Consider the following 140,569-nt stretch of genomic DNA (forward strand, 5'->3'; position numbering starts at 1 on the left):
CCCAGCCGTCTGCTTTTATGCTTGAGAGTCCTTCGCGACTCCCCGGTGACATCACATTCATCTCACTGTATTTGAAAAATGCATTTAAATGTCAAAACTAAAGTACCCAAACAAGGGCTCCTTAGCACACTAACTGTTAACACATTGCTGAGCCAAACGCCTTCCCCAAGACATATGGGGCCGACTCCATCCATAAAATATACCACAAGTAACACACAAAGTCCCGGAGGAAATAAATACTCTCTGCTCTACTCTGACCTGGTTTTTCCTCCCAAAACACACTTGAAGACATGTTTCACTGCAGCAGTGGACATCAATTTCAAATACCTTCCTGCAGCACTGCACCTCCTCCTGGCTGAGGAGATGCCCCAGACCACAGCTGCGTTCAGAGCTGGGAGCACTGGAATTGGAGGTGCTGCTGAGGCCACACACTGGGTGCTCTTCACCCCAATTGAAATAAAACTGTTCAGATCAATGAACTCAGTAATTTACTTCAGACAGACCTAATCAGTGCAAGGTAAAAGAGAGGCAACTTTGCAAAATGTAAATGAACCTGACGCCAGAGACACAAGTAATGGGAATTCAATGGCAGCTGGTGCCAGAGCAGCAGAACCATGAGCTGTCCCCAGTTCCAGCTGCTTGGAATAGAGAAAAAGTGGGAGAGGAAGAGGCTCCTTCCTCTTGCCCTGCAAAGCTGTGGCAGCAGGATGCTCAGCCTGGGGGTGAAGAGGAGCTCTGCCCTGCCCTGGGGCTCTGCTGTTGCTCTGTACCCCCCAGCACAAGGGGGTACCAACCTGCTGGGATTTTTCTCCTCCCTATGCAAGTACCAATGCCTCTGAAAGTGCAGAAGAAAACTGGGCAAGGCCATTCTGAACCCCAGATGGGAAAGAGAAGCTGCCCACATCTGGTGGCTATTGGAGAGCCAGGGTCAGTGGGAAGGGCAAAGGCAGGGAAGAACCTGGCCCAGTCAATCTGTGCTCATCAAGCTTGGCCCCAAGTGCTACGAGCTCCATTTTCCTGCCAGAGCAGAGCCAGCCCCTGGCCAGCCCTGGGGCTGAGGGGCTGCAGGAAGCAGCCATTGGAAGAAACAAAATACCCAGTTTGCTCAGGGAAGCCCAGTTTTCCTTGGGCAATGTGGGAATGAAGCCAGGGCATGCAGTCCTCATATCACAGTGATGGCACCACTGAGTGAGCAGCAGCTTTTTCAGAGAAGAGCAGTTAGGTCTTCATAATGGACTGCAACTTTGTAGAATAATTTAATTTTTTCCTACTGTTACGATGCCAGAATTTCAATCAGACAAAACCGTATAATGGATTTCTTTTGCTGGGCATGTTACATAAATTGCATATTCAAGTACTATAAAATATTTGTAACAGACAGGTACTTTTCTAAATTGGGTCTGACAGTAAGCGATAGTGACTGGAATATTTATGTGATGGCACCTATGCAATGAGGCAAAATGCAAGGTGTGGGAGTAGGAACATGGCAGCAGGAATCCCACGCAGGGTTTGCAGCTTTTCTGCCCTGCTGCACTGAGCTCCCCAGCCAGCTGAGCCCGTGACCGGTGCCATCAGGGACCAGTGGTGGAGTCCATCATGCAGAGAGCCCTACAGCAGAGATTTGGACAGACTCTCCCTTCCTCCCTCCTTCTAAGTCTCAAAGCACAGGTATTTTGAGTCTTGGCACTTCCCTGCCTGGAAGCAGCAGCCGTTAGCTCTGAGGAAGCACAGAAGGCTGGACAGGGACAGGACCAGGCTGCCCTGCCCAAGGGTGCAAGAGAGGGAGCTGGGAGGATGTTCCTTGTCCAGGGCAGCTGCCCCCAGTTCTTACCCAAGACTTGCTCTGTTGCCAGAGCCTCCCTGAGACTGAGCACTCATTTCGGTAACATTTCCTTGACAATCACAGTTGGCAGGTCCATACTTTGCTATTTACAATTAAAATATTGTATTGATACAAATAGGCTTTGGCAGCCGCTTCAAGAGGTTTTTAATTGAATGATTATTGTATTAAATAACTGTTTTTAATGGAGCATGAACTTGTTTAAATGATGACTATAGAGCTATTGAGAGTCCAGCAAATATTCCATGTATTTCCAGATTTTCACAAATAAATATTTATGTCTTGCCAGTAGAAGGATTTCCTGGCTGACCACAGAGGGTGGCAGGGAAAAACTCCCAGCCCTGGGCTGAGCTCTGAAGCTGTGGCTGGCAGTTTCTCAGGCTGTGCCCATGGTACACGTGCTGTTCTTGGAGTGAGTGCTGGTGTGCAGGAGGATGAAGGGGAAGGAAAGTGGGACTTCATTAACCCTGATCACAAGCCAGCTGCAGCACCAGCACCCTGAGAGCCCCAGTCACCTGGCCTGAACACACCCTGACCCCCAGCCTTGTGGGGTTTTGACTCCTGCCAGCACATTTCTAGTCATCCCAACCTGTCATTAGAAGCCTCTGTGGCACAGACACCTCTGTCTGTCCCCCTTCAACAATAGCTCACGTCAATTTGCATTACGCAGGAATAGCAGAAGCAAACATGAAGATGAACCCTCTGAAAAAGGCTTGCACAGCTCTTCAGCATGAGCAGGATTAATCACAGACAATAATTACCATACCAAGAGTTAATACTTCAGCAGCTCAGCCTGGCCTCCCAGCTCCTGGACAAAACCAGGGTCTATCCAAACCAGGGGAAGCAGCAGTTGTGGTGCATTCTCGCCCCCACCCCATTTTTTAAATCATCACTCAGAATAATTCTGGATTTAATGATTTATTAGCTCAGAAAATAAGCAGACCCCAGTCCTGTGCAGTGCTCAGCATGCCTTTAACCTTCTGCTCCCACTCTCAGCAGCACCTTTTTGCTGCCTTAAGGCAAAATGCTCCCTGGCCCCGGGGTCAGTGTGGAGGTGGCCACCACCAGCCTCCTTTTGCATGCCAGGGAGGCTTTGTTACCCTTCCAGCTGATGCAGCCACATGACAGCAATGGGCACCATTGGTTTATCAGCTCCATTAAGGCTCCAATAACTTAATAACGGATCAATAAACCATTATCTCCCTCCAGCCTTGAAAACCCAGTCACCCCAAACTCATCCGGCTCTGACAAGCTCGTGGTTTCTCATCATGAGGAGCCAAGACAGCTTGTTAACAGAGTGTGGCTGCCAAAACATCCCCTCCTGCAGGAAGGGGATCCCCCTCCCCTCTCCCCAAAGAGATCAGGTCTCCCCAGAAGGCAGGGTCTGGTGGCAGGTAAAGGTGTTCCCGACACCCCCTCCCTGGGGGAGGAGTGCCAAGGATCACACTGGGAGGGCTTCCCTCTGCAGAGCCCTGTGCCAGTGTGATGCCCCTTCCAGCACCAGGGCTGCCCCACCACGGCCATGACCTGGGGCCTCACCAGGTCAGGGCAGTGTCCCCCCCAGTCACACACCAGGTCAGGGCAGTGTCCCCCTGGTCACACACCAGGTCAGGGCAATGTCCCCCCAGTCACACACCAGGTCAGAGCAGTGTCCCCCTGGTCACACACCAGGTCAGGGCAGTGTCCCCCCAGTCACACACCAGGTCAGGGCAGTGTCCCCCTGGTCACACACCAGGTCAGGGCAGTGTCCCCCCGGTCACACACCAGGTCAGGGCAGTGTCCCCCCGGTCACACACCAGGTCAGGGCAGTGTCCCCCGGTCACACACCAGGTCAGAGCAGTGTCCCCCCAGTCACACACCAGGTCAGGGCAGTGTCCCCCCAGTCACACACCAGGTCAGAGCAGTGTCCCCCTGGTCACACACCAGGTCAGGGCAGTGTCCCCCCAGTCACACACCAGGTCAGGGCAGTGTCCCCCTGGTCACACACCAGGTCAGGGCAGTGTCCCCCCAGTCACACACCAGCTTGGCCACCAGAGCCCAACAGCCCCTCCCGATTACTATGAGATAAAAATCAATATTGCTACTTTACCTTTTAAACACCTGCGTGGCTCTCACTCTAAGAGAGAATTAGCGATTTGAAGTGCTAACAATTTACTTTGCTAAAAAATTAATTCAGCAATTTCCCATAAATTACATGCAGCTCAATAATAAACATACTGTTTCTACATTCGGAAGCTTTCCATTACTGGTCCCGTTCATCTGCAGAATAAAATAGCTTTTCAGAAAGAGAACTATCTCAAAAGTATTTTCTGAGAAGTGATATTGAATTGTTACATTAGTGGAGAAAGTTGGGCTCCTTTTGTAAGAATCATACATTTCATAATAGTCTGAACAAAGAAAGTTGTCTCTGAATGCCATAATTTAGTCCTGAAAAAGTGACAAACAAATAATGCCAACTAAACTAGGGAAAGAAAAGAAGTGACTTTTAATTATATAATTTTTTTTGATTAATTTATTTCTGACAGTTTTATAGGCTGACAAGAGAAAGTGTTTTATATGCAAAAAACATTATTCACTCTCAGCTGTTAAAGCATAAAAATTGTCAAATGATTTTAATACAGTTTTAAGTTTAATGTTTACTGTCAGAAAAAAGTCCACAGCAATTACCTGTCACATGGCCCTTAATTCTTTGTTTCTGACAGCAAAAACAATAAAATATGGTTTTGCCCAAACCTCTTACTGCACAGATTTATGAGGTTTAAAAGACAACTGTTTTTCTTATTTGTTTGCATTTAAGGAACGAAACTTCCAGCCGTTTTCCAGCAGGAGTGACCCCTTTGACCTGAGCAGGTCAGCACAGACAGGGTTACACCCGCCCCTGGGTGCAGACCTGGGGGTCCCATTCAGTGCAATTCCTGAGCCCCCATCACTGCTGAGGGCAGGGGAAGGAACAGCTGCTGCACTTCCTCCTTCTTGGAGGCCCACTTCTTCTCTCTGGCATTTAATGGGCTTTGAGATGCTCTTTGCAGCTCTCTGCCTCCAGACCTGGCATGCAGCAGAGGCAGGAACTGGCACACTCATCTGTGGGATTTTAGCAGCAGCTCCATTTTCCTCACCTGGAGCATCGTCAGTACACCAACATGTCACACTCCTGGGGTGACAGCCAGAGGTGCTGGGGAGAGAAGATCCTGTGGCCCAGGTGCCACCAGGTGCTTTCCCACATCCTGCCATCCCCGAGACTCCTCTGGTGTCCTGCCTACAGGAGAGCAGGTGCCCAAAAGGGCACGTCAAGGCCTGAGAGGGCTGTGAAACAGTACATAACTGATGATTTTTAATATCAGAATAATGAAACCGAGCCGAGAAATATTAATCTTTTTAAAAATGTAAAGAACCAGGGCTCTGTTTCCATGGTAAACCACATCCTGCACATTATCTATCACCTGGGGATTGCAGTGGCATGGTAAACAGAGGGGTAAATACAGGAGAGAGGCACTGCTCTGCTCTCGGCAGAAATAAGCCGTGCTGGCAGTATAAAAGCATAATGGCATTTTCTAGATCAGCCTCCTCAAAGCAGCCAAGTTTCCATGCTTTTTCCTGCATTTTCCATGCAGGTTTCCCCTGCCCCTTTGCTGTGCCTCCAGCCATGAGACACCCTGAATCCCCCTCTCAGCTCCAGACCCAGCATCCCTAAGCAGCAAGCACAGGAACTGGTTTGTATCAGCAGCACAGGTTGTTTAGGTCAGTTTTTTGTATCCTCATACCCTCTCTAGCCAAAAAGAAAGCAAAAATCCCACCAAAACCCCTCCCAACTTCCAGGAGTTTGCAAACCCCTGCTATAAATAGACCCCTAATAGGAGGCTGGAATAGGATACAATTTATTTCCAGATCTGATGGGCTGACCTTCATCATCACTCGAGGCTCTACTTGTCATGAATTATGGGCAATTCACTCGCTAGTGGAAATAAATTGTATTACTCAGTATCACGTCCTCCGCACATGGCACACGGTGGGCAGCAGCTCCTCCCCAGCACTGCTGGGACCAGCTTCCAGCCTGGGAGACCCTCTCTGGGGAGCACCCAGCTCAGTGGGGCTGGGCAGGAACCGCCACAGCTGGGGGTCATTTCTGAAGGTGCTGTGCGAGGTCCTGAGCAGCAGTTGGTGTCCGGGTCACCAGCCATGGACCAGCCCGAGGCATCACCATCCTGCACCATCACCATCCTGCACCATCACCATCCTGCACCATCACCATCCTGTACCATCACCAGCGGCCCCACACGCTGTTCCTCACTTCATCCAGTCCCACTATGGATTCATCAGTCAGAGGAAATTTTAGGACAGGGTCAGACCAGGTGGAACAAGCTGGGCCCTTCTCCTGCTGGCTTTGATCCTCACCCTGATCACAGGAGTCTGACTGCCACCAGAGCAGCAGCAGCCAGGGCTCCTGCCCTGCTCACCCCACCTCCAGGCCCTCCAGACAGGTAATGAGATCAGGAATCATGAGAAAAGGGGTCGCAGCATAAATCAAGTGCAGTTAAGATCAATATAAACAAAAGCAGTAAATACCGAATATAAGTGTTAAAAGCTGAGGCTGTGCTGGCCCCAGGGGAGCAGAGCCCCTGTGCCAGCCTGTCGCTGCCAGCCACCCTCTCACACTCCAGCACCTGCTCTTGCTGCCAGACTGGTTAGTGAAGGAAACAGATGCAGAGCTCTTCAGCAAGCACCAACTCCTGAACCAAAACAGCTTGTGCTGCTCCACACTGAGATGGGAAGAGCCCTCAGGAGCTCTGCAGCCCCGAGGGCTGTGCCCCACTTCGAGGGGCTGCCCCGGGGGTGGGAGCTGCCCCCACACTGCCCCAGCCCCTCATGGGCCGTCAGACAGGGGGAAGGTGACAGCCCAGTCCTGTGCTGGGGATGTGCTTGCCCTTGCATGCACAATAAAGGGTTTTGTGCAGTGATGAGCTCCTACACAGCTCAGATTAGAGATGAGCTTGTGGTTAGTGTTACACAAGGAACACACCAGGCAGGAAATCATTATTTCATAGTAGAAAATACATAGAAAAAGTCAAATGACAGAAGCATCTTCTGCTTCTCCAGACACAGACACAGAAATCTCTGCAGTGGTTCAGAGCACCATCCCCAAGTCAGGAGGAACATCAGGGCTTCTCTGCTCCACAGGCCAGGCTAGTTCCTGCTCAGATGACTGATGTGCTCCAACTACTAAAGCTGAAGCAGTAAATCAAGAATTAGCCTATGCAGAGTCTAAAAGGGAAAGGATTTATTAAAAGTCAAGCAGCAGGAGATCATAAGTTTTGTTCTATAGTTTGGTCTCCACACACTACAAGAAAGAGCAGGACCTCAGTGTGTTCAGAGACTGAACTCTCTCCCTATAGATATAAGAAAACAGTTTTTTCTTCCCTGAACTGGGTAGGGTTTTATTTGTCTTGAAAGTTGCTCCAAACATGTTAACTACAGTCACCTTTTAGAGTCACTTTCTTCTACAAACTAGTTCAATCTTACATAAGAGCCAAATTCCAGGTTAGACCAAACTCTGCAGGAGATTAATTGAGCTTTTTCCATGTAGCACACAGAGCAGCAACAAGAAAAAAGAAAGCTACATGTTGAACATCACAGAACAGCTATAATCCCCCTAAGCAAGGCCAGAACACAGAGCCTAAGGATATCACAGCTTTCCTGAATAGCATATCTGTACAGAGATACGCAGAAACAAGCCCCAGGGAACCTCCTGAACCCTCCCCCCGTCATTTGTAGGCAGCTGAAGTTCCCTTCACCCCTCACTGGGGTGGGGCCTCTCAGATAAGAGAGTCCAGGACACCCTCGCCTGAGGTTGTCAGTGAACATCCCACACTTGGGGTGGGAGCTGAGTTCTCGGCTTTAGGGTCCTGTTCAGCACTGGGGGGGCTGGAGCTTGGTCTCCTCGGTGCTCTGTGCCCCTGCTCTCAGCCCCTCTCAGTGCCTCTGCAGCTCCCTGGGCAGAGGTACCACCGTGCAGCAGGTGGAGGATGCTCTCTGGTGACTGAGGTTTGAACAGTCAGCAGCGTGAGGTGCTTGTTCCCTTCTCTGCCCAGCAGCTCCCTGTGCAGGTCTCCCCTTGCCCTGTGCCAGTGTGGGCTGGGAGGCACTGAGTGTCCACCCTGGCAGGGTGCAGGGAACCCAGGTTAGGGGTGCTTGGTGTACCCCACAGAGGGAAGGGTGTTCCCTTGGCAGCTCCCCTCTGGCCCCTGAGCAGCCAGGCTGTGCCCCGAGAGCAGAGCGGGGAGCCCTTTGTCTCATCAAGGAGAATGAGGGGTCTCTGAGCCCTTTCCTGGGGCTGTGCTGGGGGCACCTGGCTCTGTGGCACACGGATGATTTTCTAGGAGAAGGACTATTACTGTGGGGGCCATGGGGCTAAGCAAGAGGCTCTGAGCATCCCCTGGGCACCCACCCTGCAGTCACAGGGGACACAAAGGACCCTGCAGGCAGGTGCATTTCCTTGCAGTGCAGAATGTTCCATGTTTTCCTCAGAGCTGGCCTGGCCATGCTGGGTGACGGTGCTCCTGTTCCCATGCCAAACAGCCAAGAGCCCTAGATCCCTGTTGCAAAGATTTCCCTTTTTTAACGATTTTAAATATAGTAAAAAAAACAGTTTAATTTTAATAATAGATGATTATTGTTCATAAGACAAAAATGTGTCACTCTTAATTATTTTTGCAGAAAGTTCCTTACCCAACATGTGTTTTTCAAACAGGAAGGTACTACCAGGGTATTCCTCTTGTTTTCCTGGCTGCAGATGCACGGTGAATCCTAATTAAAACCTTTAAGTCTTATTCCATTTACAAGAAGGAGTGTATAATTTTTCTTTTAGCTTTTTTTAATACCAGGTCTCAATGCCCATTACAAAAATTCCAATGCATCTTTGAAGTTAGCAGCTAATTATATTTCTCCAAGTTATATATCTGGAGTTCTAGATGGGGAAAAGGCAATTACTTTTTTTCTCATTTAGCATAACAATCTCCGAAGCTTTATTGGAGCTCCAGTGAGTCATGCTATAGATCAGAGCCTGGGCTGGAAAGAGGAGGAATTTGGGGGGAAGGCAGGATGCTTGCTCAGCTCTTCCTGGCTCCCTCCCTTGTTAGTGTGCTGCCTCCACCAGGACACTCGCTAATTGTTTGTCGAATGACCGCGGTGCTTTTTGCCTCGACAACTTTTCCGGGGAGGTCACTCAGCACATTCATTACGGGGCACCTGCTCGCGCTGCTGGAGCGAAGGGTCTGTCAGCGTTTTCCAGGAGTTTATAACTTGGCTGTAAATGTTTGTGTGAAGCTGAAAATCGTTGCTTGATTTCTCCCAGGCAGAAACCGGCTGGTTCAGCCCGTTTGTTCCCGTGTCACTGTGCCCAGGTGCTGTTGGCAGCCCTGGTGTGGGGCCCCCTGTCCTGGTGCCCATCGGGCTGTGGGGATGCTGGGCTGGTGCTGGGCTGGGCACTGCTCCGTGCTCTGCAAGGACAAACTGACCCTCTGGCTCCGTGCAGCTGGGCAGGGCAGGGAGGACGGCTGCTGGAGTCTGCTGCTGCTGGGGTGCAGGGCTGTGGCACCCCCTGGGCGGGTGGCAGTGGTGCTGGGCAGCCTGGGCAGCTGCTGGGCTGCTGCCATGGGAGCCTTGACCTTTGTTAGCTGAATTGCTGCAAACTTCAGTTTAACAGTCCTCAGCTACCTTTTTTTGAAAGATCTATTATGCTTGGAGCATCTTGCCTCTTCTTCTTTCTCAAAACTGAACTTTAAAATGCTTCCAGAAATAGGTCTGGAATTTGTGCATCAGCCCAGAGATGTGCATTTGGCCAAGCTGTGGTACCCCAAAGGTCCCTGCATGACGAGGAGTTTTGTAGATTTCCTGCTCACCACGGCTGCACTTGTGATGATGAAAAGGGAATAACCAAACCAACCAAACAAACAATCCCCCCCAAAACAAGTAAACAAAAACCTGCCAGAAAATAAATTCCCTTGCACGTGCTGGACCAGGGGGAGAAAACAAAGCCAGTTCCCAGCTTGTTTCCAGCTCAGCCCCATATTTCTGGCCCAGGATGGGTAACTCCACACTGACCTGCATCAGCAGACAGCACACTCTCCCTGGCAGCTGATTTATTCCCTCTGCTTCTGGGATTGTTTTGTAGTGGGGGCTAACCCAGACCACTGACTGTTTTTCCAGACCTATCCGTGACACTGACACCAGGGATGAGTTCTCAGAAATGTTTTTGGAAGCAGAAGGATGGAAAGGGACTCAAATAGAAGGAGCCCAGAATTGGTTCAGGCAGCTCTGTTGGCTTTGATTTCCCACAAACTCTCACCTTTTTTACAAACTGGAGAAATGCTGGTGGTCTTGGGACCTGGACACTGGTTTTCCCTGCCTTGGGGCACAGGGCCCACAGCTCCTGTCACTGCCCTGGTGGGACCCGTGGTGCTGGAGCCCCTCTAAGCTGTGGTGGGTGCAGGGTCTCCCTGCCCTCGGCTCTTTTGGGCTGGAAGCACTCCCGGAGCCCGGCTCTCACACGGCTCTGTGCTCAGCCCAGCTGCAGCTGTGACAGGTAAATGTTCCCCTCTGACACCCCGAGCCAGAGCTGTCTCTAGTGATAACCCAGCCCTGCTCTGAACAGTGGGAACGGGGCAGCCCCTTTCCTGTGCCCCAGGGCACACCCACTGCCCCAGCCCGGGGCGATGGAGCGGCCACTGGGTCGGAGCTGTCGGAGCACGCAGGGCCACGGCACGGAGACACTCTGCTGCTGGGGAACCTGTGAGAAATTAAATTCTCCACTTGGCTGGTCTGGGTGACTTGGCTTTGCTCTGCCGACTTGTTCCTTCATTATTTTTTTGGCCGATAACTGACTGCAAGCTTGTCTTGTCTGTTTAATACCAGCACAGCGGCTCCAGGAGAGGCTCAGCCTTGTCAGTCTCGGCGAGCACGCACTGTATTGCTCTCCCCACTTCATTTACTTCATGGACAGGAGGGGAAAGGCCTCGAGGTGCTGCCGAGCCTGGCAGCTGGGATGGAGGGTTTCTCTGCAGGCTGGGCTGCCCAGAGCGGGGCAGGTGGGGGCACAGGGAGACCTGCACATGTCCAGGGGAGCTTGAATGGGGCCAGGCGAGCTGAGGACAGTCATTATTAAGATTAATCTCTCCCTCACACCTTGGAACACGCCTAAATCTCCAGGCAGCCTTGCAGCCAGGTTTGAGATGGACTTGGCTGTTCTTGCTCTCTGAGCGCCAGGCGTGGCAGCACCTGTGGCTGCACTGGGATGTGGATGCAGGTCTGATGTTTCCTCTCTGGACAGAAGAGATGCCGTTTCTGAAGCACCATCTCCCCCTGTGTGTACTGTTCTATGCAGACTAACACGTTTTGGGTAGCACGAGGGTCCAGAAGCCAATCTGCCACAAGGCTGAAGCCACACACCCAGGCAGACCCGGTTGCATCTGTCCCTTGTGTTTTTGCAGCAGAGATGGAAGGGGGGTCAGTTCAGTCCCCTGAACTGGAGGTCTTTGCCCGGAGGACAGGCTGCCTGCACTTGGCTGCAGTGCCAGGGCAGTTGGGTCCTCGGAGTAGGGCTTTGCAAACACAGTCGGTTTTTGTTTAATTAAGAGCAAGCAGAGAATTTAAAGACTCAGTTTTCTCCATCCTGTGATAAATTAACTTCCTTCTTGCTCAGGAGGACAGGAACACTCCAGATCAATGATCTTACTGATGCCTGGCCTCTCCTCCTTTGGAGGGAGAAAGGGACAGAGAGCGTCAGCCCCTGCCCCTGCCTCTGCCTTTGGGGCAGCAACTGCGGGTAATGATGATGAATGGCATGATTAATGCTGCAACTCAGACCTACAGCTGGAATTTTAGACCCTATGCACAGAATAATCCAGCTCCTGCTGTGCTATTTGGGGGCACTTAGAGTGCAGCTGAAGGCAGTGGGGTGCTCCATGTGAACCCCCCAGCAGATGTACACCCCTGGCTCCTGCTGCGTTCAAGGGATCAGAGGGCTCCTGTTCGTGTCCAGATGCCACCAGTGTGGCTGTGGCTGTGTTGAGGGATGCCAGTGTCCTGTGACAGCCACCAGAGGAGATGTGGACACCCAAGGGTACGATGTCCCAGACCAGAGACCGCTGGATGGTACCTTTTGTCCCTCTGGGTCCTGGGCAGAAAATAAGTTCCCATTTTTTAAATTTCTTGTGCATCTAATAGAAACTGGTAGATTTATACATTTCTCAGAAATCACTAGATAGACACAACACCTTCAGCTCTGCCTGAGCAATGCTGGGCCTTGGCTGCAGCGTTCAGTTTTCTAAACTCCTTCTTTAAATGTATTTTTATACAGCAGTGTTGACCTTTTCTGCCAGCCCCTGTGGAGCGAGGTTGTATCTTGTGTAAAAGTCATATCAAATGGGCCACAAAAAATCACTCTTGCCTGATTAAAATGAATAGTCTAGACGACGTGTGCATTTTCCTTCTGTGTCGTTAGCTTTGTGTGAGAGCTTGCAGCAATCAGGGCATTTATGGGAGAAACGCAGCTACAGGTACCTCAAGCTGCCTGAGCGGATACTAATTACAATCCCTGTAAGGATTGATTTGCAAAGAAAATTTCTATTGCCTCAAGGACAAACGTTTGTGCAAATCATATTATTGTGTATGAGAAATTGGTAACACTTTATGAAATGGTTCTTTTATAAATACTTTACTATTTATTAAATTAAATGGTTTTATAACAATCCTTTTGCTAAGTTAAAATATCGTAAGTGTTCTGGTTTTGCATTATTTCTGTGCTACAGAGCCTGCTGTCAGGGCTCGGTTGGCGTCACCTGCTCAGACTGTTGTTGGTCATTTCCAAACCCACAGGCCAGTTTGGGTACTGTTCCTGTGGTCAAGCCAACTGTATCCCAAGGTACAGGAACTGCACTTTGCTCCTGGTTTAGATCTTCAAGCTGCTTTCCCATTTTCCTACGAGAGAACTGTTTGCAATCCCATGGTGGCTGGTGCTGTGTCCAGGCTCACCACTGTCCACCTGACCATGCTTCCAACACGGAAATTGGCCAGTTGTTCCATTCCTATTATTCATTTTACCTGGAGGAATTAGAAAAGGAAAAATCATTGCCTTGCATGCAGCTGGGGAGATGGATAGGAGCAGTGGTCACACCTGTCAGTCATCAAATACTGTTGGTCCTGCACGTTACTGGTGCTGTGCGAGCGCCCCAAGGCTGACCAGCTTCATTCCTGCTTGGAGAATCTGACCTTGCCTTCCAAAATTCCTGTCTGCTCTGGAAAACAAGCAGACAAGACATCTTTACTGAGCTAGAAATTTCTCTTGAATGTCCCCTCTCTAATTTACGTTCCCTCTCACTTCATTGCCTGCAGCAGAGCCCATTAATGGTGGCAGTTTGTGACACAACTGAAGGCTCCTCCAACAGGCGATCCCACCGCGCTGACTTGGGCGGCATTTGCTGACATGGTGGGGCTCAGCTTCTCCCACTCTGCTTCCCAGGCTCCAGAGACTAATCCTCCCTTTGGCTGGCTCTGCTGCTGCTATGGCAATATTTTCTCCCCCATCGTGGTAATCACGCAATGGTCTCTGAGAACAGCAGGAGAAGCAGTGCCTGGTAGATGCATAAAAGGTAAGATGAACTACATGTCATAAAACTTTTAAAAGTTCCTTTTTTGTGTTTGTGCGGGGGTTATTTTATATGGCTTTTGATATGAAGCTAAAATTGCACATCAAAAAGGATAATGCATCTTTAAGCTGTTACAATGACTTCTAAATTTTTCATTTAATGTCAGTGAGGAAAAAACCCCTCAGCTGGCTGAGTTACGTTGGTGAGATGGCTGTTTCATTCCATAAAGTGTCTGCAGTGGATTTGAACAGTAGGAAATCCAAGGGTGATAAATAGCTATTTCTAAGTAAATTTCATGCAATTGCCCTTTGGTTAAAGTCTTTCCTCTCAGCACTTTCCTGTGCACATAGCCCAACTAATAATATTCAGGAGCAAGTGCTTTCCAGTGTGACAACTGATTGCACTTTGAAGCAGTAAATGGCTGATTTCATAATTGGTATAATTTTTCACAAGTACCTGAATGTCATATACAGAAAGAATAAGCAACCTGGACTTAATACAGGAGCTTTTTCAATTCTCCTAAAAATCAATAATGTATTAAACCCCTCTAACTGATTAAAATAATGTGAACCCTGAGTAGGTTTTGTGAGGAAGGCAGGTTTCTTCAAGGGTGGCAGATTTATGGCAAAAGGGTTAATACATGGGGAGAACAGGGATACGTTACAGATGGAGTCCGTTTTCCTAATTAAACTTTTATCAAGATTTTCCCAGTTTGAATTGTTTCATTTAGCACGATGGGAAGGAGCATTTCCTTCAGTGTTCAGGGCAGCTCCTGCCGCGTGTGTGATGCCAAGAGCTCTGTCCTCGCAGAAAGTGTGGGGATTATGAGGAGAAAAAACAGGGAATCCTTTCCAAAAACATCATGTTGGCTCTGGAGGGTCCTGCTGCCCTGTGGCAGGAGAGGGTGCAGGGCAGGTTTTTGGGACCTGAGCCGAGGGTTCAGGATGGGTCCAGCCAGGGGAGGAGGCTGCTGTGGGGGCTATCCCAGGGCACAGGGGGCACCTGCATGCCCAGGGGCCTCTTTGTGTGGAAAAGTTCAAGCAGCGTCGCAGAGAAGTGAATGTGACTGGCAGGGCTACAGAAGACAGAGCTCTCACTGGGAGGGAAGCAGGATGTTGGGTTTTTTTTCCCAGGATCTGAAGATTTCTTGAAATCCTTTCAGACTATCATAGAAAAATGTCTGAAGGTCTGTTGAGAAAATTATTTGTAAAGCTAAAGCAAAGATGCAGCCTGATGGCAGGGACGTGTGGGTGGCAGAGGCACAAGCAGGGAGGAGGGTGTGGAGGGCAGGTGAGGGGAGTGGGCTCCTGGCACCCACGTGGCAGTGCCAGGGGTGCAGCAGCACCCACCTCCCCTCGCTGGCAGCACTGTGTGTGGCCACTGTCTTGGGGGTTGGAGCAGTGGGATGTGCATGAATGCCTCGAGGGGAGATTAAGAAACGAGATCTCTGCTGTTAAAGCCTCGGCAAGCTGCTGATGTTGATTCCCAATGCCGTGGGCATCTGCCCGCCCTGGCAAGGTGGCACCATGTCACCTCTGCGTGGGGAAGCCACGTCCCTGCTTGCCCCCACACTTTGGGTGGGAACACACGTCCCTGCCAGATCTGACCCTGCGTTTCCCTGAGGAAGGGCACGTTCCTTCTCAGGGGGGTCACAGGTAGGTGGATTGAGGAATCTATTTAAACTTCTTTCCTCAAGATCATGATCAGACATCTTAAGCTATGCATTACTCACATTTGTCTGTTGTTTCTAACTCATTTCCTATTTTCCAGCTGAGGGACTCTGCCAGAAGCACTCTTTGCCAGAGATTAAAACAATTTAGGAAGCAGACACCCAATTCCTTTCTTTGGATAGTAGGCAAATTGGATATCTGTGAGAAGCAAGCAAATTTTATTATCAACAGATAGTTTGCTACTTAACTATCCTTAAGAATCCCCCAGCATTTACAGGCGCTTGTTGTCCTGAGCCAAAAGGCACGTGTGGCACGTGCCCTGTGAGGTGCCCGGCCACTGCCATGCTCAGCCCGTGCCCAATGCCTGGTGCTCCTGTGGGATGCTGGCAGCCCGGGAGGGCAGTGTGGGGAGCAGGTATTTAATGGCAGCAAAGGTGCTGGAAAACAAATGTACCTGGTGCAGGAGGAAGAGCCCAAGGTGCTCCCTGGGATCTGGAGCTGACCCAGTGAGCTCCCCAGGAGCTGTGGCTCTGTGGGCTGTGCTCTGCCTGTCTCTTAGGTGTGTACTGAGGCCAAGGGACACAGGAAATCACATTAACTGTGGCTCTCATTGGTTTGTATCAAAATAGCTGTTTTAAATATAATTATCACTAATTTGGCAAAGTGCGCCATTAGATATGTAAATTTTTTGGCTAATGGTGTGCATGGCAGGTCACAGTGGATGGGATGATGTGGGATAACCAAATCAGAACCATTTCTCAGCTTTCTAAGCAGGTTTTCAGGGGTGGGTTTTAGCATTTGGAGGTCTCCCAGGTGCCTTCCCCATAGGCCACCTGGGACCTGGAGCTTCCTCACAAGGAAGGTGCACATCCTGCATTTCCCAGGGTGTTGGGTGGTGCAGGAAGTTCTGCAGCAGTCCAGGAACACAAAGGGGATGGTTCTTAAAATTATACAAGGATAAAAAAAAAAAAAAATCATAGAATCATTCATCAGGATTGCTGTAGTTCTTGACCACATAGTCAATGATTTATTTAATCTTAATATATTCCACAAAGAGTCCCCATATTTCCATAAATATGTCATATCTACCTAATACATAGTAATGAACCTGCTCCAAGGGTAAATAAATAAGATCTAAGCTCAGCAAGCCAATGTTTATCAAAGGGAGATATACAGATATTGAGTCCTTTAAAGTACCATTCTTCACAGCAATCACAACCAAGTTTGGCAATTTATAACGTGTCAAGTCAATTAGAAATCCCGGGGGGCTCAGAGCGAGCCCCGGCGTGGGGGGCCAGACGAGGCAGGTCCAGCCGTGCATACACGAGTGGGTGTGGGCACAGTGGGCACAGTGGGCACAGTGGGCACAGTGGGCACAGTGGGCACAGCCAGGGCACAGCCAGGGCAGTGCAGCCCATCAGACCCCGCGGGAGGGAGAGCCCCACTGGCACTGCCCCTGCACTGGCACTGCCCCTCCGCCGGCGCCGCCGAGCTGTCAGCAGCTGTACAACAGTGATCCACACAGTCATGGAATCACTGAGGCTGGAAAAACCCTCTGAGGTCATCGAGTCCAACCGTTCCCCAAGCGGTGCCAAGAATTTGCTAATCTTTGTTTTGAGAATTGTCTGTTATGAAAAACTGATCTAGTTTTAAACAGAAAATTTGATTTGGACTATTTTAATTTATCTTATTCTGTTGTTGTTCTGTGGAATTACATATATCAGTGTATTATGTTATGTAATATGCTAACGTAAATATTTTCATACAAATACATCGAAATTAACTAAAAATACGATTGCAAAGGGAAATAACTAATTTTTTTATAGATTGCACCTTCCTAATCTTATTTTCTACAACAAAATATTTCATGTCTTTTTTGTAATTAGTTTGACAAAGTCAATAATAATAGAATATTCTGATTATGTCAATATGACATATAATATTATGCACTTCTCTACTATTGTGCATATTATGACATGATTTGACATGATCTGATGGGTCACATTATGCACTACTACCGATGTTATAAAATAATGTAAAAGTAATGAAAACAATTTTTGAAATGAAAGTTTTTAGAAGGAATTCATGACTTTTCCTGAGAGAAATTTCCAAGCAAATATTTTTCCTTTCCATTTTAAAAAAGTTTTTTTCATTAGGTTACTCTACTTTTCCCCCGAGTAAAACCTTTCATTCCTCATCCTCAGCTTTGCTGTCTGCTTGTTGCTTTGTTCACCCACAGCAGGTGGGTTTGGTGTTTTAAAGCTTTCCAGGAGGAGCGTGTGGGGAGCACAGAGACCTGGAGCGTGGGGATGTGTCCCAGCACAGGAGGTGACGTGGGTGACAGTGACACTGGCTGACACCAGGCTGGCACGTGCTTCACTTGTGAGCTCCCGTGTGAAGTACACAGCATGCTGACCCTGATTTGTATTCATTTTTACAGGGATGCAACGATAATTCCCACAGAAACACAAAACAGTTTGGAAAACACTTATAGCACATTGCTGGTGAGCTGGGTGCTTGTGAGCCTGAGCTTGCCCAGTGCACGTGGCTGATGTGACTGCAAAGGTGCAGATTTCCTGTGCAAATCATTGAGTAAACGTGGCACTGCTGGCAGGCAGGTGGGAATTTTGGTGGCCTGGAGACTAAAGCAGGAATCCAACATGGGCACCAGGGACTGCAGGCTATGCTCTGTGTTCTCCTGGCTGTGAGGCAGTCGGTAACACAGAGGCTGGGATTCGGATTCATTTTTAATGAAACACTTTTTGCAACAATCCTACAGCAGCCCCAAATGGTGGCAGACAAGAGGACGCCAGGTGGAAGAACTGCTGCTGCCTCAGCAGCTCCCTGAGCCCCTCTGTGAGGGAAACCCCCATGCCAGCCGTGGGGAGCAGTGGGACAGGGTGGTGGGGAGGGACACTGGGCAGGCACGAGGACTGACAGAGGGTAGTGGCCGTGGAAAAGCAGTGTCAGTGCTGGCAGGTGGGGTGAGGATGAGGCTGATGAAGGGGGAAGGTGAGTGTGGGTGCGTTGGGGACCCCTTGACACGTGCTGCAGGGCAGGGCAGGGCAGGGCAGGGCAGGGCTGCCTGGTCTCTCACCCTCTGCCCACTGGGGTCCCGCACCCAGGCTGATGCCTGCGGGGTCAGGCAGAGGCTGAGGGGTGCTGGTGGCACTCTGCCTTAAAAAAGGGGCATCCCTGCCCCAGGTTTGGCTGCCAACCTCCAGGGCAGCCATGCAGGACCTGCTGGTGGGTGTCAGCCCTGTGGGATGGCCCATCTGGCCACAGTAGGATCATTGGGGGACCCAGTGTCCCCTCCCTGGTCCGACGTGCCTTGCTGGGGGCTCTGCGTGGAATGGGCAATGCTGCTGACAACTTCCCAGGCACAAGAGACCCTGGTGATACAAGAAAGGTCATCCAGGGACCTCAACGGTGTCATCCTCAAATGGAAATGTCATTTTTTATTTTTCAGAGCTGATAGAACGCTCAGAATGAAGGCAGCTGATGGCAGGGGGACCTTCAGCTTGTCCAGCCCGGCCCCAGCTCCCAGCCCTCTGCTGCACGTGGTGGGCTCAGAGCCCTCAGAGCCACATCCTGCCTGGCCCCCTGCCCATGCCAGCCTCGGGCCCTGCTCTGGCCATGGCACTGCAGCCTCAGAACGGAAGTTCCTGGTGTTCCCGACCGGTGCTGGAATGCTGCTTCCACCTCCAGGAATGCAAATGAACGGGGTTTGATCCAAATTGCATTTCCTCTCCTAGTCTGGAGTATGACGGCACATTAAAACCTGTAATATTCCACTGCTGGTCTTTTGCATGATTTTTTAATTAAAAAACTATGGAGTAAACAAACATTCTGCTCTGGAGTAGCCCTGCAGAGACCCATCCAGAGGCACATTCACAGCCCTCCACTTTTTCAACAAAGTTTATATCTTAACAAAAAAAAAATAATAATAATATCACCCACCCTAACAGTTAGTATTGGGTAAAAGTTTGAAGTGAAAGGCAGCTGGCAACCTTCTCCAGCCCGTGAAATGATATTAACATTTTATTATTCTAAGGTGAGCTTTTTGAAACGGAATTTTAAATGTTACCCTGCTGTTCCAGAACACAAAAACCTTTAATTTTATGCAAATGAACAGCGAGGAGCTGAGCGCTTAATGTAAACGAACACTTTCTTTGTAGGAGAGGTTGGAAGGGAAAAAAAAAATTCCCAGGGATTCTTTAATTGCTGTCTGAAATTATGTAAATCCCAGTGCTAGGCAGAACGCAATTATCCCGTGCCCCTCTCTGCCAGCATTGCTAATGTCTAACAAAATATCGGTGGGTGACATTTAGTCGAGGTAATGCAAATGAGAATTAATTTTTTTCCAAGACAAAGGGCAGCTAAAAGATCACCTCGTTCCTGCACGGAGGGGGCAGAGCAGGGGGCGAGGGCAGCGGGAACTGGGGCGCGGTGCTGGGGGGCAGGGGGCCCAGCCCAGAGCCCATCGGCGCTGCTTTATCTTTTATTTCTCAGAGGGATGAAGCCTGGGGAAGGGGGGGCAGGTTGTTTGTTTGTTTTTCTCTTTAATTCGTGGTCATCCCGGCCCGGGGGCGGGGTGGGAACCGTGATTGAAACCCTCTAATGGCTCTGGCTGGTGGTGGGCAAAGGCAGCGGTGATTTATCACCTTCCCATGCTGATAACTAGCAATAATTCTATTAAATATTCAGAGTGAGGCTTTTGCAACACAATTATCTAACGGGGTTTGTTAGTGCAGAAATGCTCCTTGAGCACAAGAAAGGGGCTGCTGGTGTGGGTAAGGGGCTGCTCTGCAAAGGGCACAAACTGCCCCCATGTCACCCAAGGCTGGAGGACAGCTCAGCCCACTTGGAGGTGGGGGCAACCCACATTTCTGCAGGATAAATCAGGGAAGTTGTGTAGGGATATTCCTTCTTTTCTCTTTTTATTTTCCTTTTGGTTCTTGCATTTCAGAGCTCCCTTTGCTTCAAAGGCCATAAGAGCCTGTGACTCTGCCGACCTTTTAAAGGGAAAAGGAACCCCGGTGGGAGCTGGCATGAGGCAGGGCAGGGCAGTGTGGGGAGGGATGAAGTGCATGGATGCTCAGAAGGCTCCGGGTAAGGGTAAGAAGTGCTCGAGGAATTACCCTTTGAAATGTACACTTTGCAGGGAGGCCCCGGGGATCATCCTGCTGAGGAGCCAGGCTGAGTTGCACCATCTGCTTGGGATTTAGGACAGGCAGGGCTCTGAAATATGAATTAAAAATACAGAGTAACAGGAAATAATTTCCTCTTGCCCTATCTTTTGGAAATTGTACCAAGCAAAGCTGGATGGCCTCATGCTGTGGCATTCCCTGTGACAGGGATGGGTCACTGGGACCCAGCTTGGACCCCAGACCTGCACCACAGCCTTTGCCACCCGGCACCAGCCCCACCTGAGCATGGCTGCTCTGGCAAAGCTCAGGCACATCCCTAGTTTTTGTATTCAGTTCTTGCTGCATCAGCTCCCCACAGTCTTGCTACAGCAGCAGGTGAAGGGCCAGTGCCCACATGGAACCCTGGACCCACGGGCTTTCCTGGGCAGCATCACCAGCTGCCTGCTACTCACTCCATAGTCCTGGTTATGAGTGTAGCAGTTCCAGGGCCAAAAGAGGAATGGATAATATATCATGTTTCTCATTGCATTCCCTGCCTCTGAGTGGCTGAAGCCAGTACCCTGAGAAATGCATCCACTGACATCACACTGTGGCCACCAGCCTGCCCAGCCCCTCCCACCCATGCTGGGCACCCACAGGGGCTGCACACAGTCCTGCCACACGGGTACCCGCCGGGGGAGGAAGGTGAGGTGGTGCAACTGCAGGCAGGAGGTGTCTGTGTCTGCAGGACCCTGCTGCCATCCACACAGAGGCTATCCTTGTCCTCTGAAAATTTATAATCTTTATAATCCAAGATTTAGACTCTTCAAAGCTTTATGCCTGTCTTTAACCTGTAGCACATGTATAGTCTCAGTGGGATTTCTCATCTGCTAAGAGTTAAGCACGTACATAAATCTCTGCAGGCTGGGGCCCAAGGCATTCCCACGCACACATGCACACGCATTCCTGCGCTCACGCGTAATGGAACAGCCCCCTGCAACCAGAGTGTGTGTCAGTGCAGGGCCACGCCGAGCCCCTGACTTGTGCCAACCTCCTGAGCATTATTCGAGCAGTTTGGATGCCATCGGGGTGTTGAACTTCTGACACCACCTTTGGCAAATCCCCTCTCTGAGCCAACATCTCCGGGAAGCAGGAGGGGGACGACAGCGCGGCGACTGTGCCGGAGGTGAGCCGGGAGCAGCCGTGCACAGCCACAGACAGCATTGGGGTCAGAGTGGGAACAGGAGGAGCTCAGGAAAGCACTGATGTGCCACTTACTTGGCATGGAAAGGGAAGCATGCTGAAGGTTCTCTGTGCAGCAAGGGTCTCCCTTGCCTCCCTCCCCACGGGCTGCTTGCTCTCAGATGTTCCATCGGGCAGTGTGAGAGGACCTGTGGCAGCGTGTGCAGATGCTTCACTCCAGCCCAGCTCATCTAGTGCAGCCTCCTGTGCTCAAACACTCTCAAGTAGATTTGTCACCAGGTACCAATGCACCACATTCGTTTTCACTGATAAAAGCTGGTCCAATGTGACCCGGAGTTAAACTGATGTAAGAAACCACCAGATTTTTTGCAGACTGGTAGAACTGGTAAAATGCTGTGCCAGCTGCAGTATGTCCTGACAGCAGATGGTGCTTGTAGGGTGATTGTATGTAGCAGCACGGTATTTGCAGGGCTCTGGGCTATGAGATTCACTGTACGAATCTCCAAGCTTTCATTTCAATGTTGCAATCTCTGCCACCAAATGACAAAAAAAGGGGGAGTGCGCTTTGCATTTAAAATCCTCCCTGTGAAGGCCTTTTCTTCCCCTCACGTAACGTTGTTTTGAGATGTGACCTTCCACTAAACTCTTTCCACTTCATATCCGGTGTTTGCAATGGGAACACATAAGGCCTCTTTAATTTGGGGTTAGAAATCCAGGCAAAGCCATCAGGTGAGAAGCAGCATTTCATAAATGTCTTGTGTTCTGCAGCGTTCACTTTTTTAAGGGCAAAATTGCATTCATTTCCCTAAAGCATCACCTGCCCAGCCAGGCAGCCGTGGCCGTCAGCAGCGCAGGCACCGCGGCTCGGCCGCGCCCGCAGAGCTCGGGTCAGCTGCTATTTGTCAAAGCAGCCGCGGCCGCGGCCCCAGGCAAAGCGCTGAGCACAGCACGGCACCCTCTGAACTGACCCGGGCACTTAGCCTTTCTGAGAAATATTTATGGAAAGGTCAGCAAATGCTTTGTGACAGGACTCTGGCACATCCCTAACCCGCTTCTCTCCCACTCCCTGTCTCGCCCACGTGCCAGGCGCGGAGCAAACCAGGACCGCAGCTCCCTCCTGCCGACGTTTCTCCTTCCCGTGGCACGAACGCCACTGCGAGCCCCCGCGCTGGGGAACGTTTCTGCCTGTGCCCCGTCCCTTTCCAGAGGATGCTCCTGCATCAGCCCAATGATTTCCCTTGTGCACCCACGCCATCACGGCTGTGCTGCAGGAAGCAAAGCCCTCCTCCCTGTGCCCTGCCTGGCCTGGCCACAGCCTCTGCTGCCCCAGTCCCCATCTCTGTGCCACCACCTCTCCTTGGAGTTGGGGTTTGGGAGCCATGGTTGGACAGGAGTGAGAAGGACCTGTTACTGCACAGTGTGGTGAGGAGGTGGCACTGTGCAGGGTGACAGCAGGATGGTTCCATTCACTGACTGTGGTGGCACCAGCTGCCTTTTGTTGATGGCAGCAGGTACCCCAGCCTCCAGAGCCAGCTACACTTCCCCATCTTATTGCCAAAGGTTTCTGCATCAGACATGCTTTTGCTGTGCTCACTGTGACCAGGCCCTGGGCAGCCCCAGCTACCGGCATTGCTGCCCCATCTGCTGGCCCCATCTTTGCCTCCCATCCCACTGTCAGCAGTGCCAGCTGCCTGGCCTGGCAGCTCCTACTCACAGGGAGGCAGACAGACTGACAGACAGACAGAGCAGCAGCAGGAACCAATCACTCTGAACAGATTTACCAGCTAGAAAGTTCCTTGTGAGAAAACAGAGCCATGAGGAGCACATGGTCCTGAGGAGGAAACAGGCTTATGTCCCTGAGCCCTCCTGCCCTGGAATGGCCTGGGCTAAGCAGATCAGAGCAAAACCCTCCTGGAGCTGGGTAATTCCGCCTCTTTCCGATAAGCCGGTAACGCCATTAATGGAGAGTCTGGCAGGGAAGGAACTGTGCTGGGAAAGCACTGCACCTCCACACACATGGCAGATTAAAAAGGACTTAATCACAGAGCAGCCACAATGCGCACTATCTGACATTACTCCTCTGAAATAAAATTTTATATACCGTCTATCTGAGAGTAGCACAAAATAAATACTTCTAAAATCTATGATTACTGTAGGGTATTTTTTTTTTAATTTTATATTTGTGGCTGAGTTCTGCTCTTGCTCCTAAGGATTAGAGGGATAATTCTATTACAATTTAGTAACAAGATTAAAAGAGCCAGTTATCCATTTATGGGGGTCTATGGAAACAAGCAGTGGCTTCTGGAGGTCTCAGGCTCTGAGTAGGTGTATCACTCACATCACAGACACATCCAAATCAGGTTAAGGCACAGGCAGGACATGCCCGAGGTGAAAAGGTCTCCAGGGCCACCTGTCCTGGCTATATTGGGACAAGTGTTCAGGGGTTCGTAGGGCAAAAGGACACAGATGTGCAGATGCCCCAGTTTGAACGGTCACGGAGCGGAGGAGAAAGGCAGGAAGAACAAGAAGGAGTGTTCTAGAACCCTTCAAGCAAGGTGTGGGACATCAGCGTTTTGGCATCTGTCCTATCACCGCAGCTGGGAGAGGAATTTGGGACCGCTTCCATGGCAAATTTAGTTTCTTCCTTTTCAGAAGCAAATTCCTAAATTCTTGACCATTTTTTTCTCCAAGTTCTCTGCAATTTTCTGGCTGAAAATTAGCACAGCATAAGGTGCAAACATAGGAGATGTGGAGGAAGGGAGCTCTTTAGTTGTGGTCACGAGTGCCTCTAGGAAAGCCCTGGCAGTGCTCTCCCAGTTCTGCCTCACAGGTTGGAAATTCCAGTCTGAAACTCCCTCATGAAAAAAGTAACGTTGCTGTCAAGCTGCATCCATGGAACTGGCACGAAACATCCAGTGTTAAAAAGTGGCCATCATGTCACTGTTGCGTGTATCCTCTGAACTGATTAACTGATTAATTGATATTTAATTGATTGCATGTCAGAGCAGGACTTTAGCACATGCTGATTGTCTCACTGGCTGTTGCTAACAAGGTTGAAGAGCATTTAGTATAAATCCATAGGATCCATGCATGCAAAAGGTGCAGGAACTGCTTTGGGGGCAGCAAAGACCCGAGTTCATGGACCATAGTCAGTGATCAGTGCAGTCACTCACACTCAGCAGGGTCCTTCTCCTTACTTTTAAGATAATCGTTGAGAAAAATTTAAATTTAGCTGATAAGTGGGGGGGTCCTCATTTGCCTGCCCCAGCACCATACTGGGCTCTGCTCTCCCTCAGAAAGCCCCTCTGGAGCACTGGTGCCATCTTTGCCCTGCCCTGGCTGTCCCCAGGATGTGCAGCATCAGTGCAGGTGGAGGACCCTTCCCCGTTCCAGTGCCCTCAGTGGAGGAGGCAGGTCTGGGGGAGCAGCTGATGGGGAGCACCGGCCCCGGCCCCCAGGGTCTGTGGCAAGTGCTGGCTGGGGGGATGTAGCTCTGGCCAGGCTGTTCCTCACAGACAAGGGTTCCCCAGGACCCCCAGCCAGCGCTGGGAGCCCCTCTGCCAGGACAGGGGTCAGCCACTGCTGAGCCTTTTCAACCCATGTCCAAGTGAGGGACAGATTATCCCATTGGAGCTATAAAGATGCAGAACACATCCCGGATCAGCCTGGTTTTTAAATACGGGGATTCAGGCATGCTGGTGAGCCCCTGAGGCCCCAGGAAGCTGAGCCATTGGAGGGCGAATCCCTATGAGGAATTGGAAAGGATCTGGAGGTTTCCAGAAGAGCCACCAGACAGTCATAACCACGTTGTCTCACTGAATTAGTTTAATGTCCACTTGAATCACTGACCTTAAGGTCTGAAAAGGACCGAATCTGGGAACGGATGGTTTTTCCTATGCGACGTGACAGTGGGGCCGGGGCGGGTTTAGGTTCACTTATGGAAATGAGATTTTAGGATCACTTATGGAAACGCTTTGGCAAAGAAACAGATGTCTGGGCCCTGGGACGGGCAAGACTCGGGCGCTGCCGGGGGTAGTGGCGGGAGCGAGGGGAACGGGGACTGCGGGGGATGAAGGGGGACGTGCGGAGCAGCGGAGCGTGAGAAGCGGCGGGATGCTGTGCCGGCGGAGCGGGGGGAGCGGGGGGAGCGGGAGGAGCGGGAGGAGCGGGGGGAGCGGGAGGAGCGGGGGGAGCGGGGGGAGCGGGAGGAGCGGGAGGAGCAGGGGGGGGAGGAGCGGGGAGCGGGAGAGCGGCCGTGCCGGCGGAGCGGGAGGAGCAGGGGGAGCAGGAGGAGCGGGAGCAGGGGGACGGAGGAGCGGGAGGAGCAGGGGGCGGAGGAGCGGGAGGAGCAGGGGGGAGCGGGAGGAGCAGGGGGGAGCGGGAGGAGCAGGGGGAGCGGGAGGAGCAGGGGGAGCGGGAGGAGCGGCCGTGCCGGCGGAGCAGCAGCCGGGCCGACGGGCCGATGCTACCCCCTGGTGACCGGCGCGGCCGCTCCGCGCGGCTCCGGGTCGGGCACGGGGCCGGGGGGTCGTCGGGGCAGCGTCCGCCCGCGGTCCTCGGGCTTTCCATGGCGACGGCAAAGAGACCCTGTGACCAGCGCCCGGTGCCCCTTCCGGGCCCGGGACGGGGGAGAAGGGCCAGGCGCGGAGCGGGGGCGGGAAGCAGCCCCTGCCTGCACAGGTAGCGGAGCTGGGGCTGCCGAGCCCGGGCGGGGGGCACAGGCAGGGTCCCCCCTCGCCCCCCGGCCTCCTCACAAACTCACCTCGGACATTGGGTGCGGGAGCTGTGGGACTCGGCCGGGACAGCCCCGTGCCAGCCCCGCTCCCGCATGGCACTGCCTTACACTGCTCACTCTGTGCATCTTGTTAATGAAAAGCATGGATGTAATTTCAATTAAAGATAATTACATATTTAAACTTAACATTAAATTCTGCACTAAAACAAAATTACATGAAATCTCAGTGTGCAGCCGTGCTGCACGGCGGCGGGCGAGGGAGCAGAGGAAGGAAATGCTATTACGCAGACGGAGCTGATCCCTTCCACTGGATCTCCTGCCTGGGGGATGCTCCTCTGTCCTGCGAGTTAAATCCTATCTCTTCCCACATGCCACCTTTGGAGGTAGCTCCTCTTGCCTGGTTGTGCTGTGCAGGCCCCACATGCACCCAGCCATAATCAACACCGCCTGTACAATGCACAGACCAAATAAACACACCAGGAGTGAGACTGTACCTTGGCAGGGTTAGCACAGGGCGGGGGGCACCTGCTGTTCCAGCAGTGGGCACTGCCTTGGCCGAGCAGCCAGGTCCCAGTGGGTTCTGACATCCACTGGAAGCCTCTCAGAGATGCTGTGGTTGTATAAACTCTGCTGTTAACCCTGGCTCAGGGTCTGGAGTAAAGCTGGAAAAGCGTTTTCAATCAGTGATAAAAAACACAGTTCCCAGAATACTGAATTTTTGTGCGAAATTCAACAAATTTGTTGGCCTCAAAAGCAATTTTCTGAAAATTGAAAACTTTTTTGATTATTCTTTACAATTCCCCCCAAATCCCAAACACAGCATTGCATTCTTCCAAAAGCAAAAGCTTTTATTTTCTGTCCCCAAACACACTGAAAATTACTGTTTTTGAGATGGCATAAATTGCTTTTTACTCCTCTCTGTTTGACCAGCAAATTTAGAAACCCCAGTTATTTGCCCAAGTGGCTGGGTCCAAGCTGCAGGCTGGCACCTCAAGGAACTGAGTCAGGTCACCACCAGCCCACCCAGCTGTTTGTCCCCTTGCCACTGCAGCCCACGGGGCTTGTGGAGGGCTGCGAGACCTTCAGCGAGGGAATGACACTCACATGTTGGTGGCTCCATTGGAGGCCATGTAGGAGTATTTCTTTCCAGTCCTACATAGTTCCTAAAAATAGATGGCCAGAGGATGAGTGGGCTTAACCTGTGCTAATTCAGGTCAGTTTAAAGCCGTGCTAATGAGACTTGGATTTCCCAGGCAGGGCTTAGGGAATCTCCTGCCCTGGCTGTGGATGGAGCCTCTGGAGTCTAGTCTTTGCTGACAGTGACAACTCTGGCTGCTGGCACAGAAACAAACCTCCTTGACCCACCTGAGTTTTCCAAACTGCCCTGCAGAACCCTGAATGTGGATGGGAGGGAAGGCAAGGGGCCATTTGGCTCTGCCCAGGAGGTCCCACTGCATGCCTTGCACAGGTCAGTGCAAGCCCAAATACAGCATGGGCATGGGGGAGCAGAGGAGGAAGCAAGGGCTTCTGTGCCCCCATCCCTCCAGAGCAGGCTTGTACTGGAGTCTGTCATGATGCCCTGCTGTGGTAAACCAAAGACACTGTGGCACCATCAAACCTCTTCAGAGAGAGGCTTTTGTTTAATAAAACATGAAAATTATTCATTGTGTGATTTAATTTGATAGGAAATTCATGCTGCTCCTGTAATAATTATTATCATTATTGATTATTGCAGTGTAGCTGAGCAGCCACAGCCAAGGGCCAGAGCCTCACTGTGCCCATTCTGTCAGGGGACAGTCCCCTTCTCACACTGTGACTGTGTAACAGTCTTACACCTCCTCGCCTCACCTGGACACAGATGTGATGCTGAAATTGTAGATTTGTGTTGTGCAGTGGCCAGGGCTGCCAACAGACTCAGAACCTCACCAGACAGCGGCCTGAGGATGAGCAAACCAAACCTGAGCTGCCGTGGTGCCTGTGGAACAGTGAGCTGTGCCACAGCAGCGTTGCTGTCATTGAGCTTCAGTGTGAATGTCACCTGCAGAGTCCTTTGCTCCTCTCCTCGGGCTGCAGTTGTTTTCCAGCCCTAGAAGATGCCTGTTCCTCAGTGCACAACAGGAAGGGACAGGTTGCCACTGGGAGGGAGGGAGCTGGCAGGATTTGCTTGTTCCTGGGCAGCCGTGCAGAGGGCAGCACCACAGGCACGGTGGGCACTGCACAGGGCACAGCCACTGAGCTCCAGCACTGGGGCTTCTCCTCCTCTATTAAATGATTGCAGTTATCAAGCACTGACAAGCAGCATTAAAATTTATTACCCAGCGTAAAGTTTTATTTAAGGGGTGGCTGGAGATTTAGTGGGCTCTGTGAGTCCTTCCTCAGTCCAGCCGTGTCACCTTTAATAAATGCCAGTGGGCTGTGGAGGATTGGAGGGTGGCCCTGGGTGTTCTGGCTCCTGGTCCTGCTCCCAGGGGTTCCCCTCTGCTGCCCCCCATGGCACCCACAGCCCAGTGGCCCCACATCCCACCACTGCTGGCCCGGCCGTGCCCATCCCGCCAGCACCTGACATTGCTGAAGGAGCTCCTCTGGCAACACTTTCATTAATCAGTTTGGCAATCGCGAACTACACAACACGCATACTGGAGTTTAAATCCTGGCCTCACTAAATCCCCCTTCATGTTATTTAACTTTTAAACCCAAGGAATATTCCAAATCAAAGAGGCTCTGTCTCATGCTTAGTCCATCTCAAAGAGCCTGGAATTAACATCCCTTCATGGCTCGACAGTGCCTGCCACACGGAGCCACCACTTGCTCCTTATTAATATTTATGATAGGGAGAGAAAGTTGCATAAATCTTGGTTGATACTTAATTAAACCCCACTTCTTTTGATTTCTTCTCTCTCAGCTTCACTTAATGCAGACTGTGAGCCATTAGATGCTCATCCCACGTGGAACAGCCTGGCACACACAGTGGCATCCATGGACCAAGTGGGATTTAATGCCTGTGGTCCCCCCACTGAGTACCTCGATGCCTCTGGCTGCCTTTGCCACCCAGGCCTGGCCAGCACAGCCGCAGGACGGAGAGTGATGAGGCCCCATGGGGCCACATGAGCCCCGACTGGCACAGCACAGCTCAGCCCCAGCCCCTCTGCTTTGGCTTATCTGCGTCCCGCGTCTGATCCGAGCGCAATCCATAAGAAAACAGTTAACGCGTGGCTGACATATCTGTGATACAACGATCATAGCGAGGAAGCAGCTTGACCCCTGAAGGCTCCCGCGAACAGGCGGGATTGACACTTCACATTGACTTTGCTTCAGGCTTATCAACAAATCTCAGCCAGTTTTATTAAAGAGCCGCGTGTGGGACGCGCCGGGCACAGACAACTTCATCCGCGGTGGCTCAGGCACCCGCCGGCACTTGTCTTACTGCTCCTTGTTTGTACGTTCACTTCACTGGTGAGATTAACTTTACAAAAGCCACTTTGGGTTTCACTGAAAGCCTGTAGAGTTTCCTGGCCCTTTCATGAGGAGCGAGAGAGCAGGTCGGGGCTGGCTGGGATGGCAAGGGCTGCAGTGCCCGGGGATGGTGGTGAGTGCTGGCAGCAGGGCAGGGACACCCTGGCATTCCTGGGGGCTGCAGCCCCACGACCCCTGGCTGCTGGATAAGGCACTTTTGTCTCTGTGGATCTCTGAAACCCATTCTGAATTACATTCCCAGGAAACACCAAACTCTAAAAATCCCAGCCAAAGCCCCTTGGGCAGGCCATGTGGGCAGCACTGACTTTTCTATACTGGTTTCCTTGGTTTAGGCTCTATATTTTTTGCTCAGTTTATTGTGTATATCGTATTTTCAGGGGGAGAAGAGGGCTGGGGCAAGGCCCCCTGGGTGAGAATTAGGACAGCAAGCATCCAGCAGGATCCACTGTCTGAGGTATCATTTGTAATTATGTCTCTTTTTACTCATGCAAATTTTATCAATATTATTTATATATTCAAAGTCATTTATAAATAATATATACATTTATGCTAAGGTAATTGCCTCAACTAGATTATTTGTCCCAGTTTTTATTGTCTATCCAGATGCTGAATATTAAAAGTATGTTTTCCAGTCTGTGTTGGTGGCTCAGTGCTGGCTGTCTTCCCACGGGAACAACACCTCTGCTTGTTTGGTGGGAGAAGAAGGTGGAGGAGGGTATCAGGAGGGAGGGCAGGGAGAGGGGAAGGACAACAGGGAGCAGGGAGGGGAGCTTGGAGTCGGTGACCATCCCAGCATGCCGGTGCCAGCCCTTCCACACACGGTGCTGTGACTGCCCCAAGCCCCCTCAGCAGGGCAGCAACCCCTGGGTGTGCTCCAGCCAGGAGGGGCAGGGCTTCAGGGGTGGCTCAGGAAGCTGGTCCCAGTATTGTTCACATCCCATTCCACCTTCCACCTCTTCACTTACCAAAACTTGACATCTCAATGAAAAAAGATTAGGAGCATTGACAAGCCTGCAAGGTGACAGCTACAAAGAAATATGGAGCAATCACGTTGTCAGAGTGCCTATTAGGAACCCAAAAACCTCAGCTCTCCACACAAGCACAAGTGATTTATTGCCCAGCACAGTTCATGAACTCATCAGTGGTTTTGCATGGAGAAGAGATGGATTTTCTTTCAGCTGTTTATGGTGTGAGTAGACTGTCCTGGAAGTTATTGTTTGATTTTATCAGGCAGCAGTGCTCGCTGGGTGAGCTGAGAGCAGAGCTGGTTCCCCAGCTAACAGCCAGAATTCACCTGAGGCCTGAGGCAGTGCCACCTGTTTCATGGGAATTCCTGGCATGGCCTCGTTGAACAGAGCAGCACTTGCATGTGGCTGGGCTGCAGCCCACCTGGGTCGGGGATCCTGTTCCTATGGCCCAGAAAGACAACTTGTGTAGCCTTTTCTGGCCTCTTCCAGACCACGGTGGAGCCTCCCCAGTGGTTGTGTGGCATGTGGCCAGGCTGACCTGCTGTCCCAGCCAGCACCAGCACCAGAGATCAGTTGCTCCAGAGGCAGCAGGACATCACTGCCTGGTGCTGGGTGCTGCTCCTGACCTGCCGGTGCAAGAAAAGGTTTGAAGACTCAGAAGCAGCCTCAGCTTTCTGACAGCCCCGTGCTTGTGTTACACCTGTAAATGTTTCCTCTCCCGCATGGGATTGTGCCTCGGATGCCCTGGAAACAGCTGTGGTTTATGTAGATTTTAAAGGTGAACTTTCATGCTCAGTGAAATTTTAAAAGCAGCTGATTTACACATGAATCCATTTCTGGTGAGCGTCGATGTAGCTGTTTCTCTTCCTTAATGGTTTGTGACCGAAGAGCTGGGCTGTAAACAAGTGGCTCCGGTGCAGAGCAGCACTGCCTGCGGCCGAGACCACCCTGGGGACAGAGCCCATGGGCAGACCCTGTACCCATCTGCCCTGCCCAGAAACCACTGCCTGCTCTGGCCCCCTTCCTGGGCCCTGGAGACCCAGCTCCAGCAGGGATGGCCACCAGCACATGGGACTCCTGCGGAGCCCATGCTGGGGCTGCCACAGCAGGTGAGCAGTGCCAGGTGAGCAGCAGCAGAGGCAGAGTGCCTGTGATGTACCCAAGGTTCAGGCAACATCCCCTGCCCCAAGCCCTGTGCCAGCTCGTGCTGTGCTGTAGACTCACCCATCCACCGGCCCCACATTCCCAGTCAAATCCAAGCCCAGTGCACAGGTCCCCAAGCCCTCTCCAGCCCTGACCCTTTAAAGACATTTGCTCTTTTTCCTTTAAAAACACAAACTTTAAATGGCTCTGAATAAAATAAAAGAGAATAACTGAACTGTGAAAGGTGATGATTGTATTTCTTTCACTTGTAAGAGAGACCTTTATAACTCTCCGGGGAGGAAAAAACAATAATGGTCCTTCATGGATGAAGTGCTCTAAATATGGTGTATATTTTTTAAAATACCAGTTCTACAGTTATTGAAACAAATTATTGTTAAATGCATTTACAGCATAATAACTGTGCTAATTTGCTGATAAAAAGCATCCAGCGTTAAACCCCCCATACATTATTTTGTCATTAGCATTTGTTAGCTCCTCGTAGGTATTTTCAGACAGAAGGCTTTGTTCTGTATTTAGCACACGGGCCTGCTTCCGCTCTCCCCTCCCGCTGGGAATTGCGTGTGCGCAGAACTGCAGCTTTTTTTTAAAACTTCATGTTTAAAAACGGAAAATTTATTTCATTTCATTAATGGGAGAGGGAGGCAGGGAGAGGAGGGAGAAGAGTGCGTGATTTAGCGAGTGGCGTGTCACACGTCGTGTCAGCACCTGCAGCAGCTGGACTGGGGTGGGAGTGGACCCCAGGTGGGAGTGCAGAGCCCCCGGCACCGCCCGGCCACGGCCCCCAGCTGGATTGGCACCGCCTGGCCATGTGCTGGAGCCTCGTGCCATGGTGGGACTGGGGGGTTCTGGCCAGCTCCCAACAAGGCCAAGGGGCCGCCAGGGCACCCTGCGGGCACCCTGCCAGTGGTGGCTGCAGAGTGCGGGACATGGCACTCCCCAGGAGTGGGGAGAGGGTCAGGGGATTGCTGTGCCCAGAGGGCAGCTCCGGGGGCAGGTGGGAAGGGGGCAACACGAGGCTGAGGGAGTCTCTCCCATCCCACTGTGGCTGTCCGGTAGCCTTGGCACCCCTGGGAGGCAAGCAGGATCTGGGGTGCTGGGAGTGGGTGGGAACAGTGGTGCAGGACAGGGTGTGTGCACAAGATGAGAGCTGCACAGCGAGGTGCATGGAGAGGGGGGTGTATCATGGGGTGTGGGTGTGGGGAGGGCTGGCAGGTAGGGGATTGTGGCAATGGGTGTGGGGTGACGGGTGTAGGCAGGGGATAGTGGGGTGGGCAGGGATGGGGGGTGGGTGGGCAGGGAATGGGTGGTGGGTAGGCACATCCCGGCCTGGGAGCAGCCGCCAGTGGTCGGGGGGGGGGGGGTGTGTGTGTGTGTGTGTTTCTAGAGCTACTGTTGCCGTAGCAACCCTGCTCCGATAGTAACATCGCCAGGAAAAAAGCAGCTTTGTTATCAACACAGATCTTCCCAAATTAACCCTCACGTGCCCACTTGGCTCCAGCCCGGTGCTGGCCCAGCTGGGTTCTGTTGGCCACCCATGGCTTGCTCGGCTGATGGAGGCTGCAGCGGGGCTGGGCTGGGATCCCTGTTCTGCATCCGCACAACGTGCGCCCTCCCAGCACCGCGGGAGTGCTGGAGCATCCCAAGGGGCCTTTCCAATCACAAACGTTTATTGTTGCCCATGCGAGTATCAAAACTTCAGGGCATCCATCTCAGCAGCATCGATACAGCGCTGGCGGTGTGGGAGCCGTCGCGGTGACAGATGGAGCAGGTGGAGGGAGGAGCGGGGAGCTCGGCTCCCAGCCCACTTACCCCGCCGAGCTCCGCTTAAAGCAGGAGATATATATTTCCCCCCTGAAATATTACTGCTAATTCTCCGTATGAATGTTCCCTGACCCTTCCTGTGGCCTCCAGATGCAGCCGTGAGAGATAAATAATGGTAATGAGCAGCAGGGAGGGGGTCGGAGCCGACGCCGCAGGGACCACAGGAGCAGTCTGACAGCAGCATTTGGAGGGGGCCTGGAGCTGCCCCTCAGCTCGCAGGGACCACACACCCCTCCCCACCTGCACACACAGCCCCGGCCCTCCCGATCACCAACGGCTGCAGACAGAGGGCCTTGGACAAATCAATTAGATAGCTACTGTATATTGATTAATACCCATGGCTATAAAAATATAATTGATTTCCTGAAGAAGAGAAGAGGTAATGTAGAGACCAAACAGAAAACCTGTCTGAAGAGTGATCAATACTTACATTCGGGAAACTCACCCAGGAGTATAATTGGACAAAGCAGAATTTGGGCCAAAGCAGGCACCAGGAATATGATTTTGCTAACAACCAGCCACCAGGAAGCTCGTGGGACCAGCCACATCACTCCCAGGAGAGTTACAACCACACCAGCTCCAGTAACATGTTTCATTTTCATGCCTTTTGGTGAAGGATGCAAAACTGCAAAACTGTATTCTTGACCAGCCCAAACATTCCAGCTGGACTGAGCTTCCTCCCACTTGGGACAGCCTCAGGGCTCACCCCGGACACAGCTATCTCAGGGACATCTCCCAGCTGTTTCTGAGTCTTGGCAATGATTCACTGCAAACACAGGGATGCTCTGAGAGGCCCTGCCTAGACTGAGCTGGTTGTTCCTTGTGGGAAGTGCTGTCCAGCTCAGTGCCAGGCGCACCCCAGCCTCATGGAGGTTAGCAAGGCACACAGCCAGATTACAAAATGCAATGAAATACTTAAAACCTGCCCTCCAGACTAAAGTAAATCAGACATGACTTTGACAAGGTGAAACCAAAGTGATGAAACCAATCCATTGTGCTTGGGGAATCGATCTCCCCGGCAGGGAGTAGAGAGGCCATCGATTCACAGCCTCAGCAGTCAGGAATGTCAAGCTGCCTGATCTAAATTTCTATATGCATCACTCCAGATTAAATGATGGAGGAGCACGTGTGCAGGCATCCACCTGCCCGGCCTCACCCCACCAAGTGGCACCAGCACAGACCCGCTGGGGGCAGGAGCCTCAAGAGGAAACGAGGAGACAGAGGCAGGAGGTGCTAGTGCCTCCCCTGGTAGCACTGGGCACCCGCCTGGCTCTTCTTGGACCTACACACTGCAAACCCCAAACACCAGGGCGAGCCCTGGGGTCTGCCTATGTGGAGTGTGGGGAGGGCACCTGCATTACAGTCTCACTGTGAAAGCCAGTGTAGTAATTAAGATTTCATTCTTAAAAATTAAATATTTATCTGCAAACATGATCTCTGGCTGTGAGAAGCCTGGGCCTGTGTCAGCACGGGAGACTGAGAGCTGTCCCCAGCCCGGGATGGGGGTCTGGCCCATCACATGTGACACTGCACTGGTGGGGCCACTGCCGTCGGCCGCTTTGTCACTGTCAGACCCAGCGAGGCCATTAGTTTTGTCAGTGTGAGAATAAAGAGCCGTCTCTGGGGAGAGATGGAAAAACTCGATCCAGCTCCCAGCAGCCCTGAGGGGGTTGTGTTTTACCATTTCTTTATGACTTACCAGCTGGAACATGAGCAGGCTGAGCCGACGCGAGTGGCAGGACCATTTTCTGCTTCCAGCTCCCACCGGGAGCCTGTGACAGAACATCAGGGACCAGCACGGGAAGCTGAGAAGCCTGGGAACAGATTGAGGGAGGGAAGTGGCTGGAGAGGAAGGGCAGGTGGTGGTGGTGTTCCATCTTGCCAAATCCAAAACACTTCTAGTGTGTGCCTGGCCTGTCCCACCCCCATCCCGCCAAGTGGGGCTGCTCCATGCCCCCAGGGTGGGTTGGGACAGACTCCTCAGGAAAAGGGAGAGTCATGGAAAATCTCCATCTGCTTGGGGTGCCCTGCAGCCATGCTGGGGTGGGGTTACTGCTTCAGGGTGCCAGCTCTTGAGCTGGTCTTGGACCATCCTAGAAAGGAGTGGCAAACTGCTCCCAGTACGCAGCTGGGACACTGTGCTCATGTAATGGATGCAAATCTGTATGCAAATAACTCCTGTCTCTGGACTCAGAAAAACCCCAGAACTCATTAGAATTAATATGGTTTGTCTCAACCTTTTTTTCACCCACCCAAGGAGTAAATTGCTCTTTGCAACAGTTACGGCTCATGACATATTTAATCCTTTCAGCAGAAGGACTCCACTAGCCAGGGATGATGAGCTGCAGCACAACAATCCCCATCTCTGCTAAACCAAGCTGTGGGCATCACCAGACCTTCTCCATGTCACCAAACCCTCTTTTCTTTATTTCCATCGATTTTACTACTTTAGCCCACGGGTGCAGCACATCTCTCAGAACACCTCTATGTGAGGATATGGAGCTGTCTCCCAGGATGGTGCCACCCTGTTCAGGGACGCTCTAGAGGCTTTCCCAGGGCTGAGTCAGTCATCAGGGGGTCCCATCCTGCCTGTTGGCTCAGCCCCTAAGGGGCTCTAAGAATTGGCTGCAAAGTTGTGTTCTGAAGGACTGTCCTTTCAGCGCCCTTTCCAGCAAAACCCCGGGTGAATGGGGTGGTCAGGAGTCAGCAAGCATCTGCCTGAGGCGGGACCGTAAAACCACTTACTGAGTCTGAAGTTCTTGGAAGGGAAACCTCGTGTGATAGACAGGGAAAGCAGGCTGGTATCAGTCATATAATCCCTCTCATTAGTCTTCTGTAAAGCAGGAGATAAGGCAGTGAAAGGGACAGCTGCTCCCTCACTGGGCGGTGGGTGGGTGGGAGTTTCCTGCAGCAGATTTGTTAGTGCCAGGGGACTTTCCCACGGGAGGGGTCCCCACTGCAGGTGCAGTCCCTGCTCCACCAGCAGCCACGCCCTGCCTGTGCCACACAGTGCTGCCCCGGGAGCCCTGACAGTGCCCAGAGCCCAGGGCTGTGTCCCACCACTCAGCCCCTGGCCTGGGACACAGGGCAAGCAGAGACCCCAGGGCCAGGGAGCCCCAGGAGGCTTGGGGTGCCCGGCAGGGCTGGGAGTCTGGCCCCCACCTGTGAGGCCTGAGCAATGGCATTAATCCAGCTCTAGGAGTAAACCAAGGCTTGTATAGCTAAAGAGTTCCCAGGCTGGTAAGAGCTTCTAAATTATTTGCTTCTTTTCAACCTCACAAAATCCATTTGCAGTTACTTGCAGCAATTCCAAGCAAAACACACAGTCCAAACACACCTGGAAAAAGGTACCTGGTACGTGGTAATTGTTTATGCAAAATAAACCATCACTGTGGATGGTTGGCATCAGGATACGTCCTTGTCGACATCATTTTAACAATGCTCTGTTTTCTGTATGAATTATTGTATTTGCAGTTATGTGAGAGCAAACACCACCCAGCGCCCACACCAAGTCCAGTTTCCTATTCTCCCACATCACAATCTTTTTGTACTACATGAGAGCTAGTTTCAAAATTTCATGTTCATAGTTACAGATTAAATAATATTAAACAGCATTACACTGGTAAGATTTGTTTCCAAGTAGCAGATAGATTCCCAGTATTATTCTTTAGTGTAAGTAGTTGTTGTTATATCTTATTCATCTGGAAAATAATTTCAAACAGCCATGAAAATAGCAGATTTCTCTCTGTTAAAATGATAGTCAGAGCCTGGGCCGCTGACATATAGTAACATGATTCACTTGGACAGTTACTGACTGCACATCCAATTCATTTCTTCTCTAGAGCACCAAGTTATTATCTGAAATGCACAAGGTGTCTGGGGGTAACATATGATCAGCCAGGGACGCTTTTGACGGCTTGAAGAGCAATCAATAAAAATTGTCTCCAGCAGTTTTGTAGAGTATGGAAGTTGGTGGTGAAATGAAGTGATGGAGATTAACTGGTGGAAGTCAATGCCCCAGTGCTGTGAACCCTGTTTTTTAATTAAAGATCCAAAGCTGCTTTTCACTCAAATGGGGTGTTTTCCCCCTGTACCAGGTTTGGTGCTGAGGGATGATGTCCCTCCCCTCTGTGTGTGACCGTGGGTGCCCCGGGCGGTGGCTGGTGCTGCTGTGCCTGCTGGGGACGATGACACTGCTGGTGGCACTGGCCTGGCCCAGCCCTCAGCAGCCCCTCACCGATGCTCTGCTGTGCTGGGCAGTCACAGCTGCCCAGCTGTGTATTCTTTGGAAACACATTTTAAGGATAATCCTGACAGTCATACTGACCAAATTAATATTCTCCATAACCCAATTACATTCTTCACTGGCAGCTGTTGGTGCATCTCCAACAAAAAGGTCTTGTGAGATACCAGTCCCGTATGACAATCATTTCATCTGGGTCTCATTTTTGAGGCCGCCTGAGCTCTCACAGAGGCTGAAGCAAGTTTTTCAATTAACATTGATAGTGTGGGGCTGGGCTCTGCTCTCCCTGCAAGGAATGACATTTGGGTTTTGCAAAAGCTGCTGATTCTTTATTGCTTCTATATGCAGTAAAGGAGGTCTGTATCACCAAAATGTGAGGTCGTGACAGTGTCCAGGGGGCACCTGGCTGCTCCCAGGGGCAGCCCCAGCCTGCCAGCCCTGGGAAATCCATTTGCATTTCTATGCGGAGTAGGTTTTAAAACACTCTGTTAATTTTCTTCCATTAAACACAGTACAAAGCTGTATGGTTTTGATGGTGACATAGTAATAAACACTTAAGGACTTGTTTACAAAGAAATAGTTATTGTCTGCTAAATAGTTTTAATGGAAGCTCCCTGCCGGGGCTTAGTGCGGGGCTGCGGGTGCCGGAGGCAGGCCTGGAGCTGCGTGTTCCCTGCTCCTCACAGACTCATCGCTTCAGTGCAGGGGTTTTGTATGAGCTCCAGTGCCCACAGATGAGATGATTGCATGCTTTAGAGCAAATCTGTCCTCCCGCCTACTCAAGTGTCTTCCTTATCAGTACCATGTTTAATATTGGGATTTCTGTGGATGGCATCTTTCGAGTACCCCATGTGAGGCTGCGGTTCTACAGCAGTGTGTGCACACATAGGCTGTGCTTTACTAGCAGTGTGTGTGCACAGAGGCTGCCAAAACAGATGCTACTGGAGTCTGTGCTTTACTAGCAGTGTGTGTGCACAGAGGCTGCCAAAACAGATGCTACTGGAGGGACCTGGCCCTTCTGCCCTGGTCCCTGTGCAGGGCTGTCTGCTCCTGGTGTCAGCCCACTGCCTGCACCATGTAATGCATGTTGTCCCAGGGAATTGCTCGGGGTTTGGACCATTGCAGAATCCCACCCTGGGGATCCAGGCTTTGGTCCAGCAAAGATGTTTACAGAGACTGTGTAAGGTCAATGGAAGAAGAGAAAAAGGGAATTATGGTTTGAATGTAGCAGCTCATGGAGGCAAACCAGGCAGAGTGGGTCTTGTGCCAATACCCCAATGGACAGAAGCAGCAAACAGGGAAACCTGCCAGAGCAGAGGGGCGGGAGAGCAGGAGCCCCTCTCCACCACAAGCACACGCTGCTGTGGCAGGAGCAGTGGGGCACTGCCAGTTCTGCCGGAGGGTTTACGGGCCCACGTGCTGGAAGCCAGCCCTGCTGGTGCTGCAGCCCAGCCCTGCCCAGCCCTGCAGCACTCCCCAGCTCACAGCACTGTGATCCAGCAGTGAGGGCTGGGCAGCTGCGCAGGCCTGAACTGCACTGCTTGGCTTAATAAGAAATGTATAAAAATAATAAAAATGGAAACGCATGGATATTATTTGTCAAGTGTGTGCCTAGCAACTCCCTGTTATTTCACATATCGTTCTAGTGGGAACATAAGTAAAACACATTAGCAGTAATTTAAAGTTGCTATGTGCATTGATTATTTATACCCTTACATAAAACCCCAGCCTCTGTGTGCAGCACACCAGCCTTGATAAACTGTGTATGTTAAATCACAATCTCCGAATATGTGGACAGAATCTCCAGGCGAATATTGTAGGTTTTTTTAATATATATATAGAGGGATAGATCCACTCTTTGGTAGTGACTTGTTTGGTTCAAGTGCATCTCTAAATCACACTATACATATAAATAATAAATAAGGGAGGCTCATATCCTTAATATTATTCTCATGTCTTATTAAACTAATATTTCAAAAAACTTTTATTTTTCCTTTAGTTGCAGGTCACCGCTAAAGTTTAAAAAAAAATTACAATCCAGCTCTGATGCTTCACGGGAAGAATGCGAGAGTCCCTGTAAAGCACAGGCATGAATGATTATTCTAATTGCCTGGAGATGCCTTCTGAGAGATGGAATAATTAAGTGGCGAGATGATTGAGACCTTTGGCACCTTTGTCTGTGTTCCCCCTCCAGACCCGCCCCCAGCGGCAAAGAAAAGGACCATTTTCTGAAAACATGCTTTATTTTTCACTTCATCACTATGAACATTTCATTTGATTTCTTGCCGTGAAAATCTTTCACCAAATTCGGGCGATTTCTTACAGCCCTTTGCGTGCAGCTTTCCTGCCAGAGAGGGAAGGCTGAGGGATGGGGCCGAGCTGGGGCACCGGGCAGGCAGGGGAGCAGTCTGCCAACACCTCTGGGGAAGGCAGGCTGGCTGCAGGGCTGCCAGACGCTCTGTGCCCGCCTGTGCAGGCGTGTGCATTGCGGTGCTGCCGGGCTGCCTGCCCGCTAACGTGGGCTCTGAACACACAGGCGTGTTCCTTGCTCCTGCCAGGCTGCCTGCCCGCACATGTGGGCTCTGCACACACAGGCCCTGCGCACACAGGCCTGCCCCTCGCTCCTGTCGGGCCTGCTGCCCCGCGGGCACACGTCCGACTGCTCCCCGGTGCGAGGGCACGGCCACGTTGTCCTGCCATGAGGCAGCAGGTGAACCCTGGTGTGCTCAGGGCCCAGGTTATTGACTGCTGGCTGTTTGCACAGCGCTTGGCACTGCCTGCGACACCGTGCAGGAGCTGACGGCATCACCCAGGAAACTGAAATGGCAAATCTCCAGGGCACGTGTGGCAGCAGCAGGGCTGGGCCATCACCGTGCCGGGGAACCCCGGGAAGAGTGCAGCAATGGGGTGGGGGGGATGAGACACAGCCCGCCAGGAGCAGGAGTGACAACACCTGCAGGACTCAGGAGGTGACCCCCCAGCTCAGCTCGGTGGCAGTGAGGCACCAACAGCGCTCAGCTGCGACAAGGCGGTGGGAGGTGATGCAGGAGTGTGCCCGCAGGGATAGTCAGACCAGGAGTAAACACAATACATCAAAATTTACTGGGAATTAACATCCCAAACATCTGCTGGAGCAGGTTTGGCAGGTGACTGTCACTGGGGAGCCTGTGGCAGAGGAGCTCGGTGTGGCTGCAGGCGAGCCAGGTCCCGTGCTGGTGACAGCGGGATCCCGCCGGGCACACACTCAGAACAACTTCTCAGAGCCAACACCTGGAGTGCTGGGCTCCACCTCCTCATGGCTGGGCAGGGAAGGGTGAAACCTGCTGCTAAGCCAAGTGAATATACTTGAGCAAAATGTCCTGGATTTGTGGCACTGCTCCGGAGCAGTGTGGGACGGTTGTGCTCTCCCTGGAGGTGTTTGGTGATGCTCTGGCATGTCCAATCCCACAGAGCCACCACTGATGGGGATGTGTCTAGCACTGGGTGACCCTCAGGGCGTCTCTGTGCTGCTCTGCAGGACAGAAACAAGATGGTTTGTAGGAACGTGTTGCCTTTGACAAAAATTTGTTTTGAAAGAAAAACCGGGGATGTGGGGGAAGTTTTCCTAATAAGGTCAGAGCATTCAGCTTCAACCTTTTCAGAGCAGAACATTTCAATTTCCCACTTCAGCCTCATGTTTCATTTCAATTTTGTATTAAGAATGTAAATAAAATGAAAATTTGAAATTAAATGTTTAATTTTTCCTGAAGCAAGTAATTTCTGTTGACCTGAAATGAGGCTTACCACACAACTTTGTTCCATGGAAGATTTTAGAATGGTCTCACCTCCCACTCAGAACAGGCTTCTCTTCCAGCTCAGCCTCCATGGCTCTCCATGGTGAGAACTGGCTTCCCCTTCTGCACTGTTTTGTTGCCTGGTGAGAGGGTCTCCTATTCCCATGGACTTTGCTCTGTTTACTGTAGTGTAAGTAACAACATTTATAATAATAAATAACAATAATAAACACAATAATGCTATGAAGGGCCCTGGGAGCCCCAGGTGGAGCTGCTCTCAGTGACACAGGGAGATGCTTCTGGCAGAGCTGGGTGCAGACCTGGCTGGTGCTGCAGCCCCAGCTTGCCCACAGGCTGGGGGGTCTCATTTCTGTCATTTCTGAACATTTACATTGAGGTCTGTCTGACTGCAGAGCATGGGATGCTTTCCCCCAAATGGGCATGTTATCAGCTCTGCCTCCCTGGCTTCACCCATTCCAGGCCCCCGGGGCTTCCTTGGCAGGGCCAAGGCTCTGCCACGCTGGCCACCAGCACCGACTCCCTGTGCATCCCCTCCCCAGCAAGGGGACAGAGGAATAACACTGTATGTAAATAACCTCAAGCAAGTTACTCATTGTTAATGCAGGCAGGTCTGAGGGCGAAAGCAAACAGCACTTGGCAGTGAGAACTTTTAATGAGAATGTCATTAAGGAATTCAGATGGCGAACGCAGAATGATTCCCGGTGCACCCGCCTGACTTCTCTGCCTTTCTGGTTCTTCCTGTCCACTAAACATAAAAATGTCATTTGTTTTTATAACCCCAGAATTCAGGCTTTCTCTCTCTCCTTTTATTAACCAATTTATTAGCAGGACACAAGCAGCCAGCCGGAGTCGGAGGGCAGAGCCCTCTGATCCCTTTTTTTGCGATCGCCTAATTATTTATTGCTATCAGACATCAGAGTTTCTATAAATTAAACCCGCTCTTCCCAAAGCTGCCCGTGGGTTTAAATCATTGCTGGGCATCTCACATAATACATGATTATTAATAAGCACTGTTTGAGATCATCCTGCATAACTGTAGTCCTGAGTCTGAGGGGGCTAAATCGGGGGTGAGGGGGGGGCAGAGCAAGCCCCAGCATGGGGAGGTGCCACTGCCTGGGGTTGCAGAAGCCTCAGGAACCATGTCAACCCCAAAACCACAGTGAAACCTGGGGTTTGGAATGGCCAGAGACCAGCACTCCTGGTCTGTGGAGAACACCGGCACCGTGACACGTGTTTTCCTCTAAATTGGAACAAAACTTTAATATTCACCATGTGGAAAAAAACCAAACTTTAATTTAGAAGCATCTGAGCTGCCTTCTTGATGAGATCAAATTGTTTCATTGTGAATAAAAATATATTATCAAAATACAACATGCTATAGATTATAATGCCAAATATTTAATATTATACGCAATTTAAGAAAAAGTAATTTAAGTAAGAACGGTGACTGTATTCACTTTTAATATTTCACCTTATCGAATCAACATTTTCAACCAAATATTAAAAGCAAAAAAATTATTTAATCTTTCTCCCATCAAAGGTGTCATCGAAGCTGACACCCGCCAGTGTTCCCATTCCAGTGGGAATCCTTCCCGCCGTGGAAAACTCCCCGCTCCGCTCCCTGCTGGGTCCGGGGCTCAGCGCGGACCCGCCCGGGGCTCCCACAGCGCCACCGCGTGGGCAGCGAGCGCCACTGCGGCGCGGGGACACGGGGACAGGGACACGGGGACAGGGACACGGGGACAGGGACACGGGGACAGGGGGACGGGGACACGGGGACGCGGGGACACGGGGACAGGGACACGGGACAGGGACACGGGGACGGGGACACGGGACGGGGACAGGGAACAGGGACACGGGGACAGGACACGGGAACAGGGGGACACGGGGGACTCGGGGACAGGACACGGGGACAGGGACACGGGGGACGGGGACGGGGGACAGGGACACGGGGCAGGGAGGGACACTGGGACAGGGACAGGGGGACACGGGGACGGGGACAGGAACGGGACGGGAGGGGACGGGACGGGACAGGGGGGGACCGGGGAGGGACACGGGGACAGGGACAGGGGACGGGACACGGGGACAGGGACCGGGACAGGGGGGACAGGGACACACGGGGACGGGGACAGGGGGACAGGGGGACACGGGGAGAGGGACACGGGGACAGGGACACGGGGACAGGGACACGGGGACACACGGGGACAGGGGGACAGGGACAGGGACACGGGGACAGGGACACGGGGACAGGGGGACACGGGGGACACGGGGACAGGGGGACACGGGGGACACGGGGACAGGGGGGACACTTGAGGACACGTGAGGACATGGGGAGGCACAGGGGACACAGGGTGTCTGGGGAACACAGGGGAACATGGGGGGCACTGGGGGCCATGAGGGGCACCAGGGACACGGAGGGCACTGGGGACATGGGGGGAACTTGGGGAGCACCAGGGCCATGCAGGGCAGGGGGGCATCTGGGACATTAGGGGCACTGGGAGCCCGGGGAATTTTTGGCCCATGTACATGGGCGTGTGGGGCACAGCTCAGTCCACACCCGTGGGACAGGGCTCACAGGGACAGGCTGTGCTGCAGGGTGGCACTTTCCTGTTTCCCTTGTTTTTACACGTCCTGTCCCCCCCTGCGGCCGCCCCCCCCGAATCTCCCTGCCCTCTCTCCAGGACACTGAGGGACAATGAGCAGTCACTACAGCAGGGCACGAGGCCCTGACTGGCAGTCCCAGTGTCCAGCCTGCTCCATCCTGAACCATCCATGGCAGCCCAAGAGCTGGGGGCCAAACACCACTTCGTTACTCTCGAAGGTGTTGCCCCACGATGACAGCGGGGGCTGCTCAAGGACGTCCTTGGGGTCACAAATATCAGCACAAACACGACGTGCAGATGGGGAAAGAGCCGCCACAGCTTGGCACAGCCCGATGCAGGATCAGTGTTTGGGAACAGCCCCGCATTCACAGAGCAGCCAAAAAACCAACTTTTTCTTGTTGGAAATAATTATATCTTGTCAAGTTTGGTGGCATCTGCAAAATATCTGTTAATCTAAATTATATGATACTTAAAGAGCAGAACTGGGAGCTGTGCTGAAAGTGGTTTTTTCCTCAGACTTTTACAAATAGAATTAACATGTTCACACAATTGGTGATCCCCCAACAAGGAGCTGCCGGAGCTGCAGGAGCCACCATGTCCTGGAGGTTGGCACCAGCCCTGCTCCCTGGGTGACACCCATCCAGTTCAAACCATCACTTAAAAAGAGCCACATTCTCACTGTGCAGCCAGGGATGGGTGTCCATGGTTGTGGTCTTTGCAGAGTGTCCCCCCAGATGCCCCCATGCCCCTCCAGCCCGTGCTGCCAGAGCAGGGCTGTGCGGGGTTCCTTGGCAGATGTGGCAGTAAAACACCAACACTGCAATCCCAAAGCACCCCTTGGCCCCGGGCCCTGCCCAGGCTGGAATCATCCTTGACAGACTCAGGAGGTTAAGCACAAATCTCCTGGTTTTTGCAGACTAAGTAACTACGGGCAATGGCTGAATGAATTCCTCTTCCCATCTGCCCTGCAGAAAACACTGTTCCCTGCCCAAGACACTGCCTGTGCATCTGCTGGGAAGCATCTAAATATCAAAGAGGGCTCCAGATATGAGGAGACTCCTTTGGGGAGCCCTGGCTCTCGCCCCTTCTGCCTCTGCTGATTGGGGAGAGCCCCCGTATGTGCAAAATCAGGGTACCTGGAACAAAAAGGCTATGGCAATAGGAGGGATAGATGAAAATACCTGCAGCTGCATGTGAGTCCTGATAAGCTTGTGCTCCTGTGCCAGGGAAGCAGAGGCTGGGAAGGGCCAGACAGGAATGTGGCGACAACACAAAGCTGCCTGAGCCGCCGCAGCCGCCGGGACCGTGCTGTGAGAGCAGCTCTGCTGCCCCGAGCAGGCTGTGGCTGATCACCCGGTGTGTCCCGGGCTGCCTCCACAGCAGCACAACGAGCCCTGGCACGCACCAGCCTCCTGGCACCTCCTGCCCCAGGCCTATCTGCACTCGAACATCTGTGCCGCTGCTGCCCGTGCCAGCCGGGGGAGAGCCAGCCCTGTGTCGAGCAGCATCCACAGGCACCATCCTCCTGGGTTCCAGCGACGCACAGCACTCTGCTTGGCAGCTGAGGCCAACAGCTTTTTCCAGTCGGAGAGGACAGGAAAGCATTTGGAGTCCACCACGCCTGGCTGTGCGCCTTCCCTGGGCTGTGGCACTCGCGGGGCCAGAGCCAGGGAGTGGGGTGGGCAGGGAGAGCAGGGCTTTGGCTCCAGCACACTGCTCATTGCCAGAACCGGTGAGACATTTGTTCCCTCATTAGCACTGTGGCTGGGTGGCTGTGGGGGTTGGCACGAGGGCGCAGGCCCGTGCCCGGGGCTGCTCCGAGAGCTGCGGTGCCGGTGCCTGGGCGAGGGGCACTCGTCTGCTCCCGTACCAGATGCAGCAGCCCGGAGCTGAGCTGTCTCCCAGGCCCCAGCAATCCCAAACCACAAACCCCAGAACCTGGCACTCGACTGCCCTTGGAGAAACAAGGAACCACCATCAGACCCGTCATCTGTGGCTCAGGGTCAGAGGGAAGCACGAAGGGATGGAGTCTTGCTGGACAGAAAAGGGCATCTGGGCAGGATGTGGAATGGACATTGAGGTGGACATCCCATCCCTTTGCTGCCCGATGTCCAGCCCATTCCACAGCAGCCCCAGCACCGTGAAACACCCCAGTCAGGCAGAGCTGCCCGAGGGTGCTGCTGTCACCTGCACGTGGCTGCCCAAGGTGAGGAGAAACAGGTCCCCGTGGAACAGGCACCGAGGTTTCGGCTTCCACCATAGCCAGGCAGCACCAGCAGCAGCACAGAGAGGGCTGAGCTCTGCCCGGAGCCACCGGCAGTGAGGAGCAGCTGCCTGAGCCCTGCGTGGCCGGCAGTGAGTGACAGCAAACACCGGCACCGCACCAGAGGCAGAGCGGGCTGTGACAAACACTCACTAGAAAATAATAAAGTGGCAAAATAATTCTGCATCGGACACACTTACCAGAGCATAAAGAGTCTGAAAAGGAGACAACATCTTGTATCATCTATCTTCCTTAAATACCCAAGCTGTGACAAAGTGGAAAGCAAAATTATGATGAATGATCGGACATATTTAGTCTGTACCTGTGCTCTTTAACTAGGTCTGGTGAAATGGGTGCTAATGAAAAGCAGAACACCTACCAAAAAGAGGAGATTTCATTGAAAACAAGTCTTTATTACAAATTGGCACTTCGTTTTCATAAAGTGCATAATGAAGGTGCATATTGTGACATAAATTAAAACAGGCAAGTGATGGGTCAGCACTGCAAAACATTACACAAAGACAAATCACCAGTGAGCCCTCGACAATGGCTGTATCTCATTTACAATTTTTCGAGTACATTTTCAGATTGTGAGGGAACACGACGAGGTTTTGTTCATAAACGGCATGCCATCATTTATTTTACTGCCTCATTTGAATATGATGAATACTGTAGCCCTTTATTTGTTCACAACAACCAAATAATTGTAGATCCATGGGTTTCTGGGCAATTAATCACATTTTTTCCCTCCAAGAATCCACTATAAACATGACATTGAACAATAAAGTACATTAACCTCTGCTTTGCACAAAAACTTTGCTTATTTAAACACTGCAAGGGTACTGGCTCCTGTTCTCCTTCCGGATGGATCCCGATGTGACACCGGACGGGACCCGCCCACAACCCCCAGGATGCAGTGAAGGGGTGAGCATCCCACCTGTACCAGCTTCACAGGGGCAGCAGCCCTGGGGCCAGGCTGACACCCTGACAGCACTGTCACAGCCTGGCCCTGGCACTGCTGCCATCTCCAGGCAATGCTATAAACACTTGGAGATGCAGGGGCTGCACTGGGTGCAAGTGGGGCTGGCACAGAGCTGGGCATGTGCAAGGAGCCAGCAGCTCCTGGGGGTGCACAAGGCATGGGATGGCTCCCAAATGGCAGTGGATCCACAGAGCTGTGCTGGCACTCAGGACAGGAGCTGCCTCGTCCCCGCTGCTGCCAGCCGAGCTGCCGCTCGCTCCTGGCGGCGGGCACGGATGGCCATGGCAAAGCCACCCTTGGTGCCCGCTGCCACCTGGCATCCACGTGCTTTCCTAGGAGCAGGACAGTGGGATGGTGTCCATTTGGGACGCAGGACCTCGTGTGAGGCTCTTCTGCTTGCATGATGCAGGGTCTTCCTTTGGGCCAGACGTTTGTTGTGGGCAGGATCATTTCAGTGAATTTCAGTGAATTACCTGACTCCAAAGAAACCAGCAAAAGAGGTTGTCAGTGATTCAGGATTCCTCTTTTTACATAAAAATCCCAAGTTTTCCTGAAAGGAGGCAGCTTTTCAGCACAGCTGGGCCAGAGGTGAGGCCAAGCAGCCCTGCCCCATGGAACCCATCTCACCCCAGGATGATCCACCAGGGCCATTCCCACTGCAGCTGCTGCCATGTCTGTACCTCCAGGTGTCCCCCAGTTCTGCTGGATTTTGGCTGACCCCTATCAGCATCATGAGGGACTTATGGTGAATGGGGCTGCCTGACACCCACCCACTCCACCATGTTAAACCAGAACATATTTTTCTTCCACATTGCTCTTATTTTTAACATTTTTAAAAATCCTGTTTATGGTTTGTTTTTTCTATTTTTTTTTTTTTTTTAATCTACCACTGGGGATAGATCCTTGCCTGGAAAAAAATGGGAGTGCAGCCACTGTTAAGCCATGAAAAGCAGTGACTGGACCGTTATCTAACACTGTTGTAAGGTTACTATTTATCTAGAGCAACTGAAGTTGGCACTCACATCTGGCGCCTGGTACTTAGTGCAATTATTTATGATTTCCACCAAGATTTAAAAGCTCATCGCCGGCCTTGTAATGCAGTAACTGATTGCACTGCTAATGTAATTAAGAAAAGATTATGATGTCCACGTGGCACACCAGATGGTGGCATTCATAGCAATCGGCACACACAACTGGCAGACAACTGCACAAGGGCAGTGAGGCACAGGCAGCTGGAGCTGCCATGCCCCCCATGCATCCATGTCCCCTACACATGGGCTGCCCCGTTCACCCCCACAAACACCACAGGGGTCTTTGCAGGGGTGAACAGGGCAGCCCATGTGTAAGGAAATCCCTCTTGGTGGACGGATGCATCCTCAAGCATCTCATTAAACTTGGGAACATATTTGGTAGGAGTATCTCCAGTTTGCTGCTCACCGTTGTTTCCATCAAAGCTGTCTTCTGAGAACTGGTGACTCTTTCAGCTCACTGAGATGTTAGGGGAAATGAACCAAATGCTGCCATGGCCAGAGTCTCCCTGCTTTTTCCAGGGTGGTACATTCCCCAGGAGCAGGAGAGGCCCGTCCCTGACACCCTTGGATCCGTTATTCAGGATTAATGCCGGTTTGCTTGTTGCACCTTCTGTTGTGGAAATGATGCTGCAGCCTTGACTGGCTTCCAGCAGTGCAATAGCAAGAGCAGTTAATGCTGTGCCAGAGCAGGGAGGGGTTTTTCTTGGAATCAGTAATGTATGCAAGGAACTGGTGTCACCTAAACCCATCGAACACCCTGTGTCCCCTCCTTGCCATTTCCTGTGAGTTGAACAAAGCGGTTCTGGTTCACCCACTGGCGATGCTGGAGCTGACATGAGTGAATGTGCAGACTGTAGCCTCGCTGAAGATTTTACACCATCTGTATTTGCAACATGAATATTTCAGCAAATTTAACATTTTGGAGACTTGTGTCTTCCAGGTTTAGTGACTCCAGGTCCCTGGGCCAGGAGTGCAGCAGGTTCACCCGCGGCATCCTGTCGGAGATTTGCTCTCGGGCGCTAAGTGGGGCCCGGTGCCGCGGGGTTTGTTGGCTCATTGAGCCCACACATCTCTGAAGCAACAGAAAATCAGTTTTTGATCTCTTGCTGCTGGCCTCTGCCTGGAAAGCATAAAGCAGGAGGCAACCCTGCGGCAGCTCTTCTGCCAGTGTCATCATAATATGGATGGTGTTTACTGTCAGTTGTGAGATGAAGAGAGCAATACACGGGGCAGGACCAGACGAGGCATTTCTCCTTCAAGGAACTGTCACAGCAACACCCAACGGCCTCTGACCTGCTGAGAACAGGCACAGATCATCACACTTGTGGGAGATGCAGGGTTTCTAGGAACCTCCAGCTAGAGCCGAGGGCACTAATTGTCCTAATGGTCCTGACCAGCTCCATCTGGGACCATACACACAAACACACACACCACTTCCCTCCATGGACCCAGGAGCCCATTTAAGCTCCTGGCATGGCTGAGGCACTGATTCCTCCCCTCCTGGGAAAATGGGATTGCCAGGAGAGATGGAACAGCACAGAAATGAGATTACCAGACAAGTATAAATTTATGAGTATATATTTATAGATAAATTAACTGTGTAATAAATCCCACAGCTACCCAAGAGATGGAGGGAGCAGAGTGTCCTACAACAAGATCTGTGACGCAAAAAAGAACCTCTGTGAGCAGACCGTGCTGCTCAACTCAGGTGAGATTTTATTTTTCCTCTCTCACAAATCGCTGTTCTTGAAACATTTATATTTAAACAATGCACCACTTTCCATATGAAAGCTGCGCTTGGCACAACATCCTCGGGGTAGAAAGGAGCTAGAGGAGCCCTTCTCTGGCTAATGTCAGCTCATTATCCGTTGCTGAGGCACCACCCCCCCCCCCCCCCCCCCCCCCCCCCCCCGAAGGCAAAGCTTTGCCCAACTCCCTGTGGTCAGCCAGGAGCGAAGGATTCTGCAGCAGGACAGCAGGATCTGGACTCTCGGGATCATCCGCAGGCCTGTCATTGTGGAACAAAACCCTTAAAATCTAGGTAGGATAAATTCAAAGCTGGAAAGAAAATAAAACACCACGTCAAATTATGTATTCACAGACTGGCTGCTCATTAGTGGTGCTGGGGATTTGTAGTTCTCCCGGCAAACCGTACCCATCCGCCTGCATTTCCCTGCAACACTGAGAGCTTTCTGAGGGAACTATCTGATGTACTTCGTGTCTCTTTTATCTCTCTCCTTGTAAAGATTGTTCACTGTGTTTTCCTAAAGGGATCCTACAGACAGGATGTTTCAAGTGTGGGTAAAGCTGGGAGGACACCAGGCAGGTGCTGAGTGTGCAGCCCCATCCCTGCCTGCACAGGAGGCTCAACCTGCACCTCACCAACCTGAGACTCAGACCTGCTGTCAGCTGGGGCTTCTGCATCGGCAGTCTGCCATGGTGGGTTTAGGTTTTCCCATGGAGACCCCATTTCTGAGCTCGTACCCCCATTTCTGGCCACGAGCCCCAGCTGTGGGATTTGTCTGGCTGGATCCTGTTCTCCCCTGAGGGTGTCATGATGCCATTGGGGCAGTGGCCTTGCATTTGGGGACAGACAGGTGAGACTGGGGAGCCTCTTGTTGTTCCTACTGGTCCTTCATTAAGGATATTTGGATTGAAATTTTTCTGGTCTCCCAGTGATACTGTAATTGTCCAGTTACGACCAACTTTGGCATCGTTATCTACACTGGGTCCTGTCAGACGGATGGGAAACTCACTGGGGTGCTAATATGCACAAGCTGCAGTAGCCAAGGAGCCAAGCAGCAACATTTAATGCTGCCAGCTGGCCTGGGAACTGCCACGGAGGAAGCTGATGTGCTCTTGCAGGAGCGGATGGGGCCCCCTGTGTCCCCCAGTGCTGCTGACCACGGGGACAGCTTGGGGACGTGAGATCCCTGGCTGCAGCCATTTAACCAGTGTGTGAATTACTTCTTCCAGTTTAAGAAGAAGGGATGCTGGCTGTAGCCCTGCTTTCAGGACCTGGAAGACCAGAGCTGTGTTTTTGGAGTCCTGCATGGCCAAATGGAGAAAGGGCTGCTGAACTGTGACCAACTTCCCAGCGCCACGGACAAATGGTCACCTATGAACTGACTCCCTGGCATTCCTTCATGCAAACACCAAGTATCAGAACGACATCAGCTTCCAGCGTGTTCATGGAACAGCAGCTTCACAACCCTGATAGCCACATCCATGAGTTTTCCCTGTGTGTATCCATGGACAAGCAGTAAGTAGTGTGCTCTGTTCAGCTCCCTCTGCTCTGCCAGCGGCAGTGGGTGGCTGGAGCTGGGGGGACAGCAGTGCCCTGAGGGAGAAAGCAAAGCAAACCATAGCATTTCATCAAAGGAGGTCTGCAAAGAAAACATTATTTCTTCAAATGTGTTCATCATTCAAAATTATTCAAGCAAAGGTTTCCATCGCACTGTGGCCATTACTCATAATCTGAGGGTCTGGCTGTGTGGCTCTCCTTGGTAATTACCCGCATGGCGTTCTCTCTGCCCTCCATTTGGTGCAATAGCAGTTGTGCCTCAGTCCTGGAGTGTCTCTGCAAAACAAACAGGGTTGGTCCTGGCTATGGGGCCTTGAAACAGGGCTCACAAGGCAAGATTTCATCCCTGTGCCACTAAACAGTGCCAGTGCCCTGTGTACCCTGGGCCACCAGCTCCCTGTGACCCTGGCAGGTCATGGCCCTGCTTCCCTTGTCATGGAGGTGGCTGGTGACAGTCCCTCCTTCTGGACCATCCCTCCAGGTGAGGGATGCCCTGAACCTTTTTGGGAGGGGAAGGCCAGATGCCTGCCCTGGCCAAATCCACCACTGGGTGCTACATAAATCAGTTATCTCTGGCAGTGTTAATGTATATTGGTATCCTGTACATCATGACTGAAATGGGAGTGAAATACAAATGTTTTAAGTTATCTAGTGTTTAGTAACAACTATGGGATAGGAAAGTAAAGGGGAAATAGACCAAGAAACTGCCTTTTCCAAATCACTTCATATGTTCAAGAGTGGGTCCCTGAAACAATGTTCGGAGCAATTTCTGAAAAGGCTGTTTTGAAACTTTCCAGGCATTGCTCACTGGTGCCCTGTGAGGATGATGCTCTGGGTGGTGAATACACTAGCAAACAATATTTTCCTAAATGTGTGTATCAGGGATGGAGGAAGTCAGCTGCCAGGCAGAGCTGGTTCCCATGTGAGGCCTGGGAAAGGCAGTTGAAGGCATCAGTGGGACACTGACTTGTGTGTGCGGGTAAGTGCCTCCCCTGCCCCCACAGCAGGTGACTTTTGGAGTGTCTGATGGGTGTCACCCCCTCCTTAGAGAGAGGAGTTAGAGCTGGCAGCCCAGGACTCGGCTCACCTCTGCCCACCAAGCTCTGAACCACCCTGTCCCAGGCTCTCCCAGCACCCACCCACTCCTCCTGGTCCCCCGGGGTGCAGCCAGTGCCAGGGGTGCCCTTGGTGCCCAGAGAGGGATGTTGGCACCTGCTTGTGTGAGGGCTTGGAGGCGGTTTGAGAGCCTTGACATGGGGTTTGCCACTGTCAGGAAATTCATGAACAATTTATAAAATGTTTTTTACAGAGAGCAGTTGGTGTGTGCTGAGCAGCACTGGTTCTGTCAAGGAGAGTTGGTTATAGGGTTATAGCCAAATATTATGGTCCATAGTATTAGAAATATTGAGCAGAGTGTGTGGCTACTTTGTGCTGTCCTGCACCAGCTGAAGGTGTCAGTACTCACAGAGGCACTGGCACTTCTAAAAATCCCTCTCCACTCTATCTTGGGGTCACACGGCTTCACTAAACTGCCAGGGCTGCAGTTGCAGGGAGGCTGAGATGGCAGTGGGGGGACAGTGCTGAAAGGTGGGCAGCAGATATGTAAGCTGTGCTGCCAGCTGCAGGCTCCAGCCTCTGGGCTGCCACTTGAGCGTGTGCTGCCCCAAAGCCAAGGTGCAGAGGTGCTGTGTGCTGTTTCACTCCAGCTAAATTCAAAAATTTAACCTTTTAACCTTGGCCAAAGTCACACACTTCCTCTGTATCATGGCCAAACCAAAACAGACAAGAGGAACTGTCAGTGCTGCTGTGGCAGGACCTCAAAGTACAGCACAGTCTGCCTGTGGCATGCCCAGGCTGGGCTGCAGCCTGGCCCACCAGCTATGACACCCACTGTGGAGCATCCAATAGTCAGCCAAAACTAAGCAGGACGGCAGTAGGAAAGTAGTGAGCTAATTTCCCTGCAGGAAATGTTACACAGCCTTGTTGAATAAGAACAAACGATTCAACTCAAAGTAAAATGAAATGAAAAAATGCAGTGAAACCTGGTGGGCGGTCTAGGGGTTCTGACTACAGTGAGCTCCCAAAATATCCCCGTGTCTCTTCTTGAGATCATGTTGCTCTCTGAAATGCTTTGGGATCTCTTTATTAAAAAACAATCCCCATGCATCCCAGTTTACAGGCAGGATGAGGATGCAGGATCCTTTACAGCTTTTTCCCCTTGTGTTTTTGATGGCGAAGTCTGACCAGGGCTCGCTGGGAGTTCCCGCTGCCCTTGGGTGCAGCATGTGCAGCAGCACTGGTCCAGTGTCCCTGTGGTAGCCCCAGGACTCTGTGTTTTGTCTGTTCCCAGCTGGAAGTGTAGAAACTTGTGCACTGCTGCTTTTCTGAGGTGGTGTCTGGGAAGGGACAGATTTTGCTGTTACAAAATGCTTGAAATGTAAAGAGGGTGGGGCTCAACCACCATCTCCTATTTTAGTCCAGCTTCTGACTGAGGAGCAGGTTTGGCTGCTCCCTTGAGGTGCTTGGGGGGTGGAGATGCCAGGGCAAGGGCTCTGCTCTCCTGCATGGGCAGCCACAGCCCCTTCCCTGCCAGCTCTCCCCATGAAGAGTATGAGCTGCAGTGCAGCCCGCTGTGAGATGTGAAGCAGTGCTGTCCCCAGCATCAAGCCCTGAGGAGCAGCACGGGCAATCACCTGCCTTCCAGCCAGGCCACGCTGCGGCGGTGGCACAGAGCGGGGTGGCACGAACGGAGCACGTCCCAGATGGCTGACAAACCCGGCTGCACACACAGTTATTGGGAACAGTGCTGTGGAGGATGTGAGTTCTGGCACCCATCCACCAGTGATGAGTGAACCGTGTTTGTTCAGCCACAGCTCTGGCATCAGAGCCAAGACTGACCAAAATTCCTCTTATTCAGTGTCCTGAAAAGACAACACTGGTACAAACTGGATAGCATGTACAGGACAGCAGAACTCGTGAGAAAAGACACGCTCTGAGTAAAGAGGAGTAAATATATGCATCTTGAAAAAGAGGGATGTAAAATATTGAGAGGAAAACATTATACTTGCAAATATTTATGCTTTTGAGTAACTTTACACAGGTAGATTAACCAATTCTAGTGTAGTTATTCATGTGCCCAATACCCAGTACTTGCTGATTCGGAGTCCATGCTCATGCCCGATGGAAGAGCAGAACAGGGCCTCTCCCAGCCTCCAAACCTGCCGAGGTTTGAAGGTCCCCACAGGCAGAGGTGCTGGTGCTCACCCCGAGCTGTGCTGGTGCTCACCCCGAGCTGTGCTGGTGCTCACCCCGAGCTGTGCTGGTGCTCACCCCGAGCTGTGCTGCTGCAGGGCTGCGGCACCGGCGGTCACTCCGAGGGCAGCAGCTGGGAAGGGACTGTCTCTTTGGAAAAGATGTTATTGCAGATCACACCACAGACACATTGGGATATATGTTTGCAGTGAATCTTGGAATATTTTGCGGATGCTAAGCAGCAGTTAGAGTCTTCCTTTGGAATCAATTCATTTCCTACAGCTGTGGTAGCATGGAGGATCTTATTGAAACTCTTGGATTTTTAATATTATTACACTAAAGACTCTCTCAGTATCAGCACCTCCATGGGGGAGCATTAGCACACTGTAATGTGTAACAACTTCTCCAGTTCAGGAAATCTTCTTGTATTTGTAATAGGACATTTGGGGCATATATTATGTATGGAACACATATTTCTCATTTCCACCAGGCATCATCTTTCCTTCACTCTAAATTACTCTCCAAATCAAAAAAATGCATTGTATTCCTTATTGCTCAAAAAAAAAATATATATTTTTAATCTTTGGATGCAGAAGCCACTACCAGCTATCAAGACTGTATGCAGTAGGAGCTGTAAAGCCCTGGTCCAACAGGGAGGGAACAGAGTTACCGTTCAGAACACCCAGTTATTACTGTGGTTCAACAAGCACCAGTCTAAAATGCTTTACTGGAGAGAAACACCAGTCATGACAGGAGGAAGGTTTGGTCCCAGCCCAGGGTTGTACACAGGAGGAAGTGGGACACCAGGTTCTGTTGTTTGCTTTATGGACAAGAACACAAAACCACTAATGTGTATGTTTGCTTTCCAGACAAACCTCTCAAACACTGGCTAACCAAAGCTCAGAGTGTTTTGTTTGGTAGTAAGTCTGACCACACCAGGATGAAGAGCAAGGAGCTGGAACAGCCCTGAGGATCAAAGCCAAGAGCTCTCCTGGTCCTCAGCTCGGCATCTACAGCCCAGTGACGCTGGGCTGGTGGGAAATGCCCGGTCAGCTGAGCTCCTGCCTGTCTCAATGAGAGCCAGAGAGATGCAAAACCAGCCTGGAGACACTCACAAAAGGAAAGAGAAGGGCTTTGGCTCCACCAGTCCTGCTCGGTTCAGCCTGGCTAAAGCAGTGTACAGAAACAGCCCAAACAGGATGGAAGATGCAAACTATTATCCAGGTGAGAAAAAAACAGGCTGAACAGAGCTCCTCAAAGGATGGCCAAATCCAAGCAAAAAGACAATGAGAGAGGGGAAAAAGAAACCACCAGGGAATTGGTGGTGTAGTTCAAGGCAGAATATCAGACAAGGAAACACCCTATGACCATAGAGATGGACCCTCTGATAAATGCACTATGCATCTGACAGATGGTACCTGGTTTTGTCAGTGAGAGGAAATTTGGGTGTCTGAGTGAGATCTTTCTCCTCTTCTAGGTCACAAAGGCCAGGTTCCCAGCACAAAGGAAACCATGGCATCATGGAAAATAGAGGAAACTAGCTCTACAAAAGATGGGGGAGACCATCTGCTCTGAGGGAGTGACTGAGTAATGTCTGGTAAGAGTTTCTGGGAGGGCTTTTGACTTGACCAGTAATAAAAACTCCCCAAGCTGTGGGGAGTTTTTCACCATATCTTTGCAGAATCTCTTGCTGCATTTCATACCCATCACTTCTCAGCCTCCCACAAAGAACAGGTTTTTGCCCTTATCTTTAATTCACATACAAATTAACATGTTTCCTTCCCTCCTTTATTTCATTGTTCACCCCAGGATTTTCTCTTTTGCTTTAGATTAGCAGCTCCAACTCCTCCCTGTCTTGCATCTGTATCAAAGGCTGCTGATATCAGCCTCTACACTGATCTCACTGCTCTCCAGGTGGATGTTGTTGACCTCGCTTCAGGTAAGGTGCTCAAAACCCAACGCAGGACAGCTGCAGGATTTGTTCATGTGATGATGGCTACAGGCCATGCTCCTGTGCCAGGTTATGCTGTGATTCACATAATCTGCTAATTCAATGAGTGCGTTGTCAGTTTGAGCACTGGCATGTGACCATGTTGAGCAGAACCAGACTCTAGCTGCCCCTCTGCTCGGGATGTCTTCTGTGCTGGGAGTGGACCTGAAGGCTGGCTGGATAACCAGCCAGGGTTAACCATCTAGCCTGGCATACCCTGACCTCTCTGGACCGTATCTGCTTGGTTGGTTTGTCAGGCCATGGTGAGACAGAGCATCAAATATCTTCATGAATTCAAGGTGGCTCCTGAAACCGCTTACCCCTGCCAGGGACTGCCTTCTCAAGAAGACAACCAGCTTGTTTGACACCATTTGCTCCTCCTCAGCACACAGCAGCTGCTGCCCATCTCCTGGATGCCGCCCGTTTCAGACAGAAGACAGAGGTTACATTGACCAAATCACAACTACTCAGCCATTTCCACCTGGCACCTCCCGTCAGCCCCAGGCTCGGGGCCAGGGGGGCTGTTGGGAGCGTGCCGGGGATCGCCCCGTTCCCGGGGAGGGAAGTTTTCGGGAGGTTTCGCCGCAGGGCCGTGCGGGGGCCGAGCCCCGCTGCCCGGGGGTGCGGGCGGGGCCGGGCGGAGCGGCGGCGGCAGCGCGGTGAGTGTGTCCCGTGGGCCGGGCCGGAGCGCGGGGCTCGGGCGGGGGCGCGGGGCGGGCGCCGGGCGGGGCGGGCTCTGGGCCCTGCGCGCCGCGGTCCGGCCGCGGTGGGCGCGGAGCGGCGGCGGTGGAGGGGGGGAGTCCGAGGCGCGCCGAGAGCCGGGGCCGCCCCGCGGCCTGGCCGCCGCCCGCTCGGCTCCGCTCCCCGCCCCGCGCCGCTCCGCCCGGGCCCGCAGGCCGCTCCCCCGCCGCCGCCGCTCCTCCCGCCGGGCCGCGCCGCGCCGGCCCCGCCGGGCGATGAGGAGTTGCTTCTGCCTGCGCCGGGGGAGCCGCGACCCGCCGCCCGCCGCACGGGCAACAGTTAAGTGTCCCCGCGCCCGCCGCGGCCCCGCGGCGCGGCCTCGCTCCGGGGCCGGGCCCGGCGGGCGGTCGCGGCTCCCGCGGGTCGGCGAGGCGGGACGAGCGGCGGGACGAGCGGCCGGGCGCTCACTCGGCCGCGGCGCCGGGCGGGGCGGGCGGGCCGAGCCCCAAGGAGCGGTGCAGGGCCGGTGGGAGCGCTCCGGGCCGAGGCTGCCGGGGCCGGGCCTCGCGGGGACTCCGCGCCGGAGCGCCCCGGTGGCCTCCGTGAGACCCCGCGGCTCCGCCGGAGCTGGGTCGGCTGCAGGAACGGCGTCGGCGACCAGCCGTGGGGCAGAGCCGGTGACCTTGACCTGCTCTAGAATTTAATGTAAATTCTTATTGGTGACAGTTAGAGAAGATAACAAAATCCCCTGTGTTTTGCGTGGTCTTCTGCTACAAGTGTTTGCAGCGTGGGTCCGCCCGCCTGCCCTTTTCTCACCTGTGCTCGGTGCGTGGCTGGAGGTGTGATACAGGCTCACGCTGTACAGCGCTGGCTGGAGCAGCGACACAGAGCTGCCTTTGTCTTATGTACTCACTGCCTGCATCATCAAGGATTGCGAGCTCAGTCAGAAGTTTCTGGAGAGGTTTTCAAAAGTCCACCAGGCTTTGGTGTTTTCTGTGCGTTCCCAGAGGAACAGGGTATTCTTGGCTTGGTCACAGTAACACTGAAACCCGACAGGCCGGGCGTCAGGAGGTGTGCAGCTGCTCGGGCTAAAGCTTGGGTTTCTCCATCTTGTGTTTTATTTTAACTGTGTGAGAACATGCTCACCTGTACTTTAGGGAGTCTGCGTGTTGTGTGGTAGGTCGACTGTGTCATCCCTGTCACTGTTAGCTGAGATGGCCTTACCTACTAGATGAAAGCTAAGCCTGAGCTTCTGGAGGTGTGAAATGAAGCACACGTCTCACTCTCATACTGTGTGCTGCCCTGACAAAGCAAATCCCAGGCTCAAGGGTGCCTGTAGTCCCCAGGTTCGTATCTGTGCCAAGATAGAAATAACAGAACTGAATGTCACTTATGTTTTGCTGCCCTGATGCAAGGTCATCTGTGTATGGAAACACTCTTCACAGATGTGCGTCCATAGTTAGAAGTGCTGTGAAGCAATACAGGGTCTCAGTTTTGCTCATACTGTGACTTCAGTTCCTGTTTCCATCCTGTTCAGTCTCAATGTGTAGATTTTGTGGCTGATGCTGGGCAGGTGTCTCTTATGGGAGCCTGGGCATGGGGGTGATTCCAGACGTGCCTTCGATGGGGGCAAAACGTGACACTGAAGTTCTGCCCGTTTGTGATGGTGGCCTTCAGGGCCCTGACCCCTCAGTTGCACTGTGTGCTCCTGTTTTTCTGAAACTGTGTCCTATTCCATGAACAGAAATAGAAAGTTGGCTGGGGCTTTGTCCTGTTCCCGGACGTGGTGGAGGCCCAGGGGAGCGGGGCGGTGTGACTCCGGAGCAGAGCCTTGTGCCAGCAGTATCCCCGCCTTTGCAGAGGGATGGAGTGACAGGCCGAGCAGACGGGCAAGGGTTTAAGCAGAGTGTCTGCTTTGGTTTGATGGGACCACTTCCCATAGACTGCAGGGCCTCAGCAAGCTAGTTGATAATTTTTTTCCCAGTTTTGCCTTAGCTCATACTTTTCTGCCTGTGGGAAGAGCAAGTCAGTGTCAAAGTGCAGGGCTTGTAGTTGGAGGAAGAAACAATAAGACCATTCTCCCTCCAAGTCCTGACTATTTAACTTCAGAGCTTGACCTGCTGTGCTGGCAGCATGATGTTTCTGTAGCAAATACATCCAAAGGCCTGATCTGATCATGTACCCACCAGCTCTTTAACTTGTTGAACTTGAAAAGGAATAAGGAGAGCAAAATATGCTCTAGAAACTCACAATAATGCATTCATTTCTGAAGGCATGTTCTTGTGTGTATGTGTCCTAGCCAAAGCCCAGCAGTGTGTGTGGTCAGTCACCTCAGTGGAGCCAGCAGAAAAGTATGCCTGGGATAAACTAATAAAGGCAGATGAACTAGCAAGAAAATGGGAGAGAGCAAGTGAAGAGGATGTAAACAGACAAACTTGGGGGTGGTGGGAGAAGGGGAGGTGTGTGTGACTGTGGACGTGGGCTGTAGCACAGCCTGGCAGAGTCCTTGAAGGCCTCTCCTACACCCTGGGACCCCATGCCTCCTGCCCCGTGGTACGGCCGGTTCAAGGGGGCGGGAAGCATTTGGGATGGAGCCAGCAGGCGAGGCTGCTTGCCAAGAGTGCATCTTATGCGTCTCATCCTGCAGCCATCCTAAGCAGCTCTGCTGCATGCTGCTTGGGGCTGGTGCTGGTAGTGTGCATGGACACTTTCTCTGGTGGAGGCACATCCTTTCCCTGCTAGCTTTGTCCAAGCGGCCCCACAGTGTTTTGAAACTTCTTCCTGCCCCAGAGCTCGCATCCGGCTGCCAGGGCATGCTGAAGACTGGATGTGGCCCCACAGCTCAGAACGACCTCCAGGGAGCATGCTCCCAACTAATGGGAAAAATGTTCTTACTGTTTTGGGCTGTTCCCAGAATAACCTTGCAGCGAGCAGTGCGCACAGGCCCTCGAGCAGAGCCCAGCACACACAGCTTAGTGCGGGTGGGGATGGGCTGTCTGGTGGGCTGGGTGGTCAGCCATGGTGATGGTAGGGGGGCGTACAGGTCAAACTCACCTTGTTTAAAGAGAACTTCATTAAAATAACAAGCTGCCTAATAGGAGTATTTATAGAATCCTGCTCCTTAATTTAATCTCATCTTTCACTGTTTGTTTGTTTTTGTTGTTTTTTTAAGTTTAAAGGCATGATAGAAAAGAAACCAAACTTTGGCGCCCTGGGGGAGAAGTGCACTGCAACTAATCATCTGTGTGATTGCCGAGCCAGAGACTCCCCTCTGACCTGCACAGAGTTCACAAAAATATTTATCCCAGTGTGCAAACTGATTGGTGCTGCTCCATATCTGTTCCAGATGCATCCTCAGTGCCACCCGCGTGGTGGGAGGCTGGCCTGGTGTGGCAGAGCCTGCCCGTGCTGTGGTGGCCCCAGCAGGTTTGCTGTCTGGGCAGGTGCTCTGTCCACTGTCCCTGCCGGCTGTGGGCACGGGCTGTGGTCTGAGCACCAGGCAGAGGAAGGTGCTGGGCTCGCTGGGTGCAGGCAGCTCGGCCGGCCCTCACTGCAGCGGGTGCTGCTGGGGGCCCTTTGCCGGTGCCACGGCACTGTCACCCTGTGGCTTCCACCCTGGTGAGGCGGAAAGCCCCGCGCCCAGCGCTGCCACCACAGAGGGCTTTGTGTGAGCTGTCACAAAGTGAGGATTGATGCCGTTTCCCCTCCCCCTTCTGTGCTGAGTGGAGCCGAAAATGGCTCCCACAAAGGTGCCCTTCTTCACTGAGGATGAGGTGCCAGCAGGCAGAGGGGGCTGCTCTGCAGCACCGTGCTGTTGGTAGGGCCACCCACCAGCCTTTCCGCACTGGTGCCATGGATGCCCAGGGCCCTGTCCTCAGCCTTGCGCGGGCTGACCCGACTGCTGCTTGTGTTCCTGCCAGGGCAGCTGGGACTCCCTGCAGCAGGCCCCACGATGGTGAGATGGGGCCTGGGCAGCATTCAGCAGTAGGTCCCTGGCCCACATTAGCCTCATTCATGCCATCACTGCTGGGAACGAGGAGGCAATGCCGGGGCTCTGCCTGCATGAGCTCTCCCAGGGCCTGAGAGGGTGGTACACAGACCCTCTGCTTCCCTCCCCGAGGTGACATGTCTGTGCCATCCGGCTACCCCTGCTCCCCTGCCTTTGTGGAGCAAGCCGGCACTTCATCAGGGTGGGTTTGGTGGAGGCTGGGGAAGCACATCTGCTTCCCTGCAATGTAGCTGCAGCTGTGTTGGAACCTGCTCTGCGGTGTTCTTAGCATGCTGGGGAATATCGTCACTTACCTGAATTTTGCTTCAAAATGGCCTAAGAGAAACTTGCATCAGCATTCATTATCTCCCAGCTCCTCCCGATGTGTAGTAACAAGTCATCGTGCTATTGAGAGTGGCTTGGAAAAGTTTCAGAAAACGTGCATGAAGAACAGATTGTAATCTCTGTTAAATTAATATGTGTTTGTTCCATGCTGCACGTTTTAGGCAATGGCCTCTGGATTATTTGCACGGTATCCGGATGAGCCGGTGGGGCAGCGCAGGCAGCAGTGTGGGGTCTGTTGGGGCTGTGCCAGTGCCTCCAGCGTTCCTGCAGTGGGGTCCTGTGCTCCTTGCCTGCCCTGAGGACAGGGAGCCTGCTGGGAGAGGAGGGTGAACCCCTGCAGCTCAGGCTGTGCTTCCTGTCATGCTTTGGAGCCTTGGGCTGTGTCGGGGACAAAGAAGGTTTGCTTTGCTCTGTGTATGCTGGATGGGTGTCCAGGTGCCAAAGCAGAGCTCTCCTCTCTGTTTGGTTCAGCAGTAGTGTTTGCACCATTACTGGTCACTAGTGTCTGTTGTTTTGGACTTCTCACGTAGACTGGCTGTTCATGTGACATTGTTATTATTTACATAGGGCCCAGACTTGCTCTTTCTTATTGCCTGCAGCACGATGTTTGCTCAGACTGGGCACTGTGAAGTGTAAACCCAGGTCCCACTGGCACCAGCACTCACCTCTGCCTTTTCTAGAAGCAGTAAGTAACCAGCCTTCTACATGGCCCAGAAACGCTGGGGTTTGATTGCTCTGATGAGGGAATTGAATTAGGCAGTGCTGGTTCACGGCTTGTCTGGCTGCGCAGCAGTGATGCTTGTTTACTCAAAGCACTGCCCTTTTATCTCAGGGTGCGTGGGGGGCGGTTTCCTGGGGCATTCCTGTCTGAAAGCCAGAGAAGACTTGCCCTAACTGGCTGCCTCTGCAGGAGACCACATGCTGAGGCAGTGGCACCTTTTCCCATCCTCCTCCTCAGCGACTTGTTTCAGCACCTCTCTTGTCCTCTCCTCCTGCTTCCTGCAACAGCATCTCTCCGAAATTGGTTGGTCTTATCTGCTTTTGTCCCCTTTGCATATCTCCCTTCCCTGACGTTCTTGGTGATGTGTCCCTTTTGGAAGATGCTCAGGCCTCCTCAAGGCCTCTGTCTGCTTTGCACCAGCCCACCCTGTGCTTCCTCTGTGTTTCCTGGTGTCGAAGCTCCCCGCGGCCACTGCGGTTCTGCATCCAGCGCCAGAGACATCTGTGCTGCTCTGTGAAAATGGTCTGGCTCTGGGGAGTGTGATGGGACAGAAGACTTGTGGGGGAACCCACAGCATGTCTTAACACCCGTAGTGGATGAAAAGCCTCCCTCTGAAGCCATTAGGAGCAGAATTCTTTCTGCTTAAAATGACAGAGCTGCTTCAACCAGCCCGCCTTGGGGTTGAAATTTGTTCTCTGCTTGGGAGGGAAGGTATTGGGTTTTCCCATCATTGCTAGATGGAGACCAGCCCATGGAAGCAACAAAATGAGTCTCAGAGGCTGCCAGCCCAAATCCCAAAACTATTTGGCATTGCACAAACGTACCCTCTTATCAAAAGCAAATGGAAGTGCAGAAGGTGTGTCTGGCCTAATCCTGTGTTCACCTTGGCCGTCTGGTGTGTCAGCACAGGCACTGTGGCATGCATGTGGGCTGTTGGTGCTCTGCCAGGGTGTGCTGCCCAGCAGCCCTTTAATTCTGCTCCTTTCTTCCAGAATCAGTCCATAATGCCTGAGGTGCGAGACCTCTCTGATGCCTTGCCCGAGCTGCCGATGGATCCCATCACAGGTGTTGGTGTGGTCGCATCCCGGAGCCGAGCACCGACTGGATATGATGTAGTAAGTAGAGCTGTTTGAGCTGCTGCTGCTAATGCTTGTTTCTGCACTGACAAGGCTTTACTTTGCTGGGAAACAGCATCTCTTCCAGAGAGAGCTTGACTTCAGATGGTGCTGTGAGAAGTCATTTGGTAGCCAGCTGCCCACCTTTCAGCCCACAGCACTTACTGCTTTCCCTCAGTGGAGGGTTGTGGGTGCAATTGTGCACTCCTCTGCCACTCCAGAGGAGCTTAATTACCTGGAGGAGGGATTTTCAGAAACAGCTGGCCACTGTGGCATGCAAATTTAATAATCCTGGTAATATTCATCCTGAAGGAGTCCTAAGTATTGCACAAATTATATCTCTGCATAAATGAATCCCTCATCAGCTGTTTAATCCCAAATATCAACACTGCACAATGATGATGAGAAGCTCCAGAATGGGAAGCAAAGAGTTTTGCATCCAGATGAAATTGCAAGGATGATTTTGATGGGCAGAATGCAAACCTCTAAACTAAGGTTTGGCAGGAGACTGGCAGTAGGAAAAGGCGGCTGGATACAGCAGAGATGAATGTGTGTGGATAAAGGGAGGTCACTGTTTAACAGCTGCCTGTTCTTTGGATTAGTTGCTGTGTAACCAGCAGCAGGATATTTCTCCCCATAGATTAGTGTCCCAAACTGTGAAATACCAGAAAATGCTGACCTTGCACAGGTCTATAGAGAAAGATTTAGCCTGCTTGCCTTTCTGTGTGTTCTGCTCCAACTGTGCTACATCACACCTTGGGTATCCAGAGCTGCACAGCTTGCATGATGGGAGTGGAAACCAGCTGTCTTGAGGCTTTACTCACAGCTCTTCAGCGCTGGATCATTGCATACCTTGTTCAGTGTGAAGGAAGAAAATGGATCAGGCTGGTGTGACTGGACATGGGCTGTGGGAAGAAGGGGGGGAATTGTGAAGAGGTGCCTTAAAGACCTGGGAGTTTTTTTGCATTTTCTGTATTTTTCTGACTGCTCATTACCTGTGTGAGCCAGGCTGTGTAATTAGCTGCTTGCCCTGATAAAGGAGCATGGGACAGTGTGAGAGTTGTGATAACAGAATTGCATTTTGCCTAAGTGGCTGGGCAGAGAGAGCGCTCACCCCAGATAGCCTGTCTGTGGCTTAATGGGGAGCTGCAGTGCTAAACTAAACAAGATAAAAGAATCTTCCTGTGGCTTATCCAATTACGGTGGTGGTGTAATAATGCTGGTGAATGTGGGTCGCTCTCTCCTCGGGGCACAGCGAGGAGCTGCCTTTGCTCTGGTCCTGCTGCCTCCCTCTCTGTTCCCAAGGAGCACTCTGTGCCCCTGGAGCAGGCCCGGGGGCAGTGCCTGCTGCCTGCAGTCTTTCCGTGAGCACGGCTGCCTGGGTGCTGCCAGCCACCCTCGGTGTCCTGTCCCTGTGCAGCACCTGCTGTCACAGGGCCACGCTCGGTGCCACCCTGGTGTGACAGGACAGTGACATGCAGGGCTGTGCTTTTCTTGCCTGGGTGTCTGTGAAGGTGGCTCGTTTGTGAGCCAGGGCACTGGAGCAGTGTGTGGTATGCGGGGTTGCCACTTCCCCGTGACCTCTCTGGAACCCAGTCTGGCCCAGCTGAAGGTGTGAAGCTGAGTGTGCACAAGTACCCTGCTCAGTGCAGCAGAGAAATTGTGTTCTGAGATGTGAGCAACGTGCAGACCTTGGCGAACTTGGGCTTTGTGTTTCTCCAGATACGCAATTTCCCTAATGAGACACCGACAGCTGATTGCTGCTCTAGGGTGGAAGGCCTTGAGGAAGGCAGCTGTGGCAGCTCCACCCCAGGAGTGTGCTCCCTAAAGCCCTCATAGTTAGAGGTGCACACTGCACCCTGGAAAGGAGAATCACTCTCATCTCTTGGGAAACATCAATAACAGTGTGTCTTGGGATGTTGTTGTAGTTTCCTTAGGAATCCACTGGCTTTGCCTGTCACTACAGCATCCTGCAGCATTCAGTTCCACAGGTGGATTCAGAATTGCGTGGGAAAGTGTTTCCTCTTAGGAGTGATTAATTTGACATCATGTAGTTTCACTGATGGTTCCAAGTTTTGGGACAGTGAAGTACCCAGCTCTCTCTGAGATATCTGTTTTATTTATAGGCTTTACCCAGTTCCTCTTTCATTTGTATCCTTTCTCCAATAAACAAAATGGCCAAAATATTTTCCTTCCTCTTCCCTTTGCTCCTCTTTAAAAGAAACCTACAGAGGTTAAACCTCCAGTAAGTTAAATGCCTGGGGATGTCTGGGTCTGTTTTCCAGGTTGCATGGAGCCCCAGGGCTGGAGCCAGCAGTGCCCAGGGTACCGGACCTGGGGGTGTCTTGGCAAATGGGCCAGAGGTCTTTTTCTCCCAGTAGTTTTTTAATTACTCTGTAATCTCCACTGCCTTTGTGTCTGTTTAAAAATCAAATATGTTACTGGCTCTTTGAATGACTGGCCAGGCCTTTTAACAGCTGAAGGACCAAAGACTTGATTTTGCCGAAATGTACAGAGTGTGCCTGAACTTAGATTCCTGAAAACCTGACCAGACTGGCAAGACTGTCTGGGTGGGGAGGAGGGGTGGGAGGCAGGAGCCTGGGGTAGGAGAGAGGTGTGGTTCCTGTGTTCTTTGCTTCAGGCTGAACGCCAGCTCCATGGTGGGGTTTGCTGTGGGGCAGCTCCCGAGTGAGCTGCTCCCCCGGGGCTGTGTGGGAGCAGGAACAGCTCTGACTCCACTGGAGCGACATATCACCCTGTGGGGTAGGAGGTTTAGAGGGCCTGCTTTCCAAAGGCCTGACTGGGGTAGCAGTAACCTATTCTGACTCTGTGCAGCAGGTAGATCACCCTGCACTTGGAGGGGGTGGGCTGGGGGCAGCTTCCTTACCGTGTGTCACTCTGTCAGGTCCATCTGTTTGTAGCACGTGGGTAAGGAGTGACTTCCCTCAGCTCCCTGAGGAGAAGGACTCTCTTGTGTGCCCGGAGCTGGGTGCCGTGTGGTCCGTCTCACACGTTCCTTGCCTCTGAGCCAAGGTAGGACTGGGCGAGCTGGGGCTGCCGAGTGCCCGTCCTGCTGCCCAGTCTCTGCCCTCGGCTCCTGTCCCAAGGGCACACTGCCCAGCCATGGCACTGCTTCCAGGGGTGCAGGGCATCCTCCTCGCTTGCGGGAGCCCAGCAGCTGATGCAAGAAGTTTCCTGTTTATATCGCTCTGTTTTCTCTCCCCATGAGTTTTCTGACAAGTTCGTGCATGTTTGCATTCTCCAGGCTTGGAAAAAGTCTTCAGCAGGATGAGGCAGAGCAGAGCACTCAGGGTTCATTGCTGGGGATGTTGCCTGTGACTGTTGCATTTCAGCAACTAGAATTAGATATTTGATGGGTTAGAATGGCAGGGTTGTTCCTAAAAACGGGTGTGGTGTGGGTTGGAGGTTTTTAGGTTTATTTATCGTTAATTTGGACTGTGACAGTACCAGGCCTCTCCAGAGGGTTAACAGTGCCAGTGCAGGGGCCCTTCAGATGCCTTGGACAGCTGTGATCTAGCTGTGCCCTGAGCAGTGAATGGTAGAGAAGATGTTATCAATTGAAGTGATATATGTCCACCTCAAAAATGTGGTATTGTTGTAAGTCATGTGAAGTTCCTCAAGCTTACGGAAGTTAGATAAAAAGTTCATTTGACAGCAAGTCGTGTAGCACCAGTTTTGCAGTTGCACATGAATCTGTTGCTGCTTGTTGATTTTTGAGCATCTTAACAAAACTGGCTAGCACAAAGAACTTGAACCATACCAGTGAACAAAGTGATGAAATCTAGATCTAGTCCCTCAAACTGTTTCTCACAAGGGCTGGAGTTCAAGCTGACCATCCCTATATGCCAACAGTTTTCCCAAGCAGATTATTTTCTGAATATATTTTCACCAGGACTGACTCTACCCGTAGGGGAGGGAGATGCATGTGGATTTTACATATTCCTAAACTAGCACTTCAGGAAAGAGCTGAATTCAAGGAATTCAAGTAAGGAAAAAAATCCCAGCAAAATCCTATTCTAAAATGTGACTGTTTAAAAATCAGGCATGTTTCTTTGCAGAGGCCTGAATACAAAAGCTGTGTGTTGTACAAGGGCTTGAGCTGAGCTGGGGCTTGCAAGCAGCAGCTGCCGAAATGTGGGGAGCAGCCAGTGCACTTCCCTGCTTGGATCAGACCGTGAACACACGTCTCTGTCCCGCACTCGCGATAATCAGAGGCCTTGTCAGCACACAGCTCTTGCTTCCTATGCCCTGTGCAGTCTCCACTCAACTAAACAGGGGTGCAAACAGTGGCGACCAATGTCAGCTCTTTGTTATCGGGCTGCTCTGGCACCAAGGGCTCACTCGGTAAGATTAGACTTGGAAGAGCTGCAGTGGAGCAGTTTGCCCCATCTGAGAGACATTAGGAAGAAGTTAAGCTGTGCTTCTGTGGAGCTTCAGACCGTGCTGGAGTCTCCTCTTGGGAGACATCGGTCAGGTGTTAGTCTGGTGGGGTAATCTTGTTTCTGCTACCCTTCTTGTGTTTGCTGCCTTGTCTCCTCTCTTACTTGACAAAAAACCTTTTGGGACTGGAGCTCTAACCAGGTTGTGCTGTGTGGGGAGAGTGCCCTGCTACTGAGAGCAGATCCCTTTCCCAGCACACAGTGCTGCCTCCTGCCCACTCCTTGAATCAGCTCGGAGGTCTCCTGCTCGTGCCGCTGTCTGGTCTGTGGAGGGTGCGGTGCCTGTTTCCTTTCCTTCCGTGGGGTGTGTGCTGTCCATTTGACTGCACGTGAGGTTGCATTTGAGACGGGTGTTTGCAGGGTGCATCCTCACTGCTGCTAAAATCCACCAGTGACTGGGGCTTTCCTCATCTGCTGGAAGCAGCTTTTTGGCCTGAAGCCAGAATTCCTTGATGGCTTTCTGTGAAAATTGTCTTGAGATGGGGCAGTTTCCGTGCTCTGTCTCCACAGACCCTCGCAGCGTGCCTGGTGTGCCCTTGCATGTAGGGTGGTAATGAGAGTCTCAATGTGCTGACTTTTCCAAACTATTGTTTGGAGACTGTAACCCAAGTTGCTGTTTCCTCATTAGAGTAGCCTTTGTCAGAGTGTCTTTAATCAAGGGGCTCCCGAGAGACAGCATTTTTAGAACTTGCTTTTATACCTCCTCTTGGAAGTTCTTTGTGCTGCACCTTGTGAAGAAACTAATGAGATGCTGTGAGAGTTCGAGCTGCTGTTAATTAGGAGAGGTCTGAGGAAGAAGTACTGTACATATATTAACTTTATCTTAGCTCACGTCTCCTCTCTCCCTCTGTCTCTTCTTTGCAGGTTGCACAAACAGCAGATGGCTTGGATGCTGACCTCTGGAAAGATGGTTTATTTAAATCCAAGGTCACACGGTACCTGTGCTTCACCAGATCATTTTCAAAAGAAAATGTAAGTCTGTTTGCTGAGTATCTGCATGATTTGCATCTCTGCCTGGTATGCTCTTACCCATAAGATGATTCATTTTATGGAGCCAATTATAATTCAAGCAGGCGTTTCGCTGAGTTTGGGTGAGTCAGGAGGCAAACTGCAATGGCAGGATATTTGCATTTTGTCTGTGTTCCTCATGGAAAGAAATTGCTGACAAAATCTGCAATAAAAGCAGCAGAAAAGGGAACGTTTGCATTTCAGCAGCCCCTCACACTCATGTTTCCTGCTGCAGCAGTGGGCACTGCACATTCATGGTCATGATGGATTTCTAACCCAAATTACCTTGAGAAACAAAACCTGGAGATAGTGTTGGTGAAGGAAATGTTAGTTTCTGACTCCTGGGGCATCCTGGATATTTTCTTGCAGGATTAACTTGCTTTCTTTGTTGTTTTTGCTGCCGATTCTTGAAAATGTGCCCACATTGTGCATATGCTGCTATATTGTTTTAATCCGATGTGACTATTAAGCGTAAGTTATTTTGTGATTAGTGGCAGTTGTCTGCCCACACTTCTGTGGAGGAGAGGAGGCTGTGCAGGGAGGGCCTGATGCATTCTGCTGTGGTTTTGGTTGAGGCTTGTGTGAAAACTTTCTCTTTTCTGGGGGAACTATTGACTTCTGCAATGAATGCACTCCATCTAGTGGGTAGTCTTGCCTTTGGTCGTGGTTTGGATATTCACAGAGACTCAGTTGTCAGGAGCTGGAGGTACCATTTTGTACTTGTGCTTTCACCGCAGTGGGAAGAGAAGAGTGACGGCAGCTTCAGAGGCTGCTCATGGGTCCTGACAGGAGAGCCTGGGGCTACCAGTTCCCAGCATTTGACCTTTATTCCATCTGCTTCCCTGCCTGCCTCTAGATATCGCTTCCTGGAGTAGATGGACAATAATTGTGCTTTTCATTCTGGAGTACATGCAGTCACAGGAATAACAGCCCCAGAATAGGCAAGGAGGTTATTAAACAGAAAGGTTTCTGCTGATATGAATATTAGGTGTATCTGTGGCTACCTGAAATGTGATGTTGTCAGAAATAATTACAGGACAGTAGCAGCTGCTGACTGCAGAGACAGTGGAAATATCCTCAGCTGGTTCCTTTTGGGCTTTTGGCAGGAGCCCTGGGCTTGGTGTGATTTGAGAGTACCTTCCTCATATTGATAAGGCACGAATTAAAGCAAGAGCTTCCCCGCCACTCAACCCTCTCTGGCCACAGGGAATATGATATAGTGCCCTGTTGAAAACCTCTGAGGGTTAAAGGGCCTCGATTCCCTCATCCAGAAGGAGGGGGGGGGAGAGGCTCCTTCTCCTGTGGGCATTGATGGGTTGAAAGTTTTACACTCAGGTTTTTTTTGTGTTTACCAAAACACTGGGGACTCTGAAGAACTGGGAACTGAAGAACATGTTGTAGTTAGCAGAGTTAATGCACCTCAGTTACCTGGGTTATGGCAGAGCCAGTCTGCAGTGTCTCTTTAGAAGAGTCATCATTCTCAACAGTTAACAATATCTGAGGATTATAAGGCTGTTGCTGTATCTGAGAGTCGTGGTGATGAGGTCCTGGATGGTGGGTCTCACGAGCAGGGGGCTTTGTCCCCTTTTCTCCTGTGCACGTGGCAGAGCATCAGTGCTTACTCCCACATTTCCAGTAGCTAATGAACTCCTCGCAGGCACCTCTCCTACCTGTCTGCTGCCGATGGAAGAGTGATTGGTGGTTCAGCTGAAAGTTGCCACTGATGTAACACAGCCAGACAGCTTGGATAAATAAAACATGAAAGATGAATCAGCAGCAACCACTTCATCTGCCGTTTGCTGTGCCAGGACCACGTTAACTGACACATTCAGGCTTGGCAGCATCCAGCATTGCTTGCTCTGAGCTGCCCTGGCCGTGGAGGGTCAGAGGCGTGTGGGGCTGCCCTGCCTTGGCCTCTTTACATGAGCAAAGGACGTGTGCCACACGTCCTGGTGGGACAGGGCTGCAGATGTGCTGGCCCTCCTGCTGAGGAGTTGACCATAAAATGCAGGACCTCCAAAAAATAAACACAGACCCGATCTCCCCTTATTTCAGAGCCTGCAAATTTAAATATGTTTTTAAATAGTTCAGTGGAATAATCAGAGTAGAGGTTTGCCTGAAAAACTCTGCCAGATAAAAACTAAAGGAGGTACTTAGCAGCCAGTAACAGTAAAACTCACTGATATGGTTTGATGGCTTGGGATGAAATTTTAGTTCTGTATTGCATTTCTTTTTGTAAGGGCTGTGCAGTAACTAAAGTGTGTTCTTCTTCCATACGTGAATCCAGATTGTTGGCAGCAGTGCTGGCTTTAATGAGAACTGCAAAAAAAATCTGGTCTCTAAACCATTGTGGAGGCTGTCACTTTGAATTGTGCTCTGAGCTCTTCAAGCCTTGATTAATAGGATGAGGCATGAGTTCAGAATTCACATGGACTCCAAATGACGTTCTTCATTCCAAATGGCCCGTGCTTCTGGAGTGTGCTGTTTGGAGCTAGAACCATGTCTGTTCAGTACTAATTAGCTAATGCACGTAATAACTTTGGCTGTGTCTGCATGAGCCATCGTCCTGTGATGCTTTCTGCTGTTGCTGTTGTAGGTGTAGAGTGTCTAAGAACTGAGGTGACCTGCTCAGTGGATGAGTTGGTGGAGGTGGTACTTTGAACTGCAGTTTTCCAAGGCAGAGAATTTGGTTGTGCTTCCAAATATCTGGAAGTATGGCAGTGAACGAAGTGTTAAAATCTTGAATGCTGAAAGTTGACTGGTATCTCCTAGTCAATCGTTGTCTGGTTCCTTCAGAAGGGACCATTGCAAGGGTTGGCTTGGTACCTTCTTACCATTTTTAAAGCTGTGCTTGGACAAGGCATCTTGTGGTTCAGCAGGGGGGAAAAGCTGGGTTTGATTCTGGTGACCTTGTAATAATCACGTGTTTCTTTTCTCTCTCCAAAGAGTCATTTAGGCAACGTCTTGGTTGATATGAAGCTCATTGATATCAAGGACACTTTACCTGTGGGCTTCATTCCCATCCAGGAGACCATCGATACACGTGAGTTGATACCTGTTCTTGCCTCCTGTTCTGCCAGTACCTGTGTGGTCAGGCAGAGGAGGACTGTGTCCCAGGCCGTGGAGGGCTGTGTCCCAAGCAGAGGGTTGCTTTTGGCTCTCTGGATTGACATATGCATGTGTAGGGGCAGCTCTGGGCTGCAGTGAAGCAGTTTGGTTTCCTTGGACTCCTCAAGCTGTTTAATGGGACTGCCTGGCTGTCTCCACTCGCCTGCTGGAGCCCCACGGCTTTGAGGCAGGAAAAGAAAGTTTATTTTTTCGTTTTGAAGGGTGGACTGGGCCTTGCAGGAGCAGAGGGGTGTTCACAAATGCACTGAAAGGAAGGGGGTGTGCTTGTGGTGCTGTGTTCATGCACACCCACTCTGCATCTCCCACCGTGAACGAACGAGGGCCCACGTCCTGCCAGGTGGTGCTGAGGGGGGTGAGATATGTTTGTGCTTGCTGAGAGAAGGCACAAGTGCAGTGTCCAGGGGGAATACCATTCTCATTTCTGCAAGGCAGAATCGCTTCACTGCAACAGTTAAGTGAGCAGTTCCCAAACAGTGCGTTCAGCTCCCCTGGGACTCGAGGCAGCGGCTGCTGGAGCTGTGTCTGGTGGCAGCCCCTGTGCTCTGCAGCGGGCACTGAGGGCGTGGGGCTGGCAGGGAACGAGCCCTGTGGGAGCAGAGTGTGAGGGGATGGCAGGACACCAGTGCTGGTGCTCAGTGTGCAGCTGCTGATCACAGCAGGGCTGTCCTAGTGTGTGTCAGTGATGAAATCCAGCCTAGGAACGAGCAGAAAGGGGTTACATGAGCCTGCTTTGCAGGGAATCTGGAGCTGCAGCATGTGAAGATGGTTTTTTAGTCGCTGCAGTCTGGTTCTGATTGGAACCTGTCACCTGGAAGCGAAAGGCTCTGCAGCCCATTCCCCTGGGTCACTCCCTGGGCACATGTGGTGTGAGGTGGAGTTATTGGCTTATCCTGCTCGCCGTTGGGAGTGCTGGGCCTTACTGCCTGCTGCTGCTGTTTCTGTGAAAGGCCTGGTGGAAGGGTGCAAGGGGGCTTCGTTACTAATTTGAAATGCATTGGGTTGTCACCCCACAGTCTGTAAAGCAGAGGCACTGCCTGTACTAAGGAAGCAGTGCATATCTCTGCCTCTGTTGGCATGAATGAACACACTTCGATTGACTGTTTATAATAGGTGTACTTAAAATTAACTCTGGCTAAGCATGTGTAACTACTGAATCCAACTCCTAAACCACACTTGCTGGAGACTGCAGACTCCAACCAAGTGTGAAAGAGACCACAGACAAAAGCAAATACTCAGCTTTGTACTTGCAGAGAAAGTCAAATAAGAGGCACTGATTTTGTTCAGAGTTAGATTTGAAGTTACAGGTGTCTCTGTGTTCCTCTCAAAGTGGCAGCTGACTTGCAGTAAATATATTTAATACAGAACTCCTTACTAGGTCCTGAGAAAATTTTCAGGTGCAGGAGCCTTAAACCCTAGGCTCCTAAAATCAGTTTTAGGCACTTCAAACAGATGCCCTAGTTTTTCAAATCAGGGTAAGAACTAAACTTCAGGGATGCAGGTATTTACCATCTCTAAAAGCAGCGCTGTAACTGCAAGCTGCATGCACAGATGCTGTATTGGCACAGCTCACGCTGTCTGTACGGTTGGTGATGCTGGTGCAGCAGCACATTCCAGAGGCTGGGATGGATTGCTGTTCTCCCAAGGTGTGGATTACGAAACAGGAGGAGCCTACAGAGACAGGGCTGCTTGCCATCTGTTGAAGTGAGAGCATTATTTTAAGTTAGAAGATATTCATTCATATTAAGCTGAAGGGTTTTTATTTTGCAGGCACTTGTTTGTAGTTGCTGGTTGTTTTCAGATTTTCATTCAGCATCTGCTCTTTAGATTTTCAGTTTATCAGTAGACTTGTGTCCTGCCTTCCAAGTGCCTGCATCCAAACAGGAACCTCATTTTGGTCACCCTGAGCCTCCTTAGGGTGAGATGGAGCAGTGGTTTCCACTGCGAATCTGTCTCTGTGTGCCAGTGCCACCTGTGGTCACAGACTGCCCCAGAGCTGGATGAGCATTGTGTCTGCATGCAGACAGACAACCTGCAGATATGTGAATTCATTATACAGATAAGCCTTAACTTTGATGGGCTTGAGTTTTACGTGATGGATAACATGGAAGGAAGTGGAATTGCTCCGTGACACGTAACAGAAAGGGCTGTGCAGCAGGTTCACCCCCAGAGCACAGGTCAGAGCAGCACAGCTGCCTCATTGGAGGTCTTGGCAGTTTTGCTTTGTGAATCTGGTTTGTCCCTATGAAGAACCAGGGCAAACACTGTGGGAGTATCATTTCCATGCCTGCTGACTGCATCAGGAGATGTCACTAACACTTGGGATGTGTGAGGTTTGGGCAGACAGCTCTTACCCTCGACCTCTCTGCACGGTGGGCTCTGCCTGCCCCTCCTCTTGGTGGAGGTGACTGGTTGGAAGCAATTGGCAGAATGAACTGACTGGTTGTGCTTCCAGGTACATTCCTAGAGGTGATGCTTGTGAGAGAAATGTATAGATACATCTGTCCAGGCCAGTGAGGCAAACATTACCTGGGAAGGAGCAGGGGAGCGCGAGAGCTATGTGGCACTGGCAGAGTCACCTCCATTCGGCACTGTGTGGCAGCACTGGGCACACATGGGGGCTGATCTCTGCGGAGGGCAGGAGGAGATCTGGTTATTGTGGTGCCCATTACACATCTCCTGATGAAACATTCCTCACTGAATGGCACTGCACTGACTGGTTTGCTGACATGTCTGTTCTTTGGCACCAGTTTTTGCCATGATTATCTGCCTAATATGTGGAGAGACAATAAATAACATTATACCCTAATCTTGCATAAAACACACCCTGTGTTCTGCATTGTTTTTCCAGAAGAAATAGCTTTCAGAAAGAAGAGACTGTGTATTAAATTCATCCCTCGAGATTCTACAGAGGCAGCCATCTGTGATATCCGAATCCTGGGAAGATCTAAACAGGCCCCTCCTCAGTACACATTCATAGGGTAAGTAACCCTCACTCCAAAGCTGCTGTTGTAAATTCAGTTGTACCAAGGCAACGCACCCTGTGTTCCTGTAGTTACTGAGTAGTAGTTTGTAAGAGCTGAAGCTTGTCGTTAGAAAAGTCCAAGTAAGTACAAGTGTTGCTGGGTTTAATGCAGGAATGAATTCATTCTCTTTTTTTCAGTTAGACTGGCTCTCACTGACTAAGGTGTTTGTGAAACACGTCAGTGCTTGATGCTCATGCATATGTGCAGCATTTGTTTGTAGCACTGATGCCTTCTGTGCTGATTCCCCAGGGAGTTGAACAGCATGGGCATTTGGTACCGGATGGGCAGAGTGCCACGCAACCACGACCCCGCTCAGCCTGCGGCTCCTCCTGCCCCAGCACCGGCTTCGACCCCTGCTCCCAACCTGCCCAGGTAGGTTTTCTGCATTCCAGCCGTTTCTGCTTGATGCTGCGTGGTGTGTGGTTACTAACCTTGCCTGAGAAACCAAGACCAGGGTACTGCATTCTTATGGAATGATTGTGGCACGATGAGGGAATGTGCTGTTGTTGAAGTATTTGCCTGCTGGAAGTTCCTTTGTCTGTCACTGTGTAAAGACACGTGGATGAGGAAGCTAGAATAAAAAAAAAGCATGCAGAGGAAGGGAAACAGCAAACTGCACCTTTCCTTTGCTTCAAACTATGCAGGATGTTGTGGTTTCCAACATGTACCTGTGGGCTGGCCTGTGAGAGTGGGCCAGAGCTGCAGCCAGGCGGATTGCTCTCCTTGAGCAGAGGGAGGGAGAAGCATTCCTACAGACCTTATTAGGGAAACAAGTTTTGCACATCTCCAGATTGGTCCACTCATGGTTTGAAGTACTGGCTCTTGGATTTTTATTTTCTTGGACCCGACTGCTGAGCTCCAGTCGTGCGGCTGACACGAGCCCCGCTCATCTCGTGGTGACTGATGGGAGCAGCACTGCTGGGCAGGGGCTGGCACAGTGTCTGTCCGGGCTGTTCTCCCTGTGTTATGGACAATGTTTGTGTGTGTGTATGAATGAATGTGCTGGTGTGTATATTTGTCAATAGTCTTGTATTGACAGCTTACTTGCTGGATTTCTCCAGGCAAAACCGAGTGGTGTTGAGCCACAAACCATCCCAGACAGAGGTTAAACTGAGCACTTTGCACTCCTGGCATTCATTCACTGTGACAGCACAGCACCCAGTGAATCAGGGTCCTGCTGCTGAGGCTCATGGACTGAGTGGGGCCAGGCCATTGTCTCCACGGTCCCTTTGGGCTTTTGCCTCGTTAGACAAATATGTATTTTTGCACTGGGCATTTGTTGCACTACAGGTACCTTTACAGTATTACAGGAACTGTTGAGAGCTAGAATTTCGGAAGAGACGGAGGAGAGAAATTCCAGGGGAATCAAAGGTCATTGTGTACAAAGGTCATTGTATCACGTGGGTGGAAATTGCTCATGTCCTTTGGAGTCTTGATTTACAGATCATTTCAGAGTTATGCTTTTAAACTGCTGTAAAATGCTCCCCAAAAAGGTATCAGGTGTCTTTTTAAGGCAGGTGTGTACACTTGAGACATTTTTCTGAAGTTCTGCTGGACACAAGCTAGAGGCCAGCCCAGGCCATGTGAGATCAGAGAGAAAGATGTCTTGATTTTAAAGCATAGTTCTTCTTTTTCTGTCCGCAAGAAATTCCTGTCTGGGCAGATTTCCACAATAAAAAAAAAAAAAATTAACATAGCAAGAGAATGTCAATGGCAGTGCTTAATCACTGAGTGCAGAAGGGTCACTTTATGGCTGAGCAGGGAAGGCTGCAGAACAGTGTCAGAGCTGTTGGAAACAGGGCCAAAATTAGAGCTCAGAGCATCAGTGACAGTCTGAAGTGTTTACAAGGCTTATATATTTTATCACCTCTTGTTGTACAGTTTATGGTTTACAATGGCTCCAAGGAAATTGGATCAGTTTTGTTTTACTTGCCAAATAAAGCAAATGTCAAAATAGTCAATATAAAATGTATTCTAATTTGGCTGAGTTAAACCAGCCAGTGTGCAGTGGAATAATTGAATGTTACATTAATGCTTCCTAGTAAAACCCACCTGTCTGTAGCCAGCTCCACTCTCACACCCTGTGTGTGATTTACAGGTAACTTTTACACCACCAGCCTGATCATTCAAAGCATCTTTCATGTCTGTTTTTTTTACTCTGATTATTTATTATCCAATATATTTTTTAAGAAATATAAATGTATATAAAGGTGCATCCTGTAAATATTTCATTATTACAGGGAACACAGACTACTTGAAAACCTCTTTTAATACTTTATCAGCAATGTGGTGAGTTGCTCAACACAGTGTTTGAGAAAGATTGTAGTCAGAAGTAACCTCTTATTTTTACCTCACCGTAGAGAGAGGAGCTGACACTGGCAGCCAGTTTGCTGTTTTATTCCACGTGGATATATCCTGACAGGAACAGCAGTGAGTTGTTCTGAAGCTGCCTCAGTGCTGAGGGAGAACTGGTGAGCAGTGCCACATGGAGTGCTGTGGAGAGTCTGATGTTGGGATGGTAACATATCTCAGCTGCTTTCCTCAGTTGCTGTCTGGCATTATAGAATAATTCTAAATTAAGGTGGTATGCCTGGGTGCTTCAGAACAATTGGTAATGCTGCATATAAGCTAAACCAGTAAAACCACACCAGTGTTCTGCACAACATAACCTTCCAACATGGAAGAACTTTTTACTGTGGGAGACGTTTATTTCTGCAGCAGCCCCTCTGATCTGTGGTATAAGGTGTGGATGGTGGCACATCAGAGTATGGTCATGTGTCAGAGGTGTGACCTGCACAGCTTGCTGCACTCAGCAGTGCTGCTTCTGCTGCTCCTGTCATGGGGTTATGGCTCACAGTCAGGGCTGCACAAGGAGGCTTTGTTTGAGAGTCGTGCAGGACTGCATGTGGTATTTTTCAGCCACTTCTTCTCCTTGGTGTTTTCTACTGCGGGCACCTGGCTTAATGGCCTCTGAGGGCAGCCCTGGCACATCCTGGTGAGGGTGGCATGCTGTGCTGTGGAGCACGGCCATGCCATTGTGCAGGCATCAAGCTGCTTTCCTTCTTTTCTCTCCAAATCCTGCGACAGCTTCTTGGCACTAATGGCAGCCTGGAGAAATGCACTTGCAGTTTCCTGTCCTGCTGCTGAAGGGTGGCTTTTGTAGGCTCGAGTCACACAAGGGAGTTGGATGTAACTTCCCTTGGTACCTCTGCTCTGTGCACGAGGCTTGTGCTGCGTGGGAGCATCGCTTTGGGGAGCAGGAGGGTAGTCCTCCCCCAGAAGAGGTGCTGGCAACAGCTGACTCACCTGGCCCTTGGCACACTGTTGCTTCACCCAGCCTGTGCATTGAAGGTTGCCAGTGCATGGGTGGGGACTTGAAGAACAGCACGTGTCACAAGTGTTGGAGCAGTGTCTCTGGCCTCAGCCCTGCCATACCTCAGGCTCTGTTGGAGTAGGCTGGAGCAGGATTCGTGGGTGATGTTCTCCTCTTCAAGTCCAGGTCCAGCATTTTGGGAGCAACCTCAAGCAGTTTTGCCTTGCAGCTGCCTGTGCAGTGGCTTCATCCCAGCTGTGGTGTCTGAGCACTGGGTGGCTTCTGTGGCTCCAGAGCACGTTCCTTCAGGAACCTCTGCCACTGTCACTCAAACAGCCCGCTCACAGTTTGTCAGCTGCAAGCAAGATGTCAGCCAGTGCTGCCAGAGTGTGTTTTACAGTGACAGACATAATTGCACTTAACTTTTTGCATGGATGTTATCAATCTGTGATGGATACTTTGGGAAATGGAGCACTCTGATTGCAGATGATGCGTCACAGGTGTTTAATCTCCCTCTTGGAGAGACTTGGGGTTCAGTCACAACTTTTATTTGTAGATGTCAGGTTTTGAAAATGTAGATTTGCACTGACCCTGAGAGTCATTCAGTCATTTGGTTTGTGAGGCTGTCATCCAAAAGGTTAATGGCTTACCAGGGAGAGGAGAGGGAAGATCTGGCTGCAATCTCCTTGCATTCCTCTCGTGTGCTAGCACAGCCGTTGGTGTGCCGGTTCGGAAGGGCAGAGCTCCTTCCCGGGATGCCTGTGCAGCAGGTGTTCCAGACTGCCCGGGCTGGAGGGAGCTGCAGGCGGGTGCTGGTCCCACAGCAACTCCTGTGTGGCCACAGGGACCCATGCTGGCCTGTCCAGGGGAGATGGTGGTTCCTCTGGGCTCTGCCCCAGTCCGGGCAACCTCTCCCTGCTCCTGCCTCCTCCTGCGCCTGGGCCCAGCATGCAGCCACTGTGCTTTGGCTCGTGCCTGACCCCTGGGACTGAAACCCCACAGAAACAGCTTGTTTGTGCTGCAGCTCAGCCCTGGCAGCTCTGGGTCCCTCCTTCCCTCCCTTCGTGGAGCAGATCTGTCTGTGCCACCCAGTGCTCAGGTCTTCAAACACTGCTCTGGCAGAGCACTGCACCAGGGAAGTGCCACTTTGGCTTTGATTAGTAGTTAGCCATTACCCTGCTTAAATCCCTGGAATAAGAGCAAGATGTGTGAATTTTCCTCCTGAGCTCCCAGCTACCTTTTCATTAGTTAAACTGCCCCTCCTTAGAAAAAGGAAAAGATTTGTTGCTGTTCTCTGCTCCCAGTAGAGCTTCATGTTGAGGAATGTAAAAATTTCCTTGCTAGGCAGAGAAGTCTGATTTTTCAAATTGATTTATTAAGGGTGTTTGAAGTTGGTGGTGTAAGCTTGGGAAGGGATCAGTGTGTGGCTTTCTGCTGCAGGCTGATGATGTGCAGTTGTGGCAGGTCATAAAAGCAGCACCAACGAGCCAGTGAGGAGACTGGAGCTGGGGCTGGGATGTGCCAGCCTGACTGTGCAATGGAGTAATGGAAGGGAAGTGGGAAGTCTTCTGCCTTCCCTATTTTTTAAGTAGCTACCCTATTATTTAGAAATAACTATATTAATTTTTTCTTTAAGGCATTTAAAATAGATTTTTATGAAGAGTCCATAAGGGAAAAGGTTCCAGGGTTTCAGTGCTTTTCTGCTCTGGTGTAGAAAGAAGCCAAGACTTGAGAAAGCTGCCATGGCCTGGGGGCAGCCACTGTCAGTGGCCTGAGGGCCAGGATGCTTCCACAGAGCCATGGGGATCTGCCTTAAATCCCTCATCTGAACCAAATGCTGCCAGATAAAGAGTACTTTGGGATGGATGTTTCTGGTGTGACTGGAAACTGCTCTGAGAAACACTGTGAGTGGGATCCTTTCTGCAAAGCACTGCATTAATGGAGTTGTGTTTTCTAATCTGTTTCATCAGGAGAGCTCTAAAGTACAACCACCTTCTGACTTGCAACTAGTCATAGAATCTTTTGCGTTGGAAAGGACCTATAAGATCAAGTAAAACATACAATATAGTAATTATATTATTACATTTTGAATATATTATCTGACTTGAATGCTCAAATCACTTGCATCACGAAACACAGCACAACATTCCTAGTTTTTAAATTACATACTTAGCAGAAGCCAAGGATGGCATAAGGACTGAGGTCACATCTTAGCAGCAATGGATTAAAAACCCTATGAGACTGAAACAGTAAGTGGAATCCTGGTGGAAGTGTTTCTATGGATGCTCTCTGTGGGGATGGTAAGAGGGAAATGTAAGGATGAAATGTCCGTGATGTGTACAGGCTGTGCAGATCTGAACATGATGGTTTGGGTGGCTAAGCGGGGTTGGCACACATTTCTCCAGAGTCTGGTTCCCATAAAGGATTTGTTATGAAACGGCACTGACCGTGTGGCTTGCGTCCAGCTCAGCTGGATGAAGACGTGCAAAAATTGGTCACAGTCCAGTATGTTTTAGTGGTAGAAAATGATGATTAGGAAAAAATGTTTAAACAATATAGTTGGTTTCCAGGCACAAGAGTCCCTTGCAGCAGCTGAGAAGGAAAGCCATGAACTGTAGTTAGAAGGATCCTGATTTATTTAGCTGATTTTGAGAATGCGTTGAAAAATTTGGGGAGTGCTCTAAGTGAAGAGTCATTTTTCTTTATAGAGCCCTATTCTTGCTATACTGCGTTATTCCTGGAGGCATGTTTTTTTGAGGGCATAGCATAGGGTTGTTAAGTCCAAACCGAAGGTATCCACTTGGAGAAGCTGTACTCTGGGTTTTTAAATAAGCCCTGTGGGGGTATTGAGCATTTTTTCCTAAAAGTTGTGTGTTGTCTGCTACTTACTGTGATCTCTACCACTGCTGATTTGTAATCTGCACTTTCACCCTGAAGTGCATGTGGTTGTGTTCAGATATTTCCTTCTTTAAATCAGTCACTTTCACCATTTTCCAAAACACTTCTTGAGTTTATTGCTTTTAGTAAAGTGTTTGGACTGTCATTATTTATTACTGGCAAAGTGCTGACAACGTGCTCTTCCCAAATGAGTCTTTTTGTGGAATATTTGTTTAACAGGTTTTGCAGGGGAAGCGTCAATGTTCCCATGGGCCAGGCTCTGCCTGTAGCACCCAGGAGCTGAGAGGCCTGGGCAGCAGCCCCATCACCCCCTGCCCCCGGGAGGGGCTGTTCTCTGCGAGGGGCTTTGCGTTGTGCACGTGAGCCTGGGCTTTGTTGTGCTGATTAATTTGACAGAATTTAAAATCCTAACCGAGGAAGCTTGCACTGTGTGTAATTTATCTTGTTGGAGTATTTCTGCTGTTTGGCAATTTTTCCCTACTGCTTCATTATCTGAAAACTCCTGACTCTGGAGAGCAGCTCGTGAAGGATGTGGAAGCCGCGCGCTTCCCGCCGCAGCCTCCCGAGACACGGCGCTGCTCAGCTGAGACAACCACTTCATAAGCACTTCGTGCTTGCAGTGCAAGGTCTCAGTTCTTTGATGCAGCCTCTGCCTATAAGGATTTAATGGGCTGCAGCTCAGACTTCCAAGCGGTGTATATTAAACTCGTTTGGTTTTTTCTATTGTTTGGCAGCTGCTCTGTCCTAGTTACTCGAGTCCTCTGATCTGAATTAATCCCCGTGTAGAGGAACCTGCAGGAGCTTCATTCTGCATTAGGCCCAACCGTTTTGGGTTGGCGGTCTGCAGGAGATCATGTGCACTCCTGAACATCACTGGGGTTTGTGTTCAACCAGTGGCTGCTCTTGTTTGGTGGGGAGTGCAACATCACCCCTGTCGTCGTGGCGTGGGTGTCTGGGGAGGGGAACACAGGGGGCACAGTGCACAGAACACGTGCTGCCTTCCTCCCTTCCTACAGCTGGGAAAGTTAAACAGGGAGATCTGAACGTGGAAAGAATTGCTTACTCCCTTTTTCATTCTCTCCTGCATTTGGGCTTTTATAAAATCTGAATCTGGCACTCCCAGTTCTCATTGACTTTTAGGAAACAGGATATTTTAGTAGCTTGGAATGAGATGAAATGCTTGCAAAGCCCATATGTTGCTTGTTTTAGGGAAAGGGTCAGGAAGGTTTTAGAAAGTATTTAAGTATTTGGTTTACACGATTAGAATAGATTGTCTGGAATGAAGTCCATTACCCGAGGTGATTTTTGCCTCGCAGTTTTGGTTTTCATTGCAGTTCTTTGGGGTATGAGGTAGGTGTTCTGGCAGCACAGCACCCCAGCACAGTCAAAGTTAAGGGCTGTGAATAAATACTGTAGCTGGGATCTGGCCACTGCCGGAACTACAGATACCTGCTGGGCTGTGAGCTGCAATCTGGGAAATGCCTCCCGGTACAGCAGGTGGTTGCCAAGTCTTCTGATGCCAGTCTGTGGAATCCCAGCAGCTCCTTTCTTAGAAATGGGCCTTTTCCAGTCTCCATAGGCAAAGCTTTTGAGTTGGATTATGTTTCTTGAGAGCTGCAGCCTGATACTAACTCATTTTAGGTGTGTTTTCAGCCATCTACAGCTTGGAATTTAATTGTTCTGTCCTCAGTTTTTCATGAGGTGTGATCCTTCCATGATCATTGATTATGGAAAACAGGGTCCTTTTTTTTTTTTTTTTTTTTTTGGAAGGTATTCCCATGAGACTGAAGGTTTTTCTGTTCTGAAGGTCATTGTGAAAGAAACAAACTTTGCTGCCTGATGGTTCAGTTGCTGCTCTGGGTGCCACACTTGTACCACCCAACTATCACTGCTGGGTCCAAAGCCCATCTTACCATTCAGCTTTTGCTGTGCATTGTTGATATTTTTATATGAATTATGAAGCATCCTTTGATATCTGGCATTTCCCCTTGTGATCCTCTGTTCCTTTTTATGAGTACTTGCCCCCTCACTTCAAAAGCAGTTCATCACCTTCCTGCAGACAGTTCTTAACCAGTTTGGAACTGTCAGGCATTCCTGGGCCTGTTTTATGTGAGTTACTCTCCAAAAACATTCAAAAAGCGGCCATAATGTGCACAGACCTCAAATCCCCTTCACCTGCACGTGAAAGATCTCCTCATCACATGCTGACTTCTTCTGTGGACTTACTGACTAAAAGAGCAACTGAAATGAAGAGAATGATTAAACCTGCCCTATCCTGAGCTGTTGCAGTGGGATCATCCTAAGTTGTCTGGAAGTTATTGTATGCTGGAGAAAAATATCTTTGGCATTGAAGCAGTACTGAAGCAGTGGGTTTGACTTCAGCTGTGGAGGGACAGCCTGGAGCCCTGTGCTTGGCCTCACCAGGACCGTGCAGTCCTTCTGCAGCACCAAATCACCTCATTGCTTCCTTTTGGGGAGGAGGAAAGCTGCTTCTGGTGACAGTTCAAAAGGAAGATAATTGGCATGGGGATAGTTAATGCAAGTTGCCATTCCTTAACATCAGAGATTCGCTAAAGTACTAATAATTACTGTTAATATCTTCCAGTGGAAACTTTCTGAGTAAACGAGCACTGGTTGAGGCAGCATTTAACGGCCGCCGCTGGCATGATCAGAATGCAAATAAGTGTTATTAGCCTAATGATTTTGCTGTCACCACGGTGTGCAGCAGTAGTGTTGTGAATATGTCATGCAGTACCCGTGAATTTGGAAAGTGTGTCAAAACACAACTTCAATTAGTTTGCTCTAATTATGGCTCTAGAGAGTTCATAACTATATATCACTCCTCATTAAAAGAGATTTTCTCGTATGGATTAATACAGCACATGAAGGGGTGTTTGAGCGATTGGAGGCAGGGCTGTGCAGAGGGAGGATGCCCATGGGGTGCTGGGAGGTGCAGCAGGTCTGGAGCAGCACCAGGGTCCAGCCCCATCCCATGAGCTCCCGGTGCAGGACCAGAGCTGGGACACCTCCCAGGCAGGAACGGGCGGCTGTGCCAGGTCAGCTGTGGGTGGCAGCTTCGGTGTCCCTCAGCACAGGAGCCTGTTGGATGGTTTTGGACAGGCTCTTCACTTGAAAATAACCAAACCAGTAACAAACTTGAACAACAACAAACCCCAAACCGCAAAAGCCCTGGGAGGAACCACACTTGCTGCTAAAATAGAGATGTGGCCCGAAAGCTTTGCTCTGGTAAAGGCCAAGGAACACAGGCAGTCAGAAGCCTGTGCCAGCCTGGCCTTGGCAGAGAAGCCCTTTGGGATGCCGGGTGTCCATGCCCCTTTCCCAGAATATTTGTAGTGCCTTTTACATGCTGTCTTGTCACATTGCCTGAGCGTGTTCCAGCTTTGCAAAACAGTAAAAAGATTGTTGTGCTCACAGGTGAGAAGTTGTGGAAGGGTTAAAGTAGTAATTGTTTAAATCTTTTAGGCTTTCCTCCCAGTTCTGTGGTAATTTGATGAAGAACTTCACCCTAATTAAATATTCAAATTAGGAATAAGTGTCAGTATGGCTTCCCATTGCCTGGAATGATGATTAATTGTATTCAAAACTCTAGTGGCCGCTGTAATCTAAACCAAACCGTTGTTCTTGATTATTTGTGCAACACATTTACCGTGTTTTTGTTTTAAAATTTGAACTAGTAATTGATTTGCCATATGCCGCAGAGCTGCACATACTTCCACGATATGTGTTTAGGAACTTGGGGACTTTGTAATTGGGATTTTCTTGCTTTTCAATGGCAGCCTCTTTTTTTTGTCTTCTACAGTGCAAAATTATTTGGCTCTTACAACACATAAGGAAAATGTATTATGCAATCAACTTTGTAGGTATAAGTTATATTGATCCTGGCCAAAGTTTGCATTAATTTAAAATAAATTAGGCTTTGTTTCCCCTTTCTCCCTACAAAGTCATGCTTTTGTAAAAGGACAGGGGGAAGGGGAGACCTGATTTCCATCCAGCAGTCACTGCCCTGTGTTGTAGGCTTGCAGCTAATGTTCTTCTTGGAGATCTCTCTCTGGCTGTCCACGTGCAGCTCAGTGGGAGCAATGGAATGCCCAGTTGTCCTACCTCAGGAATGGCAAGTGGCCCCCAGGGCAGGGATGCAGGCCATTGTTTCCCAAGGAACCCTCGTTACAGCCATAGTCAAGCCCCTGGTGTCCAGGCTGGGCTGGCACTGCCCCCCAGCCCCAGGAGCAGTGGTGGGAGTGCTGCCTGCTGAGGGCAGGTCTGCATGTGTGCTCCCCGTCACCCTGGTCGTGCCCCTGCCACCACGGGATTCCTCAGTGTGTCCCTGTGAAGTGGAGAGAAAGGGGGTTCCCTGTGGAGCTGGGCAGCGAGGGCTGGGCACTCCTGCTGCTGCCACAGGCGTGTGTGTGGTCAGGTCCTGGCGGGCGAGCGACTCGTTTGCACTGCGTGTGTGGCACGTGCACCCCCTCCATCTGCTCTGTGAGTGTGTGTGAGCTGCCTGGCACGGTGGGACCCACTGGGGCTGTGCTGCAGAGATTTTTCTGCAAGCAGAGAGCTCAGAGCTGTGCTGGAAGGCTGCTGCCTGCGTTCTGGAGCCAAGGGCTGTGTTGTGGTGCTCAGGCAGTGCTGCCTTGAGCCGGCTGTGGGACAGTCCCTGCAATGCCCTGGCTGAGGGGACGTGTGTCACCTCCCTAGCGTGGCAGTGGGCTGTGCAGGAGGGCTGTCTGGAGGGCAGGGATCGGCCTCTCCTGCAGCACAAGCTGGTACAAACTTCTAAAAAATACTCTCCTTAGAAATGGCCCTTTTAAGTTGATCTGCTTTGTTTGCTTCCAGAACAATTCCTGCTGTTCTGTTTGTGGTGAAGAAAGCAGTTCCCCTACAGACCAGAGAAATTCAAAGTCTTTCTATTGGCTGTTTCGGTGCCTTGGAAAGTATTTTTGGATACTGCTATTAAAAACCAAATGAAAAGTGTGTCATGCCTACAGGCAGTGGTCTCCTGTTTTAAAGTGTGTTCATGACAAACCTGCTTCTCCAGAGACTCTCATGTGGATTGTGTTTTAAACAGCAAACTGATAGCCAAATTCAAATATATTTTCACACCATCTTTTTTTGGTTAGAAATAGCTTTGGGAAGCACAAGCAAACTCAGACTGATGCTTGCTTTTTCTTATTTTATCTGTGCTGTTCACCATCAGCTGCATCGAGGGCTAAAAATACATAGTTCTTCCCAAAATGTGTCCTGTTTTTAAAGACAGATAACTTCCAGATGATTCATGTGGTAGATAAAACCTGCTGGCTGAGGACGTGGGTTTGATGCTCTGCTGGAGAATACACAGGGCCCTGTCTCACACACAGGGACTCCAGGAGGACACAAAGGTCACCTGGTTCTCCCTCTGGCAGGAGGGTGATGCTGAGGGTCTGCCTGTGTCCGGGTGAGGTGGGAGCTGCTGCCACTGCCTCGTGCTGCACTGAACCCCTCTGTGAAGAGGGAACCTCTTCAGTATGTGTGGCAACACAGTCCAGAAGATTAATGATAACATTTTATTAAAATTCACACAGACCTGGGATCTGCATTAGAAAAATACAGATTTTAATTAAAAGCGAAAAGCCACGTGGGCTGTTCCTGGGTGCTGGCTCGAGTGGAGCTGCTGTGCCTGGCCAGGGGCAAATGCCCTGCTCAGGGTGGATGCCCTGCCAGGGCTGGATGCTCCACCATGGGTAGATGGTCACTGTTGTATCCCTCAGTTTTTGGCTGAGCCCAATGCTCAGTGGGGTGGAGGAGGCTGTTGCGTGTAGAATTTTTAGACAGTTTTGGAAGCAATGTTAATATCAATATTTGCTGCTTAACCTGACTGGAGTCATCAGGCTGGAGCGAGCTGACAGCAGCAGCATTTTCTGCTCTGTAGTAACATCATCCCCAATTCCCCTCTCTCTCCCTCAGGCATATCTCGCTGACACTCCCGGCCAGCTTTCGGGGCAAGAGTCACAGCACCCGCCTGGACCTGGAGCACCAGCACTCCAACCTGTATGCAATCTCAGGTGAGCTACCACGGCTTCTTTGCTCTTGTGGAATCAGAAGTGTAGCCAAGTACAGCAAACCTGCACGTGCAAACAACCAGGTGTGTGGTACCCATGGAACAACATCAGCTTTTGATCGGTGCCATTTAATAGTTGAGAGCAACTGGGGTGCAGAGAGACCCCAGGCAGGTGTTGCCAGCAGGAGGTGTTACTGATGCCCAGGGAGATTGCAGCCCCTGAGGAGGGATGCTGCAGCCTGCCAAGGGGCTACGTGAGAGCTCTGATGGCAAGCAACGTTGGCACATACTTTTGGAGTTAGATGTTAGGATGTAGAAGTTCTGCATTCTTTGTGAGAGCTACGTTTGCACATGCATGCTTGGTCTCTCTAGCTGCAGCTTTCACCATTCCAAACCAGTAGACAAATGCTAGAGCCAGCGATAGTTTCCAGATGTCAACATGGGAAAAGCCTTCAATTAAATTTTAGCTAATTTTTGTTTTTAACTAGTACTAATCTGCAGGGAGTTGTTTATTGAAATAGAGTGGGGAGGGTCAAGCCTGTTCCTTCCTCCATGCAGGTGCAGGTACCTGTTATTGTGTCTCACAACCATGCATTGGGTTGTTTTGGAGCTGGGGTGCTTGTGACCTGTCCCTGGCAGCTCTGCTCTGCGGGAGGAGGTCCTGGCTCCAAGTGCTCGCTTTCCAGAAGGAAGAGTGAGCTCAAAGGAAACGTAGCCAGGTTCTCTGGGCCCAGGAAGAACTGCCTCTGAGAGATGCTTTAGAGTTGTACCTCATGGACTCTATCACTCTTGGATGTGCTGAGGGCTGTGTGATCTGGGAGTTGTTCATGGACCAAAACAAAGGGACTTTTGGTCCTGCAGAGTAAAAATTGCTGGGTGCAGCTGTGGCCCAGGAGTGTGTTTCACTCCCCCCTTCTCTTAGGGGCCAGCTTATGTGCTGTGCTTTGGCTGGGTATTGCTGGGGTGCAGCAGTTTTCCTTGGAGTTACCTTTTTTTGGAGTACTGGAGTACTCCTGAACAAATATTGTGATAGGCATGGTAGAGTCACACTTAGCCACAATTTTCTCTTTGTTATGTTGTTTTTGAAAGGGGAAAAAAATATTGCCTTTAAACCTGACTCCATCAAAACGTATTGAAAGTCCAGTCCCTTCTTCTGGCTGAAGGAGATTTTAGGACAGTTTGGAAACCCAGAAAAAACAGCAATGGATTCAGTGGGCTGTGCAGTAGGTACTGCTTGTGCATAATCAGGGAAGAGAAGATGACAAAAATGTGCCATTCACAGGTTTTTGCTATTAATAGTGAGTGACACTTGTAACATGGGAACATGGCATTAATTCATGTACCATAATCAAAGGGTTGTTTAAAAGGTAATCTCTGCCTGAAACTGCAGCTTTGGGTTCCTAAAGAGATAGAATATAACAATTGCATAATTCTTGTCAGTCCTTGTTTTTCTTGTTACTCTCCTGCCCTAATAGATTTGGAAATGTAGGGGAAGGTGTGTTCCTGTGTTCACACGAGACAATCCTGCACGGAGATGGGAAGCTGTGTTTTCTCTCCTGGGAAAGCACCAAATGCCCAACAGCAGCTCTGTGTGGGTGTAACTGCAAGAGACCCTGCTCCAGGGTGTGCAGGGCTGCCTCTGCTCACTCCACAGCCTGAGGAGCCCTTTGCAAAGAGCCTGAACACTTTTCCAGATCATTACAGCCAAAGCACAAAACAGGCCTATGGAACTGGGCAGGGCATTAGTTCTCGATGTTTGCATGAGCACATTTCAAAGTATATAACTCTTATTTTTCCTCCAATTGCACATTCTCGTCCTGAAATGCTGTTATATGAGTTGTGCATATGCTGTAATGGCTATTGCAGCTGTGAGCCCTTTCCAAAGAAAGAGTCTTGTCACATGAAACATCCCGTGCATTGGCAGGATCTTCGTGCACAGCTCCTGGCCATGGCTGCCTTGTCAGCAGCTGCAATGAGGTGCTGTGACAATTCCCTTTGTGTGCTTAAACCTTGCTGAGGTGGATTAGCCCCCAGACGGTGCTGTGGAAACCATTCCCAACTTTCCTGTTCCGTTGGTGTTGTGTGCAGCCAGTCCGGTCTATCTGCAGTGCTCGCTGCAGTGCCATGGCAACGGGAGATTTAGGAGTGCCTGCCGGAGCTGTGCTGCAGGCCAGCTTTGCCAGGCCAGGCTTTGCCAGGCTGGCTTTGCCAGGCTGGCTTTGCCGTGGTGGGATGCCCGCCGGGGGGGGTGGGTGCGGCAGTGGCGAGTGGCCAGTGTGGCGGGTGAGGGGACACGGGGTCTCCGGCGGGCACAGGATTCCTCTGTGCCTGTGTGGCAGACAGGCCTGTGGGCTCCCTCTCTTGGCTCCCAGCATAGTGGAGCAGCTTCTGGGGCTGGTGAGGGAAACAAAAGGCATTGAGGACAGTCTCTTCTCTTCCAGTTTTGGTATTGCCTTAGTCTGTGGTGGGCACAGGAGGAGCTGCTCGGGAAGGGAGGGCTGGAATGAAGAGCTGCAGCGTGGTCTCACTTCACTCTCTGTAGACACCTAAGATTTTCTCAGTAGTCAATGAAAACATTTTAAGCTGGGGTTCAGCATGTTTGTGGAAGGTGACATGAATTTTGGCTGTCAGTCCTACTCTCTATCTCAAATACATTTTGGCAGAATGACCATTTCCTTCCTGGAACTGCCCATTACCCCTTGGACTGTGTAATACAGTTGTTGTTTGCACAAAACTGGAGTCAAGGAAAAAATGGTCCTGAAAGCAACAATTACAGTTTTTAACTAGCCTTTTGTCATTGCCAGTCTTGGCAACGAGACATTGGGTGACCAGAAAGTTAAGGAGGCTTCTCTTGGTGCAGTAAACTAGTAAGTCAGTCCCTGACAGGGGGCAGATAGGAAGCACTGCCCAGACCCCTCAGCAGGAGCCTGCCAAGTGCCATGGCAGTGCAGCACTGGCACTGCTGGTGTCATCCTTGTGCCCAGCACCTTCGCTGGTCCCACCTCGTGCCACATGTCCCAGACCAAAAGGCAGAATTAGTTCTAAGTTAATGTGCAGAAGGTCTGTGGGTGCTGCTGTGAGCGGGGTGCTGAGGAGCTGACAGGTTTAATGTGCAGCTGCTGGAAGAAGAATGCCTCACTCCAGACAGACCTGTCAGCAGACACGGCTCAGTATTTCACAGCACAGTCTTTTCTCATGGCCTTCAGCTTAATTAAGATGTTGTTGTGACTACATACTGCCTTCATTTCAGACTTGAGCATCTTCTGCCTGCATATTGCTTTGGCTTATCAGAGGCACAAGGACAGTGAGGGAGAGGCAGCTCTCGCAGGCAGGCACAGATAATAACATACAGGGAAAATTCCTGAATGAAGTGAAAAATTATTTATAATAATGGTACTCAAATAGAAGGGAAATAAGTCACTCTAAGGGTATATAAATTTTTATGATAGTGTATAAACAGCCATAGCTTGCCTTGTCTCCCATCTATCCCTGCAGAGAATGAGGGCAACATCTAGCATAAAGAAAAATATAATAAGAAAACGAAGAAATGAATGGGAAGAGCTGGAGGATTGATCACTCAGTGTATTTGTATATCCTGATGTAAAAGGTGCTGCTGACAGGTGGCCAGGTTCCTTCTGTATAAAACCATGTGTGTGCTGTCAGGGCGGTGTGAGCAGCCTTGTTTCGATTGATGAATTGCCTGCTTTCTTGATTAAACCTTCCGTCACTTACGAAACAAAAAACCTGTGTTTCGATGGCAGAGTGGGACATGTCAAAAAAATCTGTCTGCTTTACCTTTGTGCAGATGTTGGGCACAGACTGCCACATGTATTATTAAAATGGATGTGGCATTTACTGTGCATTATTTCTTTCCTGGGAGAAGGGACCTGTAAATTATATGCTAATAATAAGCTTTAACCCTTTCAGGAACCTGGAGATTTAGGAATGCAAATATTCCTGCAGGCCCCACTAACTGAATGGGCTCTAACACTGCAGCGCTCTGAAGTTACTAAGCATTGGGTTCCAGCACAGCGTGCTGGTGCCTCTCAGGATCTTGCCTCCATAAGTTTTCTACTCTGTAAGTGCCACTGAAACGGAAACCTTCTGGATTACAAAATCTGATTACAGGCAGAGTTGTCCTCTGGGTTGGAGCTTAGATGTCACATCCCAAAGCATCACACACTTTATCCACTGATAAAGCAATGTCCATGCTGGGATCAAGGCTGCAGCACCAGCCGTTCATTTGCTGAGGAACATTGGGTTTTGGAGCAGTCATTTGATGCAGCGATGTCTTTGCATATATTTCTTACCTTAAAGGTATTATTATGTGATTGTCTTTAACCACATTACTAACACAATTACTTGTGTATTTTTTTCTGTGAGAAGCTGGGCTGAGCACCAGGGAGGGGAAGCACGGCCGGCTGCCAGCATAGCCTGGTGTTGGCTGGAGGTGTGTGCCAGCACACCATGGAGGAGGAGGTTTCCATGGGCAGCTCTTACAGGTGCCACTTCCTCCACAGCTCTCCCTTGTTTATTTTGGAATCACACTCCAGTATTTATTACCTTAAGGAGGTAAATATTTACTTAAATGGGTGTTTATTATATTTTATATATAAATATTTATTTATGATATTTATTATTTGTTTCCCTCTTTAAGACACTTTCTATAAAGGCCAGAGCAAACTGTGGTCTGAGGGGTTGGAGGGGGAAACACTTGCAAGGGGATGCTCTGGTCCAAGTTCCACCTGCTGGGTCGCACAGGTGAACGTTCCCAACAGGAGGCCCTGGGGCAGGGCCCTGTTGGGGAGGGGGCAGAGGGGCTCAGCCTGGTGCAGCCTGGCCAGGGCACAGGGGTGAGGTGAGCCAGGGTCTGGCCATGGCACAGGGGCGAGCGAGCTGGGGTCCATGTGCAGGAGGATGGGCTGCTCCTGCAGGCACTGCAGTGAGGTTGGGCGTTCACTCTACACTGATTTCTAATCCAGCTCTCTGGAGGCAGCAGAGAGTAGAAAACTGATGTTAATGATCAGAAAAGCATCAAAGTCAGTGGATTCCCAAAAAGGAAAGCAAGTTGCTTTTCCATGCTGGGGGTGGTGGCTCTCAGTGAGGGGCAGGTGTCACCTGTCCCTGTGGGAGGGGTTTGCTTTGCTCCTAAAGCAGCAGTTTGCTTCCTGATCCCTTCTCCTGTTTGCAGGGGCTGACTTGGGAATGTCTGATGGGATCTATCCTTTTTTTTTCCTTTTTTTTTGTAATGACAAAAGTTTCTTTCGAAGGGCTTTCTAGATTTCATTACATTTCAGTGCCCATATGTCAACTTCCTTCTTGTTGCAAAATGCCAGGTTATCTGGCCACACCTGCCACTTCCTTGGATATCTGTTTTCTTTTAAAAGACACTGTATCTTTTTTCTGTGTGTAGGACAGACATTTTAATCAGATGTTAGTCATTTATTTTTGCAAACCATTGTTTTCCTTCATCATTTTTGCAGATAATTAAATGGCTCACTTGGCACAGTGTGTCTACTTTATTAAAACAGGTAATTTTGAAAAAAAGAAAAATGCTATTTTTTGGATCAGTGCACAAGGATTGCTTTTATCTTTGTTGTCTGGCACAGTTCCTGGTGGTTCTGTGATCCCCTCCGATGTTTGAGGGTTTTGGGACCCCCACTCTCAGAAGGGGAAGTCTTGTGCTACATCTTACTGTTGGTCCCCATCCCTTCATTACATTCTTGGCACTTCTTAAGAGTAGAAGCGGAACTAAATTTATATTTTGTGACACTGAATTTTAATCAGGATGGTCCGAAAACCAGACAAGTTATGACACAAGCTTTATTCTGCATTGAAACCTCTTTACTGAGGCTGAGATTAAAGTCAGCCTGTTCTTTACCTTATTGCAATTTTCAGTCTTTGGACTAAGAGACCTGGATAATCTTCCAAATATGAAAGGTCCTATTAATATCCAGCAGTTCAGGGATTCTCGTGTAAAATGCTGCAGCTGCGTATTTCAGAAAGGGAAGTGTGTTACTTAATACTATATTTAATGAGATTCAGAAAATACATTTGTTATTAAATTAGCCCATCCATGGTGTACAGACCCTTGGTGTCCTGTGGCAGCACACCTCCCACGTTATCTGGGCTGTGCTGGGCCAGCAGCCTCAAATGGGGATGATGGAGCCGTGAATTCTCCACTGGAGTCTTTTTTGAGATGTGTTTTTTTGATGAACGTGCTGTTGCCCAAAGTGCTATTCATTGTCTTCCTCACCTTGGTGTCGTGTGCCTGCATGGGAGGTGAAGGCCCTGGCTGGGCACTGCCCTGCTGGCATGGGGAGTGGCATGCAGGCATCACCCCTGTTCCTCAGCTCACACATCACCTTCCAAGGAGGCTGCTCAGTCTCTGCTGACAGGATCATCCAGCTGTAACCCGCCCAGTGGCAGGGCTGTGGCAGATGCAGGACACATCCCAAAGTGTGTAGCAGCTGGAGTGGGGTGTGATGGAGAGAGGGTGATGGCAAGGTGACTCCACCACTGCCACGGAGCCCCCCAGACAGGGGTGCCCTCGCTCCACGTACCCCGAGCAGTGGGCCAAGGCTGGTGGCTGCTGGAGGAGGATCACAGAATCACAGAATATTCTTAGTTGGAAGGGACCACAGGAGTCGACAAGTCCAACTCCTAAGGCCATGTGGGGATCAACCCCACAACCTTGGTGTTATTAGCACCGTGCTCTATCCAGCTGAGCTGATCCCAGGATGAGGGGCAGGACTCCGTTCGGTGGAGCACAACCTTGGGCGGGCTGGGCTGTGTTTGTTTTGCTTTGCCGAGTGCCAGAGTTTAATTTTTTTTAAATAGGAAGACGCTCGGAGGTTTGGATATTTAAACAGTTATTAACCGAATGACAATTAACAGATTGCAGAGACAGATTTTCTTTTCAAAACCTCCGAAATTGAGTACAGTTTGCAAAACTATCACGGCATAGTAATGACAATGAATTTTGATTTCCCGGAACTGATATTAGACTCCTTATTAAACTATGTGCATCTGCTTTTAATTTACTCCAAATAATTGGAAAATGCAATGAAGCTTTCCAATTAAAGCACGGCTTTATGCTGTTTAATAATACCCTCATAATATTATAGCTTATGAAGTGACAGGTGAGTTGGTGTATGAATAAAACATAAAGGCAGCAATAAGGGACAGAGAACCAGAGACAGTTGTTGGGGATTTTAAATGCTGGATGTAATTTGCATATATTAATCTCTTCTTTTCAGCCTTATCAGGCGTTCTTCAGTATTTGAAGTTAAAATAGCATTGACAGGCGGGAGTACGCTTAGTTTTTTCAAGGATTTATTACTTGTATAATTTCTGATCTTTAATAAGCAGATATGACTGATCCTCATAGTTCTATAGAAATCGGTTAATTGTTCCAGATGGCGTATACTGATTATGCAAAATTACTTTTCACACCATTTTTTTTTTCTGATGGAGTTTGGAGTAAAATTAAATTTTTTATAGCCTTCTTATCATGCTGTTTTACAGTGGGTTTTGCACAGAAGTTGAATTTAATCTACTATATTACATTGACCAGCACAGTTATTCTAATGTAGCATTCTGTGATTTGACAAAGAATAATAGAACACGTTGCTCATTGTGCATTTCTGTGCTGCTAATAAAAAGGAGTTGCAGTGCAGCAAACCAGGCTGTTATTTATGAAGAATGCTTAATTTGCACAGTTAAAAATGCAAGATTGTTACAATGAGTTGTTCACTCTTTTGGATAGAAGACTTAGGCAGAACAAATGAAAATAGTCTTGTTGCTACAGATTCCATCTACTAAAGCAGGAGTTTTTAAATGCCTGGTGTGGCTGGGCGAGATGGTGCTGGGAGGAGCAGCCAGCCAGGCAGCACACGCTGGCTCTGAGCAGGAGATGTCACTGGTGTTTTCCCTGATTATCATCATCCAGATATCTCAATGGCATCATTTCATAATTGAAAACATTTATAAAGGTTGTTGGGCTTCATTTATCTAATGAAAAGCTGTTTCTATAAAATAAACCCCACATAAAGCCCTCTTGCTAATAAGTTTATTGCAGTTCGTTTTGGCAGTGACTCAGTTGTGGGAGGAGGTGTCCCATGGCCTTGCTGTCCTGGCCGTGGGCACTCCGTGGGCAGGGGCTGCTGCTGGAGCCGCAGGTTTATCCAGGAGTCAGGCCCTGGTTAACTCTGGCATGTCCTGCCCCTCGTGGGCCATGGGCAGAGGTTCTGCCTGGGCTGGGCTCCATCCTGGGGGCTGCACTGCCACCACCCCTCAACCTCCAGGGAGGGACCAAAGGACCAGTCGGGGCAGAGCCCAAGGCATCCTAATGATCTCTGAAAAGCAGAACAGCAAATGTTTAAAAAACGACCTTGTGGTTAATGGAATTAAAATCCCCAATTAAATTAGAAAAGTGGGGACACAGTAAATGGACTTTTAGGAAGAGTGCGTATTTTTAACTCAATAGAAAAAAAGACAAGTAATTGACTCAGCCATTAGAAAGCTCAGAATTTCTCCCATCTCCTGTGGAACTGGAGAATTGTTTAGTGTATACTCAAATATTCATATAGATACGAATAATATATGTGGAGACAACTAATGGCATAAATCAGAAATGATTAGAAAATATTTGTTCTAATGAAGTAATAATTTGGTGGTAATGCTTTTCATCAGTGCAGCTTAAGGCTACATTAAGTGGACAGACTTTATATGGATTCTCTAATTTTAATCTTCAAAATGATATCTAATGTCTCATTAAGACTTGCATATAATGTATCTTAAGTACAGTCATTAAATATAGTTTAGGGAGATGTATGTTCAGATATTGCTTAAAGATGTTTTAATAGGCCCATTTACTCTGATGATATTAATGAGCTCTTAACACATATTAAGCTTCTAAAACTAGTGGTGTCCTCTCACAGTGAGCAAGTCAACATAGGAATTGGATGCTCCAGCAAAGCTGGTTTTCCATGGGCTCCTCAGGCCCCCTGTCCATCCCTTTAGCTCTGTCAGCCTGGGGCTGTGTCCCTGCTCCTGGCGTGTCCCTGGGCGTGCAGGGGCTGGGTGGGGGTGGCTGCTGGGCATGGTCAGAGCTGCGGGCTGGGAACAGGCTGGGCCTGCCAGTGTCTGTGCTGTACTGCACACATTGGGCTGCATATCCATTAAAATAAACAAATCAGATGGTGTAAGGAAAGAGCCAAATAGAGTCACACGTTTAGATAAATTCTGCTTTTTGATCATCTTGAGTGAAGATGCAAGAGTCATAATTAAGATAATAAAAACTGCTTGTTCTCTATTGTCTCTTCAGTTTCAACTCAAAAAGTTATTGCAAAGAAAATTCTCTGGTTTCATCACTCAGCTCTTCTTAACAAATCCTTCTGAGTTCAGAGACTTTTATAATTACTAAATTGGTTTGTTAGGAGGAGATAATAGCAAATTTCTTTTTTTCATAATTGGACATTTCTTCCCTGTAGGCTAATGCAGGCGCAGCACTCACATACACAATAAGCTGTGCTTTTGAAAAGCTGTAACTAGCTAATAAGTGCCGTGGTGTCAATGGAGAGTAATGGCGCGCTGATTAGCATAATTAATGACAAATGGTGGTGCGGAGCGGGTGGATTGGTTTAGCAGATGATGAATGCGCTGCGCCAAGGCCGGGCCCTGCCGTGCAGGCTGGCAGCGCTGCCCCTTGTGCCCATCGCCGTTCCCGGGGCTCGGTGCCCCCGGTGCCCCCAGCACTGCCATCCCAGGGCTCGGTGCCCCCAGTGCCCCCAGCACTGCCATCCTGGGGCTCGGTGCCCCCAGCACTGCCATCCCGGGGCTCGGTGCCCCCAGCACTGCCATCCTGGGGCTCGGTGCCCCCAGTGCCCCCAGCACTGCCATCCCGGGGCTCGGTGCCCCCAGTGCCCCCAGCACTGCCATCCCAGGGCTCGGTGCCCCCAGTGCCCCCAGCACTGCCATCCCAGGGCTCGGTGCCCCCAGCACTGCCGGAGCGGCTCCGCGGGGCAGCTCCAGTGCCTGTGCTGTGGCCGGGCAGCGCGACATATGCCCACTGCGCTGGCACAGGGAGCTCTGTGATGCCAGCACCGGTGGGAGAGGAGCCAGGGACGAGCCATCCTCATCCTCTGAGGGCTGGAGGGCCACGCCAGGCACTGGCCATGCTAGATGGGCACATTTATCTGTGACTTGATTAATCGGGGCTCATTTGCATTCACAAATGAGACTGATAAAAATGAAGTTACCTTTTCACCTTTAAGGGGGAGGAGGGATTATTTCTAGGTTGTCCCTTTTTTAAGTGATAAGCAACTCTTTTAGCAATAAGGATGAAAATATTTAATTTGCATTAGCAAAAGAAGCTAATTATAATATAGTTAATTAGCATCTGGAAACGAGGATTATCTTAATTACAAAGCACAGTTTCCTTAATAGCTACAAAACTGTAAGTTTGATCTATGTGGAGATTGGTGACTATTATTATGTAATTACTGATCATATTAATGGTGCAATGTATTTAGATATTATTTGCATATGCAAATGAAATTTACCTGATAGAAATATGTGGCTCCGGTAATGACTTTGAACGCTTAAAAATTAAATCCTGTTAGGAGATCTGGATCCCGAGTTGCTGTGCAGTGGCACAGTGGATCTCCTCCTGCAGAAGAGCTTTTGCCTCTGCAGAGCCGTGGATCTGTGTCTGGTTTGGGAGAAGGGCACGTCCCTCAGTGTCAGGTCCAGGCTCCCGCAGCGGGCAGTGCCCATGCCCTGTGCTCTCCTCTCCAGCACCGAAGGCCTCAGCTTTGGGTCCGTGTGAAGGCTTTCCTTGCTGGATGAGTGTTCCATGGGATAGTGGGAGCACACTCTCTGCATCAGTGAGCTCCAGGGTAGGAGATGGGTGTCCCATGTCCTTTCTAGCCACACTCCTTATGAATCCTTTGCACTAAACTTCACATGCCTGGGAAATGGAGAGCATGGTGCTCTAGGGCAACTGACTGGGCTTTGTTCCCCTGCTTTTACTGGAAACACAAAGCTGCCTGTGTGTTAAAAATAACTCAAGCCCTTTAAACCAAAACCATGTAAAGAGAGGATGCCATGCACCCTTGTCTCCCCTGGGAGCCCTGTGGGACAGATGTTGGTCTCTCTGTGTGCAGCTGGAGGACGTGGGGTGCTGCTGGGCAGGATCACAGCGTCATTGCACGTGGGAGCATCTTCCCCTGGCTGGTGACCTGGCCACTGTCCAGAGAGCCTGGGAAGCCCAGAACCCTCATGGTGGCAACAAATCCCACCTCACACTGTAGGTGGCTTAGCAAAGGAAAATCGAAGCTTCCAGGGCCAGCCATTGTAACGAAGTGCAGTGTGTGGCTTTAATACCCCTTGCTCCTACCCTGCAGCACTGAAATGACCAAAGAGCAAAACATCGCCGTGCTGGGAGGAAGCCACGTTACCCAATGGGATGTTTCTCTCATCAAGCAGCAGAAATTTCCAGCTGCTGGCCAGGGAACACTACAGCCATTGTGGGGCTGCCCGAGATGCTTTTTGCAAGTGCTGCTCCAGCCTGCGCCGCCGCGGCAGACAGACATTACATGTTTAATGACTTCCAAGGAGTCTGTCATTACAGCCAGAGCTGAAAGGAGTGGAAAAGCATCTGCGTTTCTCTTCAGCGCGCGGCCGTGCGCTGAGGCTGGAGGAGAGCCTGCCTTCTCCTCCCTTTGCCTCCCTTCACCTCCCCATGCCTGAGCTGGCCCGGCTCTGCTGCAGCCCCACGCGAGTGCCCTGGTTTGTATCTGCTCTGCTCTAATTAATTAAGGGTTGTTGCTTGGAAGTAGCACATGCTAAGGTGTGATCTTTGAAGTTTAGTGTGGTGCAGAGACTTCAAAGGGGACATTTTATTAAAAAATAATAAAATCAAGAGCTCCTAAACACTTGCAATTTGAAGAGCTTGTTTGAAGTCTCTCCATGTTCTGTGGTGCTGATGGAGCCACAGTGCTGAGGTGCTCCTTAGCTGTCACCATGCAGTACTTAACCCTCACTTTATTTAAAAAAAGAAAATAATCAAAACCAGGAGTATTTTCTCAAGTGTTTTCATGGCTTGATCTTAGCGGTAAAGAACTAATTGTGCCATGTCATGAGCTATGCAGGAAGCAGAGAAAATCAAGGCTGACAATCAAATTAGCAAAAATGAAAATTTAGTCCAGGTCTGTTTTTTTTAATCAAAGTCATTTCAAGATGAACAGGAAAGCTGTAAACCTTTCCCAAGGCAGAGGTTTCCTTCTCCAGCCCAGGAGGGCCCTGCTCTCCTGCTCACTGCACCACACGTCGGGTGCTTTGGTGCTGCTGCCTGGCCAGACCCGGACACCAGGCACAGGACTGGGGCCTTCCCAGCTGGCTGTGCCCCCACTGCCTTGCTGCCCCATGACAGCCCTGCTGTGAGCTCCTGCTGCCACAGGAGCTGCATGAGGTGCTCATGGGGTTTCATGAGCTTGGGCATGTGCCCTTGGCCGGCAGAGCTGAGCCCCGTGCCCCTGCCTGCACCCCTGTCCTTTTCTTTGTTGGCAGGAAGGAGTGTGTGCATGCTGGGGATGGTGTCTGCAGCTGGGGATGCAGCTGGGGTGGCCGCAGCGTTCCCCACTGCAGCCAGCTTAGCCAGAGCTGGTGGGAGAGGCTGCTTTTGTTTTGCCTCCAAGGTTTTACCATCATCAGTGATTTGGTGTGGTTTCATCTGGGCCTCGGTGCGTGGTAGCACAGAGCACACACACATTTACTGTTCAGACTGCTGTTTAAATGGCCATATACAGAAATATGTGAGGAGAAGGCTTAGCTGTGCATCCTGGAGAGCTGGTTTGGTCTGAAAAGCTCACACCCTTCTCTGGATGCATTGCAGACTGATGTAAAACGTTTTTCCCTGCTTCTGCGTGGCTTCCCCTGTGCTGAGGTGGTTGGTCAGGTGTCCTGTGCCACCCTCTGTGCGTGGCTGCAGAGCCTCAGGAGTGCGGAGCTCGCGCCGGGGCCGTGGGGGGAAGCAGAGGGGCACAGATGGAAGCCAGAGCTGTGTGCGTGGCAGGGGCTGGAAGGGGGTACCAGGGAAGGTGTCCTGGCTGCAGCCTGCCCTGGTCAGTGCCACACTGGGCCATCAGCTCCCCACAGCTGCTCAGCTTACCCAGGTAGCAGTGGGTCCATCTGCTGTGGGTGACTCCACAGCTGAGCCCCAGCCTCACCCCATGCAGGGGTCTGCTGCTAGTGGAGAGAGCAGTCCCTTGTCCTCCCCAGGCTGGGGACAGCGGGCACATGACTGTGCTTTCTTGCTTCAGTGGAAATGGTGTTCAGAGTCTCCCAGGAGCTGGGGTGCCCTCCCGGTGCCCACCCAGCGCTGGGCTGCGTGCTGGGGGCAGCAGCCTCTTCTGGGCTGGCTCCCTCATTGCCCACCCCAGACAGGGACCCGTGTCCCTCCAGCCTGACCGTGGCTCCCTCCAAGCACTGCCATGCCCATGCTCTCTGCCAGCTGCTGGTTCTCAACCTACTTCCATGTTCCTCTGGTGCCATTTAGCTGAAAATCAAGTCTTCTCTAAGCAGGGAAACTCGGTTTTATAGTGTTGGTGTATGCTGGTTTATGAGATATTCATCTTGGTAAAACATGAACACTGCTAGCTCTCAGGTCTGGGGAAAATCTGAATTCTGCGGCATTAGAGAAAGGTCTTTCTAAAATCTGAGATCATTTAAATTATAAAAGTGGCAGTAGCACATTCAGTGCTGGGGTTTTTGTTGGTTTGGATTAACAGTGCTTTGTTTTCAAAGTCATGCAGAAAAATATTTTGCAAGGGATTTATTTATTTAAATATTTTTAATATCAGCAGTCAAAAATTCAAGTGTAAAAGGCTATGCAAAAACAGCAATAAAGTAATACAAAGCTATAAAAGCTTATGGTGAGAATTTAATGCAGAAACAGCTGTTATTTCCTTGGGAGTTGAGGTATATAAACTCTTTCGTGGCTGCATATCCCCACAATCGTGGTGTGAGGAATTAGCACTCACTGCAGTGTGCAAACGGAGCCCGCCAGGCTCTGAGGCAGCGATTCATCTGTACCCAGGAGCTAAATATGACAATGTTAGCATTTTTCATTTCCCTGACGTTACCATTAATAAAGCAATGATCCAAAAGAAGCTTTGCTGAGTCTGTTCTTTATGCTTCCATCACTCACGACTAGATAATTTCACACAGGATCGTTTTTAAATTAAATGACGATAAAAGCGCTCTGCTGTCCTGTGCTCACTAGTTCATAGAAGTCTATCAAGTCATTAATGTGTCATGACAAACTGCGAGTTGCATACTAGAGTAATTAATTATTTGCATAAATAACAGGTTGAACTTGGTGCTTTGAACCGTAATGACACGTGCATCACATCATGGACATCCTGGAACCTCTGGCAGAGGTCACGGGAGGGTGAGGGCTGACCTGGCACACAGGCGATCCCATCTTCACATGCTTCCAGCGGGCAGGAGCTTGGAAGCTTTTGTGTTCCCAAGTTCTTCATTGATGGCTCCTTCAAGAGAGCATCTGATCTTTGGAGTTTCAGTGAACAATTATACAGATTTTCATAATCACCATTAATCACCACATATTTTTCAAGATAATTACAGCAACTATTATTTAGATTTCTCTTTTATGTGCACATTGTAGAAAAGAACAAGTGCTTATTACGCTGGGTAGAGAACTACAGTCTGAAGTTCTTTGTCATCCAGAAACTCATTATGTTAGCTGATGCTGCCTGTGAAAGTTCGTCAGCATGTTCAAATTAGGGTAGCATTGGCAGGTCTGATTATTTAAATCTGGTAGCTTTGCTAAAAATATAGTTATTCAAGAAAGATGAATTACTAATTTGACAACTGAGATTTAGTTGGAGTCTGCAGCACAGAAGGCAGAATCTCTTGAGTGCTTAGAGGAGGATGACAGTACTTTTTCAGATTAAAGGGAGAATTTCTAAGCGAGCTAACAAGTTGGATTTATAGACCATGCTTTGGTGTCCTCCCTGATAGAGCCTTAGAGCAAGTCTTGGTAAATTACTTAAAGTAGCCACCAGGTAGAAGTTGGTCCTGCACCGCTGAAGGGGCCCTCACTGAGGCATCCATCCACCTCCTGGCTGCTGTGGGGGATTCACGGGAACGCTGTCCTTCGGGGCTGGGCTTTAGGAGTGCGGTTATGGCTGCTGGCACCTTTCAACTCTTAATCGAATTTCAGTGCCTGAGCTTATCAGCTGTGACCCTCAGCGAGAAGCTGATCCTGGGAGGCAGCAAACAGCCATTGGAAAGAGTTTTCCTTCTGAAATCCCATTTTATGTTGTTCCATTTTGAGGGAGAAGAGCGCAGGCACCTCCCTCACCTGTTGCAGGTGCTGTGGGTGTAGTGGCACGGGGAGAACTGCTGGGTTCAGCCCCTGGGTGGGGGGCCCCAGTGGGCAGGCATCCTTCTGGCAGTGAGGCTTTGTGGGGCAAGAGCAGCTTTACCTGCCTGTGCAAGGAGGCTTTAACCTGCAAGGTGCAAACAATTATAATTTTTCTTCAGAAATATTTTAAAGTCACAGCCTTTAAAGATGTTGAAACCTGTGCAGGTCATTGCGGGAGCTGTGCAACTGGGACCTCGCCCACTGTTTTTGTTTGAATCAGCACGGGTACCTTTGGAAAGAGCTGTGCTTTATCATTCACCAGAACCAGTTCCTTTATCCCCTGGTGTTGCCATCTGCTGGTCTCAAACGTGGTGCAGATTGACATGGAGGAGCCTGGAATAGCTTTTGGCCAGACTAAAATAGGAACTGCAGCTCAGGGCCAGGGCCTGGTCTGTTAGTGTGGCACTCCCCATGGAGGTGGTGACACAGGGCAGGATCTCAACACAGTGCTTGCTCATCAGAGCCTGCCAGGAATGCTTTAAAGGCAAGAGGAGGGGGAAAAAAAAAGGAAAAAGGGAGGAATCAGAAGCTGACGATGATGTTTATTTACAGCACAACATCAGGACAAGGGACATGAAATTGAAATGCCCTCCTACAGTTCTGGTTTTATTAAATTTTATTATGAAATTAACTGCTGTAAACAGCAGTTGTGTGCTGCCTCATGGTGTGTGGCAGGAGCAGTGGCCCCAGACCCCGGTGCTGGACACCCCAGTGCTGGATACCCAGTGGGGCTCCAGCGTGGCGATGGGAGCTCTTTCCTGCTGTTGCTGGAGCTGCCTGGCCCTGGAGATCATCATGACCGTCCCTCTCTTGCAAGTCTCCATGAGCTGCTGTGGGAATTGGGCCTCAATTGAAATCCTCATGAATGTGAAAAAAACGTCTTGGACAGCAGCAGCGATGGGTGTCTCGTGCTGTGTGTGGGGCAGCAGGCAGTCCTTCCCCCAGAGCGGTCACTTTGTGCGGGGCCTTTGCTCAGCCTGGGATCAGAGGTGAGGAGGAACACTGCTCCCCAAGCATCTTGGGGGCTCCCCACTGCCTGCCTGCAGCCCCTTGGGTGCCCAAAGGGCTCCAGGAGCCCAGCAGAGCTGTGGGGCGAAGTGGGGCTGTTGCCCTCCTGGCACCGGGGCAGGTAGAGGCAGCAGCCTCTGGGGCCTTGTTTTTGTAAAGTTTCCAGAATTGGTGGTATTTAGACCCTCGTGACTCTGGTGCCTGGCTGTGAAAGGAGCCTGCTGAATGCATGCCTTGTTTTCTGCTTTCTGCCTTTAATGCATTTTAGCAGCAGGCTGGTGACGGGCCTGACACGCCGGCTCCGCGCACGCTCCTGCGCTCGGGGAGTGCAGCATTAATAACACACTTCCATGCATCATGCCATTTTTAAGCATGATCGTTATGATAAAGGGCATATACTTAATTACAGGCCTGCTTAATTACAGCTCTGTTGAAGCTCGTTTGTTTAGGAGAGTGCTAATTGCGCTGCTGAGCCTTTGGCTCACCCTGCTTTCATCTGCTGCTTCGCTCCCTAGTCCTGAGCGCGGGGCTGAGGGCTGGGGGAGGCTCTGGGGGCTGCAGGGATGCTCTCGCTCGGCGTGGCTCAGCCTTTAGATTACTTTACAAAAGCTGGCGTGTGGCTGATCAAAGCGGGTTTCTGTCGGATAACAAATGCAGATGGTCTTCTAGGTTTAAAACTTCCTGGATTTGGTGATGCTGCTTTTCATCTGTTTCCTTTTGTTTCTCTTCATGCTGTGGCTGCCACACAGCACCTTTGATAACAAAATACTCCATTGGAGAGGGTTTTTAAATCAAAAATAGACAAAGCAAATATAAAAAGCTAAGTATTCTTAAATGGTCCTTGTTAAATCGCTAATCTGGTAACTAAGTGGTGCTGGTAGGAGTTACAAACGGCAAGCAGAGAAATGCTGGGTTCGTGGGCACAGATCCTTTCTGAAAGGAAACCCTATTTGAGGATCACAGTGGGGCATTTCACGGCTTAAATTTGTGTTAATTTGAACTTTTTATTTGTTTCAGAGCTGAAATTTAAAGACTTCAATGTTAGAGGTATAAGTGTAATAAAGGGGGTGTATCTGGGGTGTATCTGCCTTAGAAATATGCCCTTTTCAGTCTTGTGTGCAAATTGCTGAGTTACATGTTTTAAAAATAAGTGTCTCCCTTGTGCTGCCACATCTCTTGGCAGGCTCCCTATGATGTCTCCAAGGTGGTGATAGCAAGACACACTGAACATCATTGCACTAAGATGAATATACAAGACAATAAAAAGGCAAACAGTGCTCTGAGTACCGTTAAGGTTGTGCTGCAGAGAGAGCTGAAGGCAGTGACACCAGACTGTGCCATGTGCCATCATGTCCTCATGTCTGTCCTTGTATTCCATTGGTTTCTGTCCTCCAGACGTGGTTTGCAAGTGTTTGAGCTCCTTTGCTCACTGTTGAGTTTGCACTGGCAGCAGCCAGGCCGGGGAGGGCACTTGGCCCCAGGTGTTTGTCGTCATCCTGTCCAGGTGGTAGCACTTACTGCCTAGTACACAGGTGGTGGTTCTGACTACTTTGGGGTACAAGTCCCCTGAACCAGCTGTTCCTTGTTCTCTTGCTCAGACACCACCCAGTGTTCAGTGTTCAGCTGGTTCAATGAGGAGGTGGTAAATAGATGTGTGTTCTCCTTCCAGTTTCAAATACTGTCCTGCTTTGGCAGCTGAACAAAAGTGGAAAATGCAAAATTGACACCATGGAATTGTATGTGGATAGAGCAGGGAGGATTCATTGGATTCCTGGTTTGGTAGGGACTGACCCAGCTATGTCTTAAATGGAAAGAAACCACTGGCAGGTTAGAGGGAAGGAAAGGCTGGCAGTAACATGTAGGAGCAATCAGTCATGTGTCAGTGCTGTGAATACTTGATCTGTCACTGGGAATGTGAGAAGTTGCATGTCAGAAATCAGCTGGAAATGTGACGTGATGTCTTGTCCCTTTCAGCAATGGATGGAGTGCCTTTTATGATTTCGGAGAAGTTTGCCTGTGCTCCTGAAGGGGTGAGTTGCCTTCATTGTTCTCCCAGTGTCTGAAATTCATTGTTTCATGGAAAGTGATCGCAAAACATCAACAATATTACCTGCTTCTGGAAGCTTTTCTGTTGTGGGGCCAAATATATAACCAGTGCTTGAGATGGGCCGAGGTTGCACATCACAATAGTTGCCCATTGGGTGGGAAGGGCTTTTGCCAGATCACTTCTAAAACTGAATTGTCCTGGGATTGGAAGATTTATTGCCATCAGAAATAGGAATGGCAATGGGACTCCCTGGTGCTGGAAGCATTTCTAATTTCTTAGCATAGATTGTAAAGAAAGCTGCAGATGTGGAGTTCTGGATTTGACCTGCCATGGGGATGGCATAGTGCCATCAGCTTTACTACTTTCCGTTGGCACCCCAGAAGTTCAGGGCAGTGGTAGTGGCAGGGTGCACCCCAGTGCTGGCAGCTGTTGGAGGCTCCTGCCTGGCTGCGGGGCGAGCTGGAGAGGGCACTGAGTGCTGCCTGCTTGGCACCAGGCACTGCGGGGCCACACCGGCAGAGCATGGCAGAGTGGAAACCCTGGTATGGGTTCAGAATGACATCTGAGTGTCACTGGACCAGTACTTGTTAAAGTTTATGATCCAGAGCTCAAAGATCAGCATCCCACTACCAGTTCCTGAATCCATCCGATGCTAAACCAGTATCTCTTTAAAAATCAGTTTGCAAGAAGCTGTTAAACCATCAGCTGTGTCTGATTTTTCAGTAGCACTCTGGCTTTGTGCTTTCTTCTTCCTGCTGACAGGGGGTTTTGCACAACCCTTGCTTTCTGAAAGGGTTGTTTATGGGCCGTTATTCCCAGAAAGATGGAGTCCCTGCTGCGAGGACAAATGCAGAGAGATTAGGTCGTGCTAATCCTCCCAGCGGATCCTTTAGACACCATTGCCACCATATGGTCAGTTTGGTCGAGGCTTCCCACAGCCAGTGCCTCTCACACCTCGCTGCTGCTGCCACAGAAGTCCATGGGGTGTTACAGACTGTGTCCTGCAGCGGGAGATGGTGGCAGATATCTCTGAGGCGGAGATGAGTGTCGGCTGTCCCGCTGAGGGAGAAAGGCATTGGAGCTGTTGGCCCCAACCCGCCGTCTGCTGCTTCGCTCTCCTGGTGCAGTGAGGAACAGGGCCATCCCTGTTTACAGATGGTGTCTCTAAGTCTCTGGTGATAGAGTGTTTGCTGACTTTAAACAAAACAAACCCAAAACAACAACTACTACCACCACCCACCTAAATTTGACATTGTTTCTTTGTTGCCAGATGCAGCCAGTTGATCTCTTGGGCATCACAATCAAAACCCTTGCAGAAATTGAAAAGGAGGTAAGTAGTGCCATCCAGCAGTGAGCAAGTCACAAGAGCTTTGTTTACTTAGTTGTAAGATACCTTCCCTTATGGAAAAGGCTTCTCTTGTCTTTCCCAAATCACTGAGGGGGGATAAAGTCAAGCAGTAAGCTCAGGATCAGGGATGTCCTCTGTAATCCGTGCTGAGTGAAGAGGCTTTAGGTGGTGCATCTAATGGCAAAGTTTGGGGCCCTCTGTTTAATTCCAGATGTCTGTCTTGGTTAACCTTTCTCATGAATTAACAACACATACTGCAGGCAGGAAGGTGCCTCTTGCATGTCAGGAAGGCAAATGGACTTGACTCAGCATTATCAGTGAACACCTTCATCAGTTTTCAGTTTGGTGATGCTGTTAAGTGGTTGTCAGGGGAACTGGGCTGTGTTTCAGTGGGTGTGAGTGTTTGAGGAGCTCCGGGAGGAGGCAGCCACCAAACCGAGGGTGGTCCCAAGGGACCATTCTGTCACATGGTGCTGAGGAGCTGCCTGCTCTGCAAAGGTGGCCTCACAGACCAGGAAGAAATTTGTCTCAGCAGCACGTACTTCTTCAGGCACCGTTGGTCACAAAGACCTTCTCCTGTGCCAGCCAGCTGGGTTCAAGGCAGAGAGTAACAAGATGACATCACAAAACTGCCAGACTGCTCAAAGTTTCTCCACTTTTTGATTCCAGTTGTGACTCCAGTTGCCTAAATCGATCCTCTTCTGCCTGGAAGTTTTGTCTGAGTACAAGAAGAAGGTGATCGGCTGCCAGGGCTTTTGCAGGCACGCAGTGGGCCTGCAGTGGTGGCTCTGGAGATGCTGCCTGACAGGGGCAGTGGCTGACAGAAGCACCCGTTGCCTCAGGTGCTGCGGTCCTGCCACATGGCACATGTGCTGTGCCTCTGCTCAGGACTGCCTGCGTCTGTCAGGAGGAGCCCTGGGAGCCCGGCGTGCTCAGGGCTGGCAGCCCCTCTGTGTGCCTGCCTCCTTCCTCGCTCTTGCTGGGAGCTGGCCAGGGAGCAGATGGTCTTTTGGCCAGAGGGGAATCCAAGTGGTGCTGGATTTGCTTCTGCAGCATCTCTGTGTGTTACCTGGTGTGGAAGAGGTCTGGCAGCTTGGGGGCTGCCTGGAGGGCTGGGCTGGGCTGTGCAGCCCTGCCTGTACCCTCACAGGCCTGTGGAGTGCAGGGACACCAGCATTGGAATCATTTGTGTGGGCCAGGGAAGAGAGGCTGATACCTGCTGGCTCTGCCACAGCTCCTGCTCCATCATAGGCTGTGTGCATTCCAGAGTAATGAAAAGTATGTTTATGCAGCCCATATTCCTTGATGAAGCATCTTGTCTGCACATAGAGAGCTACACATATAAATATTGTGAATTTCAGCATGGCTTTATTTCCCTTGCAAGCAATAGCACCATTACAGCAAATCTTCTGGATTTCCAAAGCAGCCAGAACATTCTCCCTGGAGCAAGATGCCTTGCAAAAAGTATTCCCAAAGAATTCCAAGAGTTATTGTTCTCTGTTGCCACATTTGCAGATGTATGCACCCATCCTCCAAGCTGCAGGCAGCTGAGTGACAGGACTCCACCCTGTCAGGAAAATGATGGAAATGGGCGCAAATCCTGGACTGCACCCAGGCTGCTCTCATTGCTCCAGGATGGCACAGCCATGCCCAGGGCATTGCGTGGAGATCTGGAGTATGAAGAGGTGGTGAAGCACAGGTGTGAGCGGTGCGTGCTGTTGCTCGTGGCTGCTTTGGTGGGCGTAGGATGGACAGCAGAGGAGCAGAGCCCTGGCAGCGCTGCCGCCGGCTCTCCCTGCGGGGCTGTGGGGCTTTGTCCTCACTGTTCCTGCCTGTCCTGGCTAGGGGAGCATCGCCAAGCAGGCACTTGGGCAGGTGCAGGCGACAGCAAAGGTGTCGGCACTGTCACTGCGGTTCTGCGGTGCCCGTGGCTGTGGCAGAGAGGGCAGTGGTCCGGCCACTCGTGGGGCACATCTCATCTTCCTTTGAGCTTGGTGTGGAGTAAAAAGTCTAGAGAGAGTCTAATTAGTAAAGCAAGCATCCAATACTCATCATTCCTTTTAAACTGACAGGGAAAGCAGTTCGTTTAACCACTGAATTGCTACAAGTTATCATGGGCTGCTCTTCACAAATATATTTAATGAAGAAGTTGTAAATCTAGAAGAGCTTAAAATTTTAATTTTCCACAGCAATATTTTTTCTTGTTCGCATGTTTGTAGTCAATTCTCCAGAGTGCAGTCACATGAAATGTTCTTTAAATGAACATATTTGCTAACTGGCATGATTTCAGTTTTTAAAACATTGGTTCCAGCAATTAGGAGTTTCCTCAGTTCCCCAGTGACTGGAGAGATTCGTCTTGATTATAATTGCTCTTAGCCACGCATATCTAATTTGTGTCTTTTTAAGTGTTAATTAGTAAACAGTTTGAGCTGACATCTTTATGCGTTTGGGTGTTGAAAAATGACGCCTATTGCGAGCGGCGCGGGGCGGCGTCGCGACAGGGAGGTGCTGCCGGAGGGTGACGGGCACAGCCCCGGGACAACCCCCGAGCCCCGGGACAACCCCCGAGCCCCGGCACAGCCTTGGCACAGCCTTGGCACAGCCCCCGAGCCCCCGGCACAGCCCCCGAGCCCCCGGCACAGCCCCCTCACAGCCCCCTCACAGCCCCGGCACAGCCTTGGCAGAGCCCCCGAGCCCCCGGCACAGCCCCCTCACAGCCCCCTCACAGCCGCCCCGCCCGGGGCCGCCCCGTTCCCGCCCGGTGGCGCCGCCCGGCCCTGCCCGGCGCGAAGCCGCGGCGCCCCCTGCTGGCCCCGCGGCGCCCCGTCCGCCGGGATGGGCCGGGATGGGCCCGGCGGGGCCGGGATGAGCTCGGCGGGGCCGGGATGGGCCCGGCGGGGCCGGGATGAGCTCGGCGGGGCCGGGATGAGCTCGGCGGGGCCGGGATGGGCCCGGCGGGGCCGGGATGAGCTCGGCGGGGCCGGGATGGGCCCGTCGGGGCCGGGATGAGCTCGGCGGGGCCGGGATGGGCCCGTCGGGGCCGGGATGAGCTCGGCGGGGCCGGGATGGGCCCGTCGGGGCCGGGATGGGCTCGGCGGGGCCGGTCCCGTGTGCTCGAGAGGAGCGCTGGGCGCTGCACTGGTGGTCTCCCAAGCTGGGACAGAGAGGGGATGTCAGCATTGGAGCAGAGGCGGCACAGCCCCGGCACAGCCCTGGCACAACCCCACCTTCTACTCAGATGGTGCAGACCTGGCACAGCCTTGCACGATGAGAACAATCCCAGCATGGCCCTGACACAACTGGCACAGCCCCAGCACAGCCACAACCCAACCCCGGCACAACTGGCACAGACCTGGCACAGCCTCAGCATAACCCTGGCACAACTGGCACAGCTCCAGCACAGGTGGCACAGCCCCAGGCCAGGTGCCAGCACAGTTGCTGGTTCCCAGGGTCACCTCACTGGCAATGTGTCTTGTGCCCTTGGCCGGCTGGCAAAGAGTGGTCCAAGGCCACAGGGAGATGTGTTTGTGACGTTCCAGGGGCCAGAAATGGGACACTGGGAGATGTGTGGGGGGCAGTCCCCATGTGAGGCCATTGCAGTGGGTGTGCTGTGGTCACGGGCAGCTCCTGCCCCGACAGCCCCCTCGCATGGCACTGCTTTGACTGCCCACCCACCGTGGGTGGGCCACCGCCACCTCGGCCTCTCCTGGGGTGCCCTGGCAGGGGCCAGGGTGGCCCAGGGCCTGCGGGGTGCAGCCACAGCGTGCCACGAGATGGCACTGCTACAGTGCACGCCAGGCGCTGCAGCTCCTGGGCTCCATGGCTGTGCGGGGCTGTCCCTCAGTTGCAGGGGTGTCCCTCGGCTGCAGTGACATTGTGGGGGTGCAGGGATGTGTATGTAGAAATTTTCACCCACCTCGTCAAACCAAAAATTTTAATTCTGATGGTACCGGCTTGTGTATAAAACCTGCCAAGAGGAATCTTTCTGAGTAGCTGCTTTATGTGCAGGATGAGTATGGTCATGTTTGTGTTAATGCTGGGTTTTGAGGGAGGGGGTAAATCCTACCTGGGGCGGTCACTGCTGTGGGGTCAGGTGATGCCGGCAGGCTCACCGAGTATGGCCCTGCTTGGGCCAGCTGCTGCCAGGCCCAGTTTTTACCACATTCTTCTGCTCCTTGTATCGTCCCACCCCAGGCATGAGCAGTGTGGCTGCGTGGTCACATGCCCTGGCCTGGGCTGCATGGGTCGGTGCCTCAAGGTTCCCTCTCTCTGCTTTGCCCTGCAGTACGACTACAGCTTCCGGACGGAGCAGAGCGCGGCGGCCCGGCTGCCACCCAGCCCCACCCGCTGCCCGCCGGTCCCGCCATCCTGAGGGGCCATCGGCCGGAGCAGGCGTGTGCGTGCATACTACTGAGCGGGACACAGGACACAGGACACAGTGCTGGGACCGTCCTGGCACACCTCCGTGCACCCGGCCACCACCGCCACCCTGCGCTGCACCACCCCCTGCACACACCGCTCCACGCGTTGGGACCCCCTTCGGCAGCTGCACCCCACACACTGCTGCAGACCCCTCTCCATGTGAGTACAGGACTGGGAGCCTTGGTCATCCCCACTTTGTAACTCTGCTGCAGGACAGTCACAGAATCCAGAGCTGTAGCAAACCCCTGCAAACACAGCTGGGAGCTCGCAGACCATCCAGAACTCTCAGCCCTGAAAGGAACAGTGAAAGGCACGGCTGGGTAATGCTGCCCAAGCTGCTGTGGAGCTGGTCGGCTCTCTATGCCTTGCGGCAGGAGGTCCCTGCGGCGCTCGGTCCAGTGGCAGCACTGAGCTGCAGCAGATGCCCCATCCCTCTGCCAAGGTCTGGGCACAGCAGTTCTGCCACAGCCAGGATCAGCCCCCCCATACACCCACTATAGTCACTGGATTTGCTGTAGCTGGGGGAGCTGGGGCCGCTGGCTCATGCCTGTCTTGGACTCTCCCTGGGCACCGGCAGGGCAGGGCAGGGCGGGCAGAGCGCCAAGGTGAAGCACCTCTGCTTTGCACAGGGTGTCCATGTGTCCATCCGGATCTAGACCAACAAACTCCTGTGTTTCTTTCCATCTGGATGCTGGCAGCACCACACTGGCAGACCCTGGCAGCACCCTGCTGACCCGGCCAAGCTGCCTCTGGAGCCAGGACCCTGCTGACAACTGGGATGCCATCACCTGCCCGTCACTCGAGACAGTTCTCTAATGTGCCCCGCTAGCTGCTAAAATAAAAGAGATGTGCCTGTTCCCTGGGCACTCCCAGGGAAGCACTGAACTCTGACGTGGCGCAGGATGAGAGTGGGATGCATTAAACCCTGACCTGAGCCCCCTGTGATCGCTGACCTGGGCTCACTCCTGAGCCAAATGCATGTCTTGGAGAAGTCTGTTGCTGTAATAAGTTATTTACAAGTGCCCATGTGACTCCATGCTGCTCTTTCAAGTCTCTGCTGTAAAACAAAGCTACATCATGGCAGCAAAATGGCAATTTTTGAGTAAGTGTTAAAACATACAATTTTTTATATTGTAAAATAGTGATTTCCTGACCCCACTGAAATGCAATTGCCATGGTAACAGTAACAGTGTTGTCTCTCAGCCTGGGTCATATGTGCACCCGGACCCGCTTTGCACTGCCTTGGATTGATCTGGCATTTGCTAGTTGCACAGAATGGTGACTGTCTGTGCAGGTTTTGTACTGTCAGCTTCTATTTTTTATTTGTACATATGTAAAATATTTCTTGTCCAAAGATTCATTTCTGGTTTTAAGGCACCGCACCGTACTGCTGGGATAATGAGCACAAAATACTGTAACATTCAAGACAAACTGAGTCCAGATCTTTGCTTCAGCTGCTTCCAATCAGGTAAATAATTTTCTGGAGCTGCCTCTGTAGAGCAGCCATGTGGTTGGAGAGCAGAGGCCAGTTTGGTTGCAGGTGTGTTAGTTTTGGGCAAAAGAGTTAAGGCTGTGCCATTTGCACCAGCTCTGGAGCCTCGCGTGACCCCCTGGAAGTGCTCGTTTACTTGGAGGTTGCAGCAACATTTTTAGTTGTTATTTATCCTGCCGGAAAGAAAAGCCAGACCTCACTGCCAGGCTTCACAAAGGCCAGATTGATGATGCCGACATCGACAAATGAACATACCATGGCAGCCTGGTCATTCGGCTCAGGTTCACTTGAAGTTCAAATCCACTCCACGCTGTAGTGCTGTACCCATCTCATCCATCTCTTGTCTGTCTGTTTTTCTGCTTGTAATTTGTTCTGTAGTTTTCTGTGACATCCATTTATAGCTTCTCCTGTGGCTCAGTGGTCACGGCAGGTAGGCAGGACCTGTCTGCAGCCGTGCATTCCTCATAGCTTTGGGATGAGAGCTGACCTTCCCCATTCCCAGTGGAGGAGTGAGGGCTGCAGGCGGCACAGAGCAGCCAGCACAGTCTGCAGAGCTCCAGGGGCAGTGCCTGCCACTGGGAGATGGAGAGGCCGCTGCCAGGAGCCCTTCCTCAAGCTGCCTCTTCCCGTGTGAGGGCAGGGCTGCCTGCACAGCAGCCAGGGGGCTCAGGGAGGAGTGGGTTCTGAGAGCGCCGAGCCCTGCACTTGGTGCCACACTCCCTGGGTATGCCTGGGAAAATGGGTGCAGAGCTTTGAGTCCCTTCTGTGAGATTTAGCTTAGAGATAAAATTGGTGCTTTAATGTTTTAACTAACTGTTAGGTTTGCTCAGCTGCCTTGGAGATAGTGAGCTCAGCCTGCTTTGCAGTGACCTACAGGAGACACTGGGTGCTTGAAACACTGGCAGGACATGTGGCTGGGACAGGCATCTACATCTTCAGGATATATTTGTAGTTACTTCTTCTCTGACGCTGGGCCAGCAAAGCTGCTCAGGGGTGCACCTGTGAAGAACCTTGAGAGGTGAGTTTGCTCTCCACAGTGCGATCCTGCACCATGGCACTGCAGGGACACCCTGTTCCAAATGCACAACAGGGCAGGTGCATTTCCTCTGGGCAAATGCAATCAAGGTGTTTGGAGCAAGAAGCTGCAGCTGCTGAGAGCCAGCTGAGCTCTCAGCCCTGCTAACCACAGGCTGGAAAACTGGGCGATTCCAAAAGGGAGAGGGCTCAGAGCCAGTGCTTGAAAGCACAGCGAGACACACAGTGCGGGGTGGTTGACTGTGTCAGCTTCTCAATCCACTGCTCAGAGGAAGCTTTTTTTCATTGCACCACTGAGTTCCCAAGATCCAGAGTGTCAGGTCAGCATTTCCATGGGCAGGTTTTATTGGCTATTCCATAACTTTTGTACTCCCAGCAGCTCATTGCAAGGCTGGTCCTTGCATCCTCGCAGTGAGTCCTCCGTGCTGGCAGGTACCATGGCCAGTATGAGCATCTCTCTGCATCTTCCTCCCTGTCCGAAATGCGACTGTAGAAGTATTGGCCCAGGCAATAAATGTTCAGGGAGCCTGATGCGGATGTTGTCTGGCTGTGGAGAAGTCTTCTGGAGCACAAGGGGAGGGGATGAGTCAGTGGAAAGCAACAGAAGTGGATTTGCAGAGCTTTACCAGATGTGCTTGGCTACCTTGCCTGAATTTGTAGAACAAAACTGCTCTCTAGGTAGTTCAGTCTTGCGGCTGATGGAGAAGTTAGTTTGCCAAATTATCATATATCTGCAACAGAGACAGAAAAGCAGCAATAAGGGGTTTGCTTACTGTAAAATACACCTTCTGATGTGAATTCATAGTGACATGCTGCCTCCTGGATTCCCCACAGCAAGAAGCTGGTCACGTGCCAAGGTGACTTGTGCCCACCCAGGCCGGGCTGTGCTGTCTGCTGTGTTAACCATAGAAAGGCAAGAAATTAGAACAGAAAGTGACGTAGAGTGTGAACTTTGTGATAAAATTCAAGTGTGAACAGTTGTAGTGGGTGTGTCCCCTGTGGGAGCACCTCGTAGCCGTAGTTCCGTAGGAGTGAACTTTGTCAGACTGTTCCTGTGGCTGTCCCTGCGTGTGCCTGCAGTGTTTGTCAGAGGATCCCTGGGAGCCTCCTGTGCAGTGAGAAGTTGCTGGTAGTCTGTAGCCTTGGGCTTGTTTGGTTTCACACCCACCACTGCTCCCTCAGTGTTCTGAGCTCTCCAAACTGAACGTGCACACTGCTGAGCCTGGAGATTTCCCTGCATGGGCAGGCACGTGCCAGGCAGATGCTAGTGGCAAGGGCATACATCTGCTGACCTTGGAATCTCCTCTTCTGTGGGGCCCTGAGATCTCCTGGGGGGAGGGAAATCAGGATGTGGTGCCTGCAGAGCTGGCTGGTCCCATGTTGGCCCTCACCTCCCTGCTGCCCCCAGGGTGACATAGGGTCTGTCTCCCCAGATGTGCCCGTGGCCTCTCCCACGACAGCCCCAGGAGCCCAGAGAGGTGTTCCCACTCCTCCTGAAGGGCAGGCACGTCTTGCTACATGCGGATAATTACCTCAGCCTTGGAGCCTTGACTAACAGCCGGGAATCCCTGCCAGCAGTGGGAATCCCGGCAGGGCAGCCCAGCGGTGCTGGTGTCAGTCATCCCGAGCCAGATCCCCCTGGCTGTGGTGCAGGGAGGAGGGGAGGCTGCTCCCCTGCTCACAAACGAGCTCAATGAGGTGCTGCTCAGTTCATTCACCACAGGGAAAACAAACACTTTGGATATTCTGGTCATTTGTTACAAAATTGTTTCCTAACAGCAACAGATTTAAATGTCATCATGCAAAAGGCAGAGAAGAACCTTTTATGCAGTTGCAAAGTGGTTTTCTAAGATGGTTGGGTTATTGAAAGTGATTTTACTGTGCATTAATCTTATGAATGTTACTATGTTTTATATTTATTTTAGATGACCCTCCTGTATTTTACAAAGGGAAGTTTCATTCTGTGATAACTCAGTCTGTATTCTTAATATAATTTGTTAAATGAAACTTGTTTTAATCAGTTTATTCTCTGTGCTTTGTGTTTTAATTTTCTGACTGAAATAGCTACCTGGATTGGAATGGTGAATTGCAGGGATGGCAGCACAATCCCCTGTAGGGAACATGCTCTTGTTTTGGGTTTTTTGTTCTTGGAAATTGGATATAAAAACCCTTGGAAAATCTGTCTATAATGTCTTGCTCCAAAGGTATGCTGCGAAGTCAAAAATAGAAGTCAACCCAGCTCAATTTAAGTGTTTTATGGGGCAGGACGGGGCAAAACCTGGCAAAACCAGTCCTTGGCACAGGGATGGTGCCCGTGGCAGTGAGGGCAGCGCTCTGCTTGGGGCAGTGCCCATCCCATCAGCTCTGCCCACGGCCACCTGGTCTGGGCTGCGGTGGCCACGCTGGCATCACTGTGGGCAGGTGGGCACCCCCACGGGGGAATTGGCTGCTCAGCCAGGGAGAGGCCAATACCACACCACTACACTGAAAATTCTTATTCTTTATGCTAAATTATTCTTCTGAACTTGACCCCGGCTGGTGGTGCACAGTCTGACCTCTGGCATCTTCTCACCCCAGCCAATATTTCTGTCTCACTTATTTTGAGTGGTCTTTGAATTAAGGGAGATTAATACCCGAGTTCCCGACATTCTCTTCAGGCACATGTTTTTATAACCTTTTGAAAGCAGTACCACTTGTTCCACCAAAAGCTGCAGCAGCGCCCTGGAGCTGCCGTGGGAGCCGTCACTGGCACCTGATTGAATGTTCTGCCTGGGGAGGAGGTGGTGTGGGGAGGACATAAACCAGAGTGGGCCCATCCCACGCCAGCCTGTGGCTTCCTGGGGTGGCAGGTGGGCACAGAGCTGCCCGGAGCCATCCCTGTGCTGGTGGGGCCTGTGAGCATCTCCGTCCATCTGCCTGCTCCGCTGCTGCCCCTGGGCACGGGCTCAGTCCTGGGCACGGGACACTGGTGGGGCTGCAGACCCAGTGCCTGGGAATGCTGCTGAGCTTCCAGGCCCACTGGCCAGGAGGACCCTCATCCTCCAACATGGGGTGGGACAGGAGCTGGCTCACATCATCCATCATTCACAGAATTTGGTTTCTAAGGAAAATTTCTAATTTCTTCTGCTCTGCTTAGTGTTTTCAGCCATGGGAGTGGCCATTCCTTTCCAGTGAGGTGTCTCCTGGCCATTCCTGCCCCCGAGGAAATCCTCCCAGTGCCCAAGGGGAGCAGCCCGTGTGGGACTGGAGCTGGCTGGTGTGGTCCCTGCAGCATCAGAGGGTTGTGTCAGGCTTTGTGTGCCGGTGGCTTTGGTGGTGTTTGTTTTCTTTTCTCCTCTCCCTCCTACAGCTTTAAAAATTAACTTGCCTGGGGAGTTTCTTAAAATCCTTTCCTTTCCCTGGAATGATGGATAAGCCATGTAACTGATTGTCATGGCCCTAGAGAGGATAAACATCTTCTGCAGTTTAAAATAAAACCTCCTCACTCCTTGGTTAATAAGTGTTGAAAGAAGCACAAACAGAGCTAACATGGGATTTCCATGACTAACAAGATGACCACATCAGTGAATGTTGTTTGGGGTTAAAAATGACTCAGCTTTTGCTTCCCCTGGGTAAGATGTTTTATCCCAGCACAGGAAAAGCTGCCAACAGCACTTTGAAGCTCTGGCAAACCCGACGGAGCCGGGATTGGGGACTGGGAAGTGTTTGAATGCCTGGTTAAAAAAACCCTCCTAAACTCAGCTCCATGTGTGTGGATTTCTGGAAGATAAAGGAGCCCACAGCTTCATCCAGCCTGTGCTGACTCTTTTCTTTTCAAAAGCCTTGTCAGATGTTTTCACTTTTCTTCTTGCTTTGTTGAAAGATGTAAAAATTTAAGACAACCACAAAGTAAACATTTCAAAACTTTCTATTCTGAAAATTAATGACATTTTCAAAATCCCTCAAATTCCATTTCAGCACTATCAGAAATGAAGATGTTTGGGGTTTTTTTGGTTGGCAAATTTTCCAGGCAGGTTTTTGTTTGTTGATAACTTTTATTTTTCAAGGAAAATAGATTTATTATTCAGTAGAAACACTAGATAAGTAGATGTCTTGTCAAAATCAAGCAGGTTTTCTTTATTAGAGTGAAATAGTAATGAACTCATCTGCTTCCAATATTTATAAAGAGTAGAGAAGGCCATTAATTCTGCTGCTTGTGAATAAAACCATCTGTGATTTCTTTCCATTTGATGTGTTTTGGTTTTAATATACATTTTTCACAAATAAGTGCAGGGAATTTTTGTGAAAATGTCACATTCAGAATCTCATAAAGAAGGAACGCAAGGAGGGGGAAACGAAATGTTTTGTTAGCTAAGTAATTTCTCACCTTGCACAGAGAGTAAAATTCCTGCCAACTTTAACACATTAGGCGACAGAATTACATGTTCAGCTCTAATGCGATCCATGACATGGAACAAGGCAAACAGAGGATGTTTGGAAGTTTGTTTTCCTTTGGGAATCACACAGCACATTTAACCTAATCTGTCCTGACACTTGAATTATAACATTATGAGCTTCTTCAGGGAAGCAAAATGGTAGATGCCTCTTTTTAAAGCAAAGCAGAAGTTAATAAAACAGGCGACATGTCAAGGAGAAAAAGCCCGAATGAACCATCGTGTGATTCTCGAGGAAACGGGCTCTGGGCTGGGGTTTTTCCACCAGAAGTGCTGGAAGTCTCGTGACACACTTCTGCTGAGGGTGAAATTCGACCTCCAGGATTTTACTCGATTAAACCAAAAGCTGCGAGAATGCCCCAAGTGGGACCACTTTGTAGTTGGACTTGTGAGTGTGGGATCTTAAATTAAACTGAGTATTCATCCAGCTGCTCTGCCAGGAATTGTTTCACAGTCTTCCCACCAACTCGTGCGATGGAGGCTGTGCTGTGCTGCCTTTCCCAAACGGTACCTGTGCAGGTGAAGGAGTTGCTCCCAGCCCATACAGCCCAGCCCACCCTCCAGGGCAGCCTCTTTGAGGGGCTGGAGTGGGAACGGGACTGTAAATGTGATCTGCTCACTGTCCCCGAGAAAGTCTGGCTCCAGTTACAGGTTTTAAGGCTCGAATTTAGTGTCCATTGTCCAGCAGGATGGAAGCAGATCCTCGGAGGTTCCTGCAAGTGATGAAACCTGAAATCAAATAGCAGATGTCCTCACCCAAAGTCCAGAGCTCTGGGTGCTACAGAGCAGGGCAGGCACTCTCCTGGGGAGGGAAAACTGATGCCAGTTATCTCTGAAAAAATGAGTAAACTGATTCTCAGCTACCTGTTGGCAGAGGTAGGAAGGGGCTGCGCTCTTCTCTCGGGAGTTTTCATATCTGTGCCAAGCAGGTGAGCCCGCTCACTGGTTTGCTTATAGTTTATAGTTTTATAATTTAATCTGGTGTGGAACTAGAAAGATAGTAATTGTCCCAAACATTTTTTTCATCAAATTGAACAGCACTGTCATCTGGGCAAAGAAACAAAGTTTGATTTTCAACTTCAAAAAGTTTACAGGCAGTTTCCAAGCACAGGGCTGTGCCTTGGGCTGGGTTTGGGTGGGTTTGTGCAGGCTCCACATTGCTGCCCTGGGCCATGGCTGAGCGCTGGGGAGGGATGCACTTCCCTGGCAATGGACCCACAGCCCTCCATGGGCCCCTCCCCTCAGACAGAAGCACTAAAATGCTGGGTTTAAATGGTAATGAAGAAAATTCACACTGGATATTAAGGAAACTACCTAAAGGGGAAGCATGTGAGGCCCAGGAGGGCGGTGTCCATCAGTCTTTGCCAAATACATGTTGGGAGCAGGGGAGGTGAGGCTGAACCTCAGCAGTGCCCAACAGCACGTCCCTCCTCCTGCAGCTCTGCCTTTCCTCAGGGAGCACACCAGTGGCTGTTCCTACACTCATGGCAAAGGGTTGGGATTTGGGTTGTCTGGGTTTGCTGGGAGCTGGGGGAAGGTGCCTCCCAAGTCACTGAAGTGTCAAGAGAACGGAGCCCGAGAAGCTGATGTGCCAAAAGGTCATCTCAGGTTAATTCCCTGCCAGGGGAACACTCCAACCAGGAGTGTCTGAACACGGTCCTTATTCAAAACCAGGCAAGAAGCCCATGGTGGCTGTTCCTGGGGTGTCCTGCAGGAGCACAGTGGGAGTTCATTGCGATGCCTCAGGTGAAAAGCAGAGGGTGTGAGGTGAGCAGAGGCAAGTGGAGGGGAAGGGTAAGAGTGACTGGGCTGGCCCCTTGCCAGGGATGGTCGTGGTGGTCGCTGTTCTACAGTGACAAATATGAGGATCCGTTTTCACGAGTTTGGAGGCCACAGAGATGGCTTCCTGCAACTTACTGTGCCCTGAATTACACAAAGACTTTCTGTCCATTCCACCTACACGTAGGCCTGTTCCCACAGTCCCCAGCAGTGACCTGTCACGGGTGGCAGAAGCCAGTTGATGTACTCAAAGCCCTTAATGCAAACTTTTCCCCTGTTCTTTTTTTAATTCCTTTTTCTGCCCAAATGCCTACATATATGAGGCTTTTAGGAACTTAATTATCCTTGAGACTTCTACCTCTTTGTGAAATCTGGTTTAAATCAGTAAAGAAAAGAGTTCAAAGTTATTGGGCAGGACAGGCAGACAGACAAGCACACAGGGATCACAGGAACCTTGTTTTCATAGGAAACTAGATTAAAAAAATCCCACAGCGGTTACCAGCCCCTTCAGTGGCACCCCCCCTCAGTCCTGCACAGGGTGATGCTTGGGGGGGGGCTGGGGCACAGGCAGCCTGGGTTTGTGCTCTTTGCAAAGGGGAGGGGGCTGGGAGCAGATCCTGCCTCCTTTAGCCGGGGTTTGGTGGGCGGTGTCAGGGGCAGCAGCGATTCCGCAGCCTGTCTGCTTTTCCCAGCTGGATGCAGATTCATGACATCCCTGCTCACTTTGGCATGCAAACCTGTACCTAATTTCTTCTGAAATGGGCCCTGAGGAAGTCAGCAGATGTTATTATTAAAGCATTGAGCATCAGCAGCTCCCAAGATATTGTCAGTCCGTTAATGAGCTGATCAAACTGGGGAAGGCAAGGGCTTTCCCAACTTCTTAATAAGGAAAGTAAGACCTCCAAGGTTAAAAGACTTCTTTTAAATTGCACCAAGTTTATAGGTTGCAAAATGTTCTTTAATCAGTTTATTCTTAGAAGGCCCTAACTGCCCCTGCACGGGAGTGGGCATTATCCTAAACAGTCCCACAAGAACACAGCAGCTCTGTCTTGGTGGGGTTTGCTGGCATTTTGCTCCCTAAGTCTCCGTAACCAGCCTTTTCTGTGCAGCTTCTGTAATTCTTTTGTGAACGTTTCGTGCATCACTTCCTGCAGTTCTGCCCTGAGACTCCTGATGATTTCTGAATTATTAGTTTTGCTGTTTGAAATTTAAACTGATTTTCCTATCAATATATTTCTATTTGCAGTTTTGCAAACCTTAAATCTCAGCTGTTTCCCAAGGCTCCAGGAGACACCACATGCACGAGTGAGTCAGAAATACCCTGAATTAGACAACTCCCTGCACCTTTCCTTGTCCTCCCTTGCTCTGAGCCTGTCCCTGTGTCTGATACTGTTCTCCTAAAAGCAGTGGCTAATGGGAACCCACTTTGTTGTTTTTTCTCTTAATCCCATACAATCTTGAAGTCTCTTTGGGGTTTTCCACCTGCAGAGAGGTTTAAAATTCAGACAATAGTGATAATGGTATTAAATTGGTAACAGCTAAAAGTTTAGGAAAAAAAAATTTACTACTTCTATAGTTCAGCAGAGGAGCATGAGATGACTTAATGGTGCCTTGCCATCACTATCACCAGAGGCAGGTCCAAGGACAAGCTGATACAAACCCTTGTCTTGGGGAGCTTCATTGTACCCAGAATGCAAACAGGTAAACAGCTATCAAGCAATGATCACAGAAGGAGAATACAGAGAAGGCCCCTTTAATCCTTTCCATCTGCTCCTTGGTGTAGGTATGAAGGGGCCCGTGATGGTGAGTCCCCACACGGTGCCTGTGTCCTGCAGTGCCTCCAGCAGGAGCTGGCCCTGGGCAGTGCTGGGCAGTGCCCGAGGGGGACCCCCAGGTGTTCAGCAACGCTTCCTCCTCACTGGGGGTCACTGCACTCACACCCACACCGTGATTTATTCCAGCATGGACATATTTATACCATCTGATAAGCAGTGCCTGCTATAAATATGTCCGTGCTCTCGCTTTTGCCATGCACCAGTGAGGAAGGGGCATGTTGTGATAAATTGACCCTGAAATACGGTGCATGTACACGGTTTTAAAGATGGGAAGGGTTGGGGCACTTTGGTGTCTCTCTGTTGTTCAGTTAGGTATTTTTAAAGGCGTCTGCTGAACTGTGGCTTACAGGGAACATTTCCAACATTACTGACATTTTTAATCCTAACGTGTGTCCATTGGCAAAATGTTATGGACACTAATAAACAAGCAGGCTCTGAACTACATCTCAGCTCAAAGCAGGACTATTCCTCCCCTGCTCTTGCAGCCCTCTGCACCCGCCCTGGTACGACCAGTGAGGGCAGGGCTCTGCCCTGGAAGGGGAGACACCAGGTCAGGGCTTGCCTGGCCGGCTGCTGCTTCCCCCACAGGAGAGCAGCACCCTGGGGGCAGCCAAGCCCAAAGTCCACCAGTGCTTTTCTATCCCCTGCTTGAGACTTCCAGGTAACCCACAGCATTTCTGACCAGGACTTTTCACACATATTTGCGGTCAATAAGTGCCCTTTTACTATCCCAGGTCATTTCTGATGGCTTCCTATGATAATATGGAACAGAGAAATAATAAACCTCAAAAAAGTCAGTAGGAAAGAGCTCCAGCGCTCTAGAACTGGGTCTGTCATGGAGGGGGATGAAGGGCACTGACACCCAACGTGCCAGGCAGTCGTGCTGAAGCCACTGTGACCACAGGTAAAGCTGACCACGTGCAAGGCTGCACAGGCAGCTCCCAGCTGAGGATAAGAGGAGGGACCTGCTGGGTGGCCCTTTTTCATCATTGCCTTCAGGTGTGGGGCCCATCAGCCATCGTTGGCAAATGGCTGCCTTTGAGCTGCTGCCTTTGAGCTGCTGCTGCCTCTGTCTTCTCCCAAACCGTGAGTATCAGCTATATTTTTTCATCTTTCAGAGGAAGTTTATAATTAGGCTGGAATTCTTCAGGCAAAGGCAAAGGCCATGCTGGTTTGGGTTAGATTGTTTTGTTAAATCTTGAGGAAAAACTGTTCTTCATTAAAGAATGTGTGTTGGCTTCCGGAGGAATGGCTGAGGCCTTCCCCTTTTTGGTATCCAGAGCCTTGTGCAGTTCTGAACTTGAATTTCTTTTCTATTTAAAGCTTGTCTTTGCTTTTGTTTTCACAAAACTTGAACTGAGCTGGAGAGGTGCCACAGGCTGGGGGAGCAGGAGCCAGGTCAGCCCTGGTTGAAGTGGCCGTGGCTGTGTGAGCACTAACTGTGCATGGCAGGGGCTGAGCAGACAGGAGACTCTGTCAAACAAGGGTCAGAAGGAGAGGGTTCATTTCCCAAGGAGTTATGGATGGTTGTTTTCTCTGCACAGGGCAGAGCAAGAATCTTGGTGGCTGAATTGGGTACGGTGAGGTGGGCTCTGCTGCCTCATGTGTGAGGAGAGTTGGCTGCCCTTTCTCTGGTATGCCATTGTCTGTTTGGCTTGTGCCTGAGTTGGGTTTGAGCAGTAATGTTCTGGTGTCCATGGCCAAAGTTACCTCTTTGGATGTGTACTTTAATTTTATTTTTAAAATGTCTTGCAACTTCAGCAGTGTTCCTCCTAAGTTTCATCTGGGTGAAAGAGCCACACCTGGCTCTCCAATAACGAGAGGCCGGTGAGCCACGTGTGCAGCACAGTCAGCTTTTTGTGGTGTGTGGAATGAGCTGAGGATGCTGGGTCCTCACCCAGCCTGTTACTATTCCATGAAATGCACTGCCACAGGCTGTGATGAGAGCTGGGCCCCCGGAAAATCCTTGGCTCAGGAGTGTCAGAGGCTCATCCAGAGGATGCATTGCTCTGCTCCTGGCCTCTGTCAGGGTCTCGGTCGGGCAGCCCTTGGTTTCACTTCTGGTCGTTCCTTTCGTGGCTTCCTTTAGCAGGTCACAGATTTTAGGTGGAAAGATTTCCTGCAAACTGCATCATTAAAGAGGCAGAGCAGGAGAGAGAAGTAGGAATGTTATTGCTGTAAATAGAGAAGTGTCCTTCCTGCCTTTGGCTGGATGACAGACCTGGGACTGTGGCGAGGCACTGCCTGGGTTATGTGCCCTCTGTCAGTGCTGTGTGCCCGTTGTCAGGGCTGTGTGCCCATTGTCTGTCAGGGCTGTGTGCCCGTTGTCAGGGCTGTGTGCCCGTTGTCAGGGCTGTGTGCCCGTTGTCAGGGCTGTGTGCCCGTTGTCAGGGCTGTGTGCCCTCTGTCAGGGCTGTGTGCCCTCTGTCAGGGCTGTGTGCCCGTTGTCAGGGCTGTGTGCCCGTTGTCAGGGCTGTCCCTGTGTCACCACAGCTCCAGAGGCACGAGGAGGGAGCGGGTGCTGCTGCCAGGGTTGGGCGCTGCTGCTGGGAGAACTGGGGCAGGTCCTGCCCTGCCAGCCCCTGTTTACATACCCCAAAACGGTGCAGTGGTGAAGGTCCAGGCATGAATTCACTACCATTTTTTTCACCCAAAATAAATGTGAAAGGGTTAAAGTGGCAATTCTGCACTGTCCTGGTAAAACCCTGGTGGGTTGCGGGTTTGTTCGTTGGGCCACCAAAACCTTAGAAAACATGAAAGCACTTTGTGTTACCAAAAAGGACACCAGATATCAGCTTCTTACTGTGTTCACAGAACTTTGGGAAGAAAGAATTTTATGATTAAAAAAAAAAAAGAAGATACACAGTATTTTTTTCTTATCATAACACCAAAAGGAAACTAGTGCAGCTTTGGACAAATTAGAAACAGGCTTGAGTATTAGACTTTACATGGATGGTACTCAGGTATTAATCCATTAAAGTAATCAAAAGAGCTTAAATAAGAATCTGAAGGCTGCAATATATATGTCAATGAACAAGCTGTAAAACTTCCTGAAAAGGTGATTTCAAAGCCATATTGCCCAAGCTTGGCAAATTGCATATTTAATTATTTTGTCAGTCCCTCTTTCTACTCTAATCTTTTGGTGAAATACCTTTAGACATATGAAATCAGTTAAGATAATTAGGGTATGATGGAATTAGGTGTTACTTGATTTTTAAAAAAGATACCATCCTCTGCCTTGGTATAAAATGTGTGCAGACCCCAAAAGCTGGACTGTATTGTGATGTTTTCTTTTCTATAAAGATCAAAGGTCTCCAGCCCCTTTCAAGATGTTTGCAGAATTTGTTTCCTAATTATCCCACATTTACTTATTTGTGTGTTGGGACATCAGAGTTAACTCTTTGATTGTAAAGATGAGATGGGACCTTCCTCCAGATGATTGCAGCCAGCAGAGCCTTGCATCTCTAAATTGTTTTTTAGATTACCTGGCTGGTCTAATTCTGAGGTTCTGGTGCAGTTTAGGGCAGATGAGGTGTTGTGTTTACTCGATTTTAATACTCCAATCCTCTACAGCAAAGATTTGTTTTTCCTCAGTAAGAGTTTACACCTTCATTAATATCCTTTAGAGGTTTACAAAACCCTTGGTAAGCAACAGTAAACTATTTAGGCTTTGATTTGTCTGGGAGTTGGAACTGTTTTCACCAAACCTTTATGATCTTTCCATGAGGTGGTGCATGAGTTTCTTCAGCAGAATTTTCTATAAAAGTTTTGAAATTAGAATTTCTTGGCTCACTTCATTGACTTTATTTTGCCCCCATCTAGAGAGATATAAAAGACTGACAAGGACACCCCAGAAATGTGAAAACAGGCTGTAAGGTTTGCAGTTTCAGTTGTGAAGTTACAAAAATAAAATTGATTAGAATAGCATGAAATCTATAAAATAAAAAGTAAAATGTTTATAGCGGAAGTCTAATATGAAACATTTTTAAACAATGTGTTTTATTTACTTTTTATACATTTCCTTTCTCATATTCTTTTGAACTCTTTTGAATCTTCTCATATGTTTCCTAATTACATTTGCCTCTCTGACTCCCGTCTCTCTTTCCCTCAGCACAGAGGGGCTGAGTGTTTGTCTCGGTTTGTGTTCGGTTTTTTGACTGTTTCTTTTCCTTTGAAAAGGACACTGCATCAAGGTTTTCTGTGGGAATATTTTCAGTGGCAGCACTGGGGGTGAGAGCTCGCGGGGAGATAACGAGGGGTTGCGATAATGAGCGAAGGAAGCGCCTGCCTGCCCAGAGCTCCGCCTGGGACCCGGCAGCACCTATAAATCCTCTCTTTGAAGATGATCATTCCTACTATTTGAGCCTTTTAAAGTGCAGCTCAGTCAGAGCTGCAGGAGCAGTGTGGTCTGTTCTGCATGACTCCCTTTGCCCTTCTCCCCCACGGAGCCGGGCTGGGGCTGCAGCATCGCTTTGCTCCGGGACTGCCATGACCGGCTCTGGTGCCAAGTGGCTTCGTAGGAAACCTTGGGGGTGAAAAGGAGGTGGGTTTGACCAGCAGGAATGGGTATCTTTCCCAGCATAAATCACAGAAATTGCTGTTGGTGGCAGGTCCTCATTTCCACCCACATAAACTTGCACCTTGGCCAGCATTTTCCAGGATTTTCCCGTGGTGTGGTGCTCCCTCGTCTGCGTCACGTTCCAGAGAGCCGCTCTCGGTACCCGCCGCCCTCCTCTCCTGGGGCTCCATGAGGGAGGGGATTGTTCCCTGTGGGACAGCTCCATGGCCCATGCCATGGCATGCCCCCTCACCCCATGCCTTTGGGCAGTGAAGTCCCCAGCATGACACAGCCTGGGGAAGCCTCCAGGAGCTGCTCGAGTGGAAGGAAATACTCCTATGGCCATTTTGGGGGGAAAATTGCTCCAATGCTCCCTGCTGCCAAGTACAAGCGTTTTTCCTTTTATGAAATCCTACTGGCCTGTTTGTGGCCCGGCACTGCACCGGGTCTGGCACAGGACACAGCTCAGGCTGAGCAGGGCCCCCCCTTGCCTGTTAGGAAGAGGAGGGCAGTGAGCTCTGCTGCTCATCATGGTGTCCTCCAGCTCCTGCCTGAGGGGGACAGGGTTCCTGCCCATGTCTTGTCGTGCTCAGAATGAACACCTGCTGATCGTGACTGTGGCCCTGGGAGTCGATCTCGCCTCTCTCCCACCCGGGTTGGGGCCAGCAGGGTCCCCGCAGCAGCCCCTGTCCCACCACGCAGCCCCCCCCCATCCTGCCCAGGGTGGGCTGGGACTGCCAGGGATGGACACCCCATCTGCCCTTCCCAGCTCCAGTGGGCTTTCCCGGCTAAAAGCTCCCAAAGCCACCTCTTGTTGGCTCTCCCTCCCTCAGCCTGGCTGAGCTGGAGAGATGGGACAGCCCTGCCCAGGCAGGATGGGAGCTGTGCCCCCCACGCGTTGGGGTGCAGAGGGAACAGCCCTTGTGCTCCTTCCCACAGCCCTGTCCCCACATCCCTGGGCAGATGGAGCTGTGGGGGGGTCAGAGCTCAGCAGAGCCTGGGTGTGTGCAGCCCCTCTGAGCCTGCCTGGTGACTGATGTCAAATGCTTTCCTGACTTTTGCAGGACTATTTATTTCTTTGTCATCTTATCTTAGGTGTGAGGTTACTTATTGTGTGTTTTTTCCTCCACCTTTTAAATTCAGGGAGATTTTCTTTAGAATTCACTATTTTAGTCTTTGATCTTAAATTATTTTTTGTACATTTTTTTTCCCCCTAGTATTTGTTATTTATCCACACAGGAGTCTAAATTCGTCTCTTTCATGCACTTTGATAGGAATGGCTTTCTTCTGCCTCAGTAATCAGCACATTACCCACTCTTCCTCCCCACCAAGAAGTCAGAATTCATTTCAGTATTGATTTGTTTTAATTATAGACCTCAATAACATCACAGCTGAATTTTTTACATTAGAAAAAATGCTCAGAAAGGTGTTGGTGAAAAGTAAGTATTTTTTTAAATTAAACATGCATTAAAAATATGTTTCAGATTCTAACAGCCATTAATAAATATTTCAGGTGATGCTCTGGACTATGCATGCATGTCCTGTCTGGGCTAGGCAAAACATTTAAGTTCTTAATTTTGCATACGGTTACAATTTTTAAAATGCCCAAATTTGAAATGAAAAAGCATCTTTGGTATTTTAGTGATAGGCTTGTTAAAGATCGAGAGGTCTCCTGTGCACTTTGGTAAAAATTTTAACCGAACGTTGATTTTTAAGTGTCCCAGCAGCTTTTGAAACAATTTGTCTTGTGTTTCACCCAGGAGCTCATCGAGGGGCTGCAGTCCTGCCCTTGGCAGCTGCCCCTGGTCCTCCAGCAGAGATGCTGAAGGGTTTCAGACCGATTTGATCTAATCTCATCTCAGAGATTCCTGATCTGAGCTGCTCGAGGTCTCCAGAACCATTTATTTGGCTTCTGGTTGCAATTTTGCCTTGATACCCCTTTGCTGGGGAACCACGTTTAGAAAGGCAAAAAAAAAAAAAAACAACAGGGGAGGGGGAAGAGTGGAAGGAAACATGGAGAGGTTTTACTGAAGAACTTGTGTTAGTTCTGGACTTTGAAACTAAACTCAGAAATTCCTCGAGGACACAAACTCTGTGTCACCATTCAAGGCAATAGGACAACACAAACTCCCAGCTCCCGAGCAAACATAAAGAAATGGCAAAGCAACTGTTTGAACAACAAAGAGCTGCAGCACACCTATGGGACCCTGCTGCTGGACAGGGAGGTTTCACTCATGGTAATTACAGCGATGAGCAGAATAGCCCTCTGCAATCAGCATCCTTGGGAAACCGTAGACACAGCTCTGTTCAGATGCTTTCAAATATTAATTCTCAAAGCTAAACAGTTAAGGCACAGCTATGCTAATTGAAAAGTCTAAGGTATGTTATTACTGGTAAGAATTAAGTTAAACTTTGTTTTCACTTAATTCTAAAAAAATGAGTAACATATCAATTCCATGAATGATCTTACCCAGGTAACTCCTTAGAGAGGAAAGGAGACGCCGTGCTGCACTCCCTGTCCTTTAGGGTGCATTTAATTGATTGCAATTTATGCTGCAGTTTTAGCCAAAGCAGCAATAAATCTATTTGAGTATATATTGAATTCACCTCACATTCATTGGTTAAGCTGATTAAACAGAACTGAAAATGCAGGCATTTACCTTGCTGTGCTTAGAGGCAGCAGTGCCCTAGACGGGAGGCTCGGAGCGGTGATGGGTGCCCTCGAAGAAGCCCGTGGAGGATTAGGGTGTGCTCAGCCTCTCCTCAGACAGGTGCACAAACACTTCCCCCTTTTAGGTGCTACCTGCTCTTTACTGGACGTTTATTACAAGTTGATGCAATTTCACAAAGCACCTGCATGCAATAAAACCCTATTACATGTGTGAGGCCTTAAGGAAATTAACGGTTCCTCCCTAGGGATGCATATTTTGTTAAGATGTTTATTACAGATGAAGTGGTCCTGGGGTAAAACATTAACAAGTTGTAGAGTGATAAAAGGAATTTTATCATTTCTCAGTGACATAAATAGGAAGAAACCTTTAACTAAATCTATAAAATTCCTGTTTCCTAATGAATTTGCTTTAACTATTTATTAACTGGATGAACTTATTCAGGCCGTGATTTGGGTTTTTTCCTTCCTCTGCTCCTCCCCCTCAAACCCAAGCAGAAGCAGTCCGGGGCATTGTCTGTTAACTGATGTGAGCTCTGGTGCCCAGAAAAAAAACTTTAGGTTTCTTTTTTTAAAGAAATTATTAATTTCCCCCTGTGAGTTTAAGGCAGAGCCCTAAAACTCAGCTCACTTGTAATACTGATTCTAGAATTAAACGCAACATTAAAATTCTGTGTTGTAATAATAATGCTAACTCATATCACTGAAATTACATATTATATTTTAGGGTTCAGTCCCAACAATTTATTTTTGGTTACCATTACAAATGCAAATTCTTTTTTTTAACACCATATTAAGAAAGTTTGCTGTGCACCATTATTAGAGATGAAAGCAGAGAACATTGGCTTTGGACTGAGAATGCTCCATCTAATTGAATTATATGAATGTAGTTAAATGTCTACTTCAGAAAGGCCATATTCACTTTCAAGATTAGTTACTCCAAGAGTTAATGGGCTATTTAAGCAACATAGTCCAAGAGCCAAACACAGGTGGGCTGTGTTAATAACTTTATTTAAACCGTTTTTTCCCCTTTTGAGAGGCACAAGCCATCCATTAATGCATTCATTAGAGTTTATGGCATAGTTCTGCTTTTCTCTTAATGACACTATCCAGACTCAAACTTGCTTGGCTAATTTAGCCCAGCTGCCCTTTGCCTCTCAGCAACAGGTCCCTTGTTCTGCGGTCATACAGGCTGAAGTGTCACAATGATTAGTTTTTGGCCATTGCTGCCCTTTGCAATATTGTTTTGTGTTTTCTCTGCATCAGAATTTACTTTTTCTTCAGACTTTTTGCTGAGGGTTTGTGTGCAGCAGCTGTTGGAAAGGGCATGGCAGCGCAGAGGCATTGCCGCCTCACTGCAGCCCTCGCATTCCAATGTGATTGAACATCGTGGTTTATGACTTGACTCTGACCAAACAAGCTCACAGGTTTTAATATCCAGCTCTGCCAAAGGTATTTCTGGCAGTTCCTCACAACTGCGGCATCTGAGCTTGCCTGGATTTTTCAGTTTTAAATCCAGTCCAAAAATGCCTCTTACTGATGTCATTACGCTGTAAAATGTGTAACTGAGGACAGAAGTGCCTGTTTCCTCCAGTAGCTGCAGTGGAGGTGACCCGTGTTTGTTTAGTAATGAATTCCCCAGGTACTAATGAACATCACAACGAATCAGAACGGCCAATGCGTCACTGGGAGAGGATCAGCCAGGCTGGGTCAGATTCTGCACTGGCAGCTCCTGACACTTGCAGGGTTTATTTTGGAATATTTTATCAGTTTAGGTGTGCATGTCTGATGTTCCTGGGAGTCCTGTGTAAGCTGTTGGCTTCCAGTCTGAAATATCGCCTCTGATAAGCTTGTACAGACAGTGAGGGTGGCCTTGACCATCATGAGATACTGGACCAGCCCCAGTCCTGAGCAGCCCACTGTGATCCTGCCCAGACCTGAGGATCACGGTGCTGCTGAACTCCAGCGACCGCAGGGATGAGTGTTCCTAGGTGCTCACTAACAGGTAGATTTGCGGGGAATAATGGCTTGAAACGTTTCTATACCTGTACCTAGAGATAAGTAACACAACTTCAGTGGGATGTCTTGATGCTGCAGGCATGACGTGCTTCCACTTTTCCTACAGTTGGTGCAGGAACTCTCGCTGCAGACTCTACACTTGCAAACTGCCGCGTTAAGGTGTTTCCCTTCACTGGTCTGTAAAGCGTCACGCGGGCATCTAATGCTGTATAAATACTACTACTACTACTAATAGCCTCTGTTGCATATTGATCTCTTTCTGCCTGGGTGCGAGTGACGCTGTGGGGAAGGCTCTGCCCGGTGGCGGCTGCACTGAGCAGCCCTGTCCCCGCTCGGAGGGCGGTGCCGGTGCCCTGTCCCCTGTCCCCGCTCGGAGGGCGGTGCCGGTGCCCTGTCCCCTGTCCCCGCTCGGAGGGCGGTGCCCTGTCCCCTGTCCCCGCTCGGAGGGCGGTGCCGGTGCCCTGTCCCCTGTCCCCGCTCGGAGGGCGGTGCCGGTGCCCTGTCCCCTGTCCCGGGGCCGGTCCCGTCCCGTCCGCGCTGTGCCCGGTGGCCACCAGAGGGCGGAGCGGGGGCCCGGGCGGTGCCGGGTCCGCGGGGCTGCAGCGGCCGCGCTGTGTGACCCGGCCCGGTTAACGAGCCCATCCCTGCCCTGCGGTACCTGTTTCGGGCAGTGGGAGAGAGACTGGATGAGTCTGGTCCCTTCAGAACTGCCGTGCGTTGTGCCGGGACGGTGGTGCTGTCAGCTGGAGCGCAGGTGGGAGGTGTGGAGTCACCACGCCGACCCTTGGTGACGCCTGTCTCTACAACAGCAGCACCACTGCTCTTCAGAACTAGAAAATATTTTATAGGTAGTACCAGGGAGAGACGCTCAGCTTGAATCCCCATCAAAACCCACATCTCCCCTGTGGCTGCTCCGAGGAAGGAACAGTCAAATTCTCCAGGGCAGGACACCAGCATCCAGGGGCTCTGGGATTCTGATGAGGTTTCCAGCAGTGAGGAATTAGCAGCCAGGCAAGGTCACTTCAGAAATCCCTTGTCTGCTGTCCTGCTGCTGAAGTTACCAGTTTTCTGAGCCTCTTGCTTGCTTATGGCCAGTACCACTCTCTCCATGGCAAGAGGCCAGAGCCTCTGTGGGGGCCCTGACTGCAGAGGTCAGTGGTACCGAGGTGGAATAGAGAGCTGCAACACTAAGGAGAAATGCAAGGTAGCTGAGTGTGCATGATGTGTTTTGTGTCACTTCACTGTCTCTGCAGAGCCCCTGTGTTACCAACCTTGTGCCAAAACCAGCTGCACTCCCCACACAGGGCAGCAAGCACAGCCCTTTCTGTCCTCTGACGGAGGGAGGTGAGATTGTGGGAGCCCCTGTGACGTGAATCTGGGTGAGCCAAGGAATGCTGTTGAGGCATTAACAGAGTGTTCTCTGTCCTGCTGCAGCCAGGAGCGTGCACTGAGCCCTCGGGGTGGGATCTGCTCCAGCTTTGGCCCAGCAAAGGCAGAGGTATGCCCACTGCTGGCCCAGCCCCATTGCAGGAGGCCGTGCTGGTGTTCAGCCCCGTGGGCTGTGGGATGGCAGACAGGACTTGGGGTACTGGGATTCTCTTACTTGTGGGCATTTATCAGCAGACTACTTGGAGGGTACTCGGTACTGCAGGAGCCTGAGGAGTCCTGTGATAACCCTGTTTGAGCAAAAAGCATTGAATGGCAATTATAGATTTTTTTTTTTAACTTCTCTGCAAGAATTGCATGTTGCAGGCTGTGAATCTTATTATGATGAATTACCAGTAATCCCTTTCCCTTTTTTAATGGCTTCTTCATTTGATGTCTTTTAGTAGACTTTTTTACATAGGCACATAAGTTCCCTGTGCCTTCTGCAATACTCTTATGATTAATTACCACTCTCAGCAGCTTTGAATGTGAAATCTCACTCTGCAGAAAGGGGAGTTGGGTCCCACAAGTACCTACAGTATTTCTGGATGAATTGGAGCAGGATGTTGGAATTGTAACATCTTGTGACCCCAATGCTTTCATCTACAGGAGCAGTGAAAGAGTTAATGCATTAGTTAAAAAGATTTTTAGTATAGGTCTGAACTGGGGCTGACAATCCATTACTCATAACTCCTCAGAAACCTGTAGCCTAGTTCTTTTCTCTTTCTTTTGTGATTTACAGAATATTACACCAACTGTAAGCACTTTGCAGTTGGACTTTTATTACACACTCCAAAGTGAAGAATTACGGTTTGGGATTCACAATGAGAAAAGTGTTCTGGTGTTTGTACCCCCTTTTCATCTCCTGTGTCGCCCTTGCTCAGAGCAGGGAGCTCTGCTGTTGCAGGGGCAAGTGTGAGAGGCCCAGCACCAGCTCTGTCCACCCTCCACCCTGAGCAGGTCAGCTCTGGGCACAGGTGAGAGCCCCTTGCACATCACAGCAGGCAGGAAGGTGGGCTTGGAGGACCTTCCAGGGGAGGTTTAGATTAAATAATAGGAAAAATATCTTCACAGAAAGGGTGATCAGGCACAGGCTGCCCAGAGCAGTGGTGGAGTCACCATCCCTTGAGGGATTTAACAGATATATAGATGTGGCACTTGGGGACATGGGTTAGTGGTGGGCTTGGCAGTGCTAAGGGAATGGTTGGCCTCAATGATCTTAGAGGGCTTTTCCAGCCTAAACAATTCTGTGACCTCTCAGCGGTGCTGGAATGAAGGTCCAGCACGGGGCTTTTGCAGTTGTCCCCTTGAGCAGGCCCTGAGTGCCCAGGCAGCCCCAAGCAGGGGTGGGTGTGAGCCTCAAGCGTGGCCACCACTTGAGTTGCTTGAGGTTAAAGTCCTTTCTCACCAAGACACAGGCCATTGTGAGGAACACGTTTGGGGTCTGGTTGGAGACCAAAAAGCTCTCTGTCCTGCAGTGGCTGCAAGAGAACGTGCTGCCAGCATCCTGCCCCATGCCAGTGTCAGACAAAGCAGCTGCCCACCGTTGCACATATCAGCTCCTGAAAGAAAATAACTGGAAAGAAAGTTTTTGCAGCTACAGAAACACCTCCATCCTCAGCATTCACCAGCACGTCTGATAGGCAAACATGTAGTTATTAGGGGTGGTCCTTCGTCCAAAAAGCATTTGGGTAACATTGCAGCTCTCCTTGGCTCTGGAAAGACAACTGCAACCAGAGATAATTTTTCATTATGGACAAGAGAATTATGAGGTACAAACGAGTGTGCACAAGAAAGTTAATAAATTATGGGGGATTAGCATCAGTGATGGGTAGATCTGCTGTGTGCAGCCTTAGCCTGGCAGAACAGGCGTGTTCCTGCACAGTGTTTGTCACAGATCAGAAACACCAGCCCTTTGACAGATGCCACGTAGATCTTCATCTCCAAATTCACCCATCTGAGAAACATCTGTGTGCTTAGGCTGGCAAATCTCAAGGAATGCTCTGCCAAGCAGCCCACTTCCGCTTTTATAGCTCTGTAATCCTCACTCCTCCTCTGAGAGGAACAGAAGTGTGTGCAGCTCTTCAGGAAAACTGTGTAGGTCCAGGAGAAGTCTGTGAGGAGAAGATTCATGGCATGATCAAAAAGCACCCAGGCCTTTTACAGGCAGGGCTCAATAGGTGCTTTAAGCAGTTGTAAATAACAGAGAGGAGTGGTGGAGCAGATTAAAGAGCTGAGTGCCGAGGTCTGCGATGGGTTAGAGCAGGGACACACAGCACAGGCTGCTCCTGCATGGCCAGGATGGCCCCAGCCCCGGGTAGAATCATCCCCAGCACCGGGAGTGACATGGCTCTGTGCTCATCCTTGGTGTCAGGCCAGAGCACCTCATTTTTTGACACTGTGGATTTTTTCCTGGAAATTCACCACAAAATGAACACCCTTGCAGGATTTTCAGTGGTGTGATCCCAGGTATGACACTGCTGCTGTCAGTAAGGGTCTGGGCCTGGGCTGATAGCCTAGCCTGTAAGGGTAAACACTCACCTAAAGTACTGAGACCACATGGAACTCAATTTTGTATGTGTTAAATCCTGGTTCCAGCTGCCCCAGTCTGCTCAGCCCAGACTGTGACTTCCCAAGGCAGAACATCCCATAACCTTTGGAGCTCTGAGGCTCTACTGATAGGACACGCACACCTGTAGCTCTGTTGTTTGCACCATTTGCAAATTGCTGTTTTATTATTTTGGGGAGAAATGTCCCTGTTTCTTTTGCTGATATGTAGAGGGAAAGGTGAGAGACAAGAGAAAATGGGAGCAAAGAAATGGTGTGGGAAAGTTACAGCTGCTCAGTGTGCAGCTTCTGTCTGTTCAGAGTGTCCTTGAGGAAGGTCTGTGTGGATACATGAGCCAGCAGCGTGCCCAGGTGGCCAAGGTCAATGCCATCCTGGCCTGTACCAGGAATAGTGTGGCCAGCAGGTCCAGGGAAGTGATTCTTCCCCTGTACTTGGCACTGGTGAGGCCACACCTTGAGTGTTGTGTCCAGTTCTGGGCCCCTCAATTTAGAAAGGATGTTGAGGTGCTGGAGCAGGTCCAAAGAAGGGCAACAAGGTTGGTGAACTCCTATGAGGAGAGGCTGAGGGAGCTGGGGTTGTTCAACCTGGAGAAGAGGAGGCTCAGGGGAGACCTCCTCACTCTCTGCAACTCCCTGACAGGAGGGGGGAGCCAGGTGGGGGTCGGTCTCTTCTCCCAGGCAATCAGCAGTAGGACAAGAGGGCACAGTCTTGAGCTGTGCCAGGGGAGGTTTAGATTGGGCATTAGGAAGAAGTTCTTCACAGAAAGAGTGATTGGGCATTGGAATGGGCTGCCCAGGGAGGTGGTGGAGTCACTGGCCCTGGAGGTATTTAAGAAAAGACTGGATGTGGCACTTAGTGACATGGTCTAGTTGACAAGGTGATTTTAGGTCATAGGTTGGACTCAATGATCTCAGAGATCTTTTCCAACCTAGTTGATTCTGTGATTCTTTGATTGTGTGATACAGCACAAATGCTTCTATTTATTGGTTTTGTATCAGTTTGATTCAACTTTCTTCAGCAACATTTGTGCTGTTGAGAGATTAGTGTCAGACCCCTTCCTGCTGGCAGGACAACTATGCAGATATGCTCTCAAAAATGTCACTGGGAATGAGGCTTCTCTTCCCAATGCAGGGGGGATTCCTGGTGCACTCATCCTTGTGTACAGTGAAACAGAGAACTGAACCCACAAGGAGGCATCGAGTCAACCTCAGGCTTCCATTGGTGCCTTTTTTTTGGAAAGGTGGTTATGCAGCTCTGCAGGATGCACAAATACAGACAAACAGGTCAGCAGGAACCTCATGGCAGCCAGATGTGTGTGAGCAAACTGTGTCTGCAGAGAGGCACAGGTGGGAGGGAGAGGCTGAGCTGGGCTTACCAGAGAAGGGAGTTATTTAATCTAGGCTGTGTTTTCCAAGAACCCTCTAATTTTGGTGCAGAGCATTTTGGGATCCAAAGAGATCACCTTGGATCCTAATTCCCAGTGAGGCCAGCAGCACAAAGGCCATTGTGCAAGAGCACTGGGACAGATGTGGGACCGGGGTGTTTGCTGTTCTGAAAGAGCAAAGGCATCTCCCAACACTCACCTCTCCTGTGGCAGTAGGTGTCTGGCCCTCAAAGTGGACGCTGCCCCTGCCCCGAGCCTGCCCAGCCCATCTGGCTGCACGCTGGTGCAGCTCTGGGAGCTGCAGGGATGGTGCCTGTGGGGAGGAGAAGAGGCGTGAGCAATGGCCCAGACATTGCTCCTTGTGTGCTCTAGAGCAGGTCTGTGATTGTCCCCACGTTCTGGCTTTTCTCCCTCCTGGTCATGGCCTGTGGGTGAATTCCTGCAACAGTAGTTCCCTCCTGTGCCTCCATCTCTTTGGAGTTACCAGCTCCTATACTTGTTATAAAACAAGGTTCATTCCCCCAGGGATTTTTGAATTTGGAGCAATTCTGGGAAGCCTCTGGATTTTGCATACAGTCTGCAGCAGTCACTAGGGATTTTTTTTATGGTTTGTTTTTTGTTTTATTTTGAGAGAAACCTTTGGAGGAGTATTACTTGCCTAGGGGCTGCCCCAATTTTTTCCATTTGTGCAGGCAAAAGAATATTGATGGGGAGGGGCAGAGACACCCATAGCACCCTCAGGGCTAAAGATCTTTCATAGGAAATTGTTGTTTTCAGACAGATGAAAGCAGATCCTTTTCATTTTTTTGTTAGTGCACGCAAAGGAGCAAAGTGCTGTTCAGGTGTGCTGATGCTGCCCTTTGGGTCCAGGCTCAGTCTCAGTGGAGCTGAAATGAAATGGTAAAGAACAGCAGAAGCCCTTTGTCTCTAATGGACTATCCCATGCGAATGAGTCCCAACACACTGAGGGCACAGCGGGGCTTTTGGCTGTCCTGGGGAGGACACGGTGACAGGCCATGGTGGGGAGGACACGGTGACAGGCCATGGTGGGGAGGACACGGTGACAGGCCATGGTGGGGAGGACACGGTGACAGGCCATGGTGGGGAGGACACGGTGACAGGCCATGGCAGGGTCCAGCCCCTCTGATGGAGAGGGGCTGCCTGTCCCCAGCTCCCCCGGAGCTGCTGCCCGGTGCTGAGGGCACAGCCCCTCACCCGCCTCTGCCTCTTCAGCAGAGCACCGGGGAATCTCCCCGATCCTCGTCCACATCCATGCTTCTGCAGCCTGCTCTTTTCTCCCCTCCTGCCAACAAAGAAGGCAGCGTGTTTGCTTAACATTTGAGGGCATGATTTATAAACAGCACTTAATGAGCCTTTTAACCTCTTTTTTCATTGTTTAAATTTCAAATTTTTTGGATGCAAATTCCTTAAATCAGTTCAATATGCTCTGAAGGGCTTTGCTAGAATTTGGGATGAATTGCTTCCAAATGGAAACATACCACCAAAAAAAGCACGTCTGTGATTTTAATTGACTCTCCACTGTGTGTGTACCCTTAAAAAATCGAATGGTTTCCAATACTCATAGATGCCTCAGTTTGGCAGTGGTTTGGGTATAGGTACAAAAAAAGGCAGAATATAGAAGTATTATTCTTAAGACCTCACAAGGGATTCCCTCTGGATCTAATGGGGATTCCTGTAAAGCTATGCAGAACTTTGTCAATGAAACTGGAAACCAGGTGAACCAGTGTGAGGTCTGGTGAACCTGTGTGAGATTCAGTACAACCCAAGTGGCTGTGAGATTTTGGATGGGAACCAGGCAAAATTCACTGATTTCACCTGATAATTTTTTACAATTTTGGAGGGTTTTTAACTTGACACACAAACCCAAAACTGAAGGCCCTGGATTTCCCTTTTTGAATGAGGCAGACTGAGAACCAGTGATTTGAGGGTTGGGCTGTTCCTCCCTGGAGGACCTGTGATGATCTCTGCTGGCTTGAGCTGCCCCAAATTGGCTTCCACACCCAGTCACATGAGGCTGGTGATGTATTTCTTCACTGTCTCGTGCCAGCTCAGTGCAGTCCTGAGTTCTTGTTTTGAACAAGAAAAAAAGTTATCAAGAGAATGGAAAATTTACACCTAAACACCATAAAACTGCAAGATTTGCTCTAATGAAGTTTTACTGAAGTGAATTTCTCTTAATTTATCTAATGTAAAATTTCATAGGCGTGATTTTTAACAGTTGCATTACTACCTGAGTAACAGAGACAAGGTGAAGTCTTGTACAAAAGCCACTTTCTTGGGTAACGAGGTGCTTTCAGCAGGACCAACATGTATGGTTCCCTTGCCTGGCTGCAGACCTTCCCTCTCCTTTCTCAGAGGCACCTGCCCCTGCACTGTGTGCAGAAAGACCCTTCCCCAGGGCAGGGAGCCCTGGGGAGAAAGAGAAGAGAAACTTAGAAAAAGGAAGTGGAAAGAGAACTCTGTCTCATGTCTTTCCTCTTCTCACGAGGAAAACTGTGTAATGAAAAAAATAATTTTTCTGTTGGTTGTTTGCTTTTAAAAATCAGAGAAATAGCAGCTACTCTTTCATCCATTTCTTCCTATTTAAGGCTATTTACTGGAGTGGAGAGGGAGAACTGGATGCATGAAAATGCAAAACTGAAATGACTGCGGCATTGTAAGGAATGTGAGTTGGTGATTTCACAGTCATGTTTTGTTGAAATCTGAATGTTTGTTTAACTCTTATAAAATGATACAATGTCTTAACAACAAAGAAAAAAGAAAAGGTAAACTAGTGAAACAAAGTTTCAACAACTCCTACCTGTCACACGGAGCTGGGAGACAAGAGTACACCAAGTGCAGTGAAATGAGACAAAACTGGAATAAAGTGACCATTTTTAGGAAAAGGTAATTCAACTTTTCTGCAGATAAGCAAAGCCAGGGCAAACATTGCCTTCTGGGAAGTGTCTAGTCCAGATAAGGTGCAGGTTCACCTTAATGCCAAGTGTTCCTTGTACAGTTCAGTGCAGAAATGGGCAGCAGTGAAAGCTCAGGCTTGATTGTCCAAATCAGCTTTTCTGAGGATAAAACACATGAAAATGGAGAGGCTGAGGGGGTTTTCTGTACCCTAAAAGCTCCTGTGTCCAATTTTAACATCTGAAACTTCATAGACTTCATGGCTTCATTGTTCGTGTTTGAATCCTACTGAAATAGTTTCAAATACCTCTGCATTCTGCTAAGGCATATGCTTTT

At 50.3% G+C, this 140,569-nt stretch overlaps 1 protein-coding gene and 1 long non-coding RNA gene across 11 annotated transcripts; both read left to right on the forward strand.

Annotated features, from left to right (window-relative positions):
- The first annotated feature begins 13,172 nt into the window (after positions 1 to 13,172).
- On the forward strand, positions 13,173 to 18,943 carry LOC113998566. The gene is made up of 2 exons (XR_003544498.2): positions 13,173 to 13,482; positions 18,619 to 18,943. It is a non-coding gene; the product is annotated as an uncharacterized LOC113998566 (long non-coding RNA).
- Positions 18,944 to 57,378: 38,435 nt separating this feature from the next.
- MVB12B (multivesicular body subunit 12B) lies at positions 57,379 to 116,672 on the forward strand. 10 transcript variants are annotated; one of them, XM_027741292.2, is made up of 11 exons: positions 57,379 to 57,764; positions 62,687 to 62,804; positions 63,833 to 63,955; positions 69,280 to 69,387; positions 72,370 to 72,466; positions 75,401 to 75,530; positions 75,825 to 75,947; positions 87,748 to 87,845; positions 106,278 to 106,333; positions 107,621 to 107,680; positions 111,984 to 116,672. In XM_027741292.2, exons 1-11 carry the CDS (start codon positions 57,394 to 57,396, stop codon positions 112,068 to 112,070), a joined length of 1,371 nt encoding a protein of 456 aa, XP_027597093.2. In that variant the 5' UTR covers positions 57,379 to 57,393; the 3' UTR covers positions 112,071 to 116,672. The 10 variants fall into 10 exon arrangements, with proteins under 10 accessions (XP_027597093.2, XP_027597092.2, XP_027597091.1 ...); XM_027741291.2 differs by lacking the exon at positions 111,984 to 116,672 and adding an exon at positions 108,368 to 110,131; XM_027741296.2 differs by lacking the exon at positions 57,379 to 57,764 and adding an exon at positions 58,055 to 58,125.
- Positions 116,673 to 140,569: the final 23,897 nt, after the last annotated feature.

Source organism: Pipra filicauda, unplaced genomic scaffold (assembly GCF_003945595.2).
Source record: "Pipra filicauda isolate LSUMZ 115617 unplaced genomic scaffold, ASM394559v2 scaffold100_size2392355_pilon, whole genome shotgun sequence".
In the NCBI taxonomy this organism is placed as follows: Eukaryota; Metazoa; Chordata; class Aves; order Passeriformes; family Pipridae; genus Pipra; species Pipra filicauda.

Bases quoted from the DNA above. Each gene is read 5' to 3' on its own strand.
- MVB12B (XM_027741292.2), top strand. From the start codon at position 57,394: ATGAATTCAAGGTGGCTCCTGAAACCGCTTACCCCTGCCAGGGACTGC. The intron at 72,467-75,400 runs GTGAGTTGATAC...TTGTTTTTCCAG, and splicing joins CCAGGAGACCATCGATACAC to AAGAAATAGCTTTCAGAAAG. The intron at 87,846-106,277 runs GTGAGCTACCAC...TGTCCCTTTCAG, and splicing joins CAACCTGTATGCAATCTCAG to CAATGGATGGAGTGCCTTTT.